The sequence below is a fragment of the Pimephales promelas genome, chromosome 1 (assembly GCF_988280905.1).
Source record: "Pimephales promelas chromosome 1, fPimPro1.hap1.1, whole genome shotgun sequence".
Classification (NCBI taxonomy): Eukaryota; Metazoa; Chordata; class Actinopteri; order Cypriniformes; family Leuciscidae; genus Pimephales; species Pimephales promelas.
The window spans coordinates 34,131,707-34,264,844 of NC_142769.1; the positions used below are offsets into that span (position 1 = coordinate 34,131,707).

Genomic DNA, 133,138 nt, shown 5'->3' on the forward strand with positions numbered 1-133,138 from the left:
CGTAAGGGGTAACACTGTCGTTTTTTTTACGGGTCGAAATTTTGATTTTCGATATCTCAGCTCTGGAAGGGTCTAGAGCCTCCATTGTTGCACTCAGGTCTAAGTCTCATGGCCCTCTATCAGAATCCAGAGTTTTGAGAAGATTTGGGATACTTAATTTTTCGCCCAAAAAAAAAAAAAAACGTAAGGGGTAACACTGTCGTTTTTTTTTCTGGTCGAAATTTTGAATTTCGATATCTCAGCTCTGGAAGGGTCTAGAGCCTCCATTGTTGCACTCTGGTCTAAGTCTCATGGCCCTCTATCAGAATCCAGAGTTTTGAGAAGATTGGGGATACTTAATTTTTCGCCCCCCCAAAAAAAACGTAAGGGGTAACACTGTCGTTTTTTTTTCGGGTCGAACTTTTGATTTTCGATATCTCAGCTCTGGAAGGGTTTGGAGCCTCCATTGTTGCACTCAGGTCTAAGTCTCATGGCCCTCTATCAGAATCCAGAGTTTTGAGAAGATTGGGGATACTTAATTTTTCGCCCAAAAAAAAAAAAACGTAAGGGGTAACACTGACGTTTTTTTTTTCGGGTCGAACTTTTGATTTTCGATATCTCAGCTCTGGAAGGGTCTAGAGCCTCCATTGTTGCACTCAGGTCTAAGTCTCATGGCCTTCTATCAGAATCCAGAGTTTTGAGAAGATTGGGGATACTTAATTTTTCGCCCAAAAAAAAAAACGTAAGGGGTAACACTGTCGTTTTTTTTTCAGGTCGAAATTTTGAGTTTAGATATCTCAGCACTGAAAGGGTCTAGAGCCTCCATTGTTGCACTCAGGTCTAAGTCTCATGGCCCTCTATCAGAATCAAGAGTTTTGAGAAGATTGGGGATACTTAATTTTTCGCCCAAAAAAAAAAACGTAAGGGGTAACACTGTCGTTTTTTTTTCAGGTCGAAATTTTGAGTTTAGATATCTCAGCACTGAAAGGGTCTAGAGCCTCCATTGTTGCACTCAGGTCTAAGTCTCATGGCCCTCTATCAGAATACAGAGTTTTGAGAAGATTAGGGATACTTATTTTTTCGCCCCCCCAAAAAAAACGTAAGGGGTAACACTGTCGTTTTTTTTACTGGTCGAAATTTTGATTTTCGATATCTCAGCTCTGGAAGGATTTAGAGCCTCCATTGTTGCACTCAGGTCTAAGTCTCGTGGCCCTCTATCAGAATCCAGAGTTTTGAGAAGATTGGGGATACTTAATTTTTCGCCCAAAAAAAAAAAACGTAAGGGGTAACACTGTCAATTTTTTTTCGGGTCGAAATTTTGATTTTCGATATCTCAGCTCTGGAAGGGTCTAGAGCCTCCATTGTTGCACTCAGGTCTAAGTCTCATGGCCCTCTATCACAATCCAGAGTTTTGAGAAGATTGGGGATACTAAATTTTTCGCCCAAAAAAAAAAAAAAAAACGTAAGGGGTAACACTGTCTTTTTTTTTTCAGGTCGAAATTTTGATTTTCGATATCTCAGCTCTGGAAGGGTCTAGAGCCTCCATTGTTGCACTCAGGTCTATGTCTCCAGGCCCTCTATCAGAATCCAGAGTTTTGAGAAGATTGGGGATACTTAATTTTTCGCCCAAAAAAAAAAACGTAAGGGGTAACACTGTCGTTTTTTTTTTCGGGTCAAAATTTTGAGTTTAGATATCTCAGCACTGGAAGGGTCTAGAGCCTCCATTGTTGCACTAAGGTCTATGTCTCATGGCCCTCTATCAGAATCCAGAGTTTTGAGAAGATTGGGGATACTTAATTTTTCGCCCAAAAAAAAAAAAAACGTAAGGGGTAACACTGTCGTTTTTTTTACGGGTCGAAATTTTGATTTTCGAAATCTCAGCTCTGGAAGGGTCTAGAGCCTCCATTGTTGCACTCAGGTCTAAGTCTCATGGCCCTCTATCAGAATCCAGAGTTTTGAGAAGATTGGGGATACTTAATTTTTCGCCCAAAAAAAAAAAACGTAAGGGGTAACACTGTCGTTTTTTTTTACGGGTCGAAATTTTGATTTTCGATATCTCAGCTCTGGAAGGGTTTAGAGCCTCCATTGTTGCACTCAGGTCTAAGTCTCATGGCCCTCTATCAGAATCCAGAGTTTTGAGAAGATTGGGGATACTTAATTTTTCGCCCAAAAAAAAAAAACGTAAGGGGTAACACTGTCGTTTTTTTGACGGGTCGAAATTTTGATTTTCGATATCTCAGCTCTGGAAGGGTCTAGAGCCTCCATTGTTGCACTCAGGTCTAAGTCTCATGGCCCTCTATCAGAATCCATAGTTTTGAGAAGGTTGGGGATACTTAATTTTTCGCCCAAAAAAAAAAAAAACGTAAGGGGTAACACTGTCGTTTTTTTTTCTGGTCGAAATTTTGAATTTCGATATCTCAGCTCTGGAAGGGTCTAGAGCCTCCATTGTTGCACTCTGGTCTAAGTCTCATGGCCCTCTATCAGAATCCAGAGTTTTGAGAAAATTGGGGATACTTAATTTTTCGCCCCCCCCCCAAAAAAACGTAAGGGGTAACACTGTCGTTTTTTTTTTCGGGTCGAACTTTTGATTTTCGATATCTCAGCTCTGGAAGGGTCTAGAGCCTCCATTGTTGCACTCAGGTCTAAGTCTCATGGCCCTCTATCAGAATCCAGAGTTTTGAGAAGATTGGGGATACTTAATTTTTTGCCCAAAAAAAAAAAACGTAAGGGGTAACACTGTCGTTTTTTTTACGGGTTGAAATTTTGATTTTTGATATCTCAGCTCTGGAAGGGTTTAGAGCCTCCATTCTTGCACTCAGGTCTAAGTCTCATGGCCCTCTATCAGAATCCAGAGTTTTGAGAAGATTGGGGAAACTTAATTTTTCGCCCAAAAAAAAAAAACGTAAGGGGTAACACTGACGTTTTTTTTTTTTCGGGTCGAACTTTTGATTTTCGATATCTCAGCTCTGGAAGGGTCTAGAGCCTCCATTGTTGCACTCAGGTCTAAGTCTCATGGCCCTCTATCAGAATCCAGAGTTTTGAGAAGATTGGGGATACTTAATTTTTTGCCCCAAAAAAAAAACGTAAGGGGTAACACTGACGTTTTTTTTTTCGGGTCGAACTTTTGATTTTCGATATCTCAGCTCTGGAAGGGTCTAGAGCCTCCATTGTTGCACTCAGGTCTAAGTCTCATGGCCCTCTATCAGAATCCAGAGTTTTGAGAAGATTGGGGATACTTAATTTTTCGCCCAAAAAAAAAAAACGTAAGGGGTAACACTGTCGTTTTTTTTTCTGGTCGAAATTTTGAATTTCGATATCTCAGCTCTGGAAGGGTCTAGAGCCTCCATTGTTGCACTCAGGTCTATGTCTCATGGCCCTCTATCAGAATCCAGAGTTTTGAGAACATTGGGGATACTTAATTTTACGCCCAAAAAAAAAAAACGTAAGGGGTAACACTGTCGTTTTTTTTTTCGGGTCGAACTTTTGATTTTCGATATCTCAGCTCTGGAAGGGTCTAGAGCCTCCATTGTTGCACTCAGGTCTATGTCTCATGGCTCTCTATCAGAATCCAGAGTTTTGAGAAGATTGGGGATACTTAATTTTTCGCCCAAAAAAAAAAAACGTAAGGGGTAACACTGTCGTTTTTTTTTCAGGTCGAAATTTTGAGTTTCGATATCTCAGCACTGGAAGGGTCTAGAGCCTCCATTGTTGCACTCAGGTCTAAGTCTCATGGCCCTCTATCAGAATCCAGAGTTTTGAGAAGATTGGGGATACTTAATTTTTCGCCCAAAAAAAAAAAACGTAAGGGGTAACACTGACGTTTTTTTTTTTCGGGTCGAACTTTTGATTTTCGATATCTCAGCTCTGGAAGGGTCTAGAGCCTCCATTGTTGCACTCAGGTCTAAGTCTCATGGCCTTCTATCAGAATCCAGAGTTTTGAGAAGATTGGGGATACTTAATTTTTCGCCCAAAAAAAAAAACGTAAGGGGTAACACTGTCGTTTTTTTTTCAGGTCGAAATTTTGAGTTTAGATATCTCAGCACTGAAAGGGTCTAAAGCCTCCATTGTTGCACTCAGGTCTAAGTCTCATGGCCCTCTATCAGAATCCAGAGTTTTGAGAAGATTAGGGATACTTATTTTTTCGCCCCCCCAAAAAAAACGTAAGGGGTAACACTGTCGTTTTTTTTACTGGTCGAAATTTTGATTTTCGATATCTCAGCTCTGGAAGGATTTAGAGCCTCCATTGTTGCACTCAGGTCTAAGTCTCGTGGCCCTCTATCAGAATCCAGAGTTTTGAGAAGATTGGGGATACTTAATTTTTCGCCCAAAAAAAAAAAACGTAAGGGGTAACACTGTCAATTTTTTTTCGGGTCGAAATTTTGATTTTCGATATCTCAGCTCTGGAAGGGTCTAGAGCCTCCATTGTTGCACTCAGGTCTAAGTCTCATGGCCCTCTATCACAATCCAGAGTTTTGAGAAGATTGGGGATACTAAATTTTTCGCCCAAAAAAAAAAAAAAAAACGTAAGGGGTAACACTGTCTTTTTTTTTTCAGGTCGAAATTTTGATTTTCGATATCTCAGCTCTGGAAGGGTCTAGAGCCTCCATTGTTGCACTCAGGTCTATGTCTCCAGGCCCTCTATCAGAATCCAGAGTTTTGAGAAGATTGGGGATACTTAATTTTTCGCCCCAAAAAAAAAAACCGTAAGGGGTAACACTGTCGTTTTTTTTACGGGTCGAAATTTTGATTTTCGATATCTCAGCTCTGGAAGGGTCTAGAGCCTCCATTGTTGCACTCAGGTCTAAGTCTCATGGCCCTCTATCAGAATCCAGAGTTTTGAGAAGATTTGGGATACTTAATTTTTCGCCCAAAAAAAAAAAAAAAAACGTAAGGGGTAACACTGTCGTTTTTTTTTCTGGTCGAAATTTTGAATTTCGATATCTCAGCTCTGGAAGGGTCTAGAGCCTCCATTGTTGCACTCTGGTCTAAGTCTCATGGCCCTCTATCAGAATCCAGAGTTTTGAGAAGATTGGGGATACTTAATTTTTCGCCCCCCCCAAAAAAAACGTAAGGGGTAACACTGTCGTTTTTTTTTCGGGTCGAACTTTTGATTTTCGATATCTCAGCTCTGGAAGGGTCTAGAGCCTCCATTGTTGCACTCAGGTCTAAGTCTCATGGCCCTCTATCACAATCCAGAGTTTTGAGAAGATTGGGGATACTAAATTTTTCGCCCAAAAAAAAAAAAAAAAACGTAAGGGGTAACACTGTCTTTTTTTTTTTCAGGTCGAAATTTTGATTTTCGATATCTCAGCTCTGGAAGGGTCTAGAGCCTCCATTGTTGCACTCAGGTCTATGTCTCCAGGCCCTCTATCAGAATCCAGAGTTTTGAGAAGATTGGGGATACTTAATTTTTCGCCCAAAAAAAAAAACGTAAGGGGTAACACTGTCGTTTTTTTTTTCGGGTCAAAATTTTGAGTTTAGATATCTCAGCACTGGAAGGGTCTAGAGCCTCCATTGTTGCACTAAGGTCTATGTCTCATGGCCCTCTATCAGAATCCAGAGTTTTGAGAAGATTGGGGATACTTAATTTTTCGCCCAAAAAAAAAAAAAACGTAAGGGGTAACACTGTCGTTTTTTTTACGGGTCGAAATTTTGATTTTCGAAATCTCAGCTCTGGAAGGGTCTAGAGCCTCCATTGTTGCACTCAGGTCTAAGTCTCATGGCCCTCTATCAGAATCCAGAGTTTTGAGAAGATTGGGGATACTTAATTTTTCGCCCAAAAAAAAAAACGTAAGGGGTAACACTGTCGTTTTTTTTTACGGGTCGAAATTTTGATTTTCGATATCTCAGCTCTGGAAGGGTTTAGAGCCTCCATTGTTGCACTCAGGTCTAAGTCTCATGGCCCTCTATCAGAATCCAGAGTTTTGAGAAGATTGGGGATACTTAATTTTTCGCCCAAAAAAAAAAAACGTAAGGGGTAACACTGTCGTTTTTTTTTACGGGTCGAAATTTTGATTTTCGATATCTCAGCTCTGGAAGGGTTTAGAGCCTCCATTGTTGCACTCAGGTCTAAGTCTCATGGCCCTCTATCAGAATCCAGAGTTTTGAGAAGATTGGGGATACTTAATTTTTCGCCCAAAAAAAAACAACGTAAGGGGTAACACTGTCGTTTTTTTGACGGGTCGAAATTTTGATTTTCGATATCTCAGCTCTGGAAGGGTCTAGAGCCTCCATTGTTGCACTCAGGTCTAAGTCTCATGGCCCTCTATCAGAATCCAGAGTTTTGAGAAGGTTGGGGATACTTAATTTTTCGCCCAAAAAAAAAAAAAACGTAAGGGGTAACACTGTCGTTTTTTTTTCTGGTCGAAATTTTGAATTTCGATATCTCAGCTCTGGAAGGGTCTAGAGCCTCCATTGTTGCACTCTGGTCTAAGTCTCATGGCCCTCTATCAGAATCCAGAGTTTTGAGAAAATTGGGGATACTTAATTTTTCGCCCCCCCCCCAAAAAAACGTAAGGGGTAACACTGTCGTTTTTTTTTTCGGGTCGAACTTTTGATTTTCGATATCTCAGCTCTGGAAGGGTCTAGAGCCTCCATTGTTGCACTCAGGTCTAAGTCTCATGGTCCTCTATCAGAATCCAGAGTTTTGAGAAGATTGGGGATACTTAATTTTTTGCCCAAAAAAAAAAAAACGTAAGGGGTAACACTGTCGTTTTTTTTACGGGTTGAAATTTTGATTTTTGATATCTCAGCTCTGGAAGGGTTTAGAGCCTCCATTGTTGCACTCAGGTCTAAGTCTCATGGCCCTCTATCAGAATCCAGAGTTTTGAGAAGATTGGGGAAACTTAATTTTTCGCCCAAAAAAAAAAAACGTAAGGGGTAACACTGACGTTTTTTTTTTTTCGGGTCGAACTTTTGATTTTCGATATCTCAGCTCTGGAAGGGTCTAGAGCCTCCATTGTTGCACTCAGGTCTAAGTCTCATGGCCCTCTATCAGAATCCAGAGTTTTGAGAAGATTGGGGATACTTAATTTTTTGCCCAAAAAAAAAAAACGTAAGGGGTAACACTGACGTTTTTTTTTTTTCGGGTCGAACTTTTGATTTTCGATATCTCAGCTCTGGAAGGGTCTAGAGCCTCCATTGTTGCACTCAGGTCTAAGTCTCATGGCCCTCTATCAGAATCCAGAGTTTTGAGAAGATTGGGGATACTTAATTTTTCGCCCAAAAAAAAAAAACGTAAGGGGTAACACTGTCGTTTTTTTTTCTGGTCGAAATTTTGAATTTCGATATCTCAGCTCTGGAAGGGTCTAGAGCCTCCATTGTTGCACTCAGGTCTATGTCTCATGGCCCTCTATCAGAATCCAGAGTTTTGAGAACATTGGGGATACTTAATTTTACGCCCAAAAAAAAAAAACGTAAGGGGTAACACTGTCGTTTTTTTTTTTCGGGTCGAACTTTTGATTTTCGATATCTCAGCTCTGGAAGGGTCTAGAGCCTCCATTGTTGCACTCAGGTCTATGTCTCATGGCTCTCTATCAGAATCCAGAGTTTTGAGAAGATTGGGGATACTTAATTTTTCGCCCAAAAAAAAAAAACGTAAGGGGTAACACTGTCGTTTTTTTTTCAGGTCGAAATTTTGAGTTTCGATATCTCAGCACTGGAAGGGTCTAGAGCCTCCATTGTTGCACTCAGGTCTAAGTCTCATGGCCCTCTATCAGAATCCAGAGTTTTGAGAAGATTGGGGATACTTAATTTTTCGCCCAAAAAAAAAAAACGTAAGGGGTAACACTGTCGTTTTTTTTTCAGGTCGAAATTTAAATTTTCGATATCTCAGCACTGGAAGGGCCTAGAGCCTCCATTGTTGCACTCAGGTCTAAGTCTCATGGCCCTCTATCAGAATCCAGAGTTTTGAGAAGATTGGGGATACTTAATTTTTCGCCCAAAAAAAAAAACGTAAGGGGTAACACTGTCGTTTTTTTTTTTCTGGTCGAAATTTTGAATTTCGATATCTCAGCACTGGAAGGGTCTAGAGCCTCCATTGTTGCACTCAGGTCTATGTCTCATGGCCCTCTATCAGAATCCAGAGTTTTGAGAAGATTGGGGATACTTAATTTTTCGCCCAAAAAAAAAACGTAAGGGGTAACACTGTCGTTTTTTTTTTTTCGGGTCGAAATTTTGAGTTTCGATATCTCAGCACTGGAAGGGTCTAGAGCCTCCATTGTTGCACTCAGGTCTATGTCTTATGGCCCTCTATCAGAATCCAGAGTTTTGAGAAGAATGGGGATACTAAATTTTTCGCCCAAAAAAAAAAACATAAGGGGTAACACTGTCGGTTTTTTTTTTTCGGGTCGAAATTTTGAGTTTCGATATCTCAGCACTGGAAGGGTCTAGAGCCTCCATTGTTGCACTCAGGTCTATGTCTTATGGCCCTTTATCAGAATCCAGAGTTTTGAGAAGAATGGGGATACTAAATTTTTCGCCCAAAAAAAAAAACATAAGGGGTAACACTGTCGGTTTTTTTTTTCGGGTCGAAATTTTGAATTTCGATATCTCAGCTCTGGAAGGGTCTAGAGCCTCCATTGTTGCACTCAGGTCTAAGTCTCATGGCCCTCTATCAGAATCCAGAGTTTTGAGAAGATTGGGGATACTTAATTTTTTGCCCAAAAAAAAAAACGTAAGGGGTAACACTGTCGTTTTTTTTTTTTCGGGTCGAAATTTTGAGTTTCGATATCTCAGCACTGGAAGGGTCTAGAGCCTCCATTGTTGCACTCAGGTCTATGTCTTATGGCCCTCTATCAGAATCCAGAGTTTTGAGAAGAATGGGGATACTAAATTTTTCGCCCAAAAAAAAAAAACATAAGGGGTAACACTGTCGGTTTTTTTTTTCGGGTCGAAATTTTGAATTTCGATATCTCAGCTCTGGAAGGGTCTAGAGCCTCCATTGTTGCACTCAGGTCTAAGTCTCATGGCCCTCTATCAGAATCCAGAGTTTTGAGAAGATTGGGGATACTTAATTTTTTGCCCAAAAAAAAAAACGTAAGGGGTAACACTGTCGTTTTTTTTTTTCGGGTCGAAATTTTGAGTTTAGATATCTCAGCACTGGAAGGGTCTAGAGCCTCCATTGTTGCACTCAGGTCTATGTCTCATGGCCCTCTATCAGAATCCAGAGTTTTGAGAAGATTGGGGATACTTAATTTTTCGCCCCAAAAAAAAAAACGTAAGGGGTAACACTGTCGTTTTTTTTACGGGTCGAAATTTTGATTTTCGAAATCTCAGCTCTGGAAGGGTCTAGAGCCTCCATTGTTGCACTCAGGTCTAAGGCTGCGTCCAAAACCGCATACTCAATGAGTAGGTACTTAATTTCAATAAGCACTTACTCAACGAGCGCTAAAAGAGTAGGTACTTTATAGCCAAATCTCGTTGAGTATGAATGAGAACCGGACATCTGCCATGTTGACGTTATCATGTGACCTACTACAACGTGTTATCATCATATCACAAGCGCAAAGAAATGAACAGCGACACGCTTAATTCTTCTATCTATAAATATCTTGACATTGATGAAACTTTCTCATTTTGTTGTGGTATTGTTGAAGAAACAGCTGATATTTTTTTTTATTAAGAAACCCCCAAATCATCACCTCTTGAATATATGTTGTTAATTTCTTTATTTTATACCCAAAACGTTTCTCCTTTAAGTTTTCCTCCTTTTCTTGATGAATTTACCTCGTTTCATCCCTCAGACCTATAACAACAAAACAACAACATTTTTCATGTATTATGAAGAACTATTTAAAGATATTTAGCCTTGTTATTGTTCCTTTTTCCTGTATTATGATGTAAACAAACCAATGATCTTTATGTTTTCTGTTTTGTCATTATGACTATTATGGTATCTTTCCACGATCTTGTATGTAATACGTTTATAAGTTTTAATTATGAGTGACAGGTGTACTAACACTTCATACCATCAGTGACTCGACAGCACAACCTAGAACAGTTTTCCTCTGCGTTTGTAATGTCTGCACAAAGGAGACGGGCAGCTGCTCGAAGATCTCTTTTGGAGAAAACTGTTGATTTTATACTCGAAAAATGTAAGTATCACTCCTTAAAAATTAATATTACCTCAGAATGAATTGCATTGTTAGCCCACCCCAAAACTTAAACAAAATAATTATATAACTTTTTTATATACTAAAAATATAATTTAATATAACAAGCAAAATGTAATTTGTTTTGTCATATGACAGTTATGCATGAATACATTTATATTCATAAATGCAGTGAAACATCTCAATTATCAGTCAATCGATGAATTAATGGATACATTAATTAAATAATTACATTTTATATACTGACAACAATAATAAAAATGAATAAATGAGTAAAAGAACAAATAAAAGTAACCATCACAATAAACAAATGCATTATACAAGTCAACAACACATGAAACAAAGCTTTATTCAAACTACAAGCATGTATTTACAGCCGCTGAACACCACATCATGCCGACTCAACACAGCGGTTCCCATTCTGCAGCTTTATTCTGATGAATTCACCAGAGGGGACTGTGCCTTCTTCCCAGAGCTTGTTGTTGTGCTGCGCTTCACAATCTGAGGCAATAAGGGCAGGTGGAGAGATCGAGGGTCTCGTAAAGGCAGATGGACAGATGGAGGGACTCATAAGGGCAGGTGGAGAGATGGAGGGACTCATCTATGGCACCACTTCCAGGATGCACCTCTGGGCTCCTCATCCTCAGTGCTCACACCAGTCTGCAGACATTTCAGATCCTACAAAAATGCACAAACATTATACAAAAGCAGTCATTTTAACACAATGTCATTTGATTTATCTATTAAAAATAACCTTACTTTATATTTGAGTAAAATCCCTAAAACAAATGCTGCCATCATCTTTCCTTGCAGGTCCTGCTCCACCACAAAAGCTATGCAGCAAATGCACAGAAATCAAGAATCAGAAAAGTGTTGTAATGTCTCTACTTGAATTTACAATAATTCAAATAAACTACAAATTAAGATTGAATAGATTTTGATATCCATTTCTGTAGTATACTCACCCAAAGCCTTTGATGACAGCATTCAGCATCATGAGCCTCTCTCCACCGGATAAACACACGCGTGTTCTTCTGTCCTTGTAACATACAGACAAGATTCACATTACGAGCTCAACACTGAATTTACATGCTGAGGTTGATGTGTTAACTCACTTTTAATCCAACTTAAATTTTCCTTAATATATCAACACTAATAAGGGACAAATTAAATATAACATATTTAGTTACTTTATAGATTTGTTTATTTACCGTATTTACAGCACATTTGTCTAATGTAAGTAGTGTTGACAACAGTGAATTATCCTTCATAATAGCACACATAACGTTACATCACTCAGATGTATTTTTCATGTTGGGATGTGCTCGTCTGCAATACTTAAACAATATTTTCATTTCAGATGTAAATATACATTTTAAATAAGCGTGTTTAAGATGTAACGTTATATGGTTATTCAAATCCATTTTAGAAACTTACGTGTAACGTTAGCCTACTTACTGGAGCTCCCCTGTTTAACTAACTAATAAAACATGTGTTTACAGCAAAATCACAACTATACTATACTGTCTAAGTCCTTTAGACCTTCAACAGTTAAAACGTTTACTCTATAGTAGTTTAACACATACGATTTAAACACAAGGAACCGTGTTTACTCACATTTGAAAACCCCCTGCTTCGCTGATCTCCGCGATGTTGATAATGACGAATGCTCTCCCGTGGCCTCCTGGGATAGAAGAGTATCCATCGGATGAACACTCAAAAATCTTGGCGAAAGCAGGAGATCATCCGGGAACTTCTCGCCTACTCTTTTATGAGAACTGAGGTTTCGGACATACTACTCCTTTCAAATACTGTTTTCCCCTACTATATAGTACGAAAGTAGGAATATTCGGACGTACTATAAGTATACGTATGCCCGAATCTCGCGATAATTAGTACGTCACTCTGGTAATTCTCGCCTACTCTTTTTGGATACTAAGGATTCGGACATACTTATTCACTCGCCTACTGCTTTTTCCCTACTATATAGTAGGGAAGTATGCGGTTTCGGACGCAGCCTAAGTCTCATGGCCCTCTATCAGAATCCAGAGTTTTGAGAAGATTGGGGATACTTAATTTTTCGCCCAAAAAAAAAAAACTTAAGGGGTAACACTGTGGTTTTTTTTACGGGTCGAAATTTTGAATTTCGATATCTCAGCACTGGAAGGGTCTAGAGCCTCCATTGTTGCACTCAGGTCTATGTATCATGGCCCTCTATCAGAATCCGGAGTTTTGAGAAGATTGGGGATACTTAATTTTTCGCCCCAAAAAAAAAAACCGTAAGGGGTAACACTGTCGTTTTTTTTACGGGTCGAAATTTTGATTTTCGATATCTCAGCTCTGGAAGGGTCTAGAGCCTCCATTGTTGCACTCAGGTCTAAGTCTCATGGCCCTCTATCAGAATCCAGAGTTTTGAGAAGATTTGGGATACTTAATTTTTCGCCCAAAAAAAAAAAAAAAACGTAAGGGGTAACACTGTCGTTTTTTTTTCTGGTCGAAATTTTGAATTTCGATATCTCAGCTCTGGAAGGGTCTAGAGCCTCCATTGTTGCACTCTGGTCTAAGTCTCATGGCCCTCTATCAGAATCCAGAGTTTTGAGAAGATTGGGGATACTTAATTTTTCGCCCAAAAAAAAAAAAAACGTAAGGGGTAACACTGACGTTTTTTTTTTTCGGGTCGAACTTTTGATTTTCGATATCTCAGCTCTGGAAGGGTCTAGAGCCTCCATTGTTGCACTCAGGTCTAAGTCTCATGGCCCTCTATCAGAATCCAGAGTTTTGAGAAGATTTGGGATACTTAATTTTTCGCCCAAAAAAAAAAAAAAAAACGTAAGGGGTAACACTGTCGTTTTTTTTTCTGGTCGAAATTTTGAATTTCGATATCTCAGCTCTGGAAGGGTCTAGAGCCTCCATTGTTGCACTCAGGTCTAAGTCTCATGGCCCTCTATCAGAATCCAGAGTTTCGAGAAGATTGGGGATACTTCATTTTGTGCCCAAAAAAAAAAAACGTAAGGGGTAACACTGTCGTTTTTTTTACGGGTTGAAATTTTGATTTTTGATATCTCAGCTCTGGAAGGGTTTGGAGCCTCCATTGTTGCACTCAGGTCTAAGTCTCATGGCCCTCTATCAGAATCCAGAGTTTTGAGAAGATTGGGGATACTTAATTTTTCGCCCAAAAAAAAAAAAACGTAAGGGGTAACACTGACGTTTTTTTTTTTCGGGTCGAACTTTTGATTTTCGATATCTCAGCTCTGGAAGGGTCTAGAGCCTCCATTGTTGCACTCAGGTCTAAGTCTCATGGCCTTCTATCAGAATCCAGAGTTTTGAGAAGATTGGGGATACTTAATTTTTCGCCCAAAAAAAAAACGTAAGGGGTAACACTGTCGTTTTTTTTTCAGGTCGAAATTTTGAGTTTAGATATCTCAGCACTGAAAGGGTCTAGAGCCTCCATTGTTGCACTCAGGTCTAAGTCTCATGGCCCTCTATCAGAATCAAGAGTTTTGAGAAGATTGGGGATACTTAATTTTTCGCCCAAAAAAAAAAACGTAAGGGGTAACACTGTCGTTTTTTTTTTCAGGTCGAAATTTTGAGTTTAGATATCTCAGCACTGAAAGGGTCTAGAGCCTCCATTGTTGCACTCAGGTCTAAGTCTCATGGCCCTCTATCAGAATCCAGAGTTTTGAGAAGATTAGGGATACTTATTTTTACGCCCCCCCAAAAAAAACGTAAGGGGTAACACTGTCGTTTTTTTTACTGGTCGAAATTTTGATTTTCGATATCTCAGCTCTGGAAGGATTTAGAGCCTCCATTGTTGCACTCAGGTCTAAGTCTCGTGGCCCTCTATCAGAATCCAGAGTTTTGAGAAGATTGGGGATACTTAATTTTTCGCCCAAAAAAAAAAAACGTAAGGGGTAACACTGTCAATTTTTTTTCGGGTCGAAATTTTGATTTTCGATATCTCAGCTCTGGAAGGGTCTAGAGCCTCCATTGTTGCACTCAGGTCTATGTCTCCAGGCCCTCTATCAGAATCCAGAGTTTTGAGAAGATTGGGGATACTTAATTTTTCGCCCAAAAAAAAAACGTAAGGGGTAACACTGTCGTTTTTTTTTTCGGGTCAAAATTTTGAGTTTAGATATCTCAGCACTGGAAGGGTCTAGAGCCTCCATTGTTGCACTAAGGTCTATGTCTCATGGCCCTCTATCAGAATCCAGAGTTTTGAGAAGATTGGGGATACTTAATTTTTCGCCCAAAAAAAAAAAACGTAAGGGGTAACACTGTCGTTTTTTTTTACGGGTCGAAATTTTGATTTTCGATATCTCAGCTCTGGAAGGGTTTAGAGCCTCCATTGTTGCACTCAGGTCTAAGTCTCATGGCCCTCTATCAGAATCCAGAGTTTTGAGAAGATTGGGGATACTTAATTTTTCGCCCAAAAAAAAAAAACGTAAGGGGTAACACTGTCGTTTTTTTGACGGGTCGAAATTTTGAATTTCGATATCTCAGCTCTGGAAGGGTCTAGAGCCTCCATTGTTGCACTCAGGTCTAAGTCTCATGGCCCTCTATCAGAATCCAGAGTTTTGAGAAGGTTGGGGATACTTAATTTTTCGCCCAAAAAAAAAAACATAAGGGGTAACACTGTAATTTTTTTTTCGGGTCGAAATTTTGAGTTTCGATATCTCAGCACTGGAAGGGTCTAGAGCCTCCATTGTTGCACTCAGGTCTATGTCTCATGGCCCTCTATCAGAATCCAGAGTTTTGAGTAGATTGGGGATACTTAATTTTTCGTCCAAAAAAAAAAAACGTAAGGGGTAACACTGTCGTTTTTTTTTTTCAGGTCGAAATTTTGAGTTTCGATATCTCAGCACTGGAAGGGTCTAGAGCCTCCATTGTGTCACTCAGGTCTAAGTCTCATGGCCCTCTATCAGAATCCAGAGTTTTGAGAAGATTGGGGATACTTAATTTTTCGCACAAAAAAAAAACGTAAGGGGTAACACTGTCGTTTTTTTTAAGGGTCGAAATTTTGATTTTCGATATCTCAGCTCTGGAAGGGTTTAGAGCCTCCATTGTTGCACTCAGGTCTAAGTCTCATGGCCCTCTATCAGAATCCAGAGTTTTGAGAAGATTAGGGATACTTATTTTTTCACCCCCCCCCCAAAAAAACGTAAGGGGTAACACTGTCGTTTTTTTTACGGGTCGAAATTTTGATTTTCGATATCTCAGCTCTGGAAGGATTTAGAGCCTCCATTGTTGCACTCAGGTCTAAGTCTCATGGCCCTCTATCAGAATCCAGAGTTTTGAGAAGATTGGGGATACTTAATTTTTAGCCCAAAAAAAAAAAACGTAAGGGGTAACACTGTCGTTTTTTTTTTCGGGTCGAACTTTTGATTTTCGATATCTCAGCTCTGGAAGGGTCTAGAGCCTCCATTGTTGCACTTAGGTCTAAGTCTCATGGCCCTCTATCAGAATCCAGAGTTTTGAGAAGATTGGGGATACTAAATTTTTCGCCCCAAAAAAAAAAAAAAACGTAAGGGGTAACACTGTCGGTTTTTTTTTCAGGTCGAAATTTTGATTTTCGATATCTCAGCTCTGGAAGGGTCTAGAGCCTCCATTGTTGCACTCAGGTCTATGTCTCCAAGCCCTCTATCAGAATCCAGAGTTTTGAGAAGATTGGGGATACTTAATTTTTCGCCCAAAAAAAAAAAACGTAAGGGGTAACACTGTCGTTTTTTTTTTCGGGTCAAAATTTTGAGTTTAGATATCTCAGCACTGGAAGGGTCTAGAGCCTCCATTGTTGCACTCAGGTCTATGTCTCATGGCCCTCTATCAGAATCCAGAGTTTTGAGAAGATTGGAGATACTTAATTTTTCGCCCAAAAAAAAAAAAAACGTAAGGGGTAACACTGTCGTTTTTTTTACGGGTCGAAATTTTGATTTTCGAAATCTCAGCTCTGGAAGGGTCTAGAGCCTCCATTGTTGCACTCAGGTCTAAGTCTCATGGCCCTCTATCAGAATCCAGAGTTTTGAGAAGATTGGGGATACTTAATTTTTCGCCCAAAAAAAAAAACGTAAGGGGTAACACTGTCGTTTTTTTTAACGGGTCGAAATTTTGATTTTCGATATCTCAGCTCTGGAAGGGTCTAGAGCCTCCATTGTTGCACTCAGGTCTAAGTCTCATGGCCCTCTATCAGAATCCAGAATTTTGAGAAGGTTGGGGATACTTAATTTTTCGCCCAAAAAAAAAAACGTAAGGGGTAACACTGTCATTTTTTTTTCGGGTTGAAATTTTGAGTTTCGATATCTCAGCACTGGAAGGGTCTAGAGCCTCCATTGTTGCACTCAGGTCTATGTCTCATGGCCCTCTATCAGAATCCAGAGTTTTGAGAAGATTGGGGATACTTAATTTTTCGCCCAAAAAAAAAAACGTAAGGGGTAACACTGTCGTTTTTTTTAAGGGTCGAAATTTTGATTTTCGATATCTCAGCTCTGGAAGGGTTTAGAGCCTCCATTGTTGCACTCAGGTCTAAGTCTCATGGCCCTCTATCAGAATCCTGAGTTTTGAGAAGATTAGGGATACTTATTTTTTCGCCCCCCCAAAAAAAACGTACGGGGTAACACTGTTTTTTTTTACGGGTCGAAATTTTGATTTTCGATATCTCAGCTCTGGAAGGATTTAGAGCCTCCATTGTTGCACTCAGGTCTAAGTCTCATGGCCCTCTATCAGAATCCAGAGTTTTGAGAAGATTGGGGATACTTAATTTTTAGCCCAAAAAAAAAAAACGTAAGGGGTAACACTGTCAATTTTTTTTCGGGTCGAAATTTAGATTTTCGATATCTCAGCTCTGGAAGGGTCTAGAGCCTCCATTGTTGCACTCAGGTCTAAGTCTCATGGCCCTCTATCAGAATCCAGAGTTTTGAGAGGATTGGGGATACTTAATTTTTCGCCCCCAAAAAAAACCGTAAGGGGTAACACTGTCGTTTTTTTATTCGGGTCGAACTTTTGATTTTCGATATCTCAGCTCTGGAAGGGTCTAGAGCCTCCATTGTTGCAATCAGGTCTAAGTCTCATGGCCCTCTATCAGAATCCAGAGTTTTGAGAAGATTGGGGATACTAAATTTTTCGCCCAAAAAAAAAAAACGTAAGGGGTAACACTGTCGTTTTTTTTTTCAGGTCGAAATTTTGATTTTCGATATCTCAGCTCTGGAAGGGTCTAGAGCCTCCATTGTTGCACTCAGGTCTATGTCTCATGGCCCTCTTTCGGAATCCAGAGTTTTGAGAAAATTGGGGATACTTAATTTTTCGCCCCAAAAAAAAAACGTAAGGGGTAACACTGTCGTTTTTTTTTTCGGGTCAAAATTTTGAGTTTAGATATCTCAGCACTGGAAGGGTCTAGAGCCTCCATTGTTGCACTCAGGTCTATGTCTCATGGCCCTCTATCAGAATCCAGAGTTTTGAGAAGATTGGGGATACTTAATTTTTCGCCCAAAAAAAAAAAAACGCAAGGGGTAACACTGTCGTTTTTTTTACGGGTCGAAATTTTGATTTTCGATATCTCAGCTCTGGAAGGGTTTAGAGCCTCCATTGTTGCACTCAGGTCTAAGTCTCATGGCCCTCTATCAGAATCCAGAGTTTTAAGAAGATTAGGGATACTTATTTTTTCGCCCCCCCAAAAAAAACGTAAGGGGTAACACTGTGGTTTTTTTTACGGGTCGAAATTTTGATTATCGATATCTCAGCTCTGGAAGGGTCTAGAGCCTCCATTGTTGCACTCAGGTCTAAGTCTCATGGCCCTCTATCAGAATCCAGAGTTTTGAGAGGATTGGGGATACTTAATTTTTCGCCCCCAAAAAAAACCGTAAGGGGTAACACTGTCGTTTTTTTTTCGGGTCGAACTTTTGATTTTCGATATCTCAGCTCTGGAAGGGTCTAGAGCCTCCATTGTTGCACTCAGGTCTAAGTCTCATGGCCCTCTATCAGAATCCAGAGTTTTGAGAAGATTGGGGATACTAAATTTTTCGCCCATAAAAAAAAAAAAACGTAAGGGGTAACACTGTCTTTTTTTTTTCAGGTCGAAATTTTGATTTTCGATATCTCAGCTCTGGAAGGGTCTAGAGCCTCCATTGTTGCACTCAGGTCTATGTCTCCAGGCCCTCTATCAGAATCCAGAGTTTTGAGAAGATTGGGGATACTTAATTTTTCGCCCAAAAAAAAAAACGTAAGGGGTAACACTGTCGTTTTTTTTTTCGGGTCAAAATTTTGAGTTTAGATATCTCAGCACTGGAAGGGTCTAGAGCCTCCATTGTTGCACTAAGGTCTATGTCTCATGGCCCTCTATCAGAATCCAGAGTTTTGAGAAGATTGGGGATACTTAATTTTTCGCCCAAAAAAAAAAAAAACGTAAGGGGTAACACTGTCGTTTTTTTTACGGGTCGAAATTTTGATTTTCGAAATCTCAGCTCTGGAAGGGTCTAGAGCCTCCATTGTTGCACTCAGGTCTAAGTCTCATGGCCCTCTATCAGAATCCAGAGTTTTGAGAAGATTGGGGATACTTAATTTTTCGCCCAAAAAAAAAAAACGTAAGGGGTAACACTGTCGTTTTTTTTACGGGTCGAAATTTTGATTTTTGATATCTCAGCTCTGGAAGGGTTTAGAGCCTCCATTGTTGCACTCAGGTCTAAGTCTCATGGCCCTCTATCAGAATCCAGAGTTTTGAGAAGATTGGGGATACTTAATTTTTCGCCCAAAAAAAAAAACGTAAGGGGTAACACTGTCGTTTTTTTGACGGGTCAAAATTTTGATTTTCGATATCTCAGCTCTGGAAGGGTCTAGAGCCTCCATTGTTGCACTCAGGTCTAAGTCTCATGGACCTCTATCAGAATCCAGAGTTTTGAGAAGGTTGGGGATACTTAATTTTTCGCCCAAAAAAAAAAACATAAGGGGTAACACTGTAATTTTTTTTTCGGGTCGAAATTTTGAGTTTCGATATCTCAGCACTGGAAGGGTCTAGAGCCTCCATTGTTGCACTCAGGTCTATGTCTCATGGCCCTCTATCAGAATCCAGAGTTTTGAGAAGATTGGGGATACTTAATTTTTCGCCCAAAAAAAAAAAACGTAAGGGGTAACACTGTCGTTTTTTTTTCAGGTCGAAATTTTGAGTTTCGATATCTCAGCACTGGAAGGGTCTAGAGCCTCCATTGTGTCACTCAGGTCTAAGTCTCATGGCCCTCTATCAGAATCCAGAGTTTTGAGAAGATTGGGGATACTTAATTTTTCGCCCAAAAAAAAAACGTAAGGGGTAACACTGTCGTTTTTTTTAAGGGTCGAAATTTTGATTTTCGATATCTCAGCTCTGGAAGGGTTTAGAGCCTCCATTGTTGCACTCAGGTCTAAGTCTCATGGCCCTCTATCAGAATCCAGAGTTTTGAGAAGATTAGGGATACTTATTTTTTCACCCCCCCCAAAAAAACGTAAGGGGTAACACTGTCGTTTTTTTTACGGGTCGAAATTTTGATTTTCGATATCTCAGCTCTGGAAGGATTTAGAGCCTCCATTGTTGCACTCAGGTCTAAGTCTCATGGCCCTCTATCAGAATCCAGAGTTTTGAGAAGATTGGGGATACTTAATTTTTAGCCCAAAAAAAAAAAAACGTAAGGGGTAACACTGTCGTTTTTTTTTTCGGGTCGAACTTTTGATTTTCGATATCTCAGCTCTGGAAGGGTCTAGAGCCTCCATTGTTGCACTCAGGTCTAAGTCTCATGGCCCTCTATCAGAATCCAGAGTTTTGAGAAGATTGGGGATACTAAATTTTTCGCCCCCAAAAAAAAAAAAAAAACGTAAGGGGTAACACTGTCGGGTTTTTTTTCAGGTCGAAATTTTGATTTTCGATATCTCAGCTCTGGAAGGGTCTAGAGCCTCCATTGTTGCACTCAGGTCTATGTCTCCAAGCCCTCTATCAGAATCCAGAGTTTTGAGAAGATTGGGGATACTTAATTTTTCGCCCAAAAAAAAAAAACGTAAGGGGTAACACTGTCGTTTTTTTTTTCCGGTCAAAATTTTGAGTTTAGATATCTCAGCACTGGAAGGGTCTAGATCCTCCATTGTTGCACTCAGGTCTATGTCTCATGGCCCTCTATCAGAATCCAGAGTTTTGAGAAGATTGGAGATACTTAATTTTTCGCCCAAAAAAAAAAAAAACGTAAGGGGTAACACTGTCGTTTTTTTTACGGGTCGAAATTTTGATTTTCGAAATCTCAGCTCTGGAAGGGTCTAGAGCCTCCATTGTTGCACTCAGGTCTAAGTCTCATGGCCCTCTATCAGAATCCAGAGTTTTGAGAAGATTGGGGATACTTAATTTTTCGCCCAAAAAAAAAAAACGTAAGGGGTAACACTGTCGTTTTTTTAACGGGTCGAAATTTTGATTTTCGATATCTCAGCTCTGGAAGGGTCTAGAGCCTCCATTGTTGCACTCAGGTCTAAGTCTCATGGCCCTCTATCAGAATCCAGAATTTTGAGAAGGTAGGGGATACTTAATTTTTCGCCCAAAAAAAAAAACGTAAGGGGTAACACTGTCATTTTTTTTTCGGGTCGAAATTTTGAGTTTCGATATCTCAGCACTGGAAGGGTCTAGAGCCTCCATTGTTGCACTCAGGTCTATGTCTCATGGCCCTCTATCAGAATCCAGAGTTTTGAGAAGATTGGGGATACTTAATTTTTCGCCCAAAAAAAAAAACGTAAGGGGTAACACTGTCGTTTTTTTTAAGGGTCGAAATTTAGATTTTCGATATCTCAGCTCTGGAAGGGTTTAGAGCCTCCATTGTTGCACTCAGGTCTAAGTCTCATGGCCCTCTATCAGAATCCAGAGTTTTGAGAAGATTAGGGATACTTATTTTTTCGCCCCCCCCAAAAAAATGTACGGGGTAACACTGTGTTTTCTTTTACGGGTCGAAATTTTGATTTTCGATATCTCAGCTCTGGAAGGATTTAGAGCCTCCATTGTTGCACTCAGGTCTAAGTCTCATGGCCCTCTATCAGAATCCAGAGTTTTGAGAAGATTGGGGATACTTAATTTTTAGCCCAAAAAAAAAAAACGTAAGGGGTAACACTGTCAATTTTTTTTCGGGTCGAAATTTAGATTTTCGATATCTCAGCTCTGGAAGGGTCTAGAGCCTCCATTGTTGCACTCAGGTCTAAGTCTCATGGCCCTCTATCAGAATCCAGAGTTTTGAGAGGATTGGGGATACTTAATTTTTCGCCCCCAAAAAAAACCGTAAGGGGTAACACTGTCGTTTTTTTATTCGGGTCGAACTTTTGATTTTCGATATCTCAGCTCTGGAAGGGTCTAGAGCCTCCATTGTTGCACTCAGGTCTAAGTCTCATGGCCCTCTATCAGAATCCAGAGTTTTGAGAAGATTGGGGATACTAAATTTTTCGCCCAAAAAAAAAAAACGTAAGGGGTAACACTGTCGTTTTTTTTTTCAGGTCGAAATTTTGATTTTCGATATCTCAGCTCTGGAAGGGTCTAGAGCCTCCATTGTTGCACTCAGGTCTATGTCTCATGGCCCTCTTTCGGAATCCAGAGTTTTGAGAAAATTGGGGATACTTAATTTTTCGCCCCCAAAAAAAAACGTAAGGGGTAACACTGTCGTTTTTTTTTCGGGTCAAAATTTTGAGTTTAGATATCTCAGCACTGGAAGGGTCTAGAGCCTCCATTGTTGCACTCAGGTCTATGTCTCATGGCCCTCTATCAGAATCCAGAGTTTTGAGAAGATTGGGGATACTTAATTTTTCGCCCAAAAAAAAAAACCGCAAGGGGTAACACTGTCGTTTTTTTTACGGGTCGAAATTTTGATTTTCGATATCTCAGCTCTGGAAGGGTTTAGAGCCTCCATTGTTGCACTCAGGTCTAAGTCTCATGGCCCTCTATCAGAATCCAGAGTTTTGAGAAGATTAGGGATACTTATTTTTTCGCCCCCCCAAAAAAAACGTAAGGGGTAACACTGTGGTTTTTTTTACGGGTCGAAATTTTGATTTTCGATATCTCAGCTCTGGAAGGATTTAGAGCCTCCATTGTTGCACTCACGTCTAAGTCTCATGGCCCTCTATCAGAATCCAGAGTGTTGAGAAGATTGGGGATACTTAATTTTTAGCCCAAAAAAAAACGTAAGGGGTAACACTGTCAATTTTTTTTCGGGTCGAAATTTTGATTTTCTATATCTTAGCTCTGGAAGGGTCTAGAGCCTCCATTGTTGCACTCAGGTCTAAGTCTCATGGCCCTCTATCAGAATCCAGAGTTTTGAGAGGATTGGGGATACTTAATTTTTCGCCCCCAAAAAAAACCGTAAGGGGTAACACTGTCGTTTTTTTTTTCGGGTCGAACTTTTGATTTTCGATATCTCAGCTCTGGAAGGGTCTAGAGCCTCCATTGTTGCACTCAGGTCTAAGTCTCATGGCCCTCTATCAGAATCCAGAGTTTTGAGAAGATTGGGGATACAAAAATTTTCGCCCAAAAAAAAAAAACGTAAGGGGTAACACTGTCGTTTTTTTTTCGGGTCAAAATTTTGAGTTTAGATATCTCAGCACTGGAAGGGTCTAGAGCCTCCATTGTTGCACTCAGGTCTATGTCTCATCGCCCTCTATCAGAATCCAGAGTTTTGAGAAGATTGGGGATACTAAATTTTTCGCCCAAAAAAAAAAAAAACGTAAGAGGTAACACTGTCGTTTTTTTTTTACGGGTCGAAATTTTGATTTTCGATATCTCAGCTCTGGAAGAGTCTAGAGCCTCCATTGTTGCACTCAGGTCTAAGTCTCATGGCCCTCTATCAGAATCCAGAGTTTTGAGAAGATTGGGGATACTTAATTTTTTGCCCAAAAAAAAAATCGTAAGGGGTAACACTGTCGTTTTTTTTACGGGTTGAAATTTTGATTTTTGATATCTCAGCTCTGGAAGGGTTTAGAGCCTCCATTGTTGCACTCAGGTCTAAGTCTCATGGCCCTCTATCAGAATCCAGAGTTTTGAGAAGATTGGGGATACTTAATTTTTCGCCCAAAAAAAAAAAACGTAAGGGGTAACACTGACGTTTTTTTTTCAGGTCGAAATTTTGATTTTCGATATCTTAGCTCTGGAAGGGTCTAGAGCCTCCATTGTTGCACTCAGGTCTAAGTCTCATGGCCCTCTATCAGAATCCAGAGTTTTGAGAAGATTGGGGATACTTAATTTTTCGCCCAAAAAAAAAAACGTAAGGGGTAACACTGTCGTTTTTTTTCAGGTCGAAATTCTGAGTTTAGATATCTCAGCACTGGAAGGGTCTAGAGCCTCCATTGTTGCACTCAGGTCTATGTCTCATGGCCCTCTATCAGAATCCAGAGTTTTGAGAAGATTGGGGATACTTAATTTTTCGCCCAAAAAAAAAACGTAAGGGGTAACACTGTCGTTTTTTTTTTCAGGTCGAAATTTTGAGTTTAGATATCTCAGCACTAGAAGGGTCTAGAGCCTCCATTGTTGCACTCAGGTCTATGTCTCATGGCCCTCTATCAGAATCCAGAGTTTTGAGAAGATTGGGGATACTAAATTTTTCGCCAAAAAAAAAAAAACGTAAGGGGTAACACTGTCGTTTTTTTTTTCTGGTCGAAATTTTGAATTTCGATATCTCAGCTCTGGAAGGGTCTAGAGCCTCCATTGTTGCACTCAGGTCTAAGTCTCATGCCCCCTATCAGAATCCAGAGTTTTGAGAAGATTGGGGATACTTAATTTTTCGTCCAAAAAAAAAAAAAACGTAAGGGGTAACACTGTCGGTTTTTTTTATCTGGTCGAAATTTTGAGTTTCGATATCTCAGCTCTGGAAGGGTCTAGAGCCTCCATTGTTGCACTCAGGTCTATGTCTCATGGTCCTCTATCAGAATCCAGAGTTTTGAGAAGATTGGGGATACTTAATTTTTCGCCCAAAAAAAAAACGTAAGGGGTAATACTGTCGTTTTTTTTTTTTCAGGTCGAAATTTTGAGTTTCGATATCTCAGCACTAGAAGGGTCTAGAGCCTCCATTGTTGCACTCAGGTCTAAGTCTCATGGCCCTCTATCAGAATCCAGAGTTTTGAGAAGATTGGGGATACTTAATTTTTCACCCAAAAAAAAAAAAACGTAAGGGTAACACTGTCTTTTATTTTTTCGGGTCGAAATTTTGATTTTCGATATCTCAGATCTGGAAGGGTCTAGAGCCTCCATTGTTGCACTCAGGTCTAAGTCTCATGGCCCTCTATCAGAATCCAGAGTTTTGAGAAGATTAGGGATACTTAATTTTTCGCCCTAAAAAAAAAAACGTAAGGGGTAACACTGTCGTTTTTTTTTTCGGGTCGAAATTTTTAATTTCGATATCTCAGCTCTGGAAGGGTCTAGAGCCTCCATTTTTGCACTCAGGTCTAAGGCTCACGGCCCTCTATCAGAATCCAGAGTTTTGAGAAGATTGGGGATACTTAATTTTTCGCCCAAAAAAAAAAAAAACGTAAGGGGTAACACTGTCGTTTTTTTTTCAGGTCGAAATTTTGAGTTTAGATATCTCAGCACTGGAAGGGTCTAGAGCCTCCATTGTTGCACTCAAGTCTATGTCTCATGGCCCTCTATCAGAATCCAGAGTTTTGAGAAGATTGGGGATACTTAATTTTTCGCCCAAAAAAAAAAAAACGTAAGGGGTAACAGTCGTTTTTTTTTTCTGGTCGAAATTTTGAGTTTCGATATCTCAGCTCTGGAAGGGTCTAGAGCCTCCATTGTTGCACTCAGGTCTATGTCTCATTGCCCTCTATCAGAATCCAGAGTTTTGAGAAGATTGGGGATACTTAATTTTTCGCCCAAAAAAAAAAACGTAAGGGGTAACACTGTCGTTTTTTTTTTCAGGTCGAAATTTTGAGTTTCGATATCTCAGCACTGGAAGGGTCTAGAGCCTCCATTGTTGCACTCAGGTCTATGTCTCATGGCCCTCTATCAGAATCCAGAGTTTTGAGAAGATTAGGGATTCTTAATTTTTCGCCCCCCAAAAAAAAAACGTAAGGGGTAACACTGTCATTTTTTTACGGGTCGAAATTTTGATTTTTGATATCTCAGCTCTGGAAGGGTCTAGAGCCTCCATTGTTGCACTCAGGTCTAAGTCTCATGGCCCTCTATCAGAATCCAGAGTTTTGAGAAGATTAGGGATACTTAATTTTTCGCCCTAAAAAAAAAAAAAACGTAAGGGGTAACACTGTCGTTTTTTTTTCGGGTCGAAATTTTGATTTGCGATATCTCAGCTCTGGAAGGGTCTAGAGCCTCCATTGTTGCACTCAGGTCTAAGTCTCATGGCCCTCTATCAGAATCCAGAGTTTTGAGAAGACTGGGGATACTTAATTTTTCGTCCAAAAAAAAAACGTAAGGGGTAACACTGTCGTTTTTTTTTCAGGTCGAAATTTTGAGTTTAGATATCTCAGCACTGGAATGGTCTAGAGCCTCCATTGTTGCACTCAGGTCTATGTCTCATGGCCCTCTATCAGAATCCAGAGTTTTGAGAAGATTGGGGATACTTAATTTTTCGCCCAAAAAAAAAAACGTAAGGGGTAACACTGTCGTTTTTTTTTCAGGTCGAAATTTTGATTTTCGATATCTCAGCTCTGGAAGGGTCTAGAGCCTCCATTGTTGCACTCAGGTCTATGTCTCATGGCCCTCTATCAGAATCCAGAGTTTTGAGAAGATTAGGGATTCTTAATTTTTCGCCCCCCAAAAAAAACGTAAGGGGTAACACTGTCATTTTTTTACGGGTCGAAATTTTGATTTTTGATATCTCAGCTCTGGAAGGGTCTAGAGCCTCCATTGTTGCACTCAGGTCTAAGTCTCATGGCCCTCTATCAGAATCCAGAGTTTTGAGAAGATTAGGGATACTTAATTTTTCTCCCTAAAAAAAAACGTAAGGGGTAACACTGTCGTTTTTTTTTTCGGGTCGAAATTTTTAATTTCGATATCTCAGCTCTGGAAGGGTCTAGAGCCTCCATTTTTGCACTCAGGTCTAAGGCTCACGGCCCTCTATCAGAATCCAGAGTTTTGAGAAGTTTGGGGATACTTAATTTTTCGCCCAAAAAAAAAAAAAACGTAAGGGGTAACACTGTCGTTTTTTTTTTCAGGTTGAAATTTTGAGTTTAGATATCTCAGCACTGGAAGGGTCTAGAGCCTCCATTGTTGCACTCAAGTCTATGTCTCATGGCCCTCTATCAGAATCCAGAGTTTTGAGAAGATTGGGGATACTTAATTTTTCGCCCAAAAAAAAAAAACGTAAGGGGTAACACTGTCGTTTTTTTTTTCTGGTCGAAATTTTGAGTTTAGATATCTCAGCACTGGAAGGGTCTAGAGCCTCCATTGTTGCACTCAGGTCTAAGTCTCATGGCCCTCTATCAGAATCCAGAGTTTTGAGAAGATTGGGGATACTTAATTTTTCGCCCCAAAAAAAAAAACGTAAGGGGTGACAGTCGTTTTTTTTTTCTGGTCGAAATTTTGAGTTTCGATATCTCAGCTCTGGAAGGGTCTAGAGCCTCCATTGTTGCACTCAGGTCTATGTCTCATTGCCCTCTATCAGAATCCAGAGTTTTGAGAAGATTGGGGATACTTAATTTTTCGCCCAAAAAAAAAAACGTAAGGGGTAACACTGTCGTTTTTTTTTTTCAGGTCGAAATTTTGAGTTTCGATATCTCAGCACTGGAAGGGTCTAGAGCCTCCATTGTTGCACTCAGGTCTATGTCTCATGGCCCTCTATCAGAATCCAGAGTTTTGAGAAGATTAGGGATTCTTAATTTTTCGCCCCCCCAAAAAAAACGTAAGGGGTAACACTGTCATTTTTTTACGGGTCGAAATTTTGATTTTTGATATCTCAGCTCTGGAAGGGTCTAGAGCCTCCATTGTTGCACTCAGGTCTAAGTCTCATGGCCCTCTATCAGAATCCAGAGTTTTGAGAAGATTAGGGATACTTAATTTTTCGCCCTAAAAAAAAAAAACGTAAGGGGTAACACTGTCGTTTTTTTTTCGGATCGAAATTTTGATTTTCGATATCTCAGCTCTGGAAGGGTCTAGAGCCTCCATTGTTGCACTCAGGTCTAAGTCTCATGGCCCTCTATCAGAATCCAGAGTTTTGAGAAGACTGGGGATACTTAATTTTTCGTCCAAAAAAAAAACGTAAGGGGTAACACTGTCGGTTTTTTTTTCGGGACGAAATTTTGATTTTCGATATCTCAGCTCTGGAAGGGTCTAGAGCCTCCATTGTTGCACTCAGGTCTAAGTCTCATGGCCCTCTATCAGAATCCAGAGTTTTGAGAAGATTGGGGATACTTAATTTTTCGTCCAAAAAAAAAAAACGTAAGGGGTAACACTGTCGTTTTTTTTCGGGTCGAAATTTTGATTTTCGATATCTCAGCTCTGGAAGGGTCTAGAGCCTCCATTGTTGCACTCAGGTCTAAGGCTCACGGCCCTCTATCAGAATCCAGAGTTTTGAGAAGTTTGGGGATACTTAATTTTTCGCCCAAAAAAAACCGTAAGGGGTAACACTGTCGTTTTTTTTTTCGGGTCGAAATTTTGATTTTCGATATCTCAGCTCTGGAAGGGTCTAGAGCCTCCATTGTTGCACTCAAGTCTAAGTCTCAAGGCCCTCTATCAGAATCCAGAGTTTTGAGAAGATTGGGGATACTTAAATTTTCGCCCAAAAAAAAAAACGTAAGGGGTAACACTCGTTTTTTTCGGGTCGAAATTTTGAGTTTCGATATCTCAGCACTGGAAGGGTCTAGAGCCTCCATTGTTGCACTCAGGTCTATGTCTCATGGCCCTCTTCAAGTAAATGTACTCCGATACTGTCCGGCTCTGTTTTTCCGGTGTCCCCCAGCTCCTCGTTTAAGCAAAAGGTACTTTAAAACAACGTATTACATCGACGTTAAACCACGTTAACTGTGTTAACCATAACCTTTTAAATACTCGACCTAGTTCCGTTGTTTAGCAACGAGAAGAAACTCCTGTAACTTCAGTGCCCAACCCATCACGACAAGACGTGAAATAATCACGTTGGTCCACTTTGGAAAACGTGTAGATGTCACGATTTAACTGCAGTGATAGTTTAAACTCAAAACCATAAATAGGGCTATACTGCCCTCTTGTGTCAAATTCTTTCTATATTTATTTTTCCAACAAATAACCCGCAATAAAAATCCATCCAATACAACTTTGAACTGAACACATTCAGTGGCTCAGTTGATAAAGCGTTGGGCTTCAATCAAGAAGACCTGAGTTCAAATCCCAGTCTTGCTTACATTAAATTGTTGTGATTTTATCAAACAAAGTGGCCAAAACAACATTTCTCCAGCCGACAAGAGGTGAAATAATCACTTTGGTCCACTTTGGAAAACGTGTAGATGTCACGGTTTCACTCCCTCAAACTAGAAACTTACACTTAAACTGAAACTTAAACTTACCATAACGACCTATTGGTTTTTGACATTTTGACACCAACGACCTATTGGACCTAACGACTTTTTGGTTTAAGTGCTATAACACGCTTTGATGATTGGGCTGGGTTTGCCTGAACTTTTCTCCAAAACTATACAGTAAAATGACTTTTGATCGCTCTCTCTCTTCTCTCTCTCTCTCTCTTCTGAACTGCGAATGTCAAATTTGCATCACAGACAAATGGTTTAATTAAAATATAGTTCATACTGTATATAGAAATGGCTGGCGATATAAACATGTTCAAGATAACGTCTTTATAGGAATAATAAATAATTTCTCCAGTACCGACAGCAGAACCGAAATAGCAGAAAGTAGTGTCTAAAAAACGTAAATATTAACAATAAAAATGTATGATAATGTTTAATAATATGAACATGAATACATTATAATTGGTATAATTAATTTTTAAGCCTAGAAACATTACAATAACAACAAACAAACAATATTAAAAGTCATGTGTTAAGAAAAGATCATGAAATTGTATTATTTGTGTCTTAATACGATGGAAAATATCAGGCAAAAGAGTCAAAATCAATTTTGGCGTCCTTCAGCACCCATATCGTAACTGCAGGATTTGACGCGCATGCAAAAAAAAAAAAAATGTGCGGCTAGCTTGACCGTGTATTTTCCACGCGCAGCCCACTTGACCGCAGTGTTTTAAGCGCGAACACCCGACGTGCACATGTACTAAAAGCTTGTCTAACAGCGCCTGGTTGCTGGACTAAGTTATCTTTGGAGTATTATTTCGCTATTACCCTCAAATACACACAAGGTTTACATAAAAACATTTGGTTATGTCTAAACTCAAAGCAAACCGAGAAAATTGAGAGAAATCTGCTTGTCAAATGCTCCGTGTATATTAGACACGTCGCGCATAGGTTTTAAAGTGACAGTAGCCCTAATAATAAACATGCAGCCGCTTGTTCTTAAAGGGATAGTTGACCCCAAAATAAAAATTCTGTCATTGTTTATTATAGTTTGAAAATTACATAAGACCCCATTGAAACCTGGGAAAGTCATTGCAGCACCAGTGTACACCAGTGTGACTTCATATATCAGTATATTCATGTGTTTAAAATATGCAAATAGTTGATCAAAATAAAAAAACATACATGCTTAGGCTAACAGGCAATGTCAATTAAAACTTGTTAATGTTAGTGTAGTGACGCATGTCATACTATTTAAGATTACATGGCCAAAAATAAAGCCTACAGCATTGAGGGTGTGGTGATTCATTACATTTACTGTGAATATAAGTTTTGCTAAATGACATTCATCTACAGTAATTGAGAGAGCTCACTGGTCCCTACATCCTTTGTTTTTTCTTAACACATGCTCATATACTCACTCACACATATGCAAATACACTGGCTTTGGGAGAGCTTTTGACATATTGAGATGTAGGGCTGTGGGCATTGAGCGTGTGGGTACCGTAATGCACTTTCCTGTTGCATTATTTAGTGCGTGGTACCCTAATTGAGTTTTAATGTCAGCGACTGCTCTCCCATGAGTGTTTGAGTCCACAGTGAAAGTTAAGATCCCGATAGATGATAGCTGGCTGCATGCTCATAAGGTCAGACCTGACAGCGGGTGACCTGCTGTGAACCTCCCTGATGCGCATGAACCCACACGCTCTCACACAACCTCAGCAGTACACCCACACATCTGCACAGAGGTCTGTCCAAATGCCAAACTCTTGTCCTGTGAATAGCCTACCGTATGTTTAAACTAAGATATCAAGTTAGTAAACTCTAACAGTCAATAAATCCATGAAAAATCTGTTAATAATATTTTTCCCAGAAGTTTAAACATTAGCACACAGAAAGACAGACAGGATTTTAAATATTCACAATAGCAGACATGTTGATATCAATTTAAATACATTTTTATGGATATTGTGCACACTTGTATTAGAAACTCTAGTGTCAGATTTTTTCTCGAGCCAAATCCAGTCCCCTCTTATTGTGCGAAGCATCCCATAATCCTCACTCACCCACATCTTAGATAAAGCAGAGCAATAATTCATTTTTTAAAAAATCCAAGCACTAACTAATTAACATTGTGAATTCAAGCAGAAAGGTGATATTTCGCCGGGGAGTTTAATTGTGTTCCGCACACTGTAATTTAATGGCTTCAAATGAAACGTGGTTTAACTCTAATAATTGCCAGCATTTGTCTGCTATACTCAAAGACATGTGCTTTTGTATTTCGTTTTGAGGAAACAAGTTGAGCTTTACCGGAGTTCATTTAATCACTTAATAAGCTTGAATAGCTTTTGCTCCCAAGGCTAATTATGCTGATTATCTTATGTGATGATTGCTTACTGTTCAAATTGTCAAAATGTCTGCATTTGTCCGATTCAAGGGACCTAAACTGTGTCAGACCCCAGGAAAAAGAGCACTAAACCCCTTCTTCTATTTTCCAGGCAAAACATGTATTTTTCCACTGAGGACTTTTCACAAGTCACTGGTTTTGTCAGAATAAACAAAGATAAATCGTAACGTATAATACTTTTATAAAATACTAGACCTCCTCATTCACATCACACCACAATATTCTGCTGTACCCAATGTCTACTACATATGGAAAGGGGAAAATTAATTTTCTGTCAGTGTCAGGACATTCTCCAGTACTTTTCCAGAAAGTTCAGTTAATTCTATAACACAATGCAATGCATAATACAAAATACAGGTAAAAAACCTGAAAAAAAAAAAAAAAAAAACACATTCCGGAAAATACCTTCATATTTATACCGTAAACTGGAGAACATGAGTGCAATAAACTACCTACAGTCTTGTGACCTTGTTCTGCAGATTTGTGAACTGAGAAAGGAAACTTAATGAGCCAAATAAATTTTACCCACAGTCACATGCACACGTAAGCACCATAGACTGTAAAAAGCACTCACATGCTAACACATCTAAATGGAGATCACTGAGGAATAAATGCAACTATAAAAGCATGAAGGCAAACAGAGACAGAGATAGAAGACTTGATAGTGCTTCATTTGAATTTGATAACCTGAGAACATTTTTTGAAACATACAATAATGAAATGATGGTTGTTATTATTTGGGTCAATAAAAATTTTTCAAAGGGTAAAACTAAAAGTTATTAGGGTAGAAAGATCAAATTAGTCTCCAAGTCCCTGACTTTATACTGTACATTATGACCATAATATTAGTCCATCTTCAAAGGTTTTAGAGCACACACGTAAAGAGAGAGAAAACATGCCGACCTGTACTTAACACATTTATTGATTGAAGTTTAATTTTGTATATGATTTTTTTTTTTTTTCTGTCAAATTGATCCTATTCTGTCCGGTTTTCTGTGGACTGTCAAGGACAAATAAAGGTAAAGCAACTGCTGATTTGATTTTCTTTTCTCCACATTCACCAGTAAAGAGCATTTTAAAACACTGAAACAAGAAAACATAGGTGACACCATTCCTTTGTTTTACTTTATGTAACCAAATGGATCAAAGTGTTGATTCTGCATAACATTCATGAATGGTGGTGAATTCAATATTTGACATCCAAAATGAGATTTTTTCTTTTTTTTTCTTTTCTTTTTTTTTTTTTTTTTTGATGACTGGCCTTTATCGGAGACTATTTATAGAGACATGCCACTTCCTCAATCCTTAATACAACTAAATAGGGAAAACCCATAACATCAAAGATGGCGGTTGTATGCACATGTCCCGCCCCTCCCGCTGGAAAGCCAATCGTCTGCTTTAAGACTATATTGTCTTATCTGGATGAGTAGTCAGGAAGATTTTCACATAGTTTTTGAGCAAATACTCTCGGCTAGGCCTATGTGATACAATTTTCAAAAGTCTTGTGAAGAAATAATCAGTATGAGCTATTTCAGTGAAAATTGTTTTTTTCACAAACCACGCATAAATGTCATTATCGCAAAACTACAAAATTGTACATACATGCTGCTGACATATTATTGTAGCAGAGTTTGTGCTGAATACACTGTAATAATACTAGCCATGAAAATGTCACAAGTAACAGAAAAAAGCACACGTCAGAGCATGTCAGAACACCTAACAGCTCAGACCCCTAAGGGTTAACAGTCAAGCCGGGAAACATTTAAGCCTATCGTCTGGTTCCACTGACGCATGCGCACAGTTGAGGTTTGTGACAGCGGAAAATACGTTAATGTTTGAAAACAACGCATTCTCACCCCAAGGCGTCACCTTTGACCATGCTTCAATATTTGACGTTTTAGGCGCCCTTTAGCGTCACTTACATGACGCGATCCTACGGCGTCATCTAACTGACGCTAAAGGAAAGCGTCAGTTAGAGGACGCGGTTAGGTTTAGGTGTGGGGTGGGGGTAGGGTACACGCGATCCTAGGGCGTCATCTAACTGACGCTAAAGGGCGCCTAAAGCGTCACATATTGAAGCATGTCCAAATTCTTCCCAAGGCGTCAGTTAGGTGACGCCTTGGGAGTGAGAATGGGCTGTTGAAAAGGCAGCAGATTTGATATGCAGTGTATGTGTGAGTTGTGTAAATATCCAGCCCATTCTCACCCCTCTCATTTGGACATGCTTCAATATCTGACGCTTTAGGCGCCCTTTGGCGTCAGTAAGATGACGCCCTAGGATCGCGTGTACCCTACCCCAGCCCATTCTCACTCCCAAGGCGTCACCTAACTGACGCCTTGGGAAGCATTTGGACATGCTTCAATATCTGACGCTTTAGGCGCCCTTTAGCGTCAGTTAGATGACGCCCTAGGATCGCGTGTACCCTACCCCCACCCCACACCTAAACCTAACCGCGTCCTCTAACAGACGCTTTCCTTTAGCGTCAGTTAGATGACGCCGTAGGATCGCGTCATGTAAGTGACGCTAAAGGCCGCCTAAAACGTCAAATATTGAAGCATGGTCAAAGGTGACGCCTCGGGGTGAGAATGCGTTGAAATATCAGACATCCCAAGTCTCCCAGAAGTTCTGCGTGTATCCCGTAGATTGATAGCGGCTCCCTGATCCCGCAAATTAAAATCTCTTGGGATCTAGAACGAGCGAGCAGTAGCGCTCGCACGACAGAGAGTGAGAGAACCCTTGCGCATGCACAGTACAAGTGGGGAAAAAGGCATTGTAAACCTTATTTGGGGGCAAGGTCATCAAACTTTTTAAGCGATTTTTATCTTATTTTACTGCTGTTTCTATAATGCAGTTTTTTATGTCCCAGTGACAAGTGAACGTGCAGTTCTGACTCTCTGCCCATTCATTTAGATAGGAGCCTGGTCTTGTTTGTCCGACATAGCTGCCCGGAGGCATTGCCAAGATGGCGGCCGAGTGGCACGACTTGCCTGAAAGGGCTTTGCCTTTATTCTTTCTCTCCCTGCCTTTCCTTCTTCCACATGTTTTGTGAGTGTCTGTAACTGTGGTTGGTCCCTAGGTCATGTGATCTCTCTCTCTCAGACGTAGTGTGTGGTCTCCTTAAATACCATGCAGCTCAAAACCGGTGTTGTGAATTACTGGATTCTGTGAAAGACTTTACAAGGACCTGCTAGCTAGAGAACCTCAACTTTACTCAGAGCTTGTAAAATATTATCTCTCATCTTTTTGAGGAATACATTTTTCAGTATCTGTAAACTATTGGGAGCATAAAACAAAGAAACCACACAACAGCAGAGCTTCTTTAAAATGAGTTCTGCAAGGGGTACTGAAATGTTCTCATTCAGTTTTTCCGCTCTGAAAGTGTTACTTGTCTGATACATTTTGTCCAGAGAGGAATCCAGTGTGCAGGTTTGATATCAATCTGGCCTTGCGGTTCTGCCAAGACACAGATGTTAGGATGCTGTGCTGGAACGCCACACTAACGAACCTGTTTGCAGCCTTTTTTAAATGAAAAACAGATGTAGAATATTCAGACCTGGCAGTACAACAAGGTTGTTGTGGTTTTGACTGTAAGATATGATATCCACCTGCTTTGGGAAACACATCTGTGTGATTCTTTTAACACGCTTTTTAAAATTGTCCATTGAGGTAAAACAGGCCTGAATACGCGTCTGTTTCTCGTCAAATAAAGTGCACCTCGGGAGGAGGGGGTTTATTTTCACTGTGGTATTAGAGGTGAGCTCCTCAATCCCGAGGTAAATTTTGCTTGCCGACAAGGAAAAATAATGTATAAATATTTTCAAGGAAGCTGGCCCCTGGTTGAAAAAAAAAAAAATGGTTGGCTCTCCTTTCCCCCACACCACGGCCAGACATGAAGCACCGGTCCTCTGCTGCCGAACAGACCGACACGATTGTTTATTTTTCCCATGCCTACCACAAATTCCGACATTTCCCCTCTCTGAAAGGATCCATGTGTTCCTCGGCCAAGAAATCGAGAGAGAGGAGGAAGAAAACAGGGGGAGGCCGAGAGGTTGGGCAGGAAAATATCAACAAGTCGTCATTTACATTAGTACAAAAACAAATAAACCGTGAAGAAAAGAGCTGCTAAGGAGTTTGGGCCATTTTACGAAAAGAATCCATCTCATGTGGTTTAGGCAGCCTGCCAGCGAAATCTAATATGGATTTATATACAAAGAAAGTGCCTAGTTTAACATAATGAATATTCAATCATGCATGTACCCTATAAAACAATTTCACAGCAGTAACTGAAAGCCGACTTTGTTTATAACAAGATGGTGAGGGAGAAATAAAGAGCTAAACTGTTGACCCATCGGGGCCTGGAAATCTCACGCTGGATTAAGTGTTTATACTGTTGGCTAAATGAGGCTGAATTCCAGTCGTGGATCAGTGAGTTCTGTCCCCAGCGATCGTGCCACTGTGGGCTCCCACAACACAGATGCCCTCGTTCCAGCAGAACCATCCGTCCTGACTCGGGCTGCAGGCCCAGTGCAGGATCATCTGAGTCCACCCCCTCCTCACTCTGCATGCCTAGCATACATATTACAGTCATCAATTTGCCAGGTCCCATCAAATTTAGGATATCATCTATAATTCATAAAAGCCCATTTTCCTTACACCCTGAAAACATGAATAAATAACTAAAAATTAAATAAATAGAAAAGTAGAAGGAAAAAAGGAGTTAAAACTCAAGTATCAAAATCATTCAGAACATAGCAAAATGAGTGTACGAATCTTAGTGTGTGAGACCATGTGGTTCGGTTGTACTGTATGTGAAAATGTATCTGCATGCACTATCATATGTTCAATAGTCCATGAAATACAGAGTTTGTACGGTCATGAAAAACCCGGAAAAGTCATATAATTTTAAAATAGCAATTTCCAGATTCAGAAAGTTTTAGAAAAATGTCATGGAAATTTGTTTCAAAATATTTCTATAGAAAATATGTTTAAGTGATAATATTGGTTAAACAAACTTCATTACTTAACGGTAAATTCAGTGAGGGAAACGTTTGAAGATAACATTAGGAGAACATTAATGTTAGGGAAACGTTTGAAGATAACATTAGGGGAACTTCAGAATATAACGTTAGGGAAACGCTATAGAATATAAAATTAGGGGATAATTAGGATAACGTTAGGGGAATGTTGCAAAAAAGGTTATTTTTTTGTTAAGAAAACTATTAACATTCATGGAACCAAAAATTGTTGGCTGGGTTAAAAAATCGACTTTTTCGAATGACTCGTTCTTCCCCGCGACAATGTAATTTGCAGTGTGCAAATGTTTCTATTCTGACAAAATATTTAATTGCTTTGAAATTAAAAATAAGTATGTTAATTACTTTACTCAAAATTAGGTTAGCTTTCACTGTCAGTTTGATAAAGACTTCACTAATACACTGTTTACACTGACATGGAATTTGTTCAAAATATAAAAACAAAAAGATTTTTAAACAGATTTTATGGAAAGTACATTTCACTTTAATTATGTAAAATAAAAACAAGCTTGTAAGGTTTATTTTGAGACTCTAGGTGATCTTAATAAATCGGCTTAGCGACAGCTTCACTCACCGCAAATCTGTCCTCCACAATAACATGCGCCACTAATCAAAGATTAATTTAATAACTTTAATATTCTCCACAGAGAAGGGAACCTCTGAGTTCACTGCATAGGATCTTTTCACTTCATAAGAGAATACTACAGTGACCTGAATTTGCTGAGTTAGACGTGTTAACATATTTTTTTTTTTAAATCCAGAAACAACATTAGCCTAACCCCTTCCCTAAACATAAACCACCCATAATTTATCCCTAAAATCAGGGGGAAATGATAACACTGATCTAGAAGCACCAACCCCTGATTGTAAGCCTAAACTTGACATACTACATTTTAAACTTGTCCTTTATCCAATTTTAGCAAACAGTTATTCTTCTGTCACTGAGCTGACACGTAAACATTTCTGGTGTCATCTTTATTGACTGTGCAGTCGTATTGTTTCCTGCTATATTTACCTCTCATGTTCATTTGTCTTTTAAACTGTCATGCAAGGCAGCTTGGATATGTGCTTTATGTTTCAAACATAATTTAGATGAATGTTTTTCATCTAATTTGAGCTTTCCTGTGAATGCCCCACAGTGCTTTGCTGCTCTGTGTGGTCTGTGTCTGGTTTCTATGTCGTTCTCTCCACGGCTCTGTCCCCACGTCACTCTGACAGTTAGCGTTGCTGGCTAATTGGTATACTTGGTGGTTTGCCCTATTATGGTTTGCCTCGAAAACCCCAAAGTTTTCATGCTTTTCCTTTTCCCTTTTTTAACAAGCCACTTAAAGCAAACCCTTTCAGAGGTGGTTAAAATAAGACTTGTGGTTTGCCTCACTAGACAAATGACTATGGAAAGCAAGCTAGGCCTGCCTGATATTAGCTCAAGGATATTCAATATCCAGCAATCAACACAGAGGACAGCGCACAACGGCTCTTGGTCAACACATGCCAGCTAACGGAATAGCCAGCATTGGCTCACTCAACAAGAAAATAAACAGAGTGAACCAGAAGTTATAAATGGAGAATTATCTGCTTTTGGCGGTTTCCTGCCCACTAAATAGTCACAGCTGCCTGTGATTGGGGTAAAGATACACAGTAGAGTTCAGAACAGGCAGCCAGTCAGATATCTGTAGCCCAGAGATTAGAAAGAGTTCTGGGGTTTGTTCAAAATGTATTATGATGTGTGATAATACAGCCAAAGTAATATGCTCAATACATAGACACACATACAGAGCATCTGTCTAGCACTAACACACACACAATCCATATACACAATTATTTGCTAATTTTGCTTTTTTTTAAAAGATTAACTTTAAAGGGATAGTTCACTTTGAAATTAATTTTTGATATGTTTTAGCTTACCTCAAGGGCATCCAAGATGTAGGTCTTTGTTTCCACAGTATTTTCAATTATGATATTTTAGGTCAAACCGTTCTTGTCTGTCAGTCATATAATGGAGGTATATGGGGTCCACCTCAAAGAGCATGCACAGAGAAGTCCAAATTAAACATGATTTAATGATTACGTAAAAGTAAGTACACATTGATGGCCTAAGACACGAAACGAGCGTTTTTTTTGGGAGAAAACAAACAGTAATTATATCGTTTTACCTCTTGTAACCACAGCCACGTCCAAGTGATCAGTTGGACATGGCTGTGGTTACAAGAGTTAAAAAACGATATAAATACTGTTTGTTTTCTCACACAAACTGCTTGTTTCATGTCTTAGGCCATCCATGTGTACTTACATTTACGAGTTATTAAATCATGTTTAATTTGGACTTCTCTGTGCATGCTTTTTGAGGTGAACCGAGGGTGGACCCCTTAAACCTGCATTATATGACTGACAGACAAGAACAGACTAAAAATATCAAAATTTAAAATACTGTGGAAACAAAGACACCTACATCTTGGATGCCCTTGAGGTAAACTAAAACATATCAAAAATGAATTTCAAAGTGAACTATCCCTTAATTTAAGTGAGCACTAGATGATGGCAGAGGTAATCTACATGTAAAAATTGGGGAAATTAGCATGCACAATTATATTTCCAATATATAAGACTGATTTAAAAAAAGTCTGCAATCTGTAATCAGCATGGTACAGATATATTGTGCATTTCAACTTGTGTATTGCATTTAGAGTTCATTTAACAAACCCTGTTTAGTTTGCATTTATATTTACATTGTGTATGCGTTTGCCAGACACATTTTATCCAAACACGCTTTAATGCACCTTCAATTCCATGGGAATCTAACCCCTTTCTGGTGCAAACACCTAAAGGAACTATACCAGGGCCTCCAGATGACAAAGCAAGCATTAAAATAGGCTGAAAGAATATTGTTTTGAATATTTTTGTGGACAATGGGAGTAAAAAAAAAAAAAAAACATTGATCTACACTGAATAAACTACTCTGCAGTAATTTTCATAACTGTTGTTCCACACTTACACACACCTGTTCTCTTTGTCGCGCTGGCCCACAGCTGTGACAGTTATCCTGACGGAGCCCAAAAGTGAAACATTGCACCAATCACTCATGGGATGTGTTCCATTTAACAGGTGAAAGCAGCCTCTGAATGAGAAGACAGGAAACAAGTCCAACAAAAGCTTCAAAACCTGCTTGTGTACTTTCAAAACATCATGCTGGCTGTACAAACACGCACTGTGTAATTAGGAAAAACAGAAAGAGGGGAGGGGAGGGATGCGGATATATTTTCTATCACCGCTGAGTCCTAGGCTTTTATACGAGTAGTGAGCTAAGGGCTAAACAAACACAGCCAAACTGAATCTATCAACGTGCACAAACACGGAGCGTCAGGACCGGTGTGGCTTTCTGGAGCAAATCCAGCATCTACTGGAATGCAAATGACCTGAGTGATACTGATCAAATGGGTCACTCGAAACAATTCAACTCAAATGAATCCATAGAGTAAGCAATAAAATATGCTAACTCATCTTTTAAGTATTTTACAACTATGAGGCAGGGCATGTTGTAGGCCTATTAAAAGCAGTTTAATTATAACCATCGTTGTTTTGAAATGCCATCCACCACATTATTTATCGGTTGTCTCTGAATTCAGTTCCTAAACCCCTCAAATACATGAGAAATTAAACACCCAGCTGGCAGACACAGAAGAGTCAATCAGTCATATTTATCACAATGCTTCAGTAGATATTTAAGTGGCCAAATGTGTGTGCTGTGTGCTAACACAAACAGGCAGCACAGGGAGATAAGAGGCTATTTAGGCAGTAATTAGCGAGTGTGAGAGGGAAATGGTGCTGCAGACAGCGGCAACCCTGTGTGATATTTGCTGGTGCTGTGTTTAAAGGCAGCCTGAGCAAACAGTACAGGGAAGGTCAATATTATTACAAGGAGGTCTTGGAACAGTGGGGCTATGGAGCAGAGGAAGAACTGACAGCTGTTTCCCTGTTCCCTGATCAAACATGACAGGATGTCAGTTCCTACATGTCATGAATAAGGACTTTGAAGATAAATTAGCATTCCTATTAAAACTGGAATAAATTATATCTTATATCATTGAACGTTTCTAACTTTATTTACTTTTAATGGTAGAGAATTTGCGAGCGTGTACAAGATTATTAATGCTAAAATAATTTACCGAACTGATTTTTGGTTTCTACAAGTGAACAAACACTGTCCTATGCTGCCCCCTGCTGCTGGGATTCCTAATTACAAAGCTTTTGAAGTCATATAAATCCTGAGTCCTTGATGAAATCGCCTTGGTTAGTTTAAATTCTAAACTATCAATATTCTCCGTCAAGAAAAGTGTTTTAAATTTGAATTTTCATCATTCAATTTTTTGGGATTTCCTACAGTATCACCAGCAAACCATTCACCCCATTTTGCACTTGAACAAAACAAAACACATAGGCTACAAATACTGCTATGAAAAGATCTCAAGCTGTCATTTCATCAAGCCTCTTTGAATAGGTACGTTTAAGGGTAGAAACAGCAGTTAAAGCTCCACCCCCAAGCCGTTCTTAGCGGGGCACTAAAATATACTGTCAAATGTGTTTGTGTGAGCTTTTGTCACATGTGTTTGCGATTCACAATTTATTTAGTCATTTTTTATCTAATTCCAACAAAGCAGAATGCTGAGCAAACAGCATCAGTCAGAATGTGTGCTCAGTAAAGCATGTGACAAAAAGAGTGTGTGGGGGGTTTGGAGACGTGAGGCACGTACACACAAAGGGCAGGTATTCCCCTTCATCATATACATATTCAAAAGCAACCTGTCAAATTATACACACATCTCAAATCAAGTACTCAAAGTGTGAAGCCAAACTGAGAACTTTAATAAATATACTAACACCTAGAAAACTTTACAGGCATCTTAGTCGTAGCCTACATAGTTGGACATACAAGAAGAGAATCAGAATTGTTTAAATCACCAAGGACTTATTCAGTTACTAAATTATGCAAAAAGACGCCACCTACTGGTAAGGTAAAATAAAGAACGGCTACTGAACAAATCATCTGTGAATAAAAAAAATTGAGTTACTGAGATGAAAAATCATCAGCTCAACTTTATAATATGTAAAATAAATAAATAAATAAAAAAAAAAAGATAAAGAATACTATTATGCCACTACTGGCGATTAGCCTATTACAACACTTTAATAATATATAGTGTGTCTTCCTTGTCACGGGGTGTGAATGCCGAGGAAGACGAGAAGTCGAAGTTCCTAATCCAATTAACTTTTTTTTTTATTGCAGGTTTAGACACACTGAACACGAGGTGTTAAAACACCATGCATAAACAGGAACTGACAAAGACGAAAACTAAATACAGATAGAAATTAACAGAAACAGGTGGCACAGAGATGATGACAATGTCTATCACAGGTGAAGGCTGATCAGGGCCAGATATGAGATGAGATGAGATTAGATTTTCAAGAGTTCAGTTCGCCTATCCACAAGTTTCCGAGGGGCGCTCCTGTAAAAAATAAAGTGGGTGAAACTTCCGGTGAGGCGGCAGAAGTAGCATTCCAATGGTATTTTGTGTGTTAGTTAGCGAAGAGGCTAGCTGTTTTTCGGAGAATTATTTTACTATTTAAAGACGCAAATCTTTATGAGAGATGTCGTTACGGAGCTCAGGGACAACATGTGCTGTTCGCGGTTGTATGTATAACCGGACTAAACTAATTCAGTGGCTTAAACGTGATTGTTTTGAACATTAAGCTGAAAACGAAATCAGAGTGATCCTGCCAGAGCCCGTCTCTGTTCCTGCCAACGACTGTAGTTTCCATCACCTCCCAAAAGACGACGAATCTTCCTGTGTAGGCTACATTTGTTTAAATTCTTAATATTCTATAAACTCCATCAGCATGTGATTGGCTGTTCGCTACTGATGTTACACCTAAACTAAGGATCAAAGCCTGAGGTGACAGAAAACCAAATGTGTCAGTTAATGTATTCAAGTAGCACATTCATTTATAATTTTGAATAAAATGTGTATTTTTTATTTTAATTGTTTGTCAGCTCGCACAACTGTCTGTCACCATGCCTTGATGAGTATTGATTATTAATAATGTTATTATAATACTCCCAATCAACTACTGCGGAGGGTAAAGGTACTGTTATTTCACCCTTTTGAATTTCGTTGAGGTTGTGTTCCCACATCGTTAGCTAGTTTGGATCGCTATAACTTGAATGACTGTCAACTGTTGAATGAACGAGTGTCAAGCATGTCAAATCGCGCTTTGTTTACTTCCAACCGGAAGTCGCGCCCACTTTTGACGCAAGGCCTCATGGGGCGTAGGAAACTTGTGGATAAAGTGCGGCGCTGTATTACCAGACGGGCTTTGGTTCTACAAGCGATTTGATTGGAGACCAACAGCAACAGCCAATCACAATTGACCTTTAATTTTCTGATTGGTTGATTTTGTGTCACACTTGTAAAGCTGTTGCAAGTTGAGCGAGCATGTGTGTTAAGAGTTGAGCGCGCACAGAATTAAGAGGTTGAGAGAGAGAAAGGGACTTGACAGGAGCGCAGAGAATAAGTTTGAGAGAGCACCTACGTAAACTACGTGAGAGGGGTTATTATTGCACGTTAATATGGATAATAGCAAATACATTTATTGAGCACAGAATAGTTTTTTCTTTGCTCAAACAATTTTTTTTTGCGATTGTTAATTTCTGTTCAAAATATAATGCACTGTGCTTGCAAAATATAGTTATCTGTGCTCTACACTTACAATTACTCGCTCAGGATATATGCTGCGTTCACGTGCTATGGTAATTATGGTAAACACCAAAAGCCGACGTGGAAAATGCACATGAACACCACCCAGTTGAATGCAACACACTGGTAAATACCAGTTCACAAGTGGAAAATATCCTAGTATAACGTCATAGACCTCGAGTTTTACAAAATGAGCCAATGGCAAAGAAATGCCATGGGTCTGCGGAATTTGCATTACGCAACCTCGTGGGTATAAATGGAGTACACCGGCAATATGCAGACATGTTTTTCACTTCGGAGCCAAGAGTTTCTCTTCACTCCACAGCCATTTCTGACTTCACTCTACGAGACGAGCAACTCTCCACTGTTGGTATGATGGCGATCTCCAGCGAGTTAACACTGGCTGTCACTAGTTCACTCTCGAGACCAGGTTTGCGAAGACAAGGACCTGATGCTCTGGCACCTAGCTCATCTGGGCCTTTGGGTCAACTGGTAGAAGAGCAAACTCTGCGCTGTGCAGAGGATCTCTTTTCTCGGTATGGAAATCGCCTCACTCGCCATGTCCGTGCAGCTTACGAGCACTCACGAGCGCAGACAATTCAAGGGCTCCTGGGACATATGGTATCTGCATCCACGGCAACGCCATGGGCATGGTGGGCATGGCAACACAGCGCCCTCTGAGTACCAGTTACTCTGACCTGCTGTCAGACCTTCTCCCTGTGGTCGAACCTCAGTTTTCTACGGGCTGGAGTGCCCCTGGAACAGATGCCTCCACCACGGGTTGGGGCGCCATGTGCAATGGGCATGCTGCCGTGGGCTCCTGGACAGGACCCCAGCGGCTTTGGTATGTCAATTGCCTTGAGTTGCTGACAGTACATCTTGGGGTCAACACGTACTAGTCCAATCAGACAATATCGCCACTATAGCGTACATCAACCATCAAGGCTGATGTACGCCGTATGTCGCAACTCGCCCGCCACCTCCTCATATGGAGTCAGAAGCATCTGAGGTTGCTTCGAGCCATTTATATTCCTGAAGCCCCTCCCTGGAGAATGGCGACTCCATCCCAGCTCGGTCCAGCTGATTTGCTGACAAGTTCGGGGACGCACAGATAGATTGGTTTTCCTCTCACGACTTGACCCATTGCGCCCTGTATTATTCTCTGACAGAGGGCACACTCGGCACGGATGCACTGGCGTACAGCTGGCCGTGTGGCCGCACATATGCATTTCCCCCAGTGAGCCTTCTTGCACAGACCCTGCAGTGGAGGGAGGACATGAGCAGGTCATTTTGGTTGCGCTGCACTGGCCCAACCGGACCTGGTTCTCTGAATTTGTACTCCTCTCGACAGCAGCTCCCTGGAAAATTCCTCTGAGGAAGGACATCCTTTCTCAAGGACGGGGCACCCTATTGCACCCTCACCCCGATCTTTGCAACCACCACATGTGGCTCCTGGACAGGACGAGGCAGGTTTGAGTACCCTACCACCTGCAGTGGTAGCTACCATCACTTCCGCTACAGCGTCGTCCACAAGACACGCCTACGCGTTGAAGTGGAACCTCCTTGTCAACGGGTGCTCTTCTCGCCGAGAAGACCCCTGGAGGCGTTCGATCAGTGTCGTGCTTTCATTCCTTCCAGATGGGTTGGAGCGAAGGCTGTCTCCCTCTACCCTCAAAGTATTCGTAGCCGCCATTGCCGCACACCCAGCCTTGGCACTGCTCTGTCCAGTACGCACCCTCCGCGCCTATATAGACAGAACACAGTGTTTCAGGACTTCAGACCTGCTTTTTGTCTGTTATGGTGAAAAGCAGAAGGGAAAGGCTGTCTCCAAGCAAAGGTTGTCTCACTGGATAGTGGACCCCATTGCTTTGGCATACCAACAGCAAGGTCGACCATGCCCCCTTGGTGTGACTGCCCACTCCACCTAGAGTTTTGCGTCCTCTTGGGCTCTAGCGTATGGCGTCTCACTAACAGACATCTGCAGAGCTGCAGGCTGGGCAACACCCTACACACTCAACAGATTCTACAATCTCCGAGTGGAGCCCGTGTCCTCCTCTCATGTACTCGCTTCAACCAGCTAGTACAGCAGCTATGATCCTGGCTAGAGTCAGGACAAATGCGCATAATACTCCATTTCGAAGTCCTTGCACTGGCCCCTAGTCAGGTTCCATGTTGATTTTAAAATTCTTATACTTGCATATAAGGCATTGCATATTTTAGGCTGCCCCTCTGTCTCTCTCTGTCCTTTTCTTTTTATGAGAAAGAAAAAAAAAGAGCCAAGTAACGGGCTACATTGTGTACTTTAACCTAGTAGATTTCACCTATGTACTGAGAAGGGCTGTTCATCAAATGTGTCCCCATTGATAAGCAAATACATGACATGATAAACAAATAGGTCTTTGTTAATTCCAATAAAAATACTTTACTGCCACCACTTGTCCATCGAACATGTGGGCATTTCGTGTTTTAAGCAGATGCATACAGAAACTTACCCTGACAAGTTTCTCACACTTTCTGTCATTTTTGTCCCTTTTTAACTCAGAACATGTTTATTGCTGCTTACAGGCTGTAGAGGGCAGTGCATACAAAATATATTTCTATTTGCATTGTCTTTATAAAATAGCTAGAGCTCAATTAGGAATACAAACAGGACTAGGCTGAAATAAGAAATAAATATTTTATTATAAAGAATCCTAGAAACAATAAATAGTTTTGATTTAGCTACACAAGGTGTGACCTTATACAGTGGAAAATATAATACACCCCACACTTTTTTTTTTGTTGATACCACGTAACGTATTATGCCGTTTTACAAAAAATAAAAAGCATGAAAAATCATGGTTGTCACTGTGGTGGTTTTTGGCAGACTCTGCACATTGCTTTTTTTTCTCTCTTTCAACAGTGTTAGTTTGTCCAGAGATTACGACCTAAAACTACATTACTGTTTTTAATGTCTTAAAAAAAAACTAAAATAAAACGCACCCATCTATATGTTCCTTCTCTCATTTCTAAGTCTGATTGATTCTAGTGAAATCGGTTCATTCCAAATGTTACTCTCTTATACAGTAAATCTCAAAGGAGTTTGATTCATTCTAGTAAGTCACATCATCCCAACCGATCCTCTTTTTCATATGCAGCTTAGTCGGACGGACAATTCATGTAAATGAACCGATTCACTAAAATCTATTACTGTATAGGTTATTGAATCATTTACATACATTAGATTGTTTCTGTTGAATTTAGTCTACATTTACATTTTTAAGTTCGATACTGTAAACCTAATCATGATTGTTCACTTATTCAGTTAGTGTATTTCTATACACCATAAAAAATTACACCACTGTGATATTTTCCCCTGACTTATATCGTCCCGAGTTTCAGTGCCTTTTATGCTCTCCCCTGAGAATAGTGTTCATGCAGTTAACACATTCATTACTCCTTCTGATCTCAGGTTGCATAGCTTCAGTAAACACACTAACCCCTCTTGAGGATTTTAAAAAATGTAATATCTAGTAAGAGTGTCCTAGATATCTTTTATAATAACTTTGGTAACTTGTGCAAGACTGCAATGAATCTTTCAGAGACTCCTTGTTTTAAGGGCCTTTTTAGTGCTTGCATTTCTTTCCTTCATTCTTTGTTGGTTGTGTATCTGGTTGGCTGTACAGTAGAGGTAGAATATGAAGACATATGATCCCCAGACTGATGCACACACAGACCAGAGCTGTTCCAATTGAGTTGTTAAAGGTAATAGGTGGAGCAGTGACCAGCAGCTGTGCCTTTCTAAGCACCATGTCCGTTTCAAGGGCCTTCATCTGAAAGAGTGTTCCAATTATTCCACATATGTGGAACAGCTGATGGCTGTGGCCTGTAGGGGTCAGAAGAGAGCCATTCACATGAGAAACACTGAATGAAGATTACTGAAGAAGTACCTGCATGTGGACCTGTGTTAAAGCAACATGACATCATGACTTTTGCGTAAACATACACGCCACTTTCAAGTCAAGTGGCATGTTATCTATACGTATTCTGAGCTATCCGTGTGTATCCGTGTTTATGATGTACAGCATGTCTATGCCATTACTGTCTGAGTGAATGTACATGCCATTAAATGTCTAAAAATGTAGATCTACATCTGGGGAGCGATGTAGATCTAGGTTTTTTCCTAGAATGTAGGGGAAGACTCATAAATGCTATTAACCCTAGTGACGGGTAGGTTTAGGGACGCGGTTGAGGTAATTCATATATTTATATATACAGTAATAACATTAAGTCAACGGTGTTCATAAACACGCCGAAAATGATTATGTGTGTTGATAGCATGCCAAAAACGGAAATACGAATCGGCGTGTCACACACGCAATTTCATGAGATCAATCTGGTTAAAGAGTAATTTTCTTGAAATAAAGCTGCAATATGTAACTTTTTTTGGTTAACAAATAACACAAATCAGTTATTGTGCAAGTACATACAACATAAGTGTGCAAAACTGTCTCTCTAGCCTACCCTGATTCACAACGGTGAGCTTATAAAAATGATTTAGCCTATAATTTAAGCTGTCAGGTCTGATTTCACAGGAAATGTCAATTTGAGGTCATTTGCCTTTGTGTGGTTACGTCACATGCGTTTCAGATATAAACTTGTCATCTAAATTGCTGCTTTTAAAAGAAAGGTTTAAACGATGATCATTGTTGACATCTGGTTAATGCTCTGTTGTCAAAACCAACAAACCACGTACTGCAGAGAGCTTACAGTAAAAAAGGGAATGTGACAGAGCCCATGCTAAAATGAGAGTAAATTTTGGCATGGTTTTTGCGACAACCAGGGCTGATCATTCCGACAACTTGCAATTTGATGTTTCAAACAGAAATGGCGATAGAGAAGCAAAAGTCCCATACTGCAGCTATACGCCTTATTCACGGCAGCGCCATCTTTGATTTTTAATGAGAATGAAAGCGAGGCTGTGAGGGATAGACTTGCATCTCTTCAATGGGCTGTACTGTTATTTAATGTGTTTTCGGATTGTTCTGCTCATGAAACACTGGAAAAATATCTTTCCAAGATGTCAGTTGACAAAAAACTCCCGACAATGTAAGCTGTGGAAAATTTTAAGTAATCTAGCCGCTTTATTCAGCTTTTTACAGCAGATGCCATTGGAAACATGGTAAGTCTATCCCTCACAGCCTCACTTTCATACCCGTCATGGCGCTGCTCTGAATAAGGTCTATATAGTATGGTTTCTGAATTTTCTTTGTAAACTTTGAAACTTAAACTTTATAATTTAACATTCACTTTAATTCAGATAAGCCCCTTTCACACAGCGCGTTGATCCAGGGAAATTGCCGGGAAATTGCCAGAACGCCTTCTGTGTGAACGCAAACATGACCCGGGATTGATACCGGGACTGATCCCGGGTTGGGGACCTAGTAACATTGCCGGAATCAGTCCCGGAACGCGCGCTGTGTGAACAAAAGCCAGGACCAATACCGTAAGGGGTGTGTCATAGTGATGACGCTTGTGCCATCGCGCAACTCTGTTGCTCTTAGAAGAAAGTTTGTGTTCGGCATCAACAAAGCAAGGACGAACAGAAATGTCTGCAAACTGGAGCGAAGCAGAGACCAGGAGCTCCTCACTATCTGCGCTGAAGCTGAGATCGTTCACCAGTTTTGTGTAACGGTATGCACGTGTACAGGTTTTCGACGCGTGCGTTACACGTCTCATCCTGATGTCATGTGTCTTTCCGGGATCTTTACAGGTTGTGTGTGAACGCACTCACAGATCCCGGCAAATCACTGGCAGTGTGAATGAACCAAAATCAAACGCCCCCAGGACAAATGCCGGGTCACATAATCCGTGTATTTACCGGAATCTCTGTGTGAAAGGGGCTATACTGTCTGTGTTCTTAAAACCCTCAGTAATCAACTTGTTCACACCAGTCTTCTTAAAAGAGATAATGTATGAAACGAACACAAATTCATAGCACAGATATACACTGTACAAATATTTCTGTTGTCATCTTTTACCTATGTAGTCAAAGCGTCCAGGTGCCAGTCTCTCAGGTAAATGGGTTGCAAACAGGAAGGCGGTGAGAAATGCAAACAGTATATGGGGAACATGAATGGAGTTTGCTTCATTATCAGTGCAACCCTCACCTACACACAGAAACAACTGGAAAGAGGCAACACAAAAAAACAAAAGTCACACCATATTAACTTTAAACTATAAATATGTAACATGCATAAACATCCCTTGCTCTATAGTATGTTTATTATACATGTTTACATATATATATGTTACCCTGTAGAACAGAGGAATGTTGTCAAACAGGTAAGGGTAGGCAAAGGCAAGAATTCGAAACACTTTACTCAGCCTTGGTCTCGGTTTCTCTGAGAATCTGAAAGGTAGGAAGTGAAAGACATATTTCTATGTTCACTAATGCTAACTTCAGTTTCAGTGTCAGAGATGAGGTGTTATGTAATTGTTAGTTGCAGACAGAAGTGGGTGATTGTTCATATCAGAAAAACACATAACCACATTATTAACATTATGTGGTGGAAGTTTTTTTTCCGTTGATAATATTATAGAGCATTTTTATTTATTGGGTTTGAAGGCATTTAAAGAAAGAGCAGGATTAAGATGGATTAGCGAGCATCGGATCATTCTGACACATTATGTTACCTTTCATCGATGTCATGGTTATAGTGTAGGAATGGTAGGCCAAGCCTTAGTAAAAAAGCGGAAAGTAAAATATTATTAATCTATGAAGCTACCATGCTGTATCATGTTTATAACAAGCCCTGTATTCACACACTACTGTGGCACAGACATAATATGTCATTATATGTAAAATTTAGGACATTTTCTTTCATGGTGCTATTTGCGTTAGTGTTGGGGAGTTACTAAAAAGTAGGGTACACCAACTTAGCATGATTAAGCTATTTTCATATTAATTTAACTTTTTTCTATTAACAACTTTATCCAATGAGTACCAATGTATGATCAAATGCTACATTGCTAATATCTGATCTGAGGAAACAGTAAAACTAAACGGTCCTCTGTCCAGGTCAGGTCTAATATATAGGCTGCATGCGGACATGCATTCAGTAATGCATACTGCAGTGGGTGAAAAAAAGTGGAAAGAGTAGGATGTCCAAATTCATATTCCTTAAACTGTAAACAAACAGTACCCAAATGACCTAATACTTCGGGTCGAGATTTTGAAGTGCGCATCCAGTGAATTTTTTACTATCACATGAGACCATGGGAGAGGAGTTGTGAAAAGCAGTGAAGCGATGCAACTGATGCTGGTAGGTCACATGATAATGACAGTGTATTTACAAAAAGTACCTGCTCAGAAATTGAACACTATTCCGGCCGCAGTCATTGCACTTGGAAGTGAATCTTTCTTGTGAAAGTTTTTGAATTATATATGTAAACTGCGTTATACAAATCAAGGTGTTTTTGTAGTATTTAGTATAGATGTACCTGTTCAAATTTGATAATGTCACCCTAATTGATGTGAGCTTGTTCCACACCTAATACGTAACCCGCAAATATGCAAACTGCATTTCTGTAACCAGTGTAACTTGTGGCGTGTTTGTTAGCAATGAGGAGCCTTACCTGGAGTAGCAGGCCATGCTGGTTGAGAAGATGGTGTTTAGTAAAGCTACAGGAATGTAGTAGGAATGAAATGTGCTGTTCACCCACGAGTCAGGAAAAGCATATGCCGAGTAACTGATCGCTGAACCTGCATCAACATACAATCAGTCACATAAATACATTTTAGTGTGGTGGGGATGATTTGGTAATGACGTGTGGAAATGTGCTTCATTTGTAGTGTGATTCTGTAAGATTTTTCTTGTTTATTAATACACATAAACACTACTTATTAGTTAATTACTTCCAAATAGTACAGTCACAAGTTGTCTGTATTGTACTTACTGTACTTTACTTACCTACTGAATTTATTCATAGACATATTAAATGAAGATTACTCTGTTAAAAATGATAAGATATGCAAAAAATACAGTATATTAGAACCATACCAGTTATTGGCTGATATTAGAGATTTCTAAGTTGATCTCTATATTTAATTGTGCATTTATCATTTTGCCATCATCTAAATTTACATTTTTAAAGTTTTAATTTAAGCAAGCTTTAGATCTATTTTTCCATATTGTACATTATAATGTTGTCATTTAAAATGGTTGATTTTAGATTTTTAGCAATTCATTTTTCATTTATTTACAAAAAAAAAAAACATAGAATTTATATTTTGGACATTTGTTTGTTACTGGCCAAAATTTTTAATAATAATTTGTTTATCTGTGTTGGATGGATTTTTATCATCAGGTCCTTCCTGGAAACAATGTACAGAATTGATGTACTTTGTATATGGTTGTGTAATGTCAATTGTATTTGTTTTAATTGTGTCAGAAATCCATTGTGCCATTTTAAATATATGCAGTGCACAACCTTGAAGTTTGAACTTCATTTTTTTTTTGGCAATATTTCCCATAACAAGCCAAGGAACTAATAGTGTTTAAGTGAACCTGTCTGTGTGTTCCTCTCTTACCGAGACTGTACAGGCTGAGTGCTCCATAGTCAAAGAAGTAACAGATATGGCGAGAGCAGGTAGACATGGTACTGAAGGTGTGGGCACAGCTGGAGGCCAGTGGATAAACACAGCAGGAGAACAAAAACACTAGCAGAGGCCATGTGTACTCATTATACCACACATCCTCCTCCATCAACAACACTGTCATCAACTTCCAGAGAAAATACCTGGCAGAGAAAGAGAGAGAGACGTGATGATGGCAGACAGCTCTGCAATGCTACAACTCGCAACAAAAAAAGTTATACAGTGAAATTTCCACCCTGGAAATCAACATTCTATGCATTAGATTTAAAAATATACATTTTCAGTCCTTTGATTTTTTCCTCTCTTTTCCACAGAAAGACTGGACGGACAACTCCTTGCATGGTTTCCACGCCAGATCTGACATTGAAACTATATCCTAGCAGCATGTAAACAAAAGATTAGAGGACAAAGGCCAGTAAGAAGATTGTATTGAAATATTTAACTTGCCCTGACTTGCTCGCAGAGTTTTTTTTACTAGGGATGTATCTAACAGGTGGATGCAGAAACAAACAGTCTTATCAGTTTCTATAGGTCTGTGTTTAGAGCACCGGTAAAGCCTGTTTCTAAGGTATTAATGTACAGTAAAGATAAGAATTAATAGATGGTACAGACTCCTTACATTCAGTGTTCCCATGCACCCCAGTCAACTTTTGTCTTGCAGTCATTAGAGATTAAATATTAATACATATTGATTGCAGTCACAAAGAGGATTTTTTTTTATGACATTTTATGGGTTTAGCAATGTCAGCCCTGCCCTAAAAAATGTGATATTACAAGGTGTCCTAAATCTTTTTTTTTTTTTTTTTTTTTTTAAATCTCAGGATTCTTAAGTGATGAATTTTACAGGTCTGGTTTATTCTTGTTTGCTTTAGAGGGATCAGAGTAATATAACCAAACATTAACACGGAGTCAAGTTACAGATTCCAAGTTTTGTCCTATTGATTTACTGTTGGTTGACTGTGTATTTAACCATTGTGTGGGATCAGAGGATGTGTTAGCTCTGAGATATGGCATACTTTAAATAGACGGGTCTTGGCAAAGTATTTTTGATATGAACTGCATTTACAGTACATTTAATAATCTAGCAGATTTAAAGCAGTTTATCATGCAGGAATTTGCCAATACGGAATAGTTATTTAAAAAATAAATCATCTAATATCTTATTGTATACATACATGTTTATAAGATATATCATTTTTATTATATAAAAACATAACATAATATTCATTATCAAATGTGTTCCATTAATTACATGCCCAAGAAAAAGTTAGCATTTGCATGTCTGTGACTTTTTGTGGAGCATTGGTTAACATGAGGCAGGATTGAGACATTATGTAATAACCGAATGATCTCAGTGAATAAGGTTTTGAATGATCTCAGTTCCGTTCACAGACCTGGATGGAAGTTGTCTGGAAGAATAACCCAATACAATGACAACAAGCAGGCATTTATCTTAAAACATTCGTTAACACTTTATTTCGATAGTCCACTTTAGACGTTTTACTAACTTTAAGTAACTTTTCAACTACATGTCAACTAACTGTCATTAGAGTAGACTGTCAGCTTAATATCTGCTAACACTTTATTTTGGTGGTCCCCCAACAGACATTCAACTGACTACAAGTAACTTGGCGACTACAAGTAATCTACAAGTGACAGTTAGTTGACATGTAGTTGAAAGGTTACTTATAATTAATTAAAGTGAATTTCAAAAGTGTAACCAAACATTCACTTATAACTGCCTGTCAGCTAAATTAGTAAATTACCAAAATGTTTAAAACAAAGACACATAGACTGCCACAGGTTAAAGAATCAAAGGGGACATAAGCAGCTCTCGACATGTTTACGTCTGAAGAAATCTCTGGTGGGAATCATGGCGGGAGCTCATTAACAGTAATGGTAGACTTTCTGTGTTCATCCAGCAAGGTGAACTCTCCTCAGAACGACTCAGCTGGGTTAACCCTCGATGAGGGACGTGACAATCCAATGTGGAGGTTCTCAACTCAAACTACTGTAAGTCTCAGCACACCATGGCCATGGAGCTTGTGTAAGTTTATACTATTGAAGTTTATATTATTGTCTCTGAGTTACAAGGTTTTTTTTTTTTGTAAAAGCCATACTGAGAAAGTGGCAAAGAGATGATATATAGAGAGAAAGCAAAGACGAGAGATAACATACCATGTTGGTAGAAAGTGTGTCCAGACATTGAGGGTCTCATTGGTCAGCTGAAAAAGACTCAACACACAGTCTGTGGCCGAACTATGAGGGTGTCGATATCCAGAGATTATACTGTCCTCATGAAATGCCTACCATGGGGAAAAAGTCACAGAAAAATCCTCATTTAGTAATATAAAGACAAAACAGCTCTTTCTACAGGTAAAATGTCAAGCCAACAAAATAACGCAAAGCATATGAATGATGATATGTTTGGCTACAGACCTTCAAACTGTTGCCCATCAGGTTGCACAGTAATAAAAGAAAATACAAATCCAGTGATTCTTTCCTTCCTTGTGTTAATCATTAAAGAATACCTTTAACTATAAATCTCACAATATCAGTTTTGTGTTTTGTTAAATGAATGAACTTACTTTGGGCACCTGGTGGACGGTGAAGACACGGCGTAGTTTGATCAAGCTGAACATGTTTCCCAGATGAATGTCCCTCGGTGCCTGACTCAGGAGAGAGAGGCAGATACACAAACACACCAGCAGGTACAGAGACAAATGCACATACACACACTCATCCACTCGAGACTGGCCCGGTTAGCCCTGCCCTTGTCATCACACCTACAGACATTAACCTCTAACACAAACCCACACACATACCTGACACACAGGCTAGGTGAGAACGCTCACAGGAACTATTCAGATGCACATTGTTTTAGAATCAGAGAGTTTAACTCCAAACACACACATAATATACACAACAGTCTCACGTAGCAGTTCGTTCAAAAGTTTGGGATCAGTAAAATGTTTTGAAAGAAATGTAGTTGTAGTGTTTGGGACACATTAAATAAATCAAAGGTTCAAACTGTTCATCAAAGAATCCTGGAAAAAAAAAATATGTCACGATTTCCACAAAAAAGCAACACAATAGATTTTCACCATAGATAAAAATAAGACGTGTCTGGAGCAGCAAATCAGCACAATAGAATGATTTCTGAAGGATCATGTGACACTGAATACACTGAGTACAGGAATAAATTAATATTCAGTTAACAGTTATTTTTTAAATAATATTTCTCAATAAATGCAGAATATATAAGATAATTTTAAGGACAAATACAAATATTTAAGAATTATGTCAACAAAAATCGTATTTTCCCCTTTTCTCGGCAGGTTAACACTTAACTGTCACCGTCCCACAGGTGGGACGTTTGCCACTATATTTTTAAAACAATAATATCTTAGTAAATACCTTAAATAATATTGACAAACTATATATCATTTGAAAGCTTACAATCTCTAGTTTCCATATTTGGTGACTGATTTTCAAAATATATTACAGAGGAGCCATAATTTATCAATATGCAACAAGAATATTTTCATACTCATAACGCGTGTTCAGACCTTTATTTTAAAATAGCAGTAAACATGAAAAATCATGAAAAAATGGTTTTCATGCCAAAAAGTCAAAAGATAGAATCCATTCAATTATTTTGGAAAAAAACGTCTGAAAAGTTTGAAATATCAAGAAAAAATAATAAATTCACCATTTGTGACGTGGCAGCTAGCTATGACTTACATGCGTGGTCTTTGTATGTGTTTCTTAAAAGTTCAATTCATTTCAAAATCTGCCAAACTTTCCATACTACTTCTGAATAGGATCTCTACTTCAGAAATTGTATGAAAATTGTGAAAATAATGGTTCATATCACTCAAAACACATATAGAAATGCAGGCGCCCTTATATGGGCAGTAATGGAGTCTGATTGTGCCCTAGTGAAAAAGTTTGGTACTGCGCTCAAACAAAATCTTACAGAAAGCTCATTTTTTGAGATATCAGCCTAAAATTTGAAACACAACTTGTTCACTTTTTTGCTTTGATCTTTCTGCCGTTTTAGAGTAGCCCAGGTTTTGAAAATATATATTTTATGTAAAATATGAATAATTAATATTTTTACATTGTACATTTCCATAAACTCAAACTTCTATAACTTTTTTTGTTTCACTTTCTTAATTTATTTCACTTCTACAAAAATCTGCCAAATGTCTTCTTTAAAACAAGACCAATCATATGTCTATATTCCAAAGCATTCTTGAATTACAACCATTTAAGTTTGAAATGTGCATTTTCATGTCTATTCAAAAAAGGGGGGGGGGGGGTGACAGTTAAGAGGTTAAACAGGTTTCTCAGTGACTTTTGTTCTCAAGCTATAATAATAATAATAATAATAATGAGGCACAAAATAACAGATTTGCATTATTATATATTTTCAAACAAGATCAAGATTGCCCTAATCTATACATGGAAAACTGAGCTTGTTGTGCTGTTCTGGGACAGACGCAGCTCATTCAGGGTGGGGTGTTTTAGGCAGTTTCAGTCAGTGCAGGTGAAGGTGTGTACTGAATGGAGGGTGTGAAATAACTTAGGCCTATATTTACAATGCTAATTATAACATGCTAAAACAGAGCTAATCGTTCTTCAGTCTGTACTAATCCAATGACAACGCATAACCATTTTTCACTTTTTTGTACCATTCAAGAGCATGAAGCAAACTGTAATTATTGGTATTGTTTACCTGTAAATATATAATTTGTTTACCTCTTACCTTAACAGAAGTGAAAAGTAGGCCTATGTTAGTGTGGTAAACTAAAAGAAACTTGGCATAGAAAGCAAAGGTGGGTAAAGAAGAGTGGGTGGGTCAGTATCATTAACATCCTATTTATATTTTTCTATGTTGTTGTCTCCATCCCTAGAATAATAACAAATATTGTCTGCTTTTTTATTTGCTAGAATAATACGTCCCAAGAATAATAACACAATTACAGAGAATCAAGTGTGATATTTGGATAATACATTATATAGTAGTACTATCAATCATATGTTTCCATTTAAAAACATATCAACAAGGGCATGTTGTGATTTTGGTGTGCAGAGTTTGAAATGAAAGGACGGATGACTGTAAACTTGACAGACATTGCACAATATGTTAAATATTACAGTTACAGTGAAGGTGTGGGTGAAGCAGTTTTATTGTTTATGCAACAGTTAAACGGTAATGCCAAATGTCACCCCATGATGGCAGCATTTTCTCAGTCAAAATTATTCATCACATCTCTCTGTTTCCAGCGTCGAAATTGTGACAATTCGTATTCCTTTAGTTACGAAGTTTTGTTTTCGTCTTTGTTCGATTGATGTCTCTTAAATCCTCTCTGAATATCTCCCTGAACTTCCCTTGCTCTGCATGAAAGAAATGTAACACAGTACAACTATAAAGTCAGAGAGATAGTGTGCTGTAAATACAAATTAAAGTATATAAAATAAATACAAGGTCTAAACCCCTTAAAAGTGGCAGATATATAAGGGTATACGTGTGCAAAGAAGTACAAATTATTGCTCCTTGTTCCACCAATGATGTGAGCTATTATTTTAAGCTCCATTAGCCCTCAACCAAAAAATAAAACACACTTACATACAAACATACATGCATATATAGGCCTATAACTCTGATTGAACTTGACTCAATCATGGACAGCAGTTCCACATGATAGAAACTGATGTTATCTCACTCAAATACTTCATGTGGGATGAACTAAACTGCAGTTTAAATGAAGTGAACAACATCATTCATAATTAAATAAGTCTCCTTATATTCTCCAATGAAAAATATCGACTGGTAGAAGCAGAACTGAATGCTTACTGATATACCAGTAATGCTTTGTTGTTTTTGTTGTAACCAGTGGGTACAAACCCTGAACCCTTGACGTAACCCATGTAGTTGCTTACACTAGCCTACTATACTTTTGTGGGTAATACCATTACCAACACATTCTCACCCCAAGGCGCCACCTTTGACCATGCTTCAATATTTGACGCTTTTAGGTGCTAAAGGAAAAGCGTCAGTTAGATGACGCGGGTAGGTTTAGGTCTGGGGTAGGGTTACACGCGATCCTAGGGCGTCATCTGGCGCTAAAGGGCGCCTAAAGCGTCAGATATTGACGCATGGTCAAAATGCTTCCCAAGGCGTCAGTTAGGTGACGCCTAGGGCTGGTAATACACAAGTAGCCTACACTGAAAGTGCATGTACTGCAAAATAAAGTGCTGTGCAACCAGTCTAGATTGAACTTATCAGGAGTTTATCTTTTAAGAAGTGGGTATAGCAAATGAATCAAGATGCAAAAGGCTATTTAAGAAACATATCCGCCATTACACTGGCACTTGTCCAGTCTTCCTAGATTAGCAGAGAAGGACATTTGCTTTATCACTGCAGCAGCTCTCTCATTACCCCTCTCTCTCTCTCTCAATTCAGCTCAAACACTTTTCTTCTGCTTCATTAAGTGTGTTTGTGTGCGTGTTTGTGTGTGTATCGTCTGGAGGGCAAACATGAGATGATGTTTGTGGGAGTAAGCAGGGCTATGTGTGTGTGTGTGGCCTTGCTTGCTGCATAATTAAACATCAGCAGCAGCCGTGTGGAGGCCAGATGCAGACCGAATGAAACAGTGCGGCAGAGGGCACAGCCTATACGACCCCCCAGACTGACACAATATGCAAGCGTCAACTCCTGCCTCCACATCTGTCTGTCTCGCTTTTCAGCAGGGATATTTTTGTCGCCCTCGGACACAGTAATTGAACCAAGGGTAAAATATATTTGAACATCTCAGATGAAAGGAGTCTGAACTCTGCATAGCTGAGGTATTAGGTCATAAATGGGAAATGACACAAGCGTGTGTGTGTGGGGGAATCTCTCACAGACACAAAGCACACATCACTCACTGTGTCCCGTTACAATGGCAAACCAAGCAGACATCGGGGAGGCAGACATGAGCTGAATGTAATGAAACACTCAAGAATAAACTGATATTTGACAGGTCGGTGTTAGTCTGGGAATTGTTTTTCCTGTGCATTGCAGGTTTGGGTGAGCGAGTGTTTCTCTGAAAGAGAGGAGTTTTAAAAAGACACTTCAAGGCAAGACAACACAGGTAAAAAAAAAAAAAAAAAATCGAAACAAAAAAACTAATAGAGAGTTGATTAACCACCACAGGACCTTAATTGTTTTGCAGTATACATTTGAATGTTATTGAACTATTATGGTTAAATAAGCAAATGAGTCATATGCACTAATGTGCATAACTTTCCAGAAGTTATATAAATTATGAACATTGAATTAAGCCACTATCTTCAAATTACTTTTTTTTTTTTAAAAACATTTAGTTAACATATCAGAGTTAAAGGTTTTTACAGAGGATTTTAGATTTCGATTTCTATTTTTATCACCCCATACATTGGATTGATAAAGCCAGAAAAAAAACATCATGTTGTTATTAATAAATAAATCAGGTGAATGATATAAGAAAAAAATATAGAATATAGATGAGAATGAAATTGGAAAGTCTGTTGAAAGTGCTACTGAAGTGGAGAATTCTGGCTCAGTAAATAGTTAATATTGTAATGTATTTCAAATAAATGTATTTTATGCTAAGTATGCTACAAATATATGTACATATTTACTTATAAATACCCTCTAATTGTACTGAATTGATATACTTAAAGTTTGCTAAATTGGAACAACTAATTCTGTACTTTGGCTATGGAAGTAGAGTCCAACTAAAGATATACTGAAGTATATTTGATCGTGCTAAAGTGGAACTATTGCAAATATACTTAAAAATGTTTAATTTAAAGGCTGATATTATACAGAGATCATACTATGCTTACTAGTAGTGATATTAAAACACATTTTAGGCTTAATATTAAGAAAAGTGCAATAAATAAGTAAAATAAAGCTTAATTATAGTATTTATGTCAGTATCAGGCGATATGTAGTAAATAGCCTATGCTAATGGCTTTGTATACTTATTAGAAAATAAATGTATTTTAAATACATTTTAGTATGTTTTTTTTCACTATGGGAATCTACAGATGCAAATAGAAAAAGTGTAAAAAAACAAAACATGCCAATTTTAGATTAAACCTATGGTTTTGCCTGTTGTGTCTAGCCTTGAAAGACTAAACTCTCGGGTTGGGGGGAAAGATATCCATTTACCTATTAATTGAGATCTTCTTCTGAATTATCTTGATTCTAAAAATCTAGATGCCAAAACGAATCAAACTGAAACCAGTCTCATTACTGCATTAAAGAGAAGAAGAAAAAAAACCTTGTATAGACCACAAGCGTCAGCTGGCTGAGTCTGGGTAAAAACAGTGATAATCTGATCAGACAGTCATTAAAAGATGAGCTCCATGGGGCGCCTTCGCCCAGTCTAGCAGTGGTATGAGCTCAGCTAATGCTGGCTACAACAACATACAGACTACTGAGAGAGGCAGAGGCAGGACAGAAGATTGAGAATGAGCAGACCGCAGGCTGCAGCTAGTAATTAGACCACAGTGACCATATGAGTGACTGAGATAGAGAGAATGTCACAGGGATTAGTGAACAGGGACATCAGAGATAAATGTTTTTGGAGGGTGATGCAGTAGACACCTAAGGCAGTGTACAACACTGGTCATTTCTTCTCAGCAAGTGAGGGAGAATGTATAAGTGACCGGATAGGACTTAAAAATGAGATATGGGACTAAATACATTTAAAGTTGATTACAAACCACATCCTTTCTAAACAAATGGGCTAAAGTCAAAAATCCTGTTCTATTAAAATAAACACAGTAGACAAAATGTATGTATAAAACGAAAATGCCTTTATTTATACAACTTTAAAAAAGCAATTTAAAGCACAAAGACTTTAATAAAGATTTTGTCCTGCATAAAAATGATCGCATATTGTGCTTCCTTTGCAAAGTCTGTACAACCTCTGGGTATGCAGCTGTTGCGATCCAGTTCAACCATTTATTGCATACACATGAAATACACGTCAACTTATAACTCAAGAATGAAAAATAAGTGTCAAAAAGGAAGAGGGGTAAAAGATCAACCACGTTTCTACCGTTTTTCCAATTCTAAAATGTAGCAGCTTGCAGAGGAAGGCTTTGCACATCGTCCAGACTGGAAATATATATTAAGAGAGAGAGAGAGCTAGATGAGAATAAATTAATTCAAGAAACTATAGTTGTGCTTTAACATTGCTTACTTAAAGGAGTTCACTCAAATCCAAACGTTTGGTAAACACAACTCAAAAAGGAGGCTGCTTTGAAACCAGGCTTTCAAGATCAGACATGCTGTTCCAAGTCTCTCTTTTCCCTTTTGAAAAATGTAGCGCAGAGCGTTAGCTCTACATCAAGATTTGCACACATGCCCATAGATAGCAGTGATTAATTAAATTCCTAGTTCCCTTCTATATTCACTCTATATTATAAAAATCTAGACTGGAGGTAAAAAAAAAAAAAAAAAAAAAAAAAATCAAAAGGCATTTCTTTAGATGAGGAAGGCATGTATATACCACCGAATGTTCCATTAATCACACCATCTTTCAAAAGAAAACTAAAAAAAGAAGAAAAAAGACAAATGCTCGATGGCCTTCCACACTCCAAAGTTCAAGATAGAAATAACGCAAACTTCAGAGACTTTGGTACAGAATAAATGAAATCGCTCTCTGCCTAAACACACAACTGTCTGCCCATTAAGCGACAAGTATGAAATATGCATAGTAGTATATGTGAGATCCGTGTCGGTGAAACTACAAGAAACCAGATTTTCATGGAAAAACATGATTTTTAAACCAAAAAAGGTCAACACAAATGAATGCCACCAGGATAAAGCACCCATAGTCTCTCTAAAAGCTATCTCTGCCAAACAAACCAGAAGCTTTCAAATAAAACATTTAGAAATGTCACATTTTTCTTCTCTGACATTTACTTTCTGTTAATCGGAAGCCAAAAGCCCACACTAGAATGTGAACATCTGTTTGAGATGGTTCTGAACAGCAGGTTGTCAGATAATGGGATATCTCGCCATCTTAATGGCTATGTGAGATTAAGATCGACAGGATTCAGCCAGGTGGAGGTTTTACTGGTGAGGTCAAGAGGCTGAGAAACATTAGGAAGTGACATGGCCAAAACTCTTGAACTCAAGAAAATATTCCCATATGCAATCTCAAACACTTGGCTACACTAGACAGGGGGCTGTGTAGTATTATATTGTTGTGACGAGATGCTTTTGGATAAAAAAACAAAAAACAAAAACAGATGCTGTAGTCTTGCATCCAAATCATTTCACTATTTTAATGAGGAAGTTCTTATGATGTGTTTATTTTAATACATGAAACTGCATCTTTTGCTTGGCTAAGATGCTAATTATTGAACTGCTCTTGCTCTACATAAATGGCAACTGTGTTTTTGACACTCAAACCAAAGGGAATTAGATTTTACCTAAAAATAATAATAATACAAGACCTAATACAGTTGTCTAAAAACAATTTGTAAATTAAATAAAAAATTGAGGGAAAATTGAGGAAATAGATACAGCTACAATAACCGAGCAATCGGAAAACAAAAGGTGGACATTCCCTTATAAAATGATTCACCGCCAACAAGGCATGAGAGAGAGAAAAACTTGATTGATGTCACAATTCATCACATGGTTGTACAAAGGCATCCTCACCACACATGCATGCCACACAAGTAAAGTGCATGACCAGTCTACATGTAGCACACTTCAACTGAGGTTTAACTTCTTATTGGGATGAACACAGGCTACACAACCATTCAGACTCCCTCTAGTTTCTCAAAAAGCAACCAAACTGTTATACTCTATGCTTTGTGTTTGATAATCTAGCGTAGTGGTGTCTTAATACCTATAGCAATGTTTCCTGAAATCTGTTGTAAACATGAAGCAAGGGACCTATGACCTACTCTCTAAAGCTTTAAGTGCATTATGGGCAGGACTGGGCCGCATTAGTGACAGCTCAATCTGATTGTGGTGAGGTTTTGACAGAGCAAAGGATCATGAAATGCAGATTGGAGGCTGGACAGTAGGCTGAACAAAAGGCATTGTGTTCCCTTCTAATGTCAAACCGATTTAGTAAACCTTCTCTGAAACATAATGCTACACTTGAGGACATTTTGAGCATTTTTCTCCGTAGCTTGTATGCATTAGTGTTAAGCTCACAGGCTACGAACTTAAATGACTGTTGCAGCAAACTTGAATGTTTTTGCCTGTCTGGTGACTGACTATTTTCTGAGCTTTACTTCGAAAGAAGGTTCTGAAAGATGCTTTTCGATCCCGCATCTTGACTGAACTATGCCCAAATGTGGCAAATCTCAGCAGACGAGTTTCTCACTCAAAAAACCTGCAGATCTGGAGCTTTGAATATTAAATACCTAAGCCCTCCCTCTTCCTCATCCAGACACATGCTGCAAGCAGCTGCGTTTGTACCTAATTAAAACCTCAGCACAGACACCAGAAACACTGCAAATTACTGTCTCAAACAGAAGGCTACCGAAGTGTTCAGCCATTTTTTCCTCCATGCTAGACACAGTGGCCCTCACAGAGGCAGTCAGGAAGAGGACGTGAGGGTTTAAAGAGGTGTGCTCCGCTCTAGTTGTGCTTTGCCCTGCCTCCTTTCAGGTAGCTTTTCCAGCGCTTGACGAAGTCCCTGAAGATGGGCGAGTTGTCAATAGTACCCAGCAGCTGTAGCTGGTTGATGTGCGTTGTATGATAGTCCCAACGGGCCAGGTTGGGCGCCATGCCCAGTATAAAGTGGCGCAGGTCATAGATGGTGCCCGACCCCGTGTCATATAGGGGCAGCATAACTTTCAGAGACTCCATTCCCTTGCTGTACAGCTGACCTGCATCCCGACCGAGTTTCTCACCTGCGGTTTGCGCCAGGTCATACAGGCCTATGAGGGAATAGATAAACCCGTTCAGAACGAAGGAGCTAGGGATTGTGGGATACTCCTCATACCAGTCATACTTATTCATAAACACGGCTTTGACGCCGTGCTGCTCCGACGGCAGTTTGAAAGGTCCGGTGGCACGCAGGGCAGCCTTTAAGTACGTGTCATCTTTTGTCATCAGATAGGCACGCACTAGAGTGGACATGGCCTGCCCCTGCGCCATGGCCGAATACCAACCCGGCTCCAGCGCACGGAAACCTTCCCCAAGTTTACGAGTCACCATGATTGGCCAACCACCATGCTCGTCCTGGTTGCGCACCAACCAGTTGCTGGCGGCGAAAAAAGCCGCCATATGTGAAGTGGTGGAGATTGTGATATTGTCTATCATCCCGTGGCCGTGCAACAATAACTTTACGACACGTCGGGGCATGGTCTTGGTGGCTTTGACCGCTTTGGTGTTGGAGAGGCCGATGCCTTTGCGGAGGTCAGTGAGAAGGTCGCGGGTGACCGTGGTCCATGCTGTCCGAGGACCGATCCCATAGGTGATGTCACGGTCCTTAAAAGAAATGAGCTGGGTAGTGGTGACATAGTGGATAACAAACGGAGGCCCTTTCTCTGTGGTCTCCAAGATGACAGATACGCTACCATTAGATGTGAACTTCAGGTCAAAAGAGATGATGAAATCTTTAGTGTTGCCAAGAGGAAGTGAGACGCCCTCTGAGTTTTCTAAAACACAAGGAATAGAAAAAGGAAATGTTACAACACATTTAACAGGATGTCTACAAGGCTTGGATCCATAGCAAAATACTGGCTTTGGAACAACAAAAAAACTTAAGGTACTGATAGTAAATAGATGCTATAAACAACAAATAATCAACCTTAATGACTATTAAAGGAGTAGTTCACTTACCCCCATGTCATTCTTTCTTCAGTCGAAAAGAAATGATGGTTTTTGATGAAAACATTCCAGCATTTTTCTCCATATAATGCACTTCAGTGGGAGCCAAACCGTTCAAGGTCCAAGACACTTTCAGTACAAACTGCAAACTGTTCAAAGGGCTTTTAACGACACCAGACGATGAATAAGGGTCTTATCAAGCGAAACGATCGCTCCTTTAATAAATAAATAACAAAGTTTAAGTCTTATAAGCTCAAATGGTCGCCTTGCTCTGTTCTGCGATGCACGTTCGTGACTCTCCTGTTCGTTCATAAAATTGAACGATGCACGTTCGTGACTCTCCTGTTCGTTCATAAAATTGTCATTTGGTTCATTCAACGAACGAAACGAACAAATTGACTCGGAAAAAGATTAGTTAATTTTGATGAATGAATTCGAACAGGTCACGAACGTGCATCGTAGTAGCAAGGCGAGCATTTGAGCTTATAAAACTTAAACTTTTTTTGTTTTTTTTTAAATGAGCAATTGTTTCACTTGATAAGACCCTTTTTCATCGTCTGGAATCGTTTAAAGCCATTTGAACAGTTTGCAGTTTGTACTGAAAGTGTCTTTGGACCTTGAACCGTTTGGTTCCCATTGAAGTGCATTATATGGAGAAAAATGCTGTAATGTTTTCATCAAAAACCTTAATTTCTTTTTGACTGAAGAAAGAAAGACATGGACATCTTGGATGACATGGGAGTGAGTAAATTGTCAGCAAAAGTTTTTTGAAAAGTGAACTACTCCTTTAAGACCGCACAGTATAAACCATTGCAAGTACAAAGGTTTGTTGCATGTTTTTCCAAGGATTTTAATTTCTGTGAGCCTTTGTTTTCCATTGTTTTTTATTTGAAAAAATAATATTTTTTTAATGAAGATTAAAATTTAAAATGTTTGCATCACAGTATTATTATCGCTATAACGCCTACAGAACCTTTCCCCAGTTTCTTTACAGTATCATATGCATAGACCCACTTGTTCATACAGATTCACACACACTAAGAGATAGTACTTGGGAATAGTGATGGTACAGGTTGTCTTAAAACCACAAGGTTTCATTCATCACTTTCTCTTGGGGTTAATTAAACAGACACATTGGTGTCAGAGGCAGAAAGTGAAATAACCGTGAAAAAAAAAAACTTCTAAAACAATCTATCTGACATTGGACAGTGCTAAAACTATTTGGTACACACTGCAGTGCAACTCACTGCAAAGTGAGCAGATCAGTTACCCGACACTCAATCAAAGTACTTTATCTCTCTTTTTACAGAAATGCACATTCAACACTTCATCCTAAAGTCATCTCTCATTGTTAGTGTCAAATCCCTCTCGCCGCCTCGGTCTGCGTTGCCTTCTGACAAGGTTATGCAGAACAAAAAAGGAAACCTATTCATACCCTCTACTGAGAGGAGAAAAGGAGGCATGAAAGAGCAAGAGAAAAAGAATAAGGTTAGAGACTTAAGCAAGAGTAAACACCCAAGACGGAGTAATATCAACAACATTAAAGGGACAGGAGAGGGATAAAGGACAAAAGTCAATCAAGGAAAAAGAAAAAAGGCAGTAGAGGGCATTTTGGCTCAAACAGCCCCTATCACTATTTAATGCACTCATAAATCCATTACTTAAGGCAATCCAGAGACTAAGTGGATTTGTACTGTCCTGCTCTGATTACCCTCGCATCAATAGCAGTGATGTGGAGGACGGAGAGAGCGGGAGGGAGGCAGCACCCTGCTGGAGCCCTGGACCCAGTGTGTCCTAGTTGGCTCCACTCTAATCAATGCTCTGGGTGATGACACCAATTACTGCCTGCCACCGCGACAGGCTTGCTAATTCTAATGGCTATTGATTAGCTCAATGCTAAAAAGCAGCACGATGTGTCCAAGACCTCAGAAATGCTGCCTTATCATGCAGTATCCCGAGGGAGGAACAGAATGTACTGTCTACTGTGATGCATCTGGTCGATTTCTGAAGGCAGCATAGATGTCTCCTTCACTACCTACGATACCCTATAATCATGTGTGTGCAATTTGACAAACAAATGTTGAAAGAAATATATTTTCTGATGAAAGAAGTTTTTTTTTTTTCCCACAGCATTTGATTCTATTTTTACATACAATCAAGCATTGTAGTCATTAAATAGCACCTTTGTTAGTTTTAAAAGATGACAGTGGCACTTGAATATATTTTAAAGTGTAATTTATTCCTGTGATGGCAAAGCTGAATTTTCAACATGATCCTTGAGAAATTCTAATGATCCATTCTAACATTCAATTTGGTTTTCAAGAAACATCTCTTATCGTCTTATCGTTTTATGGAAATTGAGATATTTTTTCAGGATTCTTTGATGAATAGAAAATTCAAAACAGCATTTATTTGAAAAAGAAAAGGGTCATTTTTGCATAACATAAATGCATTGACTGTCACTTTTGCTCAACTGAATGCCTCCTTTCTGAATAAAAGTTTAAATTATATATATATATATATATATATATATATATATGTGTGTGTGTGTGTGTGTAAAACCGATCGCAAAAGTTTGAAAAGTAGTGCATGAGGCACCATTAGTTGATTCTGTTTTGACATTTTGAGGGTGTTTATGTGCATACCCATTGGAGCAGGACTGTAACAGGCCATGCAAAGATGCTGATAGAAGAATACAGAAGAGATAAGGAAACAGATAGGGATGCAAAAACTGGTTTGATTTCATCAGACTAAAGTATGTACATGGAATTTTAAAAAGATACTGAAATTGAATAGTAAACATACTAAGTGTGAAAATGGAAGACAGAGAATCCCAAAAAAATAAAAAAATAAAAACAGATTAAAAACAAACATGTAGTTCCATTTCTGTTTCTTTACCTGGAGCGCTAAACTGTCGTACTGATGTGGCTCTGGTCTTGTCGTAGACTCTGGTGAGAGAGCAGCCTTTAGAGACTGTCCATGTGCTAGATCTGCTATCTCTCTCCTCCACTGTGTCATATACCTCCATGTGGGGCGGCCGCTCAGTCAGGTTTTTACTGTAATGACTCAGGCCATACTGAGCTATTTGGATAGCATAGAAATACCCTTGAGGGCCCCATTGGGTGGATAAAGGTACTCCTATAGGGAAGAAACAGAAGTAGAGATATGAGAGAATGGGTGTTAATCTGAGAAAAGAGAAAAGTAGCACAGACATTTATATACACTTTTTTACAGGGTTTTTACAAGCGTTTTAATAATTATCACAGTGGTACTCACATTGATATTTCCAACAGAGTATCAGACTCTGAAGTATAATGTGATGCACATAATAAAGCAAAGTGCCTAAAAGCCCCCTTAAAAAACGGCAACCGCAATATAGACCCAAATACACCATTAGACTCCAACAAAAACCAATAATAAATAGTTATTTCTCTGAGTAATATAGGTTATTGGCCTTTAGACTTCTTTTTCGGTTGCCAAGCAACACTAGCAAATTGCCTTATTAACACAAAATTCAACATTCACAAGTGTTCATAAACAAACTGTTTAGCTTGACCACTTTATAGGCTTAATATGTGTCAACCGTTTTAAAATAATAGCTTTACTGTTGAGTCTTTTTAAACTCAAGTCTGTTAATGTGAAGCAGTGGTTTCTGCGCTGCGATGCCATCTTCATTCATTATGAATAATCTTGTTTCTGGTTTCATGACTTCTAAACAATTTCACTGGCAAGTACTGACAAGTGAAAGCATAAACCCTTCAATTAGCCAGAGATGCACAAAAGAGCGGTGAACACAGGAAGGACAAAGCCACTGAAGCAAACAGTCTTCAGTTAGTACCAGTTACCTTGATCTCAAGCATGAAGTTGTTCTGTCAGAGTTATAGGTCAGTGGGCTTTCATTAACTCTCTCTCTATCCTTTTTTTTTTTCCATTTAACCACAGCTCATCTATTCTACAGCCTGACATGACAGTAATCAAGCCACAGGCAAAACACTGTGACCGCGCTGCTGGTTTATTGCTGGCCTTAAAGCGTCTATTCACAAACATACACATAAAAATCCACATGCAGGGTTAAACACAGACATAACAAGGCAATATAGATGACAAACAGACCAATGAGACTGCCTCTCGCACACACTGGCTCTAAGTGGGACCTGTATCAGGAGGCAATTGGGCACTCTGGAGGCGCTCTCTGGCCTAGATACTATTCAGAGCACTCTGATCCTCAGCTAGAGAAGACGCCATCCCTCAAACTGAAGGAGGAGGAAAAAGGATCTCTCTTTCACTGTCACCATCCGTACTCATCTCCTTTTCATTCCTTTTTATTCTCTCTCTCTCTCTCCCTCCTTCAGTAAAGACTGATGAGTGTGTCTGCCGTCTCTGATAATAGGCTCTGCTCTAACACACTGCCGCAGGCCCATGTGGGTTATTACCTCGGAGCTCAACACACTGTTTTTCTGTCTCTGATGCCCGGGATTAGAAAGAGGGGAACAGAACCTCTAATTAATCTTTGTTTTGTGCATTTGCAACACCTTTAAAAAAGAACATATTTTATACTACCCTGGATTAAATCTGCTGAGGAGATCAATACCTCTTTCTGTTGCTGTGATAATTTGGTGCCAGAAAGATTACCTAAGTGACAAAAAAAAATGACAGACAGAGCAGGTCGCAAAACCTTCTCACCGGCATTCCTTAAAAACTGGACTGAAGCCTGAGCTTAAATGTCACACTTACATTTTGAGGCTCCACTTTCATTTTCCATGGATACCAGAGGAGATTCAGAGGCAATGCTTTAAACCTCAGATGATTTCCTACAGGCACCTTCATTCCAACACAGTCATTACTGCTACAGAGGTTCTTTGCAGCGTGCCGAACAGAAAGGGGTTCCAGGTAAATAGCCTCTGAGTAATGGACAGGCGGTTGGTTATGGAGGAGAGGAGCCAAGCAAGAAAACAAAAAGGGGACTGGCACAAACTCCATCGTTTTTGAACTGTCACAGACATTGAAGATTTCGGGCCCTATCTTGCACCCGGCACAAATGACTTCGTACACTGACGCATGTATCATTCCTATTTTGCACCCGCACAAAGCAGGCTTTTCTCTCCAGAGATGCAAGTCGGTATACTAAGAAATGAACCTGGGCGGGTCATTGCAAAAAGGAGGCGTGTTTCGGCGCAAACATTCCCTAGAGCTATTTTGCAGTTCCAGAAAACAATTCTGCCACTGACCAGAAAAAAACCCTGGTCTAAAGTCAGTGGCGCTTTGCTTGTTGTTCCTAATGCTATTTTTTGTGCGTATGATCGGCCATAAAGTAGAGGGTGCACAACGCGCATACACTTTGAATCTCTAATCAACACAGATGCAGAGCAGTTTATATATTAGCAAATCATACATTATAACAAGGAAAAATATAAACACACAAGGGAAATCATTGTGGTGACCATGAAGATGTAAAAAAAAAAAAAAAACGTGGGCTTAAATTTAGCTTGCACGTTTACACAAATTTTTCAGGCTAATTGTAGTAATGAGGGATCAGACCTCAGTTTTCCCAATAGTGGCAAGGACATCCGACAAGTTAGTTTGTCCGTCAAGAACCAAGAAAAAAAATCTCCTATCCCCATACAAGAACGTCGGTCTCCTCGGCTGTGAACCGCTCCTGGTGTGCGTCTGGTAAATCCGCCATAATAACAATCCATCATGCAACATGCGCACCTGCTCTTAAAGGGTATGTTGGATGATGCTCTGATTGGTTTATTTCACGTTACGCCCAAACCACACCTATGAATAATGAGACCAACCCCTTTTAAACTTGCGTCGGGCGCAAGAGTCATTTATCCGGCCGGTAAAATAGCAACAGCGCCCAAGACCCGCCCACAAAGTTACTTGAGCTTTGTGCTTCATACTTGCGTTTCAGATCGTTAAAATAGGGCCCTTCATCTCTATTTAGACAACCCAATTTTTCCACTTGACACACAGGAATATGTTATGAATGTGCTTCTTTGTGGTGCTACAAAAAAGGGGGAATGCGCACATGGAACAAGGTCCACAAGTTTTCATCAGAAGACTTGACAGTGGTTTAATAACTTTTAGCTGATCTAAACTTTCGGTATTTTAACTGCATAAGTACAGTAGAATGCTTTAAAAATATTAAGCAAGTGTGCAATGGTTTGTTCACAAGCTTGTCATTGGTTATATCGACGTACACTCGCATATGCAAACAAACAGGCTCAGTCGGCTTTTTATTTGATTCATTTTCATTTCTTAGAAAATTCTCTCACTTTGTTTTCCATCCTGTGAAGCACTGCGAGAGACTTCATCGTCTTTAGTGAATAGAAATGTTGTGGTTTGGAAGGGATTCTTTATAGTCCACTATTGATCAGACCGACCTCATTTGCAATACTTCCTTACGAAGTGATTACTTCATTACCCAGTCTCATTATAAAGGAACACAGAAGAGTGAAAGGCACCGAATGAATCTCTATTCTTTTCAGAAAGCATTACTTTGTGTTAATAGCTTTGATATGATTGTGATGGTAGCCTGATGGTCAGAGATCTGAGCTCTTAACACAAAGCATGCAGGTTCAATTCCAGGTGATCCAAGAAATGTAGTGAGACTGAGGTTAGCTCTATCGCTGTGATGCCTTGAACAGGGCAATTAACCCTGTCTGCTGAAGGACAGTCCTTACGAAGAGATAGAGAGATGGAGAGAAGAGTGAGCCAGGAGGAAATGGTTGAAAGTAATCTGTCATGGCAGAGAAACAGTGATGGATCACTGACAGAACAGAGAGACAAATGTGGTTCCTGGACAGTAAAACGCCTCTGAAGGACAAAACCCAGAGCACCATAATCAGCTTTTTCTCGTCAAGGAGTGTCATATCTTAGTTCATTTTAAAATGCTTGTCATTTAGGATCTTTTACAAAAAAAAAAAAAAGAAAAAATATTCTGCTTTAATTTGATTTTGCTTTTTCTCATTGAGATTCACTAGAAGACACATGGGAGTCTGAGTGCAAAATTATTCTCCATTACGTCTAAGGTCATCAAATCAACTCTTGAGATTCAGTTCTTGGCTGAATCAATCCCACTTTCATTTGCTTAATGTAAAGTCCATTGAGGGTGCATTACTCACTAAGAAACGACGTAGATCAGACGTAGATCATTCAAGCCTGGCTTCCAGGAAACTCCTCTTGGACTGCACTAAATGACTATTAATGGCCACTAACAAGTTGTGTTAGAACTGAGGCAGGTCGCTTTGCCTCTCACTTCTCCCAGTGTGCCACAATTAAGTGCTGCTTTAATGTGACATGTATTTAGGTAATTCTTGATGATGAGAGAGAAAGTAACTGTGATTTTACTAAAACACATTAGGAGAGCCAGTTATGAGCAGGCCTAGGCAGAATATACTGACATTTCTCACATTTTCTGCTCTAATTATGAAGGGTAAACCCAGCAGAACAGATTTAAACATGGTAAAACAGCTATGCTGAGAATACTATACTTTTATTGGTAGCTGAATACATATTGATGACCGAATGTATAAGGTGGTGATACACAGGGTAACGTTTTTGAGCAATGTTGCTTGGACACTTTCCTATTGAGAACGGGCAACAAATTTCTATCTTGATATTTTAGATCGGTCGTTGGTACTATGTCTCACCTGGATGCCTGTTGACGACAACATTGCCCAAAAAGTAGCCCTGTGTATCACCACCTATATCCCACACAACCGATGGCAACCTAGCCCACATCTCTGAGATGCACCACGCATTACATCATGATGTTGGAAAGGTCACGCATGACATCATTAAACATACAGAATATGCACACGATAGGACCATTTTAAACAATAAACTGACACAAATAAATATGTGTCATTCAACATACAATAACTTTGAACCTCCTACTCCAAACCTGTAAACACTGGGTCTGTACTTCCGACTACGTCAAGTATGACCCTACCAAGATTTGGTAATTACATTTGTGTAATTGAACTCAGTATGCTGTTCAGGGTTTTGTTTTCTAACATTATAAATTAAACCAGTCAAAGTAAAGTTCTTCATGAACTCTGATATTTCATCCAAACAAATTTTTACAAAATTGTACTTTTAAATTGCTACACTACCATAATTTTTGGTGAAGTGCGTTCACACTGTTGACACCTCTTGACACTTAAGTTGTGTGCATAAAATAGATAATAAAACAGTCAAAATTCATCATCACAGAAGTGCTAATGGGCTTTATGCACAGCTGCACTACTTCCTGAACTTAAGCCAGCTCATTGTTTCCTGTCTGCCATTATTGGCCAAATTGATTAATTCAGGTGTGCCTGACCTCAGTAGTCATGGCAACAATAATCAGACACACCTGAATTAATCAATTTGACCAATAATGGCAGAGAGGAAACAAGGAGCTAGCTTAAGTTCAGGAAGTAGTGCAGCTGTGCATAAAGCCCAAACATCAATTATTTATATGATATTGGTACTCCACAAATTTCATCCGAAACAGAATACTGATCTTTCTGCTGTTTTAGTCAAATATTTCCAGCAGCCAAAATTGAAGCATCACTATTAAATACAGTTGTAAACCGTGCCTTGGTCATGCATAGGGCCACATTTGAAAAATGTTAATAGACACCTCAGCACAGCAATTCTAAACAACCATTCTCAGATAAGACTGAATGTGAAAAGGTATCAGTATTAAAACAAAACTCACCTTCAACTCCACTAATGCACTTGACTCTGTCACGCACCTCCACGTTATACCCCTCAAATGACATGAAGACTCCGTTGGGGTGGTACTGCTCTCTCTGGGTGTATACTTTGGAGTAACTGTGCGAAAACTCAAATCGATCGTAGCCGTCGTACTGCACCACCTTCCCGTATACCTCAAAGTACTTCTCCATCCAGCTGAACGGCAGGTATACCTCACTGCCTTCTCGACGACCCTTAATGGTGACATCGTCGTTGATCAGGCAGTCAATCTCTTCGTAGCGTACTCCGCCGACCACAGGTGGAGGTTCGGGGGGCTGGGCCTGCTGTGGATGGCTGTCTACTTTCGGGCTGGGAGGGGGCTGGGGGTGCCGGGGCAGAAAGCGCAGCGCTTTCTCACTCGTACACTTGTTCCACAGAACGACCGTGAGCAGAGAGAGGAGAGCGCAGATCACTATCAGGGTCTTGTAGTGAACACGGGCTGCCAGACAACGCATCATCACTGCTTACCTACAATGTAAACAAACACACATTGTATGGAACACCCATTGGCTGAACTGCAATGACAGACAAACATGCAATAAAATACTTACACCACCCCCACTACACCAGTGACATTTTAGATTTAAGCTATCGAGTAATCAGTAATCCAGTCAGAGGAAATTTTATGCATACCTACATGGAATTAATCAGAGTTTAAAAGGTCCAATCAATATTTTTCCCTCTGCATGAATAATCAAATGCAGCATTAGAGAAATTCAATACATGTCTGGATGACTGTGTACACGGTTTTGCATATTGCTTTTAGAATTCATAGCAGCAGGGGAAAAGCATTCATTTTTTGTTCTATGTTTGTTTATTGTTATGGGTATAATGTGTAGCCTTCGTAAAAAAAACAAAACAAAACACGGAGACTGTTCAAGTGCCTGTTCAGAGGCACAATAATCTTTTAGTTAAATTCAGTTAGTTACCTAGGCAAAATTTTAAGTATTGTAAGTAAACGTTATATTTAATGTCATTTATAAAGTTAATGAAATATTTATATTTATTTTAGCCTTCAATTAATTGAACAAAAAATATTTTAAGCTTGGTTAACAATAACAACTCTGCATTCCAGTCAGTCAACAACTTCCATTCAAGAAAATCACAATATCACAAAAATAATCTGAATAAAGCTCCTGAGATGATTTATAATGATACTGGTCTGATAATATTTTAGTTTAAGAATAGATTATTCATTCAAATAACCAGTTGAGGAAATGTCACATGCTTTAAAAAAAATGCAAATCTAGAAACTCCTATGGTAAATGTGTTTCCACTTTAGTTTGTGTTATTACAAAATAAAAAAAGCTATATTAAGAAAACAGAAGTTTTTTTTTTCTTTTTAGATACTTTTCACATTTTGGTTCCATAACTTTTTATGTAATATCCCCAAATCTGCATAAAAATATAAGGATGCAAAGCCAAAAGGTAGTATATTGTATGTACTGTTCTTGCAATAGTGACAAGTATAACAGGAAAGAAAGAATGCAATATTCTCTACACATCTTTCACAAACCATATTGTGCTTATTGCGGTAATGCGGTTTCTGTTCTAGGGAGAGAATCACATTACTTCGTAAACGTAGCTCATAACGCAAATCAGCAGCCTCTCACTCATATCATCTCTTCTCTCTTTGGCAATAAAAATCAATACGCAGAACAGCACTGCCTCTCACTACAGCTAATTACTGTGCTGGGTTTAGCATGGACAACACGCCAATGCCATCATTAGCAGTCCACACCACTGTCAAACTACAGCTAAGACTAAGGTCAACAGAGAACGAAAACGCATCAATCCATCAACCCAAACGAAGTGCCAAATATTGCTACACACTCCATATTTAATGATCCGAGCAAAAAGACGTGATGAATGGTAGCCGTACACACACGCCGTCATCCTGACCCACATGTGTATTACGTGGAAACATGATTTCATATAGTTCTGAAATATTCGCTGCTACGGAAGATCAGAGCAACCGAATCATTCTTTCTTCCAGTTGTCCCGTTTAATCCTCTTTGCAGAGTTTGCACTTGTTTCACAGACCTGCGCTCCATCTCTTTCTAATCTCTTTCCCTTTTACTTCGTCTTCCCCACGTCGACTGCTCTCCCTCTGTTCAGAGCATGCAGAGCAGAGTCTGACTGCATCGTGAAAGATAAGCAGCTCATCTTGTTTGCTGAGGCTATAAATAATTTGATCTTTTTGGCTTTCACAGGCAGAGTTCACATGCTGTTACTCTGAGATTCAGACACATACTCAGAAAGTGCTGTCTGAATCCTACCGCAAAGCACCTGATCAAGCCTGCCTGATGGAGCATCTGGATCAGGCGGCCCAACGCAGTGCAGGGTGCATCTGTGTACAAGGATAATTTGCATTCAAATCCACTAATATGCAGGAGATATGGCTGAGCTCTGTATAATCCAGAGATCAAACTAAAAACAGGAGGAACATGGTTGTAATCCCTTCTCTGAACAAGTGGCATAGCGGACTTAAAGGAAGAGTACACCACGTCCTAGAGAGCATCATACCACGCTAGATTTAAGAAAATGGCTTTTCATAGAGGGGCTTACAGCTGGTAATAGGAGTCAGGGATGAATGCGGTTTAACAATGTGCCATCCCCATAGCCACAGCTGTGGCCGATCGGCTCCTTCTAGGAGAATAGAGCTGAGCTCACTTATTAAACGCAGCGCTCTCTGAAACAGAATTCAAAACAAGCACATCCATCTCAGCAGAGCAGTCCCCATTAGAATGCGCTTAGCGCTGTCTCAGTCGCAGTGACGACCTGACGCTGGTCACGCCTCCTCTGAATCCTCATGTTGATTCATGAGCTGTTCTTTCTTCTAATGCAGGCTGCTATCGATTCTCCGCATCTTCGGTTGTTTCCTGCTACCTGGATCACGACCTTGACACACACAGCCGCCCTGGTCAATCCAAAAACAGCAGTACTAACTGTAATTAATCAATATAATGGTATTAATTAGTGCTCAGATGATGTCACATTTGAGTTCCCAAAAAAAACCCCAAGTAATTATATTGAGCAATATTTTAAACAAGCTAAAGCCAAAATTCAGGATAAATTGATTCACGGAAATTGGTGGTCTTCTTTTTAATATGTCGCTCCAGTATAGCGAGCAAACTGTACCACTGACATAGTAAAGTAAACTTAGAATCGCTCGTTGTTCTTGATACTCTCCTTCCTCTCTATGAAATCTTAGGATTGGACGGATCCAATATTTCCTCTTTTTCTCATTTTAAGAAGAGAGAGGACAACAAAATCATCCTCACTGCTTGAAGACTTCATTTTGCACTGTTTTGCGATTTTTTCCCCCGCAACGGATAAATTAATATGCATCTGGCTCAGAGTGCAAGGTTTCTGTGTGAAAGTCTGAAAGTCTTCCTTGTCTTGATCTGTTTCTAAATTGCTTTGTTTCTTGATCATATGTAGCAGTATAGCCCACTGATGATAATATATCTACCACGGTGTGAAAGACAGCGAAATCTCTACTGGTCGACATGTCTACGATCGCATGGCATATACAGTCTTACCGCCCAGCCTTAGGTCGCACCATCCCAGGCTGCTGTCCTCTGCTGGCACCTTGAGCTCAGGAACAGTGGGAGGTATTGTTGACACATGAAAGGCCATCGTTGAAGGGGGGACAGGGCTGGCACAGGAGAGCTGGGTGCAATGAATACCAAGCTTTCAGCTCATTTGTCACCACAACCCACACAGACCTGCTCCTGAGACTGCACGCCTGTCCTCCCTACTCCGGCCTGCCATAGGCTCTTCATGCAACACCAGACAATGCAGAGAGGAGCTGGAGCCCCACTGATGATTTTCTTTTATTTATTTATTTATTTATAGCATTTATGCTACATGCTATAATAAGTAAGTTATGGTAATAACAATCAATTGTACTAAAGAGAATTAAAGCTTTAAATGTTGGCTTTAGAATGAGAAAATCTTACAATGGGAACCAACATGACACATCTAAACCACAGGGTATATTTACTAATGTGCATGTTTAATCCACTATGAAACTTCTTTCAAAACTGAAAGGTTTTGTGACAAGGGTTTGGCAGTAAAAGAAACAGATAGCGAATCTAAGACCTATTTAAGGAAACTTAATAAGGGTTAAATGGTATCCAACCGCATTTTGAAATGCCACAGGGAATAGGATTTCCTGCTCTATTACACAACATATTAATCACAGAATACCGTAAATATGAGCCATTGCGCTGGCTTGTACATCTCAAACCAAACACAGGAAAGAAATTACATCATGTCTCCTGAGGTAAGATTTTGATCATACCCAATATGGCTTCTGGAGAAAAAAAAGAGCAAGACTCAGAAGGGCTGATACACCCATGTTGTTGAAGTCTTCTGTCATTCATTGGCTGCTTGGAGCTGTAGACTACAATTTGCCAACTGCCTGCAAACAGCTGCACAAAATTGTAGGCATAACAGAAATCCCTGGCTAAATTGGCAGTCAGAATCCAGTCCTGGATCATGGCAACCCAACTAGAGTTGAGTGCTTAAAGGAGAACTCAGGCGCAAAATTAATCTTTGGTCTAATAAAACATTGGTACCTAGTCAACCATTCTCTGAGATTTGTTTTCATGATAAATCGAATGTAAAGAGTTTTATCTCTAAAAACTGTTTAGCGTATAACGCTATATGGGGGCATATAATAAGTAAAAAGAAACCGCTTGTTAATACCACTAACAAGGCTCAAAATAGCCCCACACTAACACAGTAACATAATGAGGGTCCCTACATGCAAAACGAAGCATTGAGAACTTGACCGCCGCTCAAACAGTTCAGCTCACTTGGCACGTCGTTCGTGGTTCGACTCATCAAGACCATTTTCCAAAGATGGCTCCTGCCTGTATACACGAAGTGGACTGTCTTTATAAAGTATCTTCTTATTAAACTGTCTTTACAAAGTTCTCAGTGCTTCATTTTGCATGAAGGGACCCTCATTATGTTACTGTGTTAGTGTGGGCTATTTTGAGCCTTGTTAGTGGTTTTAACAAGCGGTTTCTTTTTACTTATGATATGCCCCCATATACTAGCGTTATAATCTAAACAGTTTTTAGAGATAAAAGTCTTTACATTCAATTATCTTGAAAACAAATCTAGGAGAACCGTTGACTAGGTACCAATTGTTATTAGACTAAAGGTTCCTTTTCAAGTTTTAAAGTTCTACTTTAATGACTGAATTTTGTCTTTACAACTGAAAAATGTTATCTGATGGGGGGGGGGGGGGGGTTTATTCAGTATACACAAACCATCATTATTCCCTTTAAGACAACACAAATTTACATATTTATTTAATGCATTTAGCACAAAAAAAGTAAGATTTTATGCATTTGAGTAATTAATTTTGGCAAAACAGCCAGATTTTATCCATCAGGATTTGATTTAATATTTTTATTGATTAGTTTTTTCCCCATCTACGTGTTAATTTAGAGGTGGTTAACAACGTTAACACATTTTGATGAAAACATTATAAAATCATTTCAAAATAATGCACACTGATGAATTGTACACAATAATGCTTAAACTCAATAAGATCAATGTTCATCTTGTCTTTAAGGAAATTTGGAAAAAGCGTAGCAAAATTGTCTTACACTTCACTGTAAAAAAAGAATATTCAGCAATGTTCCTGAATAATTTCCTGCAAAACTTACTTCATGGCACAATGGTCAGGGTTAAGTGTTGCATGCTCCTAGTCGAGGACATAGTCTGATCTGCCAACAACAGCAGAAGTAATACAAGTCCAATGCCAATGAAATGTGTTGCCCTCTGGCCAGCACTGAGAAGCGAATCATGTGTTTGAGCTCAGGTGTGTCAGATCTAACTAAACTCTGGACGTTTCAACTCCTCTGAACTGCTGATCAGCCTGGGGACGAAACAAGGGCAATCAGCAGCTTCGAAAGGAGCTTATATTACCAGCTTATGATACCATACCTGGCAACTAAAGAATGGGTGAAAATAAATAAAAGAAGTAAACCAATAAAACGAAAACAAATCCAATCCCCTTTGTTCGTTCCAGTGTGAAACAGCTACATTATTAGGCTCATTAGAGAAAAAAAATACTGCCAGAGGGACTTCGCAGGGATGCCTCCCTGTGTAACAGATGCAGCCCATAATAAGCACAGTTGACAGGCTAATAATAGTGCACTAGATGTAATTTAGTCTAATTCTCATTAGAAAGGGAGCATGGAAGAACTCCCGGCAGTCATAGAGGACATGCACATATAAATGTACACACACACACACACACACACAGCATCTGGGGTCAAGTCTTAAAATTACACCTTCATATTGGTGTAATATCAGGAGAGTAAGGCTCAAGGGCAGCCAATCAGAGGCACTAGGACTGATCCTCATTGCAGGTTTGATCTGATATTAGACAAAGGTACAGTGCCATTTACTTTCCTGCTACAGTGCAAATCCAGAGTTTACAGCTGGAAATGCAAGATGATCAAAGAGCAGATGTTGCAAAGATCTCCTTCTGGCTGTGATTAATGATCTAATCAACACACCTGTTCATCAGCACCATGAAGGCCCTGAGAAAAAAACACTTTGGCTATTATTAAATACATGAAGTCAATTAACAATGGTTTCTACATGAATGCAATTAAGAACAACAGTAAAGACAGTAGAAATAGCTGAGGTGTGCAACTCATGAAGATACCTGACTGACAAGAGAGATGGCTCAAAAACTATTATTCCCCTTGTTTACTCTGCGGTTTTTTTGTTGTTGTTTTTTTCAACCCTTGAGACACCAAATGGAGTCATGGACAATTTTTTATGAATCACATCTTATGTATGCCTTAAAGATTTTGTTTAGCTTAAAGGGACACTACACCCATTTGCATTAAGTTTTCCACTATTAGAAATACTTTCATACTATTGAATGGTCGTGCAACACTCTCTCATTTTCCAATTGCCAAGTGATTCTCATTTTCAAGTGTAAGAGGGGAGGGGGGGGGATTTCTGTAAAGACTACAAGCACTAGTTCCCACCCTTTCAAACCTGTCCATAGGGGGTTGGACCTAATGCGCTAACAGACCTATCACCACAGATCAGTGCCAGTTCGTTTGATTTCACCGGCAGAAACTTTTTGAAAATAAGGATGAAGGTACTGAATATGCAGACAGATGCATTATGGATAGGGTTGGATAGCGAAACGCAGTGCCAATAGGGAACCTGTTCCGACGTAAAAGGTAATAACCAGAGCGAATAAGAAAGAAAATTTTGGTGCCTGAATCTCTGGGTCATGAGGCACAAACACGCAAAGTCTCTCGCCCTCTCCCTCGTACGCGCACTATATGGTTTGGAGCACAGTCTGATCTGTCTCGCATGCACGCTCTTGCTCAATCGCTCTAGATTCCGGGAGGTTTTAACTAATTTGCGGGCATCAGGGAGCCATTATCAATATGCGGGAGACTCCCGGTACGTCTGATAGCGAGGGGATTAATAAAGATGCCGAAGACAAAACACTCCAAGGTTTGGCTGCATTTCAAGTTTAAAATTAAGTGTGGCGATTGTCTGAAACCCATCTAGAATCACACCAATCCATTGACCGATGGCGCCGCCTTGACGTTCTTTCGTCATCATATTATATTAGCGTGCATTATCTGATTTCATTGTGCGAAATGATTTCCAGGTGGTAGCGTATAGTGGAGCTCAACTCTAGTCTACATTGAGTAGTGGGAGTGGCCTGCGGAGCTGGGGATTGCAATGCACTATGGGGATTGTTGTCTACAATCCGCAAGCACTAAAAAGTCATTTTCTGCCTTTTATCGGCCAAGAAGGACCCAAATTAGAAATTGATGACACTATTCCACTACATATATGACCCACTTTCAATACATATTCATGTCTCCACCAATGGATTTACCCTTTAAGCATGAGCTTAATATTCAAACTTAAATTATGCAGCTTGTCTTGTGGTCCACATACTGTGAAATGGAGGCAATTGTTGTGAAAAAGAACACTACAAGGACTATACTCCTGTTCATCCCTGGAGGAAAACTGTTTGTTGCAGTGTCTCTGAGCACCCTAAAATCACTATTTTTTGCTAAGTGTGTGCTAATGTAGCAAATGAGATACTGAGGCGTATATCTTAATTGTATGATCAGGCTTTTCCCCTAAATAACTATTATTTCCATTTAATTTCCAGTTGCAAATGATTTAAAACAAAGAGTTTTGTCATAATTATAGCAGAAATACTGGCGGATATGTCTTAGCTTACATTGGAGTTTAAGTAAGGCCCTTATTACATCTGATATTAAGATGTATTCATCGGGTCATAAGTAGACGAGGGAGGCACATCCTCGTTTACACCTGGTGTTTTAATCAGTCTCTTTTGTCTTTTGTGGACCACAGTCCACTTTCAACCACTTCTGTCCTGATTTCTTCGAGGGTAGGGGTCTATGGGCTGGTAAATGTATGGGTTTTTTCAGATCTTTCTAATGGTAGAAATGAGCTCAACCAATTTACATATGAACACGACCTGATCCAACAGAAAAACACCCAGAGCAGCAGTGTAGAAAGCAGGGCGGTGCAGAACCGTGAGAGAGGCGCCGCGCAAGGCTGGTGGCCTGATTGATGATAAGTGCCACCTGCGCGCTACACTGGTCTCGTATCTCTTACGGAGGAGCTTCGAAAGCTTAAGGAGGAGTGACGATAATAAAGGATGAGAGAGTAAAACTATTTTATGTTGTTTTGTTTATGTGTGTGTGGCAGTCATCCGTGTGTGGGTTTCAATTTTATTTTTGTGTTTGTTTATTTTACAATTAAAGTCTTTAAATGTTAGCTGTTTCCAACATCCTTCTTCCCCTGGACAACTAACCTCATTACACGCGGCTTTCGTTTCTGCTCTGATAGCTGCAAGACTACGCCGAACACAGTGAACACCCCGATGTAGTCACGGCAAAGTTCTTTTTCGTTTTCTTCTCTTGGGGTAAAATGAAGTGCGAAATACATGACCAGCGATATATACTATAAATGCACATGGTTCTTTAAATATTAGCTATGTTAGCATACTAACCGCTATTCACACGTGACGTCACATGTACTGGCTGGCGGGCAAGAACTCCGTTCTCCAGCAACGAAATCCAGTAAACATCTTTTATACAAAAGTCGAGGAGTAAAAGACAGGACAGATAGTTGTTGTGCGATTGGTTGCACTAACCAGTTGAGATAAGCAACCTTTACAGTATAACGTTACATGTCTGTGGAGTGATCATTCCATCACTCAAGGTAATTTCAACATTTGTTTGAATACAATGGGTGTATGATCATGTTATTAATCGTGTCCTTAAGTTAACCTGTAGTTTCGTCAATCAACGCCACCAGCTTGTTTGGCAAGTCAGCTGTTTGTGTTATGAAGCCTACTGTACGTTCCCCACCCCCGTCACGAGAGCGGCAAAATTCATTGAAAAATTAATGACTTCTGGGCACTTTGACACTCTCGCCGGTGGCGGTGTAAAAATACTGTCGTATTTTACGAACAACAACAAAAGTGTGTGATAGGTTGTTTTGAGGTTTGTGATATCTATGGTTTTCAATGAGAACAGTAGAGCTAGATTATTTACGGAGGACTTATTACTGCTCGATTATCTAAAAAAAACCTTCTCTGCTTTACACAATTAAACTACCTTCACCTTGAAGTTACTCCTAGTCCATAGTTATACAGCTAGCTCACAAACAGACTTAATCGCACCTAGTGTAGAAAGACCTGAAACTACAGGACTTTACGTTGAAAATCCCCGTTTGTTGCCCGCCAGGCATCCATGGTAGTCACGTGACAAGTATGAATAGACCAATGGTAGTACAAAAGTATTATTTACGAGCCGTAACAAACTTTTCTAGGAAGTTCGCTTAGGCAAGTTAGGCTGTTTTTGTTCAAAATGACGTCACAGCAGTTTTGTTCTTCAGTTTTGCTTGAAGAATATCAGGGCCTTCAGTGCGTGTTAGAATCAGGAATGGTGAGATGAAGCGTTTTTTACATTTTTCATCTTCAAATCAAACTTGCGTCTTCAGCTGACGAAGCTTAAATGCCTTCTGGATAGTGCGCATCTCAAAATGTTTACAGATTAGATCAGTAGGCGGAGAGTAGGTCATTCACTTCCGATTGTCCAAAACGCATCGTAATGTGAGGTGTAAACAGGGTCTAAGTGTTGGACTATATGGGGCCTTCTAATCTGAAAAGTTCAGAACCACTGGTCTATACATCACCTTATGGGAAGAAAATTCTGTACATCCCAAAATCCATCTATTCTTGTTTGGGAGAATTAAAAAAAAAACCAGGGTTATTGAGGACATTTCCAGGATTCCAGGCCTTTTGGTATATTATGACTGCGCATTATTTGGTATCTTTTAAAAAAACCTAAAATAAAACAAATACCCTCAGCAAATCAAATATACTAGTCAATGGTCTTTAAACTAGTCTGTATGATAAACCAGTGTTTCAAGGCATTTCTCTTTTTGCAGTGGGTGAGCAGAGAAATTGCTTTGAAGGTAATGCCCCTCATCAAATTCATCAGCAGTCAGGGGATTAGAGCCGTTATATTACCAAAAAGCTTACGATCTCACGGCACAACGGAGGGATTAAACACTTCTTATAAAATGAAGAAAGGAGAAGCAAACCATCTGACCAAGTCATGACCCTGTACACAAACAGCACTAGCAAACAGACTGATCTGTTCCTTTAGTGATTCTAAAAGGTCCATTTTAGGGGCTGTTCACAGATAATGTGTTTTTCCATTCCACTGCACTACTTTTCCATTGTTTTTCAATGAAAATACGCTAGACGGGCATCTTTAACCTTTGTTCTCACATCTTTTGCAGCATTTCACAACAAATGACCAAGATTGCAGACTCGACACAGGCTAGATATAGCCTGCTTATATCTATTAATACAGAGACTGCAACCTCCAGTGATTTATTCACTGTTGTTGTGAATGAGACTTTATGGGTATTTACCACCCCACATTTACACACACATAATTGTGTGTTGTACTGACTGACTGAGGTGGTATAAAAGTCCTTTTATCCACTGACTCCTTGCTAAATCCATTTCTGCTTAATTTCTGCAAAGTTATGTAGTATGTACATAACTGTAATATGTAAATTAAATGTGGGCTTTGTCTATATTTACAACAAATTAGTGTACAATACAAGTCAGGGCTCTAGAGTGTGACTAAAATTTTTCCTAAGCCGCACCGGTCCGTTGCCTCTCCACAAACGAAGCGCTTTTTCTCCTTCACGAAACTCACACTCATGATTGGATCATATCGTGGTCTAAACCAATCAGAGACAGAGATGGGATGGGTCTTTGCCTCAGATCGGCTGTGGTCCAGATATTCCTGTAGGCCTACACTGCTCGTGCTCTGTGCTGTGTGATTAAAATTGTGACCCGAGCACAAGAGAATGAGGCCTCGTTTAAACTGCCAGTGAAATGTGACCCAATTCCGATTGTTTGCTATTTGACAGATCGGATATGTTTTATGACCGTGTAAACAGGAAAAAAACGCATGCATTCGGGTATTTCGAGATCGGCTTCAGGCCTTGTTCATATGTGGAAATAAATCAGGTATGTGCCAATGCGACTGTCATGTAAACAGGCAGATCGGATATGCTGAGGCATTAGGCTACGTCTCTGCGGTTTAATGACGAGAGCAATCGCATCTGCAAAGGGACGGATGTCCAAACAAAATGCTGTGTCGTCGTAGGAGAGGAATGTGGACACACGTTGACAAAATATCAAAGGTTGGCTTGCTCATCCTAAAATTTCGGACCCACTGCCCATAGTTAAAACCCGCCACGATCTCATAAAAGTGTGTCTATTGCACAAATTTTATTTATCGTGGCATTTACGCCAAAAATAGTTTGATTGCATATTATACACACTTTTTGACGTTTAATACGCACATTCACAGTGAAGCAGTGAGCTAAAAACAATTTTTGGTGTAAATACATGGACCGGATATTGGTCACAATTTAAAGAACGTGTAAACAGACGGTCGAAAAAAATCGGATGGGCAACAAATCAGAATTGGGCATCAAGACCTCCAGTGTTAAAAAGACCACGGCAATCAGCATCAGCAAAATATACGCAAGAAAATAGACAACAAACAATGAAAAGAAATAGACACATAGAGAGTTTTTTCTTTAAGAAAAGTAGGCCTGTTCCCCCTAACAACTTTTCCCCCACAAGTATTTACCTACACCTTATTCTTGTTTAAAATCATTTACATAATATATATATATGAATGTATATGGAGCGTAATAAAAAGGTGACCTTGAAATTGTTGCGTTAAAGGCGAGGCGAGCCGATGAGAAATTTGGGGGTACCTAAATTTTGTGCTGGTGCCCTGCAAGTACACTACTGTTCTAAAGTCTGGAGTCAGCACAATTTTTGTAAGAAATTAATAGTTAAATTCAGCAAGGATGCATTAAATAAATTTATAATGAAAATGTATCACAGTTTATCAAAGAAATAAAATACATTCAAATACTTTAGAATCAAATAAATGGAGCCTTGCTGAGCATGAGAAACTAAAAAAAAAAACCCATAAAAAAAAATGTTTAAAATGTACTGACCACAAGCTATTGAATAATAGTGCACTGAAATTATTTAGTGAATTCAACCATTTCATAATGGCACAACACTAGAGTGAATAACTGATCATAAGCAGTGTCTAACAAAAGTGAGTGCAGTAACACAATAGTGATTTAGCCAGTAGCCTAAAACAAAAGGTTTGTAAATGGCAAACTGTTTCTTGTTTCTTACCCAGCTCCAATCATCAGTGAACGTCTGACTGTGCCGTCATTGTGCTCTATGAAACACATCTAGGATACTCTGCTCCGGTTCATTTAGGGATCTGCTTCACAGAACATCTTGTCATACCTGAAACAGATGAAATAGAAACAGAAATAAGTTGAGCTGTGGAACTAGAAAAATAAGAAAATCTTTACAGAATATTTGATTTGATTAGCCTATTGTCTCCTGACGGAGAAATTCATCTTGGGCTTTCAAGATAGCAGGTGCAACACAACATGCATAACACATAAAAAAATGACCTACATATAATTTAACACTTAAAAAAAAAAAAACTAACTAACCCACAGACCCTATTTGTTGTTGTTCAATATTTTTATAGAGAGCGGTACAAATGAAAATGTAAACCTATTCAGTCTACAGTTTGGTAACCTGTACCTTCTACACGAGGGCATCATCTCATACTCACTGTGGATGACATGATTCGGATCGTTAGTCTTGTTTAAACTCTGTTTCCTCACTGCCTCTCAAAAAAGCTCATTAAGAGTAGTCGTGGCACTTTTCCAATTATTTTTCCCACCCTTTTTAATCAATGTTTGGAGCTGTGATTTTAGTTTAACTGACAGGTTACCAAACCAGGCTCCAATACAATATCTTATATATTATATATTGTATGTATAATGTACATGTCTCTCTGTCTAGTCCGTAAATCTTCTGCTTTCCAATTTAGCTTCTTTGCTCAGTTGGCTCCTCCTCCATTCCCTAAAATGTGCAGCCTGAAGAGCAGACTCAGCAGATTCACACATTTTTCTCCTTTTTGTTTTATGACAAAAACTTAAGTTATCAGAATAAATGCAATGCCTGTTGCATCCCATCTTGCATCAATATTTTTTATATAAAGTTTAAATGTTCATATTTCTGTTTTTACTTGGACTATCAACACAAAACAAAAAGTAAAATAGAATTTCAATTTTTTATTTTTGTGTTTCGACTTAAACTGGTCATGTAACTTAATCACGCCAGCATGACTGGCGACCCCGAAGAGTCAAAAATGGAGCAGCCTCTGTTTGCATATGGCTATTGGCTACAAAAGCAGCCATGTCACCCTGTAGCCCAGGACCGGTTACCCACTGAAGCTAAGCAGGATTGAGCCTGGTCAGTACCTTTGATTTGTATGTTGTTTTTTTTAATTGTGTGTCATGAATGGATGCTATTATATCATTTTACTGCAAAACAAATTTACCTGCGGGTACAAATAAAGTGCCCTAACCTGACTTAACGAAGGAGCTCACTAAAACATTTTCTGTAACCTGAAGACTAAGTTAACACTGTGTGCTTATCTCTTCTGAGGTTGTGGCCAATTTCAGATATCATCTATTAACACCAGCTAAGCCTGTTTATTGGTTGTCCGTCTACGGCGATGGCATATCCACTTCCTGGAATAAACATCTGATTGCAAACAGCTTTAACTGCTTTAAGTTATTCAACCCACAGATTAAATGTACTATCAAATATAGATGGTGTTGGCGGTTGTTTGTTGACTGTTCTGTTAAAAAAAAAAAAAGAAATTGTTCAGAGGAGATCAACTCCAAGCTAATTGGCCAGTAATCCATAAATGAAATCTGTTGTGAGTGAAAATGAAACTGGCACAGCACATTTGGCCTAGGCGTTAAGTAGACTTTCACGTCAAGGAACACTGAGTTACAGTCTATAAATAGACCATAAATGATGGAGAAGAAACAAATACATATTAGTAATTGCATTCATGATGAATTTACAGGCTTGTCGACAGCCTGGTCGTTAATGTAGTGACGATCCATCAACCACAGTGAGTGGAGAGTGACTGTAACTTCACCCCAACAATTAATCTCCGCCATAACAGTTTTCCGGCACCCGAGGAGAGGCTTGTTAAATTAAAAACCGCAGTAAATCACACCGTAAAGAAGGTAGTAATCATTTTTTATAAAATGGGAATATTGACGAAGCACTTAAATCAGATATTTTCTAGTTTATAACATTCTGTTGGATACAAGGCTCATTTCATTGGCAGGTCTCTCATCTGTCACAATGTAACAATGTTATGGAATATAAAAAAAAATAGATTAGATACCAGGAATGATTAGACATGATGTGGACTATTCAGCGAAGTAGGGTTTTAAAAGGCTATAGAAGCACAAGCAACACACATTTTCAAGGTAAAGTGCATTTAATGCTCATTGCACCTCACAGATACTGATCTTCAGGGGGGTGTCTTGAAGTCACAACATAAAAGTCTCTGCATATCAATGCTAGTTAACACCTCATTTACTGTGCTGGGCATTGTCGATGGTTACTATTTAAAGCCTCGTCTTTCATGTCTGCTTTCTCACCTAAATCACAGAAGCTGAAAGATGAAATCCCAGCAATTTAAAAATTCCTTCAAGTCATACTCTGATGGACTAGGAGGAGGGCTACAAACAAAAGAAGTGTGACATCATGTATCAATGAGAACCTTGAGCTAAACTCAATCTGCCAGGTCACTTCTATAGCTAATCCCTTAGATACGATGCATTGTCTGTGTGAAATTATCACTCTTTTGAGCATGATCTTTTCAATTGATCAGTTTATCCCATTCACACATTCAGTCTGAAAAATCAGTTCACAAATCACACATAACTTAAAGGCTATAGTGCAAATATCATAAGTCTTCAGTGAATAATGACTTCAATTTCTTCCTCTTTCTCATACAAAACAATCAGATGTCTTCAGAAGATTTGGATTACAGAAATCAGAATGAAAAGAGGGTGAGTAAGTTACAAAATTATTTAGCTCAATACTAGGATTCAACTACCCTTTCAAGTCAGCAGCACAGACAAGAAATTGTGAATGCCGTCTCCTTTTCTGTAGTGGCATATCTGAGTGAAACCACTCAAACGAGAAAAAAGAAAATGTAGGGTGGGATTTCGTCCATCAGGAATCAATTAAATTGTCATATTTTAATTGTGAAAGACAGGTTGTTAGGGGAGGGATTGGAATTTATCGAGCTATTAGACAACTGTTATGACCAGCCTTACCGCCAATCTACAAGTCATAAAATGCAAAATTTCATTAGAAAAAGATGATTTTTGATTTCATGGTGACATTAAAGGGTTAGTTCACCCAAAGAGGAAATTTCTGTTATTATCCACACCCAAGTCATTCAAAACTGCAAGACTTTTGTTCATCTTTGCAACACAAATTAAGGTATTTTTAAAATCTTATAAATTTTGTATCTCCTCTGAAATTCTAAGCTACCAAAACTTAGGTTTGCAGTACACACAGTATAGACAAACTTTCTCCATTGTTTCATCTACACACACAAACTTGTTATTCATTCATGTATGTCAAGATATAAAAGGGGAATAAAACATATCAAATTGAATAAATAATGTATTTAAATACAGGTTGTCTACCCTGTCCATATGGTGTGTTTAATGTTTTCCAAAGGCCAAATAAGGACTTACTTTAGCAAAAAGCCCTTGAGGGTTAGTTATTGTTCAGACTTCAGAGCACATGCCATATGCTTGAGAAAAAGAGAGAGAGATATGCACTCATTCACGTGGCAGCTCCCTCCTAACGTCGTATCCCTAGAATGAACTGAGGTTCTTCTAAATCCAGCCACCATCACACGTCTGCATGCACAGATACACACTCTTATGTAGAAAAGGCAATTAAATAGCTAACTGAAATTAGTCTGAGACAAATCTCAAAAGAAGAGAGTGGATTTTAAAAGACTAAGAGAGGAGGAGATTTTGAAAAGTTGAGATGTTGGGGGCGGGAGAAAACAAGAGATTGAGGTTGAGTTTATTCTGAAGAATACACAACAAGCTTCTTCAATTCTCCTTTTGTAGAGACAGGAAAAACAATCATCAACATTAGGGGTGGGCGATATCAGAGAATGTTATCAGAGAATGATAATTGAAGAGAATTGGCACTGGCTGGTTACTTCCGGGTTCTGGACTGGCTGCAGTAACACGTCTCTGTCCATGCGGGGGCGCTCGCGGTCGAGTGCAGAATGAATGGGAGTCAATGGGGTTTCACCCCCATAAATCCACTTTTCTCAGGATGTAATTTTTTGTCAAGTAATTTGAAAGTTGCATTGAAAAGGGAGGGCTAAAATAATACACTCAGTTGAAAATTGCATTTTTAAGTTCACTTATCTGTTCTAAAAATCCGTTCAAAAATGTGATGACGTCACACAATAGCAGAATGCTAGCGTGTTCCGGCCAACAACGGCCTAACCTGTAAGAAATCAAAAGGACATAAGTACTCGTTGCATTCGACTTTTGGCCTATAATCTATATTGAACTTGCGGAATCAACAATAAAATCTATGTTAATTTAACGACAAGCAGGTGAAAGAGACGCTTTTAGCCATTTACCCCCATAGACTCCCATTCATTCTGCACTCGCCCGTGATCACCTCCAGTGGAATTCTAATGGAACTGCAACCAAGGTGATGCACAATGGGGCTAATAGGAAGTGCCAAGGCTCTCCGTTAGACGGCCTCTGGCGATATGAACACAATCTTACATCACGATATGAGAAATTGTATTTCACGATATATATCATGATGTAGTTACTAATTCTGGTCACCAATTTTAATATCACAAAAAACTAATACTACTCCAAGTTAAAAAAAAATACTCAATCTTCCTGAAGACAAGTAAAGTAAACAGTGGTAAAGAAAGAGCAAATAAACTAATTACAAGAATAAAGGAAAACAAACTACAACAGAAAGCATGTGAAATAGACCTACCTGAAAAAATTCAAGAACTAGAAATAAGAACAATAAATTGCATAATGTAATTAGATGGAAAAAAACACTGCATTGTGTTCACTGTGTAAATTATACAATTATTCTTCTTAAGGTTATAAAAGTGATTTGGTAAAGAGCTGTGAGAGATTTTTTTTTGTATGTGTGGTTGATGAACATTAATAATGACTATAGGTAAATTGGATGCTGCCGCTTTAAGATCGACTGCACAGATACGATACTTGTGCACTTTCTTTCTCAACGGTTTACGTTTACTTAAGACATAAATGAATGTTTACTTGCAAAGACATGGTCACTTTGACACATAAGTATGTGCATTTAATATTTCAAGCTCAAAGCACTCAGTTCAGTTCACATTTAAACAGAGGCTTCATGTTCAGTATGCGCATAAAGCGAAATAAGTTTTCGTTCGCGGCTTACTACGCTTCAACGGTTTAAAATCACTTGTTTTTAAACCGCAATACTTAAAATGCATGCAAAGGTGAGCTTTCATGACAGATTAGCACAGCAATGTAGCGTGACCACAATAGAGACCAGTCCAAAATCTCTAGCGGTTAATGGTATATCGCAAAGCCAAAACCCCTACTTCCAGCTGCAATATATGGTAAATTTAGCAATAGAGACTTAACCAATGGCTCTCATATAGAGGTAGACATGCATTGAATAAGAAAACAAAAAACACCTACACACGTCTTACTCTATAAAAGCAACTATGATGTTCTTGAGGACAAGGACATATCCAGGAGTCCTTGTCAAGTACGTTCACAATGTGCAGAAGTGTGGAATCCATTAAGAGCAAGAGTAACGAGAGTCAGCACATGGCCACATTCAGGGGAAATCATCTCACACTTCATCTCCCCAGCTCTGTCTGCGTAGACTGTGTTCAAGAGTAATGGAGGTTTCAGCTTCAGATGATAAAAAGAATAAAAGCGGGGACGGTATGAGTGTGGAAGAAAGAAGCTGAATGAGGAGTGGAGGATAAAATATGGCCAGTTATCAGATGTGCACTTGAAAGCACCCCATTCTTAACTTACTGCAGGCTGGCAGATTCAGAGCCAGTGAAAATGATTTGGACAAGAACAACTTAATATCTAAATCGGAGGAGCCTGGAAGCGGTCAGCCTTTTCTTCAAATAGAAAAAGAGAATAAACACTTTCAAAAACAGTCAGAAACCGACCACTCCTTGAAGATTGCCCAACATCCCTTTGCTTCGTCTTGCCCCATGTATACCATCGACAACATTAAAAACATTAAGCGAGCCAAAACAACAGCAACAAAAGCAACATTAAGTGTCTCAAAAAGGAGAAAGACCTCTTTGTTTGACCCTGTGGACACATACCAGAGCCCCAGCACTTTTTTGTAGCCCTATAAATGGCCCGTGTGATCCGACAGCCCCTCCTCCAGTCAGGCCCTCTCGCAGTGGAAATGCGACCCTCACCGTCACAGTGAATTATGGGAACAAAGAGAAGCTGGGAGTTTGAGTGTCACAGTAGGGGAGATGTGTGGGGCCTGTCATAGTCTCTCAGGGATATGGTGCTCATCTGTAAAATTCCAATGGCTCTTGAAGAGGCTTTGCATAATTCTCCAGTTATCTCTGCACTGCCTCTTGGGATTCATAGTCTCATCTCTTTCTCAGATTCCAAAATTAACTTTTTGCCACACGCGCTAACAGCAGGTAACTGGCTCTCTTATCAGCTATGAAAACGTTGTTTACGTTGATTTAATTAACAATACACATGACTGTTCAAATGGGAGGAGTCAAAATTGTATTTCTTTAAAAAATCTTATGGAGAGTACGTTTAAAAAAAAAAAAAACATTAATGCTTTTATTGGCAAGGATGTATTGATCAAAAGTGAAAGTAAAGTAATGTTTAAAAAGTAAAGAATCCTGAAATGCATCATGGTTTCCACAAAAATAATAAGCATCACAATTTTTTTTACAATAATTTTGTGTTAATCATTTTTGAGCACCAAATCAGCATATTAGAATGATTTCTGAAGGATCATTGTCATGTAATTTTGAACTCTGGTCTTACTCTCTTGCCATCTCTCCATAAATGGAGAAGGGAGATCCTCACTCTGGATCAAAGGCCTGCGACACTTTAGCAGCTGCTTCATATGTTCTTCCCTGCCGAGTGTCTCAAATATATCTCATGATTTTCAGCAACTCTCTCGCTCACAACCTCCCCCTCTCATTCATCCATCATACTCGCCTTCTGCAGATTTTCTGGTAGATGTTTTAACTTAGTTTCTCATAACTGTGATCTCTCTTTCCACTCATTATCAAATCTCAGAGCCCTGTGAGAGTAAGGCATGGCAAATTAGGCAGCTTTAAGTGAGAAGAAGTGTGGCATAGAAGGCAATGGAAATGCATTTGCCCCTTTGTTTCTTGACATCTTGCACTGTCACAATCAAGTTCAGTTGAAGTACAAATCAATTCAAAGCAGAGTCATTCTATATTTCAAGAGACCTTTTCCGCAGCACTACTACTGTGAACTGAAGACCCAAGGCATTCTCCTGAAAGCTCTTGCCATGAAAAATAACACCCTTGAAGGAAACTCTCTTGGAGTGCTCAAGTGCAGACATGGCTCAAAAGGAAGCTTAAAGGTTACCCACACCAAAAGCAAACGTGGATTGCTGACAAGTGACAACTCATTGGTAACACTATCTACAGAGAGTGCCAGGGCTCTAAATTAACATTTTTAATGAGCACTATAACCCCTTACTGAAAATGTAGCATACCTTAAATCAACCTGCAACCAAATAATTCACATTTAGAGCTTTGAAGGCCTGGAAAAAGAAGCACTTGAAAGTTCTTGAAAAGTGCTTGAATTGCACTCTCAAAAGGATGTACGAACCCTGAATTGAATGTAAATGGTTACTGTCTGTTAGCATTAATGTTAAATCCAAGATATATGGGATGCCGATGTGATATCCCATACCCATAGTCACGTGTTGTACTGAGTGAACCGAAATGAAAACAATGAAGTGAGTCATTGAATCATTCATTCAAACCAATTTTTTAAAATAATTCATTCAGATTCATTAAAGGGTTGGTTCACCCAAAAATGAAAATTCTGTCAGTATTTACTCACCCTCATGTTGTTCCAACCCGGTAAGACCTTCGTTCATCTTCGGAACACAAATTAAGATATTTAAGATATTAACATCGCTCCTGCATACAGTCCGTAGGCTTCTTGAGGGACTGGCTCTTGCTGTCCCCGAAAAGTCATTAAAGACATTGTTAAAATAGTCCAAGTGACTACAGGGGCTCAATCTTTAGTTTATCAAACGACGAGAACACTTTTGTGCGCAAAAAAAACAACAAAAATAACGACTTTATTTCAACTATTCACTTCCTTCTCCATGGGCCTGTAGTCAGTTAACGTAGTGTGATTGCGTAGAGCTACGTCACACGTAGGCTCACTATTGGCCGACGCTGGTCATGTGTGTGTGATGCGTGTGACGTACAATAACAGAAGCTTACGCCATTAAACTAGTAACCTGACTCGCGCAGAGGGAGAAATAAACGAATAGTTGAAATAAAGTCGTTATTTTTGTTGTTTTTTTGCGCACAAAAGTGTTCTCGTCGTTTGATAAACTTAAGATTGAGCCCCTGTAGTCACTTGGACTATTTTAACGATGTCTTTAATGACTTTTTGGGGACAGCAAGAGCCAGTCCCTCAAGAAGCCTACGGACTGTATGCAGGAGCGATCTTAATATCTTAAATATCTTAATTTGTGTTCCGAAGATGAACGAAGGTCTTACGGGGTTGGAACAACATGAGGGTGAGTAAATACTGACAGAATTTTCATTTTTGGGTGAACTAACCCTTTAAACATTTTAAATACAATATCATATCAGAGTCACCAAAGCCCCCAAATTAAAAAAACAAATGAGTACCTTTTTAAGTCCAGACTCGATCGATTATATTAAACAGTTTGCTCTGAGGCTGAGATTTCAAAGTTCTGGTTTAAAGGGAGGCTGTTTCATCCCCCTTATAACCAAAGACGTGGAATCGCACAAATAAAACAAACAGACGTTCAGTCAGACGGCCGTGGGCTCGTGCCTGGCTGCCGGGATATACGCGCGATTATTCACTGATGACGAGTTAAGACAGGCTAATGCTTCAGTGACAGCACTGAACAGGCCCACTCGCAACCCACCAGGCCTAGCAGAGTGTTACTCATGGCAGCCTTCTGCCGATTACAGAGATACGAAACCAGAAAACACACAAAGGCACAGGAGCATCCTGTGACCTCCAACCCTTGTGTCAGTCCTGAGAGCAAAGAGATAAGCGCCGCATTCTCTGCACCTTGTTTGCTTATGAAAGGAACTTTCATGGAATATTTATCAGCTGATGCTTGAAAATCAAAAGCCTTTGAGCGAAGAGTGCTTCAAAAAGCCAGGGCCATATCACAGCATCTCTGTAAGGGTGATATGAGGGCAAGGACAAAATACACTGCAGCAGAAAAGAGCTTCTTAGGAGAAGACAGGAAGAGGGAGAAGATTATTCATCCATTTCTGAACTTTGAATAAGCGCTAGGCATTATTTACTAATCAAAGGCTTGGTATTCATATCAGGATTTATAATTCATACTCCATGAGAAGAGCCTGTCATAGTGGGGAGGGAGGGAGGGAGAGAGAGAGGGGATAGAAGAAGCAGTTTCATAGATAAAGATGATGATGATCTTCTGCGAGCATGTGGAATCAAGTCTTCCCATCAGTCTCTCCTGAGGTCTTTTCAGTGCAGCAAATACCAAGCCTGAGGCTGACATCACACAAATCAAATGCTTGAAACAAAACCCCAAAAGCACAGAAGAACTGTCGAAAATTCCTATTCTTGTCATTATGACAAGTTTCTCTCCACAGAGGCAGCAAACGACAGCTGGAACCATTCATAGCATGTCTGTACCATTTGTCAATTTCTTAATGCTGTTTTTATGCTAAAGGCAGCACACACAGAAGTCTTGGTTTGGTACGTACCTCAGTTTTGGGGTCACGGTTCGATACATTTCTGATTCCTGATGGCACAATGTCAAATTAAAAAAACTCTGTCTTTATGGTAATACAGATAAGTTAGGCTAAAGGGTCTTTGAGTCTTTGAGCAATAAAGAAAATAAACAGGATGCCGTTTTCTGCCGCCCGGATTCCTTACTTTAAAGTTAGTGGAGCACATCGCAAAAAAAAAGTAATCGTAACTCAGTGTATAGGCTACTGGTAAGCTCTTGCATGCCATGGTTGGAGCATAGACTGTCTCTTCTTCTGCTCTTTGTCCTGTTGTGGCAGTTAGCAAACAGCGCTGAATTTCCATGTGGTCCCCTTCATCTCATTGTCTGATTGTATGCCCCGAATTGTGACGTCCATTCTAGGGGTGTAGCAGTTCAAATAGCTCACGGTTCGGTTTGTATCACGGTTTTAGGTTCATGGTTTTGGTACGTTTCGGTATGTGCTATGTTCAGGGGAAAAAGGACTGTCAAATAAAAATAAAGAAAAGAAGAGCAAATAATCGAACAGCACAAATGAATAAAATAGAGCAAAGATACTAATACATTTTAGTCCATTTCAGGTTTTTCAGGTAGGTTTAACATTAGTTTTTCAAGTAATCAAATGTAAAATAACATTACATATTTGAATGTATGAATTAATTAATTCTCACTAAATTAATTCTCACTAACACACTAATGCTGATGGACATTGAATTTCCCCTGGGGGGATTAATAAAGGCATCTACTCTACTACTAAAGTTTTGGTAAAGTTTGATTACCATTAAAAACACAGACAGTAGGAATATTAGGCTGCTGACATAACACACATATCCAAAATACTGATAGCCTAATGTTACATATGCGTTGTCTTTCTCAACTGTATAAATTCACTTAACGGACTATGTCTGATGTGACTATGACTATGCATAACGGACTATGTCTGATGTGATAATTCAAGCCGTGAATTATGATCAAAATTTTTGTGTGAATTTGTTTGTTCTAGCACAACATTTGAAAGAAAACTAGCCTACTTGCGCACTGACTAAGATGTTTGCGCGCTTCGGATGAGTGTGCACACACACACGCACAAACATAGTGCAAACACAGCGTGCGCAGGTTCTACAATACACGATTTACAATCTAACAACACCAGAACTTTGATCGATACCAAAACCTAAAATTACACAATGTCAAGTTTAAAATATAAACTAGATTAGAAAACATAGAAATGCAGTAGAAAAAAGCATAAATAGGGATTTTAGTAAAAGTGCCTTTGTTTATATTATACGTCTTTGTTAAGTCCATGCATGACTAATAATATAAATTATTAGTTAAACTGGTAAATCCCTATATTATATAGAACACAAATAAAAGGCAGATGAAAGAAGGTGGAAAGGAGCTCTGTAACAGGAGGCCAAAATTACTGCACATTAATATGAGGTTAGGTATGCAAGAATTCACACATTCAGAGACAAAAATGCACAATGTCAAGTATAATATTTTATAATACCTTCACTGTGTTTTATTAATTTCCTCCTTCTTTCTATGGACATTTAAATCATCTTAAATTAATCCAAGAGTTGAGATGAATGCGTCACTAAAAACATTCCCAATTCTCATTATAAAGCCAAAAGAAAGCCGAGGAAAATGAAATGGCACCTCAGACGTTTTTTTTAACCGATGTACAATCAAGAAAAAAAGTCCAGACGGACGTTCAGAGGACCGCCACGGCTTGATTAGCCAAGCTTATCTAACAGCGACAAAAAGAAAAACTACTGAACAAAGAAAGTCCTTTCTGATGGATAAGATGAAGCGCGTGACAGAGGGTGACATTTAGGAATTAACTTTAATCCCAAGGACTTGCAACACTATAGCCAGGCGTTTCAGAGCTTTTCCCAGTGTTTTCACAGAGCTTACTCAAACAACCATTATAACTAGTCAGAAGCACTCAGAGACAATAATTAGAGACGACAAACTAGCAAACAAAACAGAATTAAGCAGCGCTGACACATCAGAGTCTATATAAAGTCTTTGGCATGCATTCAGACAGCAGCATATGGCAAGTTCTCACAGGCCGAACATGAGTGACTGTGACAGAAACCATGAGCACAAATGCAAAAACATCGACGCATGGAAGCTAAATCTGCATTAGTTCCATCTCATCAAACTGCCTCAAAAACACTCCCTACATGAAATGTATAGAAATATTCACTTTATTCAGGTTCTTTCTGCGAGCTTAATTAGTGTTTCAGATTTTTATACTTGACATGCCAACATTTAAAAAAAGTGAAATATAAATTAAGACATTGAATATTTTATTTATACAATAATTTATTTGTAATTTGCAATAACAACAGGCTATTTCACACTCATAAATGAAACTCCATGCCAGCTATAAATTTAAGAACTATACTTTGATGGAAAACTATATTATGTGGTGCCAATAATGGCCCATTATAATGATCAAATATGTCTGATACTTGCATGACTACAACTCATTCTCACACCGTGTCCTAACTACACGCGACGTGACTCCGCGCCGCGATAAAAGGTATCTTTTCCATGTTAATCAGTTTTTGTCCTAACCAGACGAGACGGCGACACACAAAGTTTCTAATTTAGAAACGGTTCCTATTTCTGTGACGTCGCGGCCCACACAGAGATCTCATTGGATGGAAGTTCTGTGTCATGAATATTTAATCAGCAAACATGGACGCTGAGGAACTGATAGTCGAAGCATATAATATAGCGATCAAAATGAATTCTATGCAAACATACAACTGTACTTCATAACAAAATTAGTCAAATGAGTATATTTTGTTAATGTTTTGATTTTTAATAATGTTATTTCTTGATTTGATTATGACCTTACCCATTTGCAATGCGAGAGCGGGCTAGCAGTGCGCTTTCACAGAGAGACTCCGCCCACACAGTGTTTTTGATTGACGTGTGGCGTCTCACAGTCGCGTCGCTGGAATTTTATCGCGTCGCGTGCAGTTAGGACACGGTGTCATGCTCAAAAACAAAAACTGACAGTCTAGAAATGTTAACTTTTTACAACGAAACGATTAAAAAAGTGTTTCACGTGTTCCAGATGTCTTGGTTATTAAGGAATAAAAACCACAGTAATGATTAACAAAATCACGCAAGTACAGTGAGCTGAGCTACAGCTCCGTCAACTGGGGCCGGTTGCATAAACAGACTGTCCTAAGAACTAGTCTGACCAACTAGAAATTAGCCAAGGGGCAAGCAATCTAAAATTAGACCAACCTACATTTTTATATAACTGATTAGCCAAGTTAAAAAGTTTATGAACAGTCCAACATAATTTTTTTTTTTTTATGACTAACTTGTAAGACTAGTCTTGGAAGTTTTTGCAACCGGCCCCTCGTATAAAAGTTGATATTAGTTTTGATATAAACAAGGAGATGCTACAAAACATTCATGAATATTCATAAATCAGAATGCAGATTTCTTCTTTCTGTTTGTCTCTGAGCAGCAATGAGCTAAAGGTGATCTAAGGAAGCCGCTTGACTTCTCAACCATACTCATCTTCTAAACCTTCTGATAAAAGGTCCCCCAGTCCACCCCACCCCCCATTGCTGAGCTCCTAACCTGGCATCATGACAGTCAGTAGGGAGAAAAATCCTCTTACTGAGCATGCGAACAACTCTGTTCCCTAGTGAGAGAGCCCACATGGGCTCCCCAGCCCCCACTCTCCAAACAGGCTGAAATATTCCACAGGCCTGCAGGGAGACAACTAACTAGGTGCAATGGGTTTCTGAGAGCGTGTGTGTGCCTGCAGTAAAGCACTATGATGAGCAAAGTGAAGAATTTTAGTGCATGACTGAAATACCCTGGGTCATTTGAAGGTGAAAATGTGCTTTAACCCCTCTGAAGCTGGAATAAAATGGCACGGTACAACTACAAAATGAAAACTCACTCTTGTCTGCACCTAAGCAAATTAGAAAGACAGGGCCAATAAAACGCTCTATTGATTATTAACACAATTCTGACATGATTAAATCTAATCCTGAAAAATTTCAGCTGTATTTTAAGGGCACTTAACGGGAGAGCACAAGGACAGCACAGCAAAGTAATCATCCATCAATATGAGTCATTTCATCCTGCATCTACAGAGAGCTTTTTCAGATTTCAGAGCGTTCTTTGATGTACACTGCTGGAACTGAATCTAAACTTCCTGTGGAAATGACATGTTTCAGTCAGAGGGCTTTCAGGGCACTCACCACATTAACAGATTTCTATGCTGTTGCTCCTCTTCAAAACGAGCACAAAAACGTATTTGCAAGGTGTACGATTCCCATGCCCATGTATATGAGTGTTTCTCTGCAAGACAGGATGCACAGCAGGGTTTATTTCAAGGCTGTCTGCTTGGAAAACACTTCCTGGTGAAGACTCTCAGTTTTCTCAACAACTCTATTTGTTGCCAAAGAAAAAGACAACAGGCTTATTTTGAAAGCAATCATCAAATAGAGACAATTCCGTTTCCGATCATTATCGCAGCTGGTAACTTTGCAAACTTGTTTGAGAGTTGTTGTTCTTTTAGAAAGAGGTGATATAGGATGTTTTCCCACAAAGTCTTAAAAGAATCAAACTCGGTTCAGTTCAGTTCCTTTAAATTTTAAAGGAACTGAACTGAAATGAACCAAAAAGTGAACAAGATGAAAGAGCTTTTTTTTATTACAGTCACACTGTTCCACACCTTGCCCCAAATCTGTGACAGGGCCTCAGTTAATTTTCCTTTCATCATTTTTGTGGATTATGATGATGATTACTTTTATTTTTGTATTTGAGTTCAATAAGGACAGTCAAAAAAAAAACAAAAAAAAAACAAATTATTCATGCTGGTTGCTGGGTACCGTTAGGGTGCTGCTTCATGATAACCAGCACAGGTGCCCACCTTTTATTGTAGTTTAGCATCAGTAAAATAATCTTTATTATTTTATTTTCTAAAACCTAAAAGATAAAATGAAAGCTTTAAAATAAAAATCACACAATATTTAAATATAGAGGCAAATTCAACCTTGTTCAACTCTTGTCTTTGGTTTTGTTTTCAGAAAGCATGTTAGAAGTGAACCACACTTTGGCTTCACTTACAGCAAACCATACTCAGACCACAGCTTGAAATTGTCAGTTCGGATCATTTTTAATTTAGTTTGAAGCATTCAAGTGAGAAAAAGTTCATATGAACTGCTTTTAGGTATACAAGTCGACACCAAAGAACTAGCTCTGATGAAAGCTGACTGTCTCGCGTGCGTTAGGGCAAAAAAAGTTGAGCTTGCACAGACTACGACCAACTAGCATGTACATTCTGCGCCTATGCGAGAGGACATAACTCTCCCATATCAGCAGGTGGCAGTAGTCTAGTCTGTATTCAGCAGTCAAAAAGAGCTAGAAATGTGGGTTTACAAAGCAAGCAGTGTTTGTTTTTAACCATTGTTTACAATGTCTCGTTCATTACAGATGGATTCGTGTAGCTTCGACATCTTGATTCCAAAAAGTCATGTTATTATTAAAATCACTTTTCAAATGAGATGAAATGACAATAATGACAAGTGTTTGCACCGTATTCTCTCTTTACTCCGTCATTTGTTTGCTTTCGTCAGTTCCGTTTTTTTTTTTTTTTTTTTTTTCTTATGCGCTGATCCAGCCCACTTAACTGACGCCTTGGGAAGCATTTGGACATGCTTCAATATCTGACGCTTTAGGGGCCCTTTAGCGTCAGTAAGATGACGCCCTAGGATCGCGTGTACCCTACCCCCACCCCACACCTAAACCCAACCGCGTCCTCTAACAGACGCTTTCCTTTAGCGTCAGTTAGATGACGCCGTAGGATCGCGTCATGTAAGTGACGCTAAAGGGCGCCTAATGCCTGGTTCAGATTACACGATTTTTTTTGTCTGTTACGATAGTCACTGTGTCAGATTACGCGATTTTTACTCTTAAAATCTTGTCTTGTCGTGGACAAGAAACATGTCAGACTACACGTTGCTTCCTGACCAGTCATCGTGTGCCGTCTTTAACGACGCGCGTGATGTCATCGAGAAGGCGAAACTACTAGCGAGTGACTTCCGGAAACGAACGTAAACAAACAATGGATGAAGCGGCGAGTGTTGTATTGGCTGTCCTGTGTGCAGAAAAACGTAAAAAAAGAAAGAAAACCCGACAATGGACACGTTCCTGGATAGCTGGAAGAGAACAGTATGGGCTGTCAATCCTTCAAAGAGAACTTGAGGTAAAACATATTGTTTTCTTATATATTTTTACTTTTAGCCAGTAGTACAAGTAATAATGTTGCTAGTTTGTTGCTATGTTGTTATATTACAAAAACAGACTGTTAAAATTTAAATTTAATTGTTCACCAATGTAATTAAATACTTCTAATGTTCAGAAGTAAACGTTTTTCGTTATGCAGTCACATGGGGTAATTTAGCCTTTAACATAAAGTTTCAGTTCAATGGTTTAATGCCTTTGATTGATTCATAACACCATAATCTAGGCTTAATCTCAATTATAAAAATTGCAATACCATTATACGCAAAAATATTATTATTGAGAGTGAAAAAAACCCCTCCTTCCCTTAATGTCTTTAAAGTCACCAACTGTACACAAATAAATATTTAAAGACATTAAACATTAAAGAGAAGGAGGTTGTTTTTTTTTACTCTCACTAAAAATATTTTGTGTTGTAAACTATACTAGTATACAAATGTAAACTATGCTATCGACCATCTCTAATCAAAGCTATTAAATTATTAAAAACACTAACATCATCGTAAAGCTGCTTTGAAATTATATGTATTGTGAAAATCACATACATTTTAATTGGAGGTGATTATTTGTTGTCTTTGTAAACCAAACAACCACACCATGTTTTTTTTGTTTTGTTTGTTTTCTATTTACACTGTAGGACAGTGACAGGAAGGGTTTTCGTGAACTGCTTAGGATGGATGTGGAGGATTTCAGCTACTTGCTTGGCAAAGTCAGACCATTTATCCAAAGAAGGGACACGAAACTGAGAAGAGCAATCAGTGCAAGAATGAGGCTGTCACTTACGCTACGATTCCTTGCTACCGGTAAAAAGTAAATTTTAAAAAAAAAATCATATGACCTTGGTTTCACAGACAAAATGTAAGCTAGTCCCAGACAAAATGCAAGTTTGAGCTGTTTAAATTGAAAGGAATACTGCCCTACAAAGGCAAAGCGCAGTAACTACACATTTGGTCAAAAATGAGTTAAGCCGGGCTTAATGGGCTTTATGACGTGTTGTCTTGTGAAAAAATATCTGGTTTAAATTATGTCCCGTTTCGGAGATGCATTACCACATAATCTACCCATAACATGTTTGACTGGCTGGTATAAAAACTTTAAAGGCCTTTTTCTCCGTTTCTTTGTTTGCGTAGTTACTGCACTTTGCCTTTGTAGGGCAGAATAGCCTATGCACTTAAAATATATCAGTGACATTGTTTTGTCTCAAGATGCACACCAGTAATTTTTTTAAGGCAAGTTTATAAAAGCTACTCAAATGACCTAATTAATTTAATGCCTAATCTTTGCTTAATTAGCCATTTCTGTAAAATCAGGCCATGATGTATTATACACCTTATACACATGCTCCTTTCCACAGGAGAGACGTTTAGATCTCTGAGCTTCCAGTACCGGATCGGCCGTAGTACCATCAGTGAGATAGTAATGGAGACTTGTCAAGCCTTGTATGAAGTCTTAAAGGATGATCATTTAAAGGTAAGTAATTTGATGTAAATAATAGATGTACATTTCACAACAGTGGGTGGACACATAAAGAGAAGCCTTTACTGGAGAAGTCCCAAAACCAAGTGTTTTACCCAGAGAGTCAAAACCAGAGTAGATAATGAATCATTTTCTAAATTATAATTAGTGGACTTTAGGAAAAAAATTCTTTAAAAAAAAGGTATAACCTCTGTAAAAATGAGAGAACATTACATGTATTAATTATATATGGTGTTTCTTTTTTTTTCTCAGACTCCCACAACAGAGGCAGAGTGGAGAGAGGTGGCAATGGGATTTGAAAACAAATGGCAATTTCCTAATTGCTTAGGAGCCATAGATGGAAAGCACATCTACATCCAGCCACCTGCTAACTCTGGAAGTACTTACCACAATTACAAGTCCAGATTTTCTGTTGTACTCATGGCAGTAGTCGACGCAGATTACAGATTTATTTACGCAAATGTTGGCGTACAAGGAAGAGTGTCAGATGGAGGAATATTTGGCCAGTCAGACCTCCGAGCTGCCATGGACAGAGATCTGCTGAATGTCCCACCCCCAGAGCCACTACCAGGGAGTAACATATCTTTGCCCTATGCATTTATTGGTGATGAAGCTTTCCCTCTTCGAATCGACCTGATGAAGCCATACCCCTTCCGAAATCTGGACCATGGGCAGCGAATATTTAACTACAGGCTATCAAGGGCAAGGCGTACAGTTGAAAACGCATTTGGAATTTTGGCCAATAGACTCCGTGTTTTCCTTTCCAACATTGCACTGGAGCCTGAGAAAGTGACAACAGTTACACTAGCTGCACTCTGTGTGCACAACTTCCTGAGGAAGAAGGCGTCAGATGTGTACCTGCCTTCAGCCTTTGCAGATGTTGAAGATGACAATCACAACATTGTTCCTGGAGCTTGGAGAAGGGATGGAGAACTCCCCTCTGTGGCAGCAAGCAGTGCACGGAATGCCACAACCGCCGCCAAAAATCAGAGAGACAATTTAAAGGCATATTTTCTTTCACCTGCTGGATCTGTTTCCTGGCAGGAAAATATGATTTAAACACCAACTGGTTAAATCTTTTCATATTGACCACTATTGCAAGACGTATAGAACACTTGCTCAGAAAGACTTTTTTTTTGTACACTATACAAATTACTAGTACTAGTACAATATACAACCAACTGAAAGGTTGAAAACTTTAGTAAAATGTTAAGGGATAGTTCACCCAAAGAATTTCTTCTGTCATTAATTACTCACCCTCATGTCGTTCCAAAGCTGTAAAACCTTCATTCATCTTCAGAAAACAAATTAAGATACTTTTAAACAACTTAATTTGTGTTCCGAAGATGAACGAAGGGCTTGTGGGTTTGAAATGACATGAGGGTGAGTAATTAATGACAGAATACATTTTTCTGGGTGAATTAACCCGTTAAAGTCTTAATTATATATGTGTAATTAAAAAATTAGTAGAATGTGTAACGGTTAAAGAATGTAAAATGATTTGTGTTTTAAAAATGCACAAGATACATTTTCTTTAGTAAAATCTTTTATTGAAATCAAATAACACTTTTCTCGACTCATTTCATAAGTCGTAAGTTTTGAACAAAGGGAAAATGACTCGCAAACATTAACCCTTTTAAAATGTGCAAACATTTGCAAAACAGCTTAAACATAAACTGCATTCAAAGTGCCAACAACAAACAGCATTTCAGACACAATGTGACTGCAGTTTAGCACCATCACACACACAAAAAAAAGGGATCAATACTTGAACTTAGACCCCATTTATTTCCTGGTCATATGCCTCTTCTACTGCCCTGAGGTAGCTCACTGGAGGGGTTACAGAGGGTACATAAATGGATGTATTCTGGTAGGGTTGGTTCAAATTTGTGTGTCCCTGCCAAGGCGTTTGGGGGCGTAAAGGTCGCTCAGGATCAGGATGTAGTGCTAATCTGGCCTCATTTTCTTGTGCATCGTATAACATCATAAGGATGTTGCGACGTAGTCTCATCTTGGTCAGTGGGTCTTTAATTAGCTTAATCTCAGTAACTACCTGTTTGGCAAATGTTTGATCAACATCCGTACTGGCATTTACCAGAGTTTCAGATACATTTTTCAAAATGGTTACTTTCTCCAATTCAAGTTCATCTAATGATTTATCTCGTAACTTTTGTTTGGGTTTGTAATGTGCTCTTTCAGGAACCTGACGATGCTGGTGTGATGATGAGGCTTCAAGTGAGGTTTGTGGAGTTGATGGTCCAGATGTGTGGTGGGAGGTGGAGGTGGATGACTCGAACACACCCTCCTCTGTCTCCTGATCTTCTCCACCCTCATCTGTGATGCTGTGTTCCAAGTCATCCAACTACAATAAAACAAGTTGTGTGAAATATCAGGCATTAACAAGTAATGACACAATACATGTTTTGAAAGCATATACTACAGAAAGCTCACACATGTATTTAAAAGTTAGAAAGGACTGTAACAACCTTTACCCCAAACTTACATTAAGTGTAGACTGAGACACGCGTTGTACAACAAAGGGCTGTAGAAACTGCAGGTTTTTTAAAATCCACTTCTGTCTGGAAGTTAATTCTTTGTCGCCACTGCCACTCGGTTTTGAACGGAGAACTTTCCCATACTGTGTTCGGAGGGAAGCAGCTTTTGTTTGGACCTCACCGGCTGTAGGTAAGAAATCAGATTACAAATGTAAAATCTAGTCTCTGTAATTGTCAATCACACTACTCACTCGCACGCACACACACACACACACTCACTCATACACACATACACATACACATACACATAACATACATAGTCTCACACACACTCAAACTCACTCTCTTTTGTTCATTCATACATGACATACGCGCGCGCGCACACACACACACACAGACAGACTCGCTCACGCACTCATACATAAATAATCACACACACACTCAAACTCACACACTCTCGTTCATTCACACATACATAGCCTACATACGCGCACACGCGCACACATACTCACTCGACTCGCTCAAGCACGCACTCATACACACGTACGCACATACATGAATGATTAGCTAGCCTAATGCTAATTTCAGTACTCACTGGGTTGCTGTAGTGTTTCCGCTATTGTTCGCCAGCATTTTTCTTTTTGAATTCTGTCGTGGTAGTCCCTCGATGACACATCATAAAGACAGGAGTGCTGTTGCCACAGCTCCACGAACCTTTCCTCCATGTCATAACTCCACCTAGCACCATCGTCTCTCTTTCGTTTCGCCATTTTTGAAAGTTGTGTACGAAAACGCTTCTGTGCTCCTATTGGTCAACCTCATACATGTGACGGAACCCGTCGTGGACGACCATTTAAAAAATTAAACATGCTAGTCTTTTTATCGTGATGTCGTGAAGCATCGCAGACGCGACGTATGTTGTCGCCCACTATGACACATTATACGAGATGATAAGATCGAATCTTGCGTCCCGACGCCTGTTGTCGTTTACGAAACCCCACGACACCCTACGTCAAAAGGATCGTGCCAAAATCGGCCTAAAAACGTGTAATCTGAACCAGGCATAAAACGTCAAATATTGAAGCATGGTCAAAGGTGACGCCTTGGGGTGAGAATGCGTTGGCTGATCGGTTAAGGTGAACAGCCAATCATAGTGACGAGCTTTACCGCCGATTAATCCAACTACAGCCAACGGTGCAGAGAACTAAGCCAACCGACACTCAAAAATGGCCTGACATTGCCCATCGCCCTTTAGACCCTAACCGTACCTCTTCTCTGCAACAGACCGAATGCTTGCAAGCAGGCCAATACTTGGACCTCATGAAGCAGGATTTTCTTTTAGGCAGGCAGCAGGCTCAGGGATCCATTTAATAGCATCAGAATGCTAGCTAAATGTCCTTTTCAAGAACTCTCCTATAGGTTTCACTAAAGAAGGCCTGATAAATACTGCTTCTCTTGACCTCAAAGCACTCCATCAGCCAAAGAAGACAAAGCAGCACAAAGGACGCTTAAAAAAAAGAGCTATTATGCATGCAGAGAGATGGGCAAATAAGTGCATACGATTGAGCTGTGCACTTTGAAGGGATTTTTCCAAAAGCCCCTGTGAAGCACTGTAAAAAAGTATTACTTCTCCCTGTGGAAAAAGTGTGTTTAACTGCCAAACTTTATAATTAAAAGTTTAGAAAGAAGGACACCCGAATTCAAGAAAGCATTGTCAATTATCATAATAGAGTCTTATTGCAAAAACAGAGGGCAATGGTAAATAGATTTTTGAGATCAATATCTTATTATCTGCTAAATGTGATCTTCTTCTGTATATTCAATGCACTAATATCTTGGATAATGTCATCAGTTATTGTAGACTTTAAAACATGTAGGTGCCATTTTTTTTTAAGTTTCCAGAACATAATTGCTTGATAAAGTTGTGGTTGAATAGTTTGAACTCTTTAACTGACTCTCTGAATGAACTGGTTCAAGAGGTGTTTGTGAGACCCAAACAGTGTGTGAAGCTACTTCATCTACTTTCTGCATCCCTTCAATAACACTATAAGAGACATCAAAGCTTTCCTCCAGTACTCTTTACTGCCTTAGTCTGTTAATTATATGGCTAGAACTAAGAACAAATAAGTATCATCCAGAGGACATATAATACAAGAGAGGGAGTTTTCTTAGGGTTTAAAGCATTGATCTTTCTCAATCTGCTTTCAGAAAACATGCATTGTGAAATGTGCAATAACAAAATTGAATTGACAATGCCCAGCAGTGTCTGGACAGAACTGTCCTTTTCAAAAATGCAGCCTTTTCAGTCAAAACAGGCCAACAACAAATCTAGCACATCAAAACTGCACTACAGATTTGTGAAACTTTCTTTGTATTATCTGAAATCAAAAGGTTCATGCTTGTCATAGACAACGAAGCTCTCATTTGACAAGCCTTTGATGGATTTTAAGAAGCTTCAAGAAAATCACCAGCACAATATTTGCTGAAGATCAAAGCTAAGCTCTACAGTTGCACCTTGCCTTTCATAGACTTTCACATTCTTATTCTCTTCATACCTGCAAACTATTGAGAGGCGACATGGTGTGAAAGTAAATCCTTGTAGGACGTCCAAGGACAACATTGGCTAAAAATTGGAAAATTACAAGAAAAAGTACAATGTTTTCTAAAGAAAAAATAAAAACCTCTTCAAATCTTCAGGACTCTTTTAGGTGATATATTTTGGTTTCAAAACAGCAAATTTTGTAACACCATCAGCATGTGCAGGAGTGTGACATCAACTCAACCGTCAGTGATCCCCCGACTAGCTCGATCAAACATACTAGCCTAACTAAGAGGTAGTTAAAAAAAGTAAACGGTCGGTAATAAAATACCTCATCATAACAAATCATAAAAATTATGAGCAACAGCACAAATACAATAGAACAAACCTACTAATAAAAATACAAATAAAACACTGATTTTCAGTTTTTCAGACAGTAATTTTTAGGTAGAGAAAATGAATAATCAAATGTAAAATAGCACTGCCTAGTCTTCGGCGTAAAAATTGTAAAAATTATATAGAATAATAGGGCTAGAACGAGTCGAAGCAATCGATGGCGTAGATTTACGTGGAATGCGTCGATTCGTCACACTGTTTATGTTCTGCAATGATGGCGGCTCCCGGGCATAGGCCTACTAAAAATTATCCGTTATGATTATGTAAGGTTTATATACTGTATAAAAGGTGCATCTCTTTCTAAAGACATCATCAACATCATCTTTGCAGCCAACGCTGACTCAGAAAACACTAGATTAATAAACAATTAAAATGTCTCCTTGCTATTTATTCAAACACACTCATAATCATTACTTTTCCCAGTGCTGCTCGAGCACAAGGGATAGGCCTATATTCAAATATTTAAGTAATTAAATTAATATAAATGTGTGATTAGTCGACTAATTGCAATCAAGGATTTTTAATAAATCCAGTATTAGAATTTACTCAAGGAGTCGTGACAGCCTTATATATATTTTTTTACACATTGCCCAGCCATATGGAGCACTAAAGAGTGAAAAATTAGAAGCTAGTTTGGCTCCAGACCCTTGTATCTGATCTCAGCTGGGTGGCGGACCAGGGCAGGTGGGGTGTGACATGTCCAACAGTCATGTCAATAGCTTGACAGCTTATTGGACAGCAGGAAACATAGCAGGCCAATAAGAACTCCTCAATCAAAACCCAGTGTGTGCAGTCTGATCACTTTCATAACTCTGACAACATCACAAAGCTGGCACGCACTTATAAAGTCTGGCTTGTGGCTGCTTTGCCAAAAAAAAAAAAAAAATTGCTAGACTAGACCCCCCGACACCCCCTCCGTTTGCTTTGTTCATTCAGGAGCTAAAAAAATAGATAAGAGAAAGAACAACACCAGCTGTATTGTTATTAAAATACTGTTTTTCTTGATGAGTAGACAGGGCCCAAATTCTGTTGCATGGCTGGTAGGATTTGAACTATTGAGGTCAGGACAGTCTGGCTTTACTAAAATATGAATGGGTGCGTTTGTGAAGCGAACTGGGCTGGAGGTGCCGGGTGACACAGCAAGGGGCCCAACTGCCAGGACAAACAAACCCCCTCTGATGATCCACATGGACAATGAATGACACTTACATACTGTAGGCTAAGTAATGTAGCACAAAAGATCTACAGTCCCTCTGCAAGTTCAGCTTACAACACAAACATTTTGTTATTATTTTTAGAGCCTACAAAGCAGAAAACCAAAAGAAAAACTTGCAGAGCATCTAACAACCAATTTGTGGTCTACAGAAGACAGCATTTCAAAGAGAAGCAAACCAGATCTGAAAAAAAAACACAATGCAGCACTGCACTAAAACGGCTTCATTAAAGGCCTCTGACATTCAGAGCTTAAAAGACTTTTAAGAACAGACCTTAAGGTATGAGATGACTGTCATTTACCAAACAGACGGAAATTATCCAGCATTGACTGCCAACACTGGCTGTAGAGCTAAAAGGACGAAAGACGGCCCAAGAGAAATAATAAGATCAAGGTTTGTCAATGCACATTTGAAAATGGGACATGAAAGTGAGGGATGGTCAAGACGAAGTTTATTGCTCTTGCTGACCAGAATAAAAGAAGAAATGAAACCCAGTTGCCTCAGTGACAGTTTGCACTTTTAAGCAAGCAACAGCATTGTTCCTTCTACTTAAGAATACATTAACAATGTGCCAATCAGAGAAAGCTCACAATGGCGAGACCAACCATGTCGTGTATAGGCTACATGCCTGATAGGTCTGATATTCCAAATTTGCTAAAAATTAACAGATAGAATTTCAGTCCAACCATAGGCTGGAATCGACGACTATTAAAACCGTTTTTACACACACTATGAGCTAGATTAACTAACAGTTTGTCTAGAATGAAGAAAAAATCTGGGCAAAAGTTGTGTAGTGTATTTCAGCCTTATATCATTTGAATCTCAAAACGACAAATTACTTGCGTTCCAGAATTTTTACTTTTAACACAGTGCACTTGTTGGTGCAAAATATACAAAACAATGAAAAGAATTGAGTATCTCACTATACAAAACACACAAGATAGTGTAGATAATTCACTATTAAGATAGTGAATTCAACTTTTAAAAGCGGCCCCTACTTCAAAATACACACCCTGCAAAAATAATGTCTATTATCTTTCATAGGAAACAAACAGAAGAACATACACCCCGCTGAAGTACAACCTTCTATTCCTCAATTGAGAAAAATGTCAATTTCAAAGCAAGCAACACAGTTAGCATATTGGTTACAAGAAAGCCATAAACCTTTTCTGTCTCCTGGTGTTATTGATCTCAGATGCCTGAAATCCATTAGCGCCCTTTACATACTCAGTGTTTTCTGTCCCAGTTCGGTAGAGCAAGCTTTCGCTCGAGTTTCCTTTAAACCTTCCTGTGAGGGGGGGGGGGGGGGCAGCGGTGGATTAGCGATGCTGGCAGAGGGCCTGCACCACAACTACTCCTTGGCCCGCTCTCCAGTCATCAAGAGCATCCAAGTGATCCAAATTACGAGTGCCCCCTGTGTCCAAGGGCTCAGGAAGTGTCCAGCCAAGGGCCAAGTGGGACCACCTTCCCACATTTGACTGTTATTAGTCCCCACAGGAGGTCCTGGCCATGTGCTTGCTTACAACAATATCACAGAGAACCATACATTAACAGACTCTGTCAGCTTGAGTATGACACACACAATGCCTTCCAAATCAACATACTATTTTTTTTTATAACAAGTGAATAGTGCTTTCTCAATAGAAGCCTGAATACTACTAATGGCAAGGCAACAGCGAGGCAAATTCATTTATATCACTTTTCATTCACTATGGAAATTCAAAAAGCTTTGCATAGAAAATAAATAAGCACAAAATACTAATAGTATAGTAGCCTGAAAGCATTCTCTGGAGTGACTTAATGTAGACACTTCCCCACATGATGACTATGACAGTGCTTTATTGTTATGAACAGCTGAAGGTCTTCTTCCTCCACCCACATAACAATGCAGCCACAGAAGCTGAACATCAACATACTCTCAGCGGCCTTTCGAAAACCAGGACTCATAATAGGTTCGAGCTCTTGCCAATTTACTTGTCCTATTTTCTTACTACACTCTTTTGTGTTCCAAATTTCCCCCTTGGCCAAAATCAACTTAAATTCTCACAAGTACCTTCCACTATAATTAGTGTGACAAAATATCATATGCCTCTTAATCAAACTGAACTATAGGGGGTTTGAAGTAATCTCGTTAAGTTGTGATAAAAGGTTGCTAAAAAAGACAAGTAAGGCAAGAGATCAGGAAAATTTAAGGTGGTATTTATTTATCAGAAGAGACTGACTTGTTATGCTTATATGAGAAATGGATTTAGATTGTTTTAATTCATTTATTTGTGTTGCATGCGCTAAAACTGATCAGAGACAGTTGAACGTGACATACACTCTAAAAAATGCTGGGTTGTTTTAACCCAACTTTGGGTCAAATATGGACTAACCCAGCCGTTGGGTTAAATTTTTACATTACATTTTCAACCCAACATTTCGGGTTTGTCCATATTTGACCCAAAATTGGGTTAAAACAACCCAGCATTTTTTAGAGTGTAGCCATTGAGAATTGTTTGCCTCAGTTACAGGTTACAATACAAACACATTATTAAAGTCAGGGACACTCTCCCTCCCTATTAGTGTTGCACAATTAATCAAAATAAAAACGAAATCGTGATATGGCTTAGTGTGATTATCAAATAACAAAGGCTGTGAATTAATACATAAATAAATGTACTGTGTTCTTAAAATCATCAGCTCTGCATCAGCCCTGAGTTTGGATTGCTTATAACGTAAAATAACGCAACTGGGAACATTGGGAACGCAATGTGCTCTAACCATTTTTGGGCAAATTGTGCAGCCCTATAAACAAGCACAGCAAACCCAGAGCTTTTCTTCCCTCACAATTTTTATCACTAAATCATTTATTTTGTTTTTAACACACTACTACTACACAAATGAAGACATTATTCAAGAGAAACATTTCAAAGTTCATTGAAAAACAAACATCACAAACGTTTACATCACATAAATGAAGACTTAACCTACTTTTTACTGTCCCATTGACACCCGAGTGGTGACTCCAGGCTCTCTACTTGAAGAAGAGCAGCACAGACTATCTATGTGTTTCTGTCTGGAGACAGCAGAGCTTCCACAACCTAGAACTAAAAAAAAAAAATTGTTCCACAAATCTTACCTTAGTGGACTCTTTTCTGCAAGTGAGGCTATCAGATGGATAATTTGCCAATTCCACACAGCTCAAAAATGATGACTCTGTTCTGTCCAGTTTGAACATCTGATCCCTGAAACTATAACCGACTCATGTAGCCATTTCAGATAGCACTTAGCTAATGTAAAGCCCATACCGCAGCCAATTTGTTACAGCTCCAGGTGTCTGCCATGCACAAATGATACTGTTAGCCCAGCATGCATACTCACAAATTGGGTGCTAGCTGCTATTATAGTGGCAATCTGAAACAATACACAGAACTATTCATAACATTCTTGCTATAAACGTCCTTCACTACAACACCTGACTCCTTTCACCAGAATGATTTCGCACCTTGTGTACCATTTTCACATTTTCAGGTTGAAAGGCTTAAGTATAAAATCTATTTTAAAAAGTTGTTCTACTTACGATGCTAATTTTTGTGGAACTTCATTAAAATAAAATATAAATATTATATAGATGGGAAAAAAATGTAAGAACATTATTAATGTTGCCTGAAAACTAACTGAAATAAGTGCAAGTTGAAGTACTAAAATATCTATTTTTATAGTTAAATGGTTATTAATAGAAATGTAATAGAAATGAGACTACTAAAAATAGCAACTAATTGTTCATTAAAAAGTATATCATATATATATATATACTAAAATATCTATTTTTACACTAAAATATCTAGTTTTATAGTTAAATGGTTATTAATAGAAATATAATAGAAATGGGACTCAAAATAGCTACTAATTGTTAATTAAAAAGTATATCATATATATATATATAACACTAAATTAAATTAAATTAAGTTAACACTTAAGCAGGTTCAGTTACCCGAATGAGTGGTCTAATAATTATTAGACTGTGCACAACAGCGAATCTTGGAAAATATCTCACTGCAATTGTCCAATCGTATTGATCAATGTAATAAATAAAGAAGACTCAGTATTGATGTAGCTATGATCTTATCGACTGGAGCTGGTAATATGATGTCCCCTCATGGCGAATGTGTGTTGACATGTTGATTTATTTGATTTTTTTATGACTTATCTATAGTCTAGGTCTAAGTTTTTTATCTTTTATTAATTAGATTTCTTGACTAAACTTTTTTAAATTATGAAAACAGTACCGTGTACACCTTTATAATACAATAGTAAACAAAACAAATGATAATATTAATTCCATTTTCAGGTATGTGCTCATTCAACAATCTGTGCACTATGCCAAGGACCACTTCAGCTGATAAAAGCACAAATAACCGTTGTCATTTCTGTGAAAAGCAGATATTCAAACAAAACGTACTAATCAATGTATCTATACTATATTGTAAACAAAACCATAAGCCAAAACGAGGCAATCCTGCAAGGATTCATTTTCAGTGAGAGAGCAGTGTCCGATCACTGATAGTACAGCAAAAGCCACGTACACGCAAGACAAACACTGACAGACCGTGAAGAGATAGAAGAGCTCGTTTCTGTTGTTCTGACAATGTTACGGAGCTGTCATCACACAAATGTGAGCTTTAAACTCAGTTTAATACACACTAGCACTGATTAGCAATGGTACAGGAACTTCTTTACATTCCCCGACAGTCGCAAGGACACGCTGTCAAAGGGACGAGTACGGTGATGTTGCTATGGGAACTAGAGTTGGTCGTTTATTGATTTTCAGCAATTAAGAGTTTAACGAACTAGAATGACTGAGACTAGCTGTTAGCAGTCCTGGTGCTCAACTGAAAGGCACCGCACTGTCGACATGTTAGCACTGCAAATAAATGAGCAAAAACACTCCTATTCGCCAAGAAACAGAGAAGCAGTTTTCTCTTACCTTTAAAACATTTAAGCACACTGTTCCACGGGCCCTTCAAAAGTTAAAAGGCAATGTAAACAGTCAATGTCTCAGGTTGCAGTTCGCTTGAGAGAGAGACGGTGGCTCCACTGGTAGTCAAGCACCCACACTCAGCCCGCTACAGCGCTGCAGCGAGAGAACATATGCCTGAAATATCGCGATATCACAACACTACTGACGGCGCTGAACTGACCAATCATGCTCAAGAAACGTCGTCCAATAAGAAAGCAGAGGGTGAGACATGTTCGGCAAGATTTTGGTCAGTTCAATGTGATTGACATCCTCGACATCGAGAGTAATTTACAGAGCTCAATCTTCTCTTGATTTGTTTACAGAATTGAGGAGACTCTGAGGGAACTGCATTAGCCTGTCAAAGAGTTTTGCCAAACCAAACACAGGAATGCCGAAAAGCAAATATTAGCAAATTTGCAGACTTGTATGACAGGCCAGAGACAGAGTGCGTTGTGCAAGCCCAACTCTAACGGCATGCTATTAACTTCAAAAACTATTTCTACTAACTATGAACTAAATAATCTCCGTTCCATTTTTTAAGGAACAATTTATAGAACATTTAGAAAATATAGAATATGCTATTGATATTGATATTGTCATCAACCTCATATTTTTTAATTAGAACCTTTAGTGTTCTAAGTGTAAGGTGGCAATTTCTGATGACGGTAAATGACTTTATACAAATATAGCTTGCCTTGCTGCACCATTTCATTTATTTGTTTGTGCATATTATCATGCAAGGCACAATCATAGGGTGGGGAATGCAAGATTTTCAGTATTAAATGGCTCATGAACTATTAAGCCACTTTAGCCAACACTATAAATGTTCAGAAGAGGAACAGTGTCAGTGTTGACAAATTGGTTTGTTTTCCAGCCCAGTAGTTGTTTCCACATACATTTATACTATAAACACCCAAATATTGTCTATAATAAAAATAAAATAAAATCATTGTGGCTCATCTCTTGTTCAAGATGAAATAGTACAATTAATGTGTATAATTAATAATTTATGTTGTCATAACTTATTAACTGGTTCATAGAATTTTTTTTAGATGTTTTGCTGCTTTGTTTGGAACCAGAGCAAAACATTCATTATTAACAAATGTTTGTTTTTATAAATTTTTTCAGAAATGTAATTATCAACATTAACTTCTTGTTTGTTGAACTGTACAAAATCAATACAGATATTTTGATATTTTGAAGATCTATATTGTTTTGGCACTTATCAAATCAAGGAATACACGTATAGCTTGATATGTCAGGGAAACAATCAAACCAGAACCAATCATTTGATTTTTGACATAAAAATAAGATATATTAAAGATGTCACTAGTCTTGGATTTAGTGAAAGAGATACATTGAGGTTAATATATTTGCGTAAAGCAGTATAAACTACAAAAAAGTTTAATTGTGGGCTGTAATGACATTGTCAGGAAATCTTGCCAATGTTAAAGTTATGCAGTAAAATGTGCTAGCCTGGTTATCATACTAAATCTCTTTCAAGTTATTGGTCTTGGCTAGGCTGTTTGAAACAGTTTGTTCTTCTAAGTGTGTTGTCAATGGCCAGCCAGCTTGTTTCTTTTAATCTGCTTCTAAGCATTTCTATTTGCTGTCATCATCTACATTACACATTATGGGCAGATAACCAGCAGTAATTGGACTGTCCTTGTTAGGGAAATAAAAAGTGTACAAGTCTTTTTCTTTATGTCAAGCCGTGCGCTTGCACCATTTCAGGCTGGTAACCAGGCTAAAAATGTGCCGCTAGCCTTGGGACAAGTTGGAAATTTGAATGTCATAAATGTTGATTTGTGTTGTTTTTATTCTCTACTGCTGATCACATTCAGAACACTGATCCTCCCTTCAAAGCTCCTGACACTAACTGTGCTCTTTGCTCCAGAGACTGTTGGTGTGCACTTCGTTGTGTTTTCATTAGCCATTTTATCTACATACATACACAGCCAAAGCCCCTCAATGGTAACCTACTTTTGGTACACTAATGGTATACTTTAATATTCTAAAAATATATATACAATGAAGGAAATTATTGTTTTTGAAACTTTATTACAAGATCTCCAGCACTCCAGGTGATGAGGCCTCACCTCCTCTAGCCTCTTCGAACTGGAGCACATGACAAAGTCTCTTTTCAGAGAGGTGGAGGGCAGAGAGACCCTGTCTGGCACAAAAAAACTGCCAAAAGTGTGGGAGAAATCCAGCTACTGTCTGATGTGACTGTCGACCACGTCTGTTGCCTCCGCCAACTTTCATGGTGGATAAGGCTCTTTCCCATTGCGGTAAGTTCTAGTTTGTGTGTGTACAACATATATCTCATTCTCAGAATTATGATGCCTTTTTGTCTCTTATTGTTTTAACTTAAATTTATGTGAATACTCAGTCAGTCAGCATTTTGAGCATGTCTTGTGTACTATTTCAGCAATGTGCATCATTACTATCAATACATTTCAATCTTATATCACTTAGTCAATACAAATGATCATAATTCACATGTATTGTATGATCTTTTTCAGTGCAGCTTGTACCCGTGGAGATGCCTGACAAAATCTATGATTGTTCACCAGAGTCATTGAGGGTCAGTGCAGAAAAGACTGTTACTGTGTGAATGGTAAGAATGTAAAGAACTTGATTTTTTCCTGTTTAAGAAGCATCTTAAAAATAAATATCTACCCATATGCGACTCTGAAAACTGACTCATTGTGTTAGTTTTCAGAGTGAGTACTGTCACTGGAAAGTATCACTACCCTCGATCCTTCTGGAAGCAATCCTAATGACCAACCCCATGACCCTTATGAGTTTCCCAGCAAAAGAATGTCAAGCTGCGCCATCAGTCACAACATGTTGTGATTATTCACCCACACACTGTTCCTGCACAGAGTGCTGTGATGTTGAAATAACTACCGCCTTTTAAAATATGCTAAAGTTAAGATAACAACTTTAAAAGCCTAATCTTCTATCTCGGCTCTCTCGGGGAAGTGTGTGAGTCTTTAGTCTTTTTATTTCTGTGTTCAGCTGTATTAGTTAGACAAGATATGTCATCATAGCTACTAGCCTGAGCTATTGTAAAATAGCTATATATATATATATATATATACTATGGTATGGTCCATGGCTTCACCAGTTAGACTCATGCAGCTGCAAATTAGAATGCGTATGAGATTTAATATAATTCCTATAAAATCTGTTTCCCTCTATCAATTTGTTGAATGCCAAAAACAATCTTGAAGACAGGGCAGTCTTGGGTCTGGAAAATAGTCCATTCAGAGTTTTCTTGAGTCTCCACAGTCAGTGTAATCCTCAGGGACTGCAGTTTCTTTGCTCATCCACAGCTGAAGAAGAATTACAAGTGAGAGGAAAAAAGCACTCAACACAAAGATGGCTGATGTTATCTTATTGTGTGTGTGTGTGTGTGTGTGTGTGTGTGTGTGTGTGTGTGTGTGTGTGTGTGTGTGCGTGCGTGCGTGCGTGCGTGCGTGTGTGTGTGTGTGTGTGTAGGAAATAGAGCATTATTCTAGATGTATTTGTAGTTTCAGTAATTCAACAAAGAAGACTGAACGACAGAAATAAGATAGATCCTGGATATTTATAGTCCACTTCAGCTTCTTTCCTCTTAGAGAATGATGAGGCTCTCTTTTGATGCTCTGGTGCATGTCCTTTTTTGATTATCACCTTAATGGAAAAGAAAAACATTTAACTTAGAAATAGAGAGGATTGTGGATAGAAATGATTGAATGCAATAAATCCAATAACATTCAAACACATCAGAGAATATGAGACATTTCCAGAATATTGTACAGTACATTTCGAATTTGTAATTCTCTCGTCGGGATAGTCCATCCAAAATGTAATTATGTCATCATTTACTCACTCTCATGAAAAAAAAAAGATTACCATTGATTTTCATTGTATGGACAAAAATATGAAGACATTTCTCAAATAATCTTCTTTTATGTCCCTCAGAAGAAATAAAGTCATAAAGGTTTTGAACAATATGAGATTGATTTGTGGTTGATCTATCCCTTTAAATATAATACAGTAGTGGTCAAAAGTGATGTCCGGTCTAGTGTTACACATCATGCAAGAACACTCCTCCCATCTCTTTATACATTTCCCATATCCCATTTCCTGGACACATTATGTACGGATTATTGCTAACTGTTTGTCATTGTCTCGCTTATGTTTACCAAATTAAACCCATTGTTTAAATTGTTTATTTCTGAGTGCCACTTTTTGTTTCATGGTCATGGTCACTTGCCCGTCTCCCTGGATTTCCCTCTTTGCCTGTGCCTTGGACTTTTATTCTTATATGGATGGTTTGCTCTGTGGTGTTGACCTTATGCCTGTTTTATAATGATTATAGTTTACAATTATGGATTGTCTGCATAGATTTTCCTGTCTGCTGAGATACGACCATGGACCATTGGCTGAACGTCAGATATGGAACACTAATTGGAAACTCTTCGGGATTTTCAAGGTGGTCATCTGATTGGTCGATGTCCGGGAGATGTGTTTGTTGGGTTCTTTTACTGTCCGCCTGGAAACAAAGTCTTTGTAACGCCAAACCCCCTTGTGGTAGAAGAAAGCGGCATTGAGCGCTTACCAGGCTGAACTGTTGCAGTATAATTTATTTGATGCATGCCAGTCTGTTATCGTAGGGACATCGAATTTACATTTTACATGACGCATAACTAAACGAAATGTGATTGGTTGCGATACATGTCAGTCAAACGTCCTCTTTGGCGATCCTTGGCCAAGGAAAGCTGCGATGGAGTCCAGACCTTCTGGTTCTGCAGAATTTATCTGACTGTCTCCGGTGCGTTTGGACAGGGCATCGGCTCTGACGTGGTGGCAATGACAGCTGAAGACTCTGGTGTGTGGCGGCCATGTTGTATAGAGGCTCTGGCGTGGTGGCCATGACAGCTGGCTTCTGGTTTCCGTGGCATGGTCTTGATCTTTTGCCGGTCTCCCTGGATTTCCCTGTTTGTATTTGCCTTGGAGTTTTGTTATGCATGGTTTATTCTGTGGTTTTGACCTTTTGCCTGTTTTATGGATTACACTCAAAGCTGCATTTGGATCTGGATGCATGTAACACCTAAAATTCACATTCTCAACATTTTTTTTTCTTTTAAATTTTACAAAAAGTTAAAGATTTTTGTAATTGCGGAGTCAATTCTTTAATTTGTAATTAACACAATGAAACATGCCAAATTTGCAGACAAGGCTAATCTTTGCCCAGGCTGTCATCGAAATTATGATTTCATGCAAACAAAGAGAACCAACAAAATATCAATAACTGATTATGTTGTTGTTAATGTGTGCTTTGTTTGTGAGTCTTGTTTTTCCATGCAGATTTTTCTTAAATGGTAAAATAAAACCCTATGGTTTGCCCTTTGTTTGTTTGTTTTTGTCAAATAATTTTGTCAGATTATACCTTAACTAAATTTAGTGTTGTTTTATTTCCTCATATTTAAAATACATAAAATATTTTCCACATTTTTATGGTTTAATCAAACTTGTATGGTCTTTAAAAGCAAATTTTCACTTTTCGCCAATTCTATATCAAAACACCACACTATTTAAATAATGCTGTTTACATTAAATACTAGTGCTGTCAATCAAATAAAAAAAATTAAAAAAAAAATGTAGAGGCCCAATGAAATCATTTAAAAAGTACAGATGTATTTCCTGCTGACAAATGACCTATTGAATTAGGAGATTTGGGCAAAACATACCAAAGTGGTCATTTAAAAAATATGTGTTGATGTATTTGTTTGTAAGAGAAAGACTATTGATTAAATTTTTTATTAAAATTGTAAATGTGTTCTAAAACTAAATTAAGTTTTAGTCAGTTTTATCTTATAAATGCCTCGAAAAACAGAATAAATGACAAAAATTATGTTTTTATTTAATTACAATTAAAAGGCTAAATTTCAACAAATGCATTAGCACATACTAGAATATCCTCTCAGTATAGCCAAATTCAGCTTGTACACGTTATTTTGTTTTCTTTCACATAAGATCTTTGGATTGGTCTGCAGAGAGTGAAGGGGGCTGACAGCTGATTGATTTCAGGGTTGCTGTGTGTGCTTGCTGCAATCCTTTGTTGTCTTTTATTGTCGTTGACCTCCAAAGCATATAAAAGATTCATGCAGAATGCTTACTGTGTTTGTTAATGTACTTCAATGCGCCGCACCACAAGCCAGAAAGCATCAGCCATCCCTTCATAAATATTTACTACGCCTGGCCTCTTCTTTCTTCTGCTTTCCTCTTCTCTGTATATCTTTGCTTATTGCTGTCACACTCTTCCTGAGATCACGCTGCCATGAAGAGGCCAAAGTGACACTGAAAACTTGGCAATCTGAAAGGATGTAATGATGACAGAATGGAAAGAATGTCAGCTTATTTTTAGGAATTGTTGAATATTTCTCATAGTAAGTAGGTTAGAGATTTGATCAGTTGCAAAGCATACACACTTAATTACACCTATCAGGCTTACTTGTCAATGAGAAATAAATAACAGCCCATTCTCACCCCCAAGGCGTCACTTAACTGACGCCTTGGGAAGCACTTGGACATGCTTCAATATCTGACGCTTTAGGCGCCCTTTAGCGTCAGTAAGATGACGCCCTAGGATCGCGTGTACCCTACCCCCACCCCACACCTAAACCTAACCGCGTCCTCTAACAGACGCTTTCCTTTAGCGTCAGTTAGATGACGCCGTAGGATCGCGTCATGTAAGTGACGCTAAAGGGCGCCTAAAACGTCAAATATTGAAGCATGGTCAAAGGTGACGCCTTGGGGTGAGAATGCGTTGTAAATAAGCATAGACACGTGCACCCACCAAGACAGACATGCACACGCACACACACTGTTTACAAGGCTCCTAAAGGAAAGTGAGTATTTGAGACATGCTTGTTGAACTCTATAGGCAACCTACCTGTCACTTCTGCTAAAACAAGACCGACATCGCCATGACACCAGCAATAACAGACCAAATACTAATGGCAATGTTCTGTTTGTCATCAAATCACTGGTGTTACTGAAGCGCATGTCACTCAGTGGAAGTTGACATATTTTCAAACTTATAACATAATGCACAATACAATTTATATATTTTCCACCAATAAACAATTAAATGTAGGCCTATTCATTTTAATTAATGCAAAGTGACATTGTAAAACCCCAAACCAAGAAAAGTTGGGACATTTAGTAAAATGCAATAAAATCAATAATAATCTGTGGTTTGTTAATTCTCTTTCAAAACATTATTTTATTTTGTAAATATAAACAAATTGTAAAATAAAAGTTAAAAGATTATATAATGTACAAGTTAATCTCTTTTGAAGCAGTCCACAATGTGAACTGGTAATAGGCGAGGAATTGTCAATCAATTCAAAAATCACATTTCTCAATGCAAGATAGCAGAAAAGGTTTTCTTACATCTACCATGATCCAGGAATCCAGAGAAATCTCAGTCTGTGGGAGTACTTAGGGAAAACCATTGTCGTTTAACCACTGTAAAAAGAAAAAATGATTTTATGGCAAATTAAATAAAACAGGAAAAATCATGTATCTTTTGCTAAGAATAATTTTATAAAATGAAAACTTTTAAGTAAATCCTAATTATATACTCCGTTTTTACTTGTAAATATTAGACATCCAAAAGACAAGTAAATTTGACGTCTAACTCTCTGGCATATTTACACGTTTTGGAAGTAGATTGGTATAATAACATTATATCACTAAATGTGATGAAATATATGTTTATTAGTTGTAAAATATACAGGCATCCCATATAAATGGCATCCCACTGGCCCCAGCTGAGCACTGATGAGTGGGTGTCTGGGGGGTAATGATGTAACACAAAGTATCCCCAGCTAGAAAAAAATATGTGGCCCATTCAGATATTTGTTAGACCATAAACAAACATGTCACTACCACAATTATGAAAAAAATCGAAATACATATATCTATTACATATACAGTATAAAAGCTACATGGCAAGGCATTAAATAACATTAGCCTACATGAATACATACCAGAAATAAATATTTCTTAGATACACAATTCGAGTGGTTTTATCATGATTACCATACCATGGTACCACTACCACCAAAAGTAATTAACTGTCTGCTTTACTTTATAAAACACCTCTTCACACATTACAACCTGTTTAACAGATGCATAATTTGATGGTAAGTGAGAAAATGAACTGCAATGATGACAAACAATAACAAATTCCTGTCTTTAAACAATAACAATACATTGAAATAATCAATTAACGACGGCAAATTATCTAGCCCTCTAAACATGAAAAAAAAAAAAATTATTGCACCTTTAGCCTAGTCAGTAGAGCTGCATTCTTGAGCTGTCAAATGTGCCAATCAAAATGTGACTTTCTGAAGCAGACTGTCCTTAAAGGTGCATTGCGCAACATTTCATGTTTAAAATACCCATTTCTCTAACCCATACATGCTTAAACAATTGCCTGATGGGCTGAATGAGCCCTTCTCTGATCACTGCGATTGCCTCTATAATCCTGTCCAGTAAAATAAATAAGAGGGATTCGGGACAGAATTTGAGACTGGGTGTGACGTCATGGCTATGTCTGGCAGGTTTGTGTATTCGCCGCCATTCTCCGTATCAGCAAAGACAACTCGAGCAACAAAACTTTAGTCAACTTTCAACAAAAATAGAAGATGGATTCAAAGTGACCGGCTTGGAGTTCATTCAAAACCCCAATGCAAAGTCCATGTAAGACAAAGAAAATGAAACTTTTGTCTAGTGTCAGGTGTCAGAATAAGACACGAGTCAACATCTTGAAGCTTTCAACAAATGGTCTGTTCTAGGGCTAAAATGGGATCCTATAACTTATATTGTTCATTAACGTGTTTTTATAATAATACAATCAAAAGTGGATACAGTAAGCACACAAAATAGTTCAACATGGAGATAGATGGAAACAAAAACCAGTTTTCTACCCCCGTTTTCACCTTACACATAAGTGTGTAATTTACCTTCATATGTCTTTCCTTTCATATATTTAAAATGACTTGCAGATTTAAAACTTTATTACTTCTGAAGACATTATGACTGTAACAAAAATTTGTGCAGCTGATGCTCCTTTGGTTTTGAACAGTTCACAAGCGTGCGTGTGTGTGTGAGTGTGGTCCATGATCATGAGCGTGCACACCTCTGGTTGCAGTTTTGCTTGTCGCCAGAGGGGGCGTAGTTCTGCACAAACTCAGAGACTTGCACAATTCACCTTTAACTAAAATGCTATAGGAGCCTAATTAAAGCTTATGCCCTTGGTCATTTTCTTGGCAAAATAGTCTATTCTATTTCATCATTAAAATCCATTTTCTCATTTTGTCTATAGCCTACATTTAACAGGATCATTTTAACAGTGAATGTAAACATTTTGTCAATTCAGACCCAGGCTGTCTGCAATGTGCCACACTGGAGCAAACACCATCCTTCCCAGTCACTGTGTGTGTGGTTGTTTATATCAGCTGCATGTTAAGCAGATGTGCATTCCTCTCCTGGGTGACACAGAAGGATTGCGAGAGAAAGAGAAAAAGAGAGGTTTGGGGGTGAGGGAGCTCGAGAAGACGGTGGCAACAGTAACGCTGCTACTGCTCATCAAATCTCCATCTTTCTCTCATCCCTCCCCGTACAAGCACATACTCATTAAATCCTCTTCTCGGTGTCTATACGACAGCCATTCTATTCTTCTTACTCTCATCATGAGCTCCCCTCCCAAGCCTTTGCACAAATCCATCTATTATATTTCAGAGTCTGCCAGATCTTGGCTTCTTTCTTCTGTCTGCTTCTCAAAGACTGTCTCCTGTAAAATGAGCGACAAATTCTCTCCTCAAATATACATGCATTCTAGCATTCTAGCAAATGCATTCTAGTTTGTCTCTAAAATGTCACAGAACCTCTAAAGTATAGGCAGAATAAACAGCTGTGTGCCTCAAAATTCATTTACTATTTTGCGGATAGAAAATAAAAAAGATGTTTATTTAAAATATTAGCTGTGAATTATTAATAGAATGATAATAGCCCAATAATCTGCCTTATAGTGTCTCTTTTTAGTTTATAAAACAAAACATGGTGGTGAAAACATAGGAGAGCTTAATGAAACAATCCACAACAATACAATACTTATTTGTATTATGTCTTTTTTTACGTGAATATTTCACATAGCTGAGCTATAGATAAAAACACAATCAAGTCATTCATATTATATATTAAATTGGTTTTTCTGTGATGAATTTTTCACACTCAACAGTAAAATTCATAAATAAATGTACATATACTTGATGCTTAAATAATGTATAATCAACTTAAAGGTTGTTTATTTTAAATAAAATTTTACTAATGCCATCTTTTTACTAAATAGTATTCCAATGAGTAAAAAAGTAAATTCCAATGTCTTTTCCAATGTCTGCTGTTTTTTATAAATGGATAATTATCTAGAGCAAATAGTATTGAAGGGGTGGATTCTTGAATCCACTGCTGCTTCAATGTATATCTAATGAGTTATTATAATCAAGGTATTAATCAACATTTTCCTTCTAAATATCACACAAGTTAAATGACTTCAACGCTTAAGAGATTTTATTTTGTTATTGAAGTTACCAGTGTGATTATCGAAAATGTTAGTGTGGTGAAAGTGTGTGTCTGTGTGTTAGTATTCTTGGTTACAGGAACAAGTGGCATTATTGGAGATTGACTGACTTGTTTTCTTCAACAAGTTGCAACCCAGATCTACGACCTGGAAGGTCATCATGACATGCCTAAATCCAGGGTCCGATGTCAGCAGCATAATCGATGGAGATATGCTTTTAGTCAATGTGTGGAAAATGTGTGTTATTCGATTTCTTAGCCAATCAGAAGCATTCAACCTGAAACAAGGACATGGCTTAGACCTTGGTGTAAGGCAGAATTGCTGTGATATTTGTAACTGTAAGCGAGGCGTCTTACAAACTCCTTGTGAGTCTTGAAGCTGACTTCTGCTGATGAAATTGCACACTATCTTCAGTAAAAAATGTCTTTAATTTATTATAATTCTGACTCTTGTCTTAAATTGACTGCACTTCTGACTCCAGGTCTTATTTAATCATATTTGGTCCTTGGATCTTTAACTGTAAATCCCCAAACAGTATCAGCATAGAGATTTTCTTAGTATATTTAGAAGTTAATTCACATTTATTGCATTATTTTAGTGTTGTGTGTTAGTCTGATAGTATTTTCTGCCAACGCATTCTCACCCCAAAGCGTCAGATAGATGACGCGGGTATGGTTTAGGTCTGGGGTAGGGGTAGGGTTATGCGATCCTAGGGCGTCATCTAACTGACGCTAAAGGGCACCTAAAGCGTCAGATATTGAAGCATGGTCAAAATGCTTCCCAAGGCATCAGTTAGGTAACGCCTTGGGGGTGAGAATGGGATGAATAGTATTCTCTTTGTCACCAAAACACCACCCACTGTGGTAAAGATCTGCCAAGCATATTTTATCATAAACCTATCATATTTATACACTATATATTGTTTTGGACCATTATCTAAAACTCATATCCCAGTAGCCATTTATGCTGGTGTTCTTGGCCAGTAAAAATGGTGCTCAAGGACACCATGACCATCATTGTAAGTAAATCAGTTTTCCTTATCGTGAATCATACTTTCATGATAGTGAAACAGGAGTAGAGGACAAGGGAGCAATTGGAAAGAAGCCAAGTTTCTGCAGGGAGAAACTTTAGTACACTTTCAGAGGACAGTGCTAATTTATTACAGGGCAGGATGGTTTATACTCTTGTACTCTAAAATCACCTTTTCCTTTATTTTCCATGATTGTGTTCAGCCTTGGGATATCCTTCAACAAGCCTCCACTGCATGGCCTGTGTTTAAATGTGAATAGTTACATTTAAAAAGTTGCTCCCTCAATAAAAAGCAGTCCATCATCTTTATTGTTTGATAACCGAATACTAGCAAGAGCCACTCTTACCTCATACCATCTGGCAGATTTCCATTTACAGAGCCAAAAGTTTGTCTGGTTCAGTCCTTCTGGCTCCAGTGTGGCCTATTGCAGACAGTAAATATACAATTACAAATCCACTGCTGTGCTACAATGTGATTAACTACAAGCTGGAGGAAGGAGTCATACACATAATATGGATCAAGAGAGAGATATTAGTAAAGAGAAACAAAAAAAACAAGATAAAAACGAGATATTTATAATAAAAAAAACTGTCTATTTGTGCATCTTAATTTATTTATTATCTTTTTGTTAATTACACACAGGCAGGAAGCCGGTCTAATAGAATACACCACACCAATGTTAGCAGACACAGATGCTGGGGAATACAAAATGATGCACAAGCAATCTGAGTGAAAGAGCTGTTGTGCAGTCTTCTATGATTATCAGACCCAGAGAGCCATCACAGCTCTCTCCTCCAGTCTCCACCATACACTGTAAAAATTAATATGCTTTATCTAATCAAAAACAAAAATTAAAAAAACAAGCAATATTATTGATTAAATTTAACAAATTAGAATTGAGTAATAATTAATCAAATTAATTCCTTAAAAGTTAACCATTTAAAATGAGTAAAACTTACTTACAACAACAACCAAAAAAAAAAACATAAATTGATTCACCATTATGGTGATCGGTGTTTGTTAAAATTCAACGCATTCTCACCCCAAGGCGTCACCTTTGACCATGCTTCAATATTTGACGTTTAAGGCGCCCTTTAGCGTCACTTACATGACGCGATCCTACGGCGTCAACTAACTGACGCTAAAGGAAAGCGTCAGTTAGAGGACGCGGTTAGGTTTAGGTGTGGGGTGGGGGTAGGGTGCACGCGATCCTAGGGCGTCATCTAACTGACGCTAAAGGGCGCCTAAAGCGTCAGATATTAAAGCATGTCCAAATGCTTCCCAAGGCATCAGTTAAGTGACGCCTTGGGGGTGAGAATGGGCTGTAAAATTATGGTTTTCTCCTTCCATGATTCTGCTTGTTAACATCAGGTGTCTTCAATGTTGGCAATATAAAATAAAGAGTTCTTAATTAATCTTTGACATCTGTCTGTTAGTGAGATATTTTTGTTACTTTTTTTGGTGTAAACATTAGCCAACTCATTTTCAACGCATTCTCACCCCAAGGCGTCACCTTTTGACCATGCTTCAATATTTGACGCTTTAGGCGCCCTTTAGCGTCAGTTACATGACGCGATCCTACGGCGTCATCTAACTGACGCTAAAGGAAAAGCGTCTGTTAGATGACGCGGGTAGGTTTAGGCCTAGGTCTGGGGTAGGGGTAGGGTTACACGCGATCCTAGGGCGTCATCTAACTGACGCTAAAGGGCGCCTGAAGCATGGTCAAAAGCTTCCCAAGGCGTCAGTTAGAAGACGCCTTGGGGGTGAGAATGGGCAGTTTAAATGGTCAACTTTTAAGGAATAATTTGATTAATTATTACTCAATTCTAATTTGTTAAATTTAAATAATAATATTGCTTGTAATCTGTTGCCACAATTCTATTGATTCAATAAAGCATATTCATTGTTACAGTGTAGTGCTTGGTTAAATGACTGGGAAAAGTGGATACAGTTGAAGTCTTGAGTGCTAAACAAGCAGCAGACAACTCACCCCAAGGCGTCACCTTTGACCATGCTTCAATATTTGACGTTTTAGGCGCCCTTTAGCGTCACTTACATGACGCGATCCTACGGCGTCATCTAACTGACGCTAAAGGAAAGCGTCAGTTAGAGGACGCGGTTGGGTTTAGGTGTGGGGTGGGGGTAGGGTACACGCGATCCTAGGGCGTCATCTAACTGACGCTAAAGGGCGCCTAAAGCGTCAGATATTGAAGCATGTCCAAATGCTTCCCAAGGCGTCAGTTAAGTGACGCCTTGGGGGTGAGAATGGGCTGTATATAGTGCCTTAAAAAAGGGATATACACAACGCATTCTCACCCCAAGGCGTCACCTTTGACCATGCTTCAATATTTGACGTTTTAGGCGCCCTTTAGCGTCACTTACATGACGCGATCCTACGGCGTCATCTAACTGACGCTAAAGGAAAGCGTCAGTTAGAGGACGCGGTTAGGTTTAGGTGTGGGGTGGGGGTAGGGTGCACGCGATCCTAGGGCGTCATCTAACTGACGCTAAAGGGCGCCTAAAGCGTCAGATATTGAAGCATGTCCAAATGCTTCCCAAGGCGTCAGTTAAGTGATGCCTTGGGGGTGAGAATGGGCTGATATACAAGGAAAACTCATTTCTGCAGTGCATGCAGTGTGTATTTCATTTATGGATTGGCACCATCAAGAGAAAAAAGGCAGAGCCGGAGGGTGAATGAATTTTGCTAATTATTAGACTATGTTCTTCCTTATTAGTTTCTTTCTATTCCTCTTCTATGTCTCTTCTTTTCTTTGGCTTTACCTATTATTTTTTATTAGCTAATGTCTAATATAAATCATTTTTATTTTGAATAACTTTACATTTGTATCATTTTCCTATATGTAATGTTTTGCCTTATTCTTGTGGTTGCTTTGTAAGCTGTGACAGTTTTGGCAAAAGTTGCAATTATGTCATGACAATAAAGCACAATGCAGCACTGAGTCAGAGCGAGAGGTAACATTTCAAAAATTGTGGGGGAGGAACTTGAAGACAGGACAGCTGAAGACAAACGACATTTTGGACAGAGAAATCCTCATGAATGTTTGAGAAGATATGGCAGAGAGCTGCATTGTTAGATATACAGAACATAGAGAGCCACAGTCTTTTAACTTATCTTGATTTTTTTCATTATCAACACTTTATTACGGCCATCTGTTACTTAGTCATTCACCAACAAAACCACAAAAAATTAATTTTAGGAAATTAACATCCGCTTTAAAAATATGCTGGGTGGTTTCAACCCAAATTTGGGTCAAATATGGACAAACCCAAAGGTTGGGTTAAAAATGTAATAAACAAATTACAGTTGAAAGTGAAAATTGAAGTTGGGTTAAAATTTTAGAGTACATTTTTAACCCAAACCTTTGGGTTTTTCCATATATATTTGACCCAAATTTGGGTAAAAACAACCCAGCGTTGTTTAGAGTGTGATAAAAGCTACATACAACATATAATCTTTTTTGATCTGTGCTCAAGACTAATCACAAAAAAGAAGAAGAAAAAAAGATGTGGGCATGTTCATGTCGCCCATGTGAGTGAATCATGGAAAGTTTCTGAATTATTTAATTACACTCTAAAAAATGCTGGGTTGTTTTAACCCAATTTTGGGTAAAATATGGACAAACCCAGCCATTGGGTTACATTTTTAAATTAAATTTTTTACCCAATGGCTGGGTTTGTCCACATTTTACCCAAAATTGGGTTAAAACAACCCAGCATTTTTTAGAGTGTATGTTTGTTCTCCAAACAGGTGGTGTTACATTCTGTCATGATGATTTACCAATCCTAATGTCATTCTATACTCATATGGTGATATTTAGAATATAGAGCACTGTTAAAGTTTTGAGTAATGTAGAATTGCAATATATTAAATGTGTATTCATTATAATTGCTAAAATCTGAATCATTGCCCTTATAAGTCATGTAACTATATCTTAGCCACATGTAATGTTACTATTAGACAGCATAATTTGAGTCAGCCACAGGGTCTAGAATGCTTTTGTAGAGCAGGATATCCATTTCATACCCTCTCTCTAAGTGGATATCAAATTACAATCTTTTAGATCTGATCCAAAAGTCAATTAACATTAATAATGAATGCATTGGTTTATTTCAGTTTCATCTGACAAACACTCCTTCCTGATGTTGTCAGGCAGTCTTTGTTATTGAGCTTGATGACATTAATAAATGCATGGGTCGCCAAACTATTTCTATTTGTGGACATTTAGAATTGACAAAGAGTATTTTTTAAAAATAAAAAAAATACAGTAATATAAAGATAATAAATTCTTCGTTTATGAGGATAAGTCAGATATTTGGCAGAGGTGTACATTGAGGACATATTTATAAATAAAAATATTGATTTTAAATAATAAAATATATAAAAAGTACACACTGTCCCTTTAAGGCATGAATAAAAAAATATCAAGTAAAACAACGTTTAAATATGTCATTTTAGGGATCAATGAGTTTTAAGGGATACTATTGACTACAGGGGGACTATATATAATGAGTTATACACTTTCAAAAATGTATATAAGAAAAAAGCGCCTATTTTTAGGAGGGTTATTACTGTTCAGACAACCTATATTTCATTTTTTTTTTTCATTTATTTCTTTTTATTTTAGCAGTGTATTATGCAACTTCATATGGTTTCCTGTAAAATGACACCAAAAGGTATGTAGGGCAAAGTATGTGGGAATGGAAAGCTATAATTTGGGTAGGCCAAATCCAGGCGTAAATCCCCCAAAACGGCAAGGATCTTAAGAGGTTATTTAAATAAGAGATAAATAACTTGTACATGTGTTTCTCACTCTAATGGATGAGGTGTTCATAATAATTCTCATTTTCTAACAGATTCCTCTGGGAATATTTATTGAGACACACCAAAGCAGCAGAATCTCTAAAGATATGACTCCTGATTCCTGAATACAATCCTCACCAGTTTTATTTACAGCCTATCCGTCCTAAAGTGTTCACAATTGTTTTCTTAGATTGCCCTCTTGTGGTCAATATATTTTACTAGAAGGATGACTCAAGAAAGTACTCATAGCCAATAAAAAGATGATATTTATAAGCTTGTAAATCGTACTCTGCTGTATGTGTTTATTATATTATATTTGCTGTATGATTTAACAGCAAATGTACTTATTTGAGTGTTAAAAGGGTTAGACGTGAACAATGCCTATGGGCCTATCTTAAAAAAAAGGGAAAGGAAAAACTTTATACATTACTCTATAATAGAAAGGTAATCTTTAGCTTTCATGAACTCGAGAACAGTAGCTAAGCGGCAGGAGGCAAAATAATGGGATTAATGTATAGTTCTATCTAGCTTACTACTGAACCACTAGATGGCAGCAATATGCCAAATCAGGTGCTTGTTGAGAAACAAAGAAAGGCAGATTTGTTTTTTTTTAATTTATTTAAAAAAAAATGTACATTTTGAAGTTTAGTGATCGTGAAAGGCTATAATCAAGTGCTCACTGAAAGGATTTGCTCAGCCCCCCAATACTAACGTTTTTAGATGAATCCTCATAAAAGCCCTGATGACAATAGGCCTACTGACGTCCTACTAAGCGACATCTATATTTTCTGTAATGTAATGAAAATAGGTTATAGGAACATGAATAATAGAATAACATCAATTTATTTTGATGGCTCATTTATTAATTGTCATTTAGTCATAATTCAATGTTGCTATAAACAACTTTACAGTTTATCTCCATCTGACAGTGATCAAATCGTCCCATTATAATTTTATAAGCGGCTGATACACTAAATTTCTCTAATAGAGTACGAAACGTTTGTAAAATATAGAAGTTACTTTGGGTATGCAAAGCTAAAGTTTTCAGCCTATGAAATACTGTCATCTAGTGGTATTTCAGCAAAATGCACCGTTTGGCCACGTTGACTAGTTACATGTTAAAATCATGGCTGACCCATTTAGGTCACCGTCTTTCACCCATATTCTTCTGAATAACTCTGTGGACAATCATTAAATAAACAAAGTAAGCAGCACACTTCAAATATCTACCTTTTTAAGTGGTCAGATCAGAGGCCTTGTGCTGTTTTATCTGTATCCAAAGAACAGCTGTTGGATTTATTTACCTTTATGTAAATCCAACAGCTGTTCTTTGGTTGTTCTGTTGGTATAGCTCATCATATTCTATTATCTTGTTACTGATATAGAGAAATATTGTTGAACCGATCAAGTTTTATCCAGACTCACTTGCATTTGGCTTGCATTCTCACAGCACTGGCTGTCAGCTATCCTCTATAAATGCCCTACATGACACAAAAGGGACAAAGTATGAAGACAATATTACTGCCAAAACCTTCCACCCAGGAAATCTTCATTATGAAAGACGCTTCAGATCACAAACAAACTTCAGTCAGCAAAAAGCAGCTTCTCTTACGTCTGCTTAAAGTTAGCATGAAACAAAAGTTGCAATAATCTTTTAAGTTACTGCAAGAGCAAGGGGAAGTTATGTTGATTAAATATTATGAAGGTAGGCTACA

The 133,138-nt window shown here is 38.7% G+C and overlaps 4 protein-coding genes and 1 long non-coding RNA gene across 8 annotated transcripts; 1 reads left to right on the plus strand and 4 right to left on the minus strand.

Annotated features, from left to right (window-relative positions):
* Positions 1-10,406: 10,406 nt before the first annotated feature.
* LOC148998463 (uncharacterized) lies at positions 10,407-12,116 on the minus strand. 2 transcript variants are annotated; one of them, XR_016161683.1, is made up of 4 exons: positions 11,709-12,116; positions 11,057-11,130; positions 10,851-10,924; positions 10,407-10,769 (listed from the first exon to the last, which is right to left on the minus strand). It is a non-coding gene; the product is annotated as an uncharacterized LOC148998463 (long non-coding RNA). The 2 variants fall into 2 exon arrangements; XR_016161677.1 differs by having other exon boundaries at positions 11,057-11,125; positions 11,709-12,112.
* A 33,245-nt stretch (positions 12,117-45,361) lies between these two features.
* Positions 45,362-54,452, minus strand: paqr5b (progestin and adipoQ receptor family member Vb). 3 transcript variants are annotated; one of them, XM_039688634.2, is made up of 8 exons: positions 53,925-54,451; positions 53,515-53,642; positions 51,271-51,479; positions 50,316-50,442; positions 49,374-49,418; positions 48,993-49,089; positions 48,719-48,863; positions 45,362-46,563 (listed from the first exon to the last, which is right to left on the minus strand). In XM_039688634.2, the coding sequence occupies exons 1-8, from the start codon at positions 53,976-53,978 to the stop codon at positions 46,304-46,306; spliced, it is 1,065 nt and encodes a 354-aa protein (XP_039544568.2). In that variant the 5' UTR covers positions 53,979-54,451; the 3' UTR covers positions 45,362-46,303. The 3 variants fall into 3 exon arrangements, with proteins under 3 accessions (XP_039544568.2, XP_088985662.1, XP_039544569.2); XM_089129536.1 differs by lacking the exon at positions 53,925-54,451 and adding an exon at positions 53,776-53,838; XM_039688635.2 differs by lacking the exon at positions 49,374-49,418 and having other exon boundaries at positions 53,925-54,452.
* A 5,719-nt stretch (positions 54,453-60,171) lies between these two features.
* glceb (glucuronic acid epimerase b) lies at positions 60,172-115,031 on the minus strand. Its single transcript, XM_039688602.2, has 5 exons — positions 114,894-115,031; positions 85,740-85,856; positions 72,894-73,399; positions 67,082-67,321; positions 60,172-64,011 (listed from the first exon to the last, which is right to left on the minus strand). Exons 3-5 carry the CDS (start codon positions 73,387-73,389, stop codon positions 62,987-62,989), a joined length of 1,761 nt encoding a protein of 586 aa, XP_039544536.2. The 5' UTR covers positions 73,390-73,399; positions 85,740-85,856; positions 114,894-115,031; the 3' UTR covers positions 60,172-62,986.
* On the plus strand, positions 101,620-104,579 carry LOC120488201 (uncharacterized). Its single transcript, XM_039684780.2, has 4 exons — positions 101,620-101,766; positions 102,442-102,607; positions 103,159-103,274; positions 103,533-104,579. The coding sequence occupies exons 1-4, from the start codon at positions 101,626-101,628 to the stop codon at positions 104,337-104,339; spliced, it is 1,230 nt and encodes a 409-aa protein (XP_039540714.2). The 5' UTR covers positions 101,620-101,625; the 3' UTR covers positions 104,340-104,579.
* Positions 104,871-106,762, minus strand: LOC120488202 (uncharacterized). The gene is made up of 3 exons (XM_089129478.1): positions 106,371-106,762; positions 105,784-105,959; positions 104,871-105,642 (listed from the first exon to the last, which is right to left on the minus strand). Exons 1-3 carry the CDS (start codon positions 106,543-106,545, stop codon positions 105,055-105,057), a joined length of 939 nt encoding a protein of 312 aa, XP_088985604.1. The 5' UTR covers positions 106,546-106,762; the 3' UTR covers positions 104,871-105,054.
* Positions 115,032-133,138: the final 18,107 nt, after the last annotated feature.

Excerpts from the sequence above, each read along its gene's own strand:
- glceb (XM_039688602.2), bottom strand. The coding sequence starts at position 73,389 with ATGATGCGTTGTCTGGCAGCCCGTGTTCACTACAAGACCCTGATAGTG. Across the intron at positions 67,322-72,893 it reads GTGCATTAGTGGAGTTGAAG|GAGTACCTTTATCCACCCAA; the intron begins GTGAGTTTTGTT and ends TCTTCCCTATAG. Across the intron at positions 64,012-67,081 it reads ACGACAGTTTAGCGCTCCAG|AAAACTCAGAGGGCGTCTCA; the intron begins GTAAAGAAACAG and ends CTTGTGTTTTAG.
- LOC120488201 (XM_039684780.2), top strand. The coding sequence starts at position 101,626 with ATGGATGAAGCGGCGAGTGTTGTATTGGCTGTCCTGTGTGCAGAAAAA. Across the intron at positions 102,608-103,158 it reads GCTACGATTCCTTGCTACCG|GAGAGACGTTTAGATCTCTG; the intron begins GTAAAAAGTAAA and ends TCCTTTCCACAG. Across the intron at positions 103,275-103,532 it reads TAAAGGATGATCATTTAAAG|ACTCCCACAACAGAGGCAGA; the intron begins GTAAGTAATTTG and ends TTTTTTTCTCAG.
- LOC120488202 (XM_089129478.1), bottom strand. The coding sequence starts at position 106,545 with ATGGCGAAACGAAAGAGAGACGATGGTGCTAGGTGGAGTTATGACATG. Across the intron at positions 105,960-106,370 it reads GGAAACACTACAGCAACCCA|CCGGTGAGGTCCAAACAAAA; the intron begins GTGAGTACTGAA and ends TCTTACCTACAG. Across the intron at positions 105,643-105,783 it reads TGTCTCAGTCTACACTTAAT|TTGGATGACTTGGAACACAG; the intron begins GTAAGTTTGGGG and ends GTTTTATTGTAG.
- paqr5b (XM_039688634.2), bottom strand. The coding sequence starts at position 53,978 with ATGTTCAGCTTGATCAAACTACGCCGTGTCTTCACCGTCCACCAGGTG. Across the intron at positions 50,443-51,270 it reads ACTCAGCCTGTACAGTCTCG|GTTCAGCGATCAGTTACTCG; the intron begins GTAAGAGAGGAA and ends ATGTTGATGCAG. Across the intron at positions 49,090-49,373 it reads AACCATGACATCGATGAAAG|ATTCTCAGAGAAACCGAGAC; the intron begins GTAACATAATGT and ends CCTACCTTTCAG.